General features: G+C 38.4%; 6 protein-coding genes and 1 non-coding gene across 8 annotated transcripts; 4 read left to right on the forward strand and 3 right to left on the reverse strand.

Annotated features, from left to right (window-relative positions):
* Positions 1-29666: 29666 nt before the first annotated feature.
* On the reverse strand, positions 29667-30366 carry LOC5566933. The gene is made up of 2 exons (XM_001651297.2): positions 30212-30366; positions 29667-30146 (listed from the first exon to the last, which is right to left on the reverse strand). The coding sequence occupies exons 1-2, from the start codon at positions 30216-30218 to the stop codon at positions 29872-29874; spliced, it is 282 nt and encodes a 93-aa protein (XP_001651347.1). The 5' UTR covers positions 30219-30366; the 3' UTR covers positions 29667-29871.
* Positions 30367-39658: 9292 nt separating this feature from the next.
* LOC5566934 (hormone-sensitive lipase) lies at positions 39659-52592 on the forward strand. The gene is made up of 6 exons (XM_021855289.1): positions 39659-42120; positions 42189-42466; positions 50596-50733; positions 50796-51033; positions 51090-51215; positions 51273-52592. Exons 1-6 carry the CDS (start codon positions 40363-40365, stop codon positions 51378-51380), a joined length of 2646 nt encoding a protein of 881 aa, XP_021710981.1. The 5' UTR covers positions 39659-40362; the 3' UTR covers positions 51381-52592.
* Positions 52593-58221: 5629 nt separating this feature from the next.
* LOC5566935 (probable N-acetyltransferase san) lies at positions 58222-72674 on the reverse strand. Its single transcript, XM_001651299.2, is given in 3 exon segments — positions 58222-58833; positions 58836-59310; positions 72457-72674. Coding segments are annotated over 3 exon segments (567 nt in total). The 5' UTR covers positions 72465-72674; the 3' UTR covers positions 58222-58749.
* On the forward strand, positions 62301-62372 carry Trnaa-agc. The gene has a single exon. It is a non-coding gene; the product is annotated as a tRNA-Ala (tRNA).
* Positions 72675-80041: 7367 nt separating the features above from the next.
* LOC5566936 (serine incorporator 1) lies at positions 80042-99773 on the forward strand. 2 transcript variants are annotated; one of them, XM_001651301.2, is made up of 4 exons: positions 80042-80256; positions 92538-93552; positions 99023-99188; positions 99260-99773. In XM_001651301.2, the coding sequence occupies exons 1-4, from the start codon at positions 80221-80223 to the stop codon at positions 99396-99398; spliced, it is 1356 nt and encodes a 451-aa protein (XP_001651351.1). In that variant the 5' UTR covers positions 80042-80220; the 3' UTR covers positions 99399-99773. The 2 variants fall into 2 exon arrangements, with proteins under 2 accessions (XP_001651351.1, XP_001651350.1); XM_001651300.2 differs by having other exon boundaries at positions 99032-99188; positions 99260-99770.
* LOC5566937 (probable glutamate--tRNA ligase, mitochondrial) lies at positions 99596-104822 on the reverse strand. The gene is made up of 3 exons (XM_001651302.2): positions 104589-104822; positions 103346-104530; positions 99596-100024 (listed from the first exon to the last, which is right to left on the reverse strand). Exons 1-3 carry the CDS (start codon positions 104740-104742, stop codon positions 99780-99782), a joined length of 1584 nt encoding a protein of 527 aa, XP_001651352.1. The 5' UTR covers positions 104743-104822; the 3' UTR covers positions 99596-99779.
* A 14018-nt stretch (positions 104823-118840) lies between these two features.
* Positions 118841-121063, forward strand: LOC5566938 (adenosine 3'-phospho 5'-phosphosulfate transporter 1). Its single transcript, XM_001651303.2, has 3 exons — positions 118841-119023; positions 119111-119279; positions 119342-121063. The coding sequence occupies exons 2-3, from the start codon at positions 119248-119250 to the stop codon at positions 120717-120719; spliced, it is 1410 nt and encodes a 469-aa protein (XP_001651353.1). The 5' UTR covers positions 118841-119023; positions 119111-119247; the 3' UTR covers positions 120720-121063.
* The last annotated feature ends 23116 nt before the right edge of the window (positions 121064-144179 follow it).

Here is a 144179-nt window from a genome sequence, read left to right on the forward strand (position 1 = left end):
TAATTTGAAACAAAATAAGATATGTAAAAATCAATGAAAAAAAAAATTCTATTTTGATGATGTATTTCAGTAACAAATTTATCAATCATGGAAAATAGCCTCCTATACCGGAAAAAATCTTGAAATGCCTCGAAGTTGTTGAATTTTTCCCTCATTGAATGTTTCCACTTCTGGAAAAGTGTTGCCAATTCCAAGCATCTTAAAAAATGATAATGGTTATTTGAGTTAGAGTCCCTTCAAGTCTATCAAAAAATGGCTTAACCCCAAAACCCATAGCTTCATTTTTTACCACAAAAAAAAATCAAATTGCGATACCTTTTTTATTTCTCAATATGTTTGCACCATTTTTTCACAAATTCTCAAAAACTCTTCTTGTTTAAGAATCCGTGTCGATTATCCGAAAGATCTTCACAATATTGTGCAAAACTATCGAAAAACTAAAAAGTTATCGTAATTTGAATATTTTTTGTAGTACAAAATGGAGGGTTAACATTTAATGAAAAAACGCTTATGGTCTGAATGTATGTATCTATTGCAAATTTTATAACGTGATTATCAAAAACATAAAAATATTGGAACAATTGGTACGGAACCCTTTTAAAAACTTTTTTTTAACATGTATAGCAAAACTTCGAATGGTGCTCTCACTAGAATATGGATATTCTAGATGATTGAATCTGGGCTCTTAAAAAATTAAGTAGAAAATAAGGCTGCCTTCCCAATGATTGAATTCTAGAAACATTTTTTTCAAACAATTTTGAAATTCATTTGTCCTGCTTTTCACGTACGGAAATTTAATATTTTGCCATATATCGTTTATTTGAGTGAACAATGTTCAAATATAACAACTTTGATAATGAAAATGATAATTTTCCATTCATTATATATTCTACAAACTACAAAAAAGCCTAAATGTACACAATTTGTCTTGGTAATTCTACGGTTTATATCTCTTACGACTTACAAAGAAATTTAAAATAAAGGTGTCGCAGAAATCACGCTTGACAGAAACTCATCTGCGATGCAAAAATGTGGCAAGTTTTTTCGAGTTTTTTTAGAGGAGCAATAGTTGAACTGAAAATTAACAACACAAGAGAGAATGCGTCGAAATGTAAGGATTTTTTTCTGTTACTTTTTCTCTCTTGCTGCTATGCTCACCTTTACTCGCACTTTTAAGAACTCGTGAGTGACTCGCCCGAACAAAACAGACCTCGCAGAGTTGTGACGGCACTCTTCTTGGATGAAGTTTTTCTCCTCGCTCATTTCTTTTGTCTCTCTGCTTGGTATTTTTTCGCTCCCTCACAAACAGGCAAATACAGCACGCTGCTCTAGAGCCTTCTATTGAGCATAGGTGATATTGGAGAGTTTTATCAAGCCTGGAGAAATCAGATGATTCATTTCCCAGAGCTCCATTGATTTTCTACGAATAGATGAATGGTATGTAATAGTATAAACAATTATTCCACACTCTGGGGGTCAAAATTTTAAAATGAAATGATAATATTTATAATAAATGGGTAACAGGAGCACATAAAACCAATATTTTTCGAATCATGAATTTAATGGCTTAAGTATCCGGTACTGAAGGATCTCTCCCTATTAACAGTTACTTCTAATTTGCGACTTTCTTATTGGTCAATTACTCAAAGAGTCAACAATGAGTTTCTTAATAACATAATTTTGTCTCGTTTACTGATAAATACTGCAAACTTTTGAGAAGATGTTTTCCAAACATACAAGTACATAGCTATATCAGGGCTCATAAAATTTTATTGATGTTTTTAGTTGGCGCAATATTCTGCCAAATTCTTCGACTTTCAGGGCACGTGTATTATTTGAGAAACATTTAATTTGTTTTCAATTATGACGAATATAATCCTAGCCCTAGAATACTCAAAAGTGATGGCGGCTTCATTCATAAACTGAAAAAATTCAAATCAACACTGTTCCTTCATTTATAATTCCAGGACTTAACTGACATGAACGATTTCTCTTCATCGATCATTTCTTTCGCTAAAAATTTCACCAAGTTGAAAATAAAAATCTGTTATATTTCTTGTTTATGAAGCAAGATTTATTGATTCTTTATCCTACAGCATGAAAAAATGGATCAATTTATTTGCATAATAAACCAAAAGAGCAACGATAAAGAGAAATCAATTAATGCATATAAACCCTTATGAAAAATCAATGTCGAAGTATTCGTCTACAAACTGGGAATGTTTCAAAATCTGCAATGCTGATTTTTCTTCGCCAAAATGCTAATAATCACAAGGTTTGTACATTTATTCAACGAGGCTCTCTGCTGATATTACGAACAATAAAATAGAATTAAATTGTTTCTAACCGTACAAACATATTTCAAGAGGCCCCACGTGGGCATACATCTATGCGTAGTATCAATTCAGTATTTTTCAATCACGTGAGCTGTGATACAATAGTATGAATGTCACAAATTTCATCGCACCTAGAGTGTCTATTTCCCGGCCATTTTGCTCGTCCCGGGATTCGGGACTAAAATCTACGCTTGTCCCGGGAAATCCCGGAATCCCGGGATGTATCAAATTTTCAATAGAACTAGCATTTGATTAAGTACAAATTTAACAATACAATTTTTTTTTTCAATGAAATAAACAGATAATGTAACTTTTCAAAATAATATGTTAATTATAGCAAATCACATTTGAGATAAGACTTTCTTGTTGTGATGAAGTAACCTAACAAAAATCAAAACTTAGCTCAATTAATTACAGGTTTGCTATGGATTTTTTCAAAGAAGAAACGATTAAAGATCATTGCAGGTATTGTAGATCATGCTAAAAGTTAATTACTGAAAATTATTGACTGAAGTTTACTGCCATCAGTCCCATCTGTATCTTGTTGAACATTGAGTCAATATAAGTTTTCGTTATATTTTCTAATGGTCTTTCAGCTGCACTAAGGAGAAATCACTTTTTGTTCAGTAAAATTAGGAAAAACACCAAGTCGAATTGTCTCATAATGAAGAGTCATGCGTTTACTTTAAGTCTCACTGCAGATTTTCGCATCGTGTAGCACAAAAATGGATCGTGATTTGGTCATCTTGATATTTTTCTTGGAAAGGTAACGGAGTGAATAGCAAATTATGCAAGTTTCATTGAGATCGAAACATGTTCCAATCTCCTGGAATTTCTCAGTAAATTTTTTCAAAGCCTACTTTTTACAGATGGTACTGACTTGCGAGTTGCGGCAGTTTAGGTGTATTATCAAACTTGTTATCTCAGCATAGGCTTAATAAACGGCTAATGTTAAAAAGCAAAGCATTAAGTCTTTGAAACTAGATAAATAAAAATGTGTTTCTTACTTGGTAAATTGATCTTATCATGAAAATAATTACTCGTTTATTCTCTTTTTCATTACGCTTTTCTACTTTATCAAATAAGATTGATAGTGAGGAAAAATGTCATTGTTTTTCATTGAAATTCAGTGATTTTCATCAAATTCTACGTACATTTCGAGAATCCCGGGATTCCCGGATGTCAGAAATAAAATCCCGGGAAACGGGAAATCCCAAAATCCGTCAAATCTCGGGATTTGTTGTCCCGGGATGGACACTCCACTCGCACCCATTAGTATCAAACAGGCCTATGGACCAATGCACGAGTTCACTAATTTGACGTTTGAGTGGTGCCGAATTCACTCTTTGCCATGGTCACGTAAGTAACATGGCACCGCTCAAACGTCAAACAGTGAACTCGTGCATCGGTCCATGGTCCATTGGAACATAGAACAGGTTAGACGCTATTCACCAGCTGAATAGGCCGCTATATGTTCATCTCCTAGATGAAAAGTTTGTTGATTTGCAACGGAATAGCAAAAACACTTTTTGCTAAGGGATTTACGGCCGTTTTCAGCTTCTACTATTTCTATAAAAACATATCGAATCGGGGTCGAAGAGTAGATTGTTTTGATGCATTTTATGAAATGAGAAAACATCAGTAATTTCTTCTTCTTCTTGGCATTAAGGTCCCCACTGGGACAGAGCCTGCTTCTCAGCTTAGTGTTCTTATGAGCACTTCCACAGTTATTGACTGAGAGCTTTCTATGCCAAAGTTACCATTTTTTCATTCGTATATCGTGTGGCAGGTACGATTATACTCTATGCCCAGGGACGTAAAGGAAATTTCATTACGAAAATATCCTAGACCGACCGGGAATTATACCCAGACACCTTCAGCATGGCTTTGCTTTGTAGCCGCGGACTCTAATCACTCGGCTAAGGAAGGCCCCTTATTGTATTTCTTTATTTATCATCATTATTGTGTGTTTTATATGAATATTGCATATTCAAAAGCATTAATGTGTCGACTTTTTATAAAATTACAAACTCTCGTAATTTCTTAAAAATGTATACATTTTTACGATATGTGTTATTCCAGGCAACCATTACTCTAAGTGGTAATTACCGTAAAATGGGGTGTTCGGGACTCGTGGGGTTTTAAGGGATTGAACTCCTCCATTAAGTTTGTCAAGTCACAAAAACGTCGAAAGTCGATATACCAGTCATCTTAAATACGTTATTTGTTCAGAGGATTGTAGGCTGCATTATGTGATAGGGGATGTCTGTTAAAATAATGTATTGTGGTGTCTAGATATCGAAAACGTTTCAAAACATTTTTGTTCGAATTTTTTAGGCTAAATACATTTAACTACAAAACTATGAAATAATATTCAGAAAAATATGTGAGAAACTCAGAAGATAAGTATTTTTAATTAAGATCATAACTCAGACAAAAACATTTGAAAATTTCATCTAGATTTCAACTTTTAATAATTTTTATGGAAAAAGTGAAAATTCTACTTTTTTCAAGTTGCTGAACTCATTTGATTCATGCCGTAATATATTCCTATATGCTTTTGGCTTGTTCTGTGAAGTAAAACTGCATTGTTAAAAACCCCTTAACTATTTTGTTTGCTACGGAATTGTAGTAACCAAAAGATGCGATAATAAAATTAGCATCTGATCGCTTCTACGATGATTATCAGAATCCCTTCATCCATCGCAAATCAAATCCACGAATCTCGATACATCATCTGATACACGCATGACAAATTCTAGCGAGTAAATAAACTTACGAGCCATAACCACAACATTATTTCGCTTCTCTACTCTTCAAATTATTATTTTTTAATTACCAAAGTGGTTTTCTGTTATGAGGTATACCTTTTTTATACATTTAAACTTTCCAACCAAATTACAACCTGATTTCAGTGCTTATCCAATCAAATATATTGCAAATTTTTAACCACATTGTAGCTCCTAGGCTGCTCAATAGGGGATTTGTGGGTTGGGAAATGCTGAGCACAGGGTCGCTTATTCTTAATAGCACCGTTACGCTGACTAAACCGGTCACTCACCTTTAGCAGGAGCTGGATTCTAACCGCCAGCTGTCAGTTCCGTACGAGGGGAAGGAAACCAACTATTTTCTGGGCCAAAGTCAGTAGAATTCAAGGTGAAAATCGTATTTCTCCAGCGGACTACCCAGATCGAGGCGTGAATGCCCCTTTTTGGGCACGGGAAAGCGAGCAAAATATCAAAAGGGTGTATATAAACCAATTGTGGGGTTTTCAAATAGAAAAATAACCACCAAAGTTTCTAACTTACATGCCTACATTTATTTTGCCTCTTTGGGCCCTAAAGAGAGAGACATCATTGATAAGGTGTACTTGCGCTTTTGGATGATGGTGGTTGGTGCTGTACGGTGGCTAGCTTGGTGGTGGGCGGTGGCATGCATGCATCGGAGGGGTGGCTTTCACGGCGGTAACTGGTGGCTTGACTGAAGTGGGTTTTTGGCGAAGGCTGAACGCTGCCGCAGAGAATGCGTTGGGAACCTCTGCGCAGATTGGTGGGGTTGGTGGCATACACGGATGCAGCAATAAAATCTTCGGCGAAACTGGTTGATAGAGAACACGGACGCAGGCAAAGCGTTGGGAACCTCTGCGATGGCCGACTCTATCCACAATCCGGCTTACAGGACTGCCGATTCCCAAAATGGAGATGGTGGGGGATGGTCTTCAAAGGAGATCTTCCGTCCTAAATTCCGTAATCCTCCAGATGACGGTGGCTTGGGTCCGGGTATTGTAGTAATGGCTGGTTTAGACCGGTCCAAAAGGCCTTGGGAATTTCTGTGGATGCACAAAAAGAAGTCCTCCGGTTTGGGAACCCGAAGGTCAAAAAGAAAAGGCCCAGAAGTGGACCTATTCCGGGAAATTAGCACACCTTAAAATGTCTCCCTCTTCCTTCACCAAATTATTTGAATACAATAGTAACAAAAGAATTACCTTTTCTTTTGAAGTCCTATTCAACTATAGGAATTAATTGAACCTTTTGTTTGATGGTTCTATTGTTTTAGCTATAACAAAGACACATTATAATTACAATCACATAATACATTTTTGTAAGTAACCGTACTTTTAACTATTTATCGTATTTCTTAACACTTGCCGTACTATTAACTTTAAGTTTTAACTAGCTTTTAAGTTTTAACTAGCTTTTAAGATCTAAAAGAAAAACCACAAATTAATTTTATACACCACAATTTTACACATTACATTTTTTTTACGTTTTTAAGAATACACGGCGCGCACTACTATTATCTGTGATAGTCACGAACAGAATGAAATACATTTCTCCTGGAATTCTTTGCTTGGACATTAATCAGCAGAAAACAACCGAAGTTTGGCAACTCACCCGAAGTGAGGTCACTCAGATTTAGGTTGGCAACATTTCCGCGCAGGGTTCATGTTAGGCCGACTACATTTAGGTAACTCAAACCGCTGCCAATAAATGACGCAAGTTTCGAGACAACGTAACGTGTGTTACTATAATAACGCCTTTAGCTCTGCAATGACAGCAAAAGGTCCCGCCAGTGAGGCTGTCATTTCAATTTTTAAATCTATGATTTGGAGTGGGAATTGGGAACACGCTGGCAGGCGGGTTGAATGTGTTGGAATATAGGTAGTGTCGCATCTCAGGTAGAAGAATCGTCGGTTGAGAAGCATGCGTCGTCGTAGGTAAAAGTGTAGAAGATTTGTTGTGAGGTATAATATTTGTGTAGGATGTTGAATTGTAAAAATATATACCTGGAATGAATAAAGAGAGTTGCAGCTGCTGATTGAGGTATCAGTCAGTTAGCTGCCCAGTTGAAGGAGACATCTACTGTATTGTATTTCTTTATGATTTGCAATCGGATGTGGACGGGCTAGCCTCGCTAGGATCTGCGTGGTCTTAGCGGACTGGCTCTTCAACAGAATGTACAGGGATGTTTGAGAAGGAGCCTACAAACTATAAAATTTTGGAACCGACGGTTACAACATCCAATTCAAATCCAATAAAACTCCAAATACAGTCCACATTCTATTCAATCAAAATACAATCCAAATCCAAAGTTCAATCCAAATCTAATCCAAATCCAATAAAAGTTTAAATCCAATAACAATTCAAATCCAATCTAATCCAGCACAAATACAAATCCAGTTCAAATCCTATCTAATCCAAATCCAATCCAATCCAAATCCAATAAAGTTTAAATCCAATAAAGCTCCAATTCCAATACTGCCCAAAATCACTCTAAATCCAATCAAAATCCCATCCAAACCCAATCAAATTTCAGTCCAAATCTTTTCCGGTCCAATCCAATTCAAATACAAGTTCAATCCAAATCCAATCCAAATCTAGTCTAAATCAATTCCTAATCCAACAAAAGTTTAAGTCCAATAAAAATTCAATCCAGTCCAAATCCAATCCAATTCCTATCAAAATTCAATCCAAATCCAATCAAAACCCAATCCAAACCCAATCAAATTCCAGTCCAAATCTTTTCCGATCCATTCCAAATACAAATCGAATCCAAATCAAATCCAATCCAATTCAAGTACAAATTTAATCCAAATCCAATCCAAATGTAATCAAAATCAAATCCAATAAAAATCCAATCCAAATTGATTGATTGATTCTTTATTATGGGGAAATTCAGCCCGAGGCTGGTTCATCCCCGAAAAATCCAATCCAGTCCAAATCCAATCAAAATCCAGTTCAAATCCTTTCCGATCCAAATCCAATTCAATTCAAATGCAAGTTTAATCCAAATCCAATCCAAATCTAATTTAAATCAAATTCAAATCCAATAAAAATCAAATCCAATCCAAAGCCAATTAAAATACAGTTCAAATCTTTTCCGATCCAATCCAAATCCAATCCAAATCTAATCCAATTCAAATACAAGTTCAATCCAAATCCAATAAAAGATTAAATTCAATAAAACTTCAATGCCTATACAGTCCAAATCCAATCAAAAACTAATCCAAACCCAATCAAATCCAGTCCAAATCCTTTCCGATCCAATCCTAATCCAAATCAAAACCAATTTAAATACAATTTCAATCCAAATCCTATAAGAGTTTGAGTTCAATAAAAATCCAGATCCAGTCCAAATCCTATCCAATCCAAATCCAATAAAAATCCAAATCCAATCAATATATAATCCAATCAAAATTCAATCCAAATTCACTCCATGATTTTTTTTAACCCATTCCAAATCCCATCTAAACCCAATCTAAAACAAATCCGGACCAAAACCACTCCATAAACAATTCAAATCTTACTCAAATCCGTTTCAAATAAAATCCAAATCCATTCCAAATTCAATCCAATCCAAGTTCAATAGTTCTTGAATTACATTTTCTTCCATTTTTTTATATATTTTTCTCTCATCTCATCGGTTTTAAAACTTTTTTTCCATTACTTCTTTTTTTTTACCAATTTTACCATTTCTCTCTCTTGTTCGTTAACTGTAAAAGCAGTTTTTTTCCTTTTTTTTCATTTATGTCTTTACATCACTCATTTTTTTTTTTTGCGTTCTTCATTCGGTCAAAGCATCTTAAGTAATCATCATTTGTTTGCTATATTTATCTCATTTTCCTTCGCATTTAATTTAACTTTCGTAAACGATCAATTTTCCTCTCCCTTATTTTTTCGCCATGTGCATTTTTTCTTCTACTCATACGCACGTCCATATGCACATTCAACTTTTATTTGCCTCAATTCCGTTTTTTTTGCTCTTTGCATTTCATTCTATTTCGACTGTCATCGCTCTCACAATTTTCGTTTATTTTTCTTCTATTTTTTTACCATGCATTTTTTTTTGGCTCATACGCCTGTCCGTATTTCCATCCAACTTTTTTTTGTCTCAATTCCTTTTTTGTCTCTTTTACTTTCATTCTATTTCGACTTTCATCGCACTCATCAAAAATATTGATACTATTTTCAACACTTATACGATCACACTGGTGAATTGCTTGGAAAGTTAAAATGATTCTTGTACTTGGAAATGGTTTTCAAGCCATTTATCCATTTAGTGGTAATCGTATGAATAGGTAAACAATAATAATATGGTGCACAGCTGTTTGGGCACTTTCATGATTCACTTAGGCATAGAAGTTTTTCGGCCGAATCGTCTGAAACTTTGCAATAAGAAGCCCTTCAATACCGCGCATATTGTGGCCAAATATGAGTTCAGTGACTCAGTGACCACACTGCCGAAGTTAATCAAAAGTAGCGTAACTTTGATAGTTTTTTCGAAGAAACCTTGAATATTAATGAATGCTGTTTTAAAGATTTTTAATTTTTATTCTTAAAACAAGTAGGTACTGGCATCCTAACTATCGATTGCAGTTGATAGATTGCAGAAAGATTTATTTTGAATGGATATATAATTTTTCATATAATCGAAAGTCGCTTTTCTGTTTTGGGGTAACTTTGATAATGGAGCATAAATCAAACAAAATTGAATGAATTACGAACATTTATAGGGCATTGCATACCTCTAGGCGTTTATACTTATATGGAAATTTCTGAATTAGATCACAAGAATGGTCACAGTTTGTACAAATGGTTCTCGCTAAGAGATTTGAGACCATATTCAAGTTCTATTATAAATAGGCAAACAACTACCGAAAAGTTAAACATTACATATAATTTGCAATTGGATTAGATGGACAAATTGATGTGAAGATTTGCGAAAAAGTTACACGTCTTCTCAGTGAGAATCGAACTCACGACTCCCCGATCTCTAGTTGGGGCGCGTTACCACTACGCCATGAGAGGACTCATGAACGCAGAAGTTAACCTGAATTCGATTTCAGCTCAATAATCACGTGGTCCTTTTTCGCAAAGTGCACCTCTTTCGGAAGAATTAGATGCCCATCCAAACACAACGCTTTCAATATATATATATGTATATATATATATATATATATATATATATATATATATATATATATATATATATATATATATATATATATATATATATATATATATATATATATATATATATATATATCCCCACTAATATACTTTTTCGTACATCTTCACATCAATTTGTCCATCTAATCCAATTGCAAATTATGTGTAATGTGTAGCTTTTCGATAGTTGTTAAAAGTCCACTCGGCTGGTTAGCCGTAAACCACGATTCATAATTAAAAACAAGTATAAATAGGCTGTCAAATATAAGTGACGAACTATTCTAAACTACATCAAATAGTGATTGTAAAACAGGTTGTTCGTAAACGTTTCGAAATTGCTAAAGTTGCATCAATTTTTAATATACGTATATAAAGTCCTAAATGTTCTCAATTCAAACGAAAATAGTTCTCACATGAAGTGTCATAGTAAAATACTTAACTAAGCGCAGTGTTATAAAGTGTGCATTTCCGCTCCGTACTGGAATACTTTTATTCAGTATTTTTTCGACCATGCCGCTGGGTGTTGCATGCAAATACGTTATTTAGTGTAGTGTTTTACTTACAGGGCAAATTGGACAATTGGACACTAATAGCTTATTGAAATATATCATAGGTTATTTACGAAGTTGCTCTGCATAGCTTACAGGATTCTTAAACTGCAAATATGTAGGTTATGATCATGTTGCATATAATTATAAAATCATTTCAAGACAATTTACGATGTATTGATAGTTCCCAAATAAAATTAATAACTATGAAAGATTTAGCAGTTAAAATAGGACGGTTTATATATGGAAACTCATCAATCTGACAAGTTTATCCACGGTGTTTTGTGGGTTTGATGTAATTAGTATGAATAAACGAGTTATAACGTGAACTTTCATGCGATTTCTGGTTGTCTGGGTATGTCATAGGATCCTAATAATTGTGTAACTCCATCAATTCTGATTTTTTCGATACTGATGCGTCATGAAATCAATGCAAATATTTTGATTTTTCGAATGTCTGGGATATGTTTTTCTAAAACCATAACAAAATACTCAGTCCAGTCTGTCTAAAGTCCATCTAAAAATGATTTCAAGCAAACCTCCCTTTCAGTCAACTCCAGATAACCTTCGCAGCTACGCCGATGACGATCATCGTTGAAAGCTGGAAAACACACCTCAGGGAAAGGACTCGCCATAAAAGCGAGTGCGGGGTGGTACATACGTACAGTATCAAATCATACAAAAAGTAAATATAGGCGAACGCGAATCGATTCCCATCCCCTGCAAATGTTGATTGTGCAATTACTTTCCGTTCATTTCTACGTCGTAAAAATTGGCAGAAGTGAAACTTTTCCGTCGCAAAATTAGGTCAAAAGGAATTTATTTCTTCAGACACATCCTTCACTAAGGTTTGAAGAATGAGTTTTCACTATGGGTTGATAAGTTTGTACTTATATTACAGTACTAACGTGTTGGGAACATTTTCCAAAATTTCTCGATAGAATTTCCATATAAACCTACATTGTTTTTGGACCATCCTCAAATCACCTCTGAAAAAGCTGAAAATTTCACAGAACTCTATTTTTACGGTCAGCATGGTAAAAAAGACATGAGTTTGGATTTTCAAACATTTTTAAATTTTGAATTGCCTTACTCTTGAAATGTCTCTTGTGTAAACTCCGGCATTTATCTGCTTCACACAGAATATTATAACTGTTTAGATAGATACTATACTTCGCGCCAGACTACTAGCTTGTACTGGATAACGACCTCCATTTTTCTTTCTTAATACATTTTGGAATTCATATATGAAAAAAAAACCTTATTTTTCTATCCGCATTGAAAATAGTCTTTGATTACTCAATTGACTCGATCCTTTACTTCGGAATCATAAGCAATTTACGTGCCATATATCGTTCATCGGATTTCACACATTCTATATCGGAACTATTTATTTATCTAGCTGTTTTGAAAGGCATCTTAAGTCCAAAACAACAAACTCCTCGTCATCGTTCTAAAGTGCACCATATGTATAGCTGTTGGCAACCCACCACCCTCGGGTGTCCAGCAGATATTTTGGTTGGGTGATGATTTATTCATTGATAGAAAATGACCACGATGTACGTATGGTATTGAATTTATATGAAAAGTGACTACTTTAGCGGCGTGAACGTAAACAATTCTGCACTATTATGAATATTTGCGTAAATAGCTGGCGGTCAACAGCCGACGGATTGCCTGGGGCTGGAATTCGCGGCCAGTAAAACTATTAATTCCCATGTCAGTACTTGATACGGAATCCCACACTAATAATAGCTGGTTTTTGGTCTGGGTTTTCCCACTGCAAACTCGCCGGACGGAAAATTTTCGAACAATCTAATTTATTCTATTCCTCCTACGCAGGGAAAGTCTGTACATCTATTTGTAAAATTTGACATGTTTTCCGTGCACCGACAATCGGAGGAAAGTCCGGAATCATGGCTGCATGGTTGCTTCTCCGGAATCGGTATGCATGCATTCTTCATTTAAATCTTTGCACGTCCTGGCCGGGGGAAGCATCGTATTGGTATTCAGTACACGATCGAATGACTTCTAGCTATTTTCGATGCAATCCTTGGGTGTGAATATCATTTTTTGATTCCATTTTTATTGCTTTTCCGCCGTAGCTTGAGGCATTGCATTGAACGTGGAAGAATAAGGAACGGGTTTGGCCGAACCATTTTCAGTATCCAGAGAATATTTACGCTATGTTTCATCTGATATTTTTTTCACAAGCATGCAATTTATTCATTTGTAAAATGCTCTATTGAATTGCATATTTGCACATATTGTTAAATATGAAAAGAAGAAACACTCTGCTCTTGGAAGAATTTAAAACTCAAAGTAATAAAACAGTAGGTACCTACTTCTCAGTGCTACAAAAACAGTATTTTTCAGTGCTAACAAAACGGTACTTTTCAGTGCTACTTAAACAGTACTTTTTAGTATTCTTCTACTTTTGATCCCTTTACGATCCTTGCTAGGACCCGTGCCTTTGATTTTTCATTGGACTCGTTAGTGAAAGCTTGCGATGCTAATCCTCCCTGGATACCGTCTTTGGAAAAAGCTCTTAGAAGGTTTCTTCGTCTTTCGTTTTTTCACTAAACATTGTTGCAATCACGAACAAACGGAAGGGTGAATCTCTGAATTCACAACTTCCTTTCAAAAAAGTGAGATTTAAACCTGTCACTAAACGTGGCAAAACTGGAAGAAAGGACGTTTGTCCGGAATGCGCGTTTTCTGCCAAGGGTAAAATGGTTAATGTTGATAATTGCATCGAAATGAGCAATCAGTTCGATGGTCTAGACAAATTTTTCGAGCACCAAATCGAAGCAGCCTCAAGCCCAGGCTCTTTGATTCAAGTGAGGAAACAAAGAGTGCCGCCTATCGTGATCAGTTGTTTTGAATGTGGAGGATTTAGACAGAAAATCTTGAACTCCATTAAGGGAATCAACATTTCATTCCAAATCGCAAAGAAAGGAGACTGTCGTGTTTTGCCGGAAACTCTTAAATATCGCGCACTTCTTCTCAAACATTTTGAAGGGAAGTAGCACAAATTGTTTACTTATGACGACAAAACTGAACGTTTCTTCGAAGTCGTCTTGAAAGGTCTTTCAAGTGACTATAAGTCACCTGAAGAGTTAAAAAATGCAATAAATGATTTACTTGGATTTTCTCCAGTCCAAGTAATCATTGTGAAAAAGAGAACCCAATCTGGCATTGTTCGGGAGAACAATCGGCTTTTCGGCTTTTTCAAGAATATTGTTTAGTTCACTTTAATGAAAAAGATCTAAATGATATCAAGCTTTAATATAAAGCTTTATAAAAAGCTAGACTCATGTTCGATGTCCGTGTGACATGGGAACATTTGCTGAAACCTGAAGGAAATTACCAAAACCCTGCTCAGTGCCGTCGGTGCCATAAGTGGGGTCATGGAACAAAACATTGTCGCATAGATGCTAAATGCATGATTTGCGGAGGTTCTTCTTGTAACGTTTTACGTTTTTTTAGTTTAAAAACATAAATAATAAACAAAAAAAAAACAAAAGAGGATTTTAGTTTGTATAGAGTTGAATAAAACTATTTTGTTTGCGTTCGTAAAATGCAGCGATCCATGTAGCGTAAGCATATGTGGATTCAAAACTCTCCCAGAGAGAAAAAGTCTCTAATCGTCGAGCAAATCTGAACACGACTGGTGGTCTCTCATTGAGAGTGGCGCTTAAGGGCATTTTTTTAAATTATCGGACAGGTTTGGGCCGGAGGTTCTCCGATTTGCATGAAATTTTCACCAGAGGTAGAGCTCGTGGATACATGACCAAAGGTGAATTTAAAAAAAATTATAGTGGCCTATTTTCCCGGAAAACTCTAGATGAATTTTCACGATTTCTCTATATACCTCAAACTTTGAAAATTCATATCTCCTGAACTATGCATCGTAGAACAAAAGTTTTTTAGTTAAATCGAAAGGAAATTTTCAGCAATCTATTTAAAATATAAAAAGAAAAACGTTTCTCGGAAAATTTTTCACTATGGAGAAAATTGTCGGAAAAATAGCAAAAAAAACTATCGTCTGTATCATGAAAAATTTTCAAAAAAATATTTTTTGTTTCATCAATTCATACTCTAACTTTCGTCCATAGACGCCAAAGTGGTATCTTTTACCGTTTAGGCAACAGAACTGAAAAACCGATGACCACCCGCACGCTTCCCATAGAAAAATGTGTTCTATTGTGGGCCTCATAACCGTGCGCTAGCGGCGGCAGTAATTTACACGCATTGTAAGTGTAACACAGTAAACCATCCTTTCCTTTCCAGTCAGAAGAAGCTTTTCGTCAAACGGACCACTCTCCATTGGTCAGTTGGGTGTTTTGAGTGCCCTTCATCAGCAACGTTGTTTAGTATTAAAGCTAACAGCCTCTATGGAAGCCGCACGGGAAATTCTTGTTACAATCAATCATTATGGTAACGTTTGAAGGATCAAATCTCAAGATCCACTTTCTTTGAAAACTTATGAATATATTGTTAATATGTTGTTTCGGCCAGGACGTCTTTCCTACGTTGTGTCTTTTACGATACAACGGACGGCAAATCAAGCGAACGGCTTCACTTTAACAAATATATTACCACTGAGAGGCAGCATGCCTACTCGGTGGAGAAACGAAAGAAACTACATTCTTACAAATTCAATGGGTGCGCCTTATATAGGCGCACGATACGGCCAGACAAAACATACAACAATTATTCATTACGCGCGTACGCTTCTCAATACAGTTTGGCGCGCTGTTGGATTGGCGCCAACTGTAGAGGCTGCACGCTGACTGGCAGTGGAATATTCCACAGCAGCCATCTATGGAACAATAGATAGCGTCCCTGAGTGTTATACAGTTGATTAATATTATATATATGCAAATACTATACTATATTCTTCCAAGGAACAATCAGAATTTATATCAAATATATCACTTTGTATAGAATACAAAACTGAAAATTTATTCGCGCGCTTTTAGTTAATTATCTAATCATTTGATAAATTGAACAAAATTTGAAAAAAGCAAGAAAATTACAAATAGCACTTTATGTATGCATAAATATCCTTTTTGCTTGGCAACTATATGATACTGAGGGTCAAGCATGGGAAACACTCACTCAGTTATTGTGTTTCCCTCACTCGCTTCCACGCACAGTCGGGAGCGAGAAAGCCATTTTTTTTTAACCAAGCCGAACGTTTCAATTTCCAGTGCCCATTCTGCTTCTTCGGCGAGCACTAAGCGAAACAAAAAAACGGCATCTGATCAGTCGAATGCAATACCAAAATTCGGACAAAGGACAAACATTTGAAAAGGGCCCAAGAGGTCTTGATCCTTTTTTCAGAAACGTTGCTGTTGAGCCCTTTTTAGCCCGCCCACGCAAACTAACCCCACTATCAGAAAGATTGGTGTTAGCTCTTCCTGATAGTGGTTATGGTGAGGGTGATCGAGTTGAATTGGGTTCAACAGCGGCTTGCAAACATGTCGATGTGCCCTTTTAAAATGTTTGTCCAGGAATGATTGTTTGCATTCTGATTCCGTTCGAATGGCATTCGGGTTTGAGTGCTAATGAGCGTTCACTGACTGGCAGTCCACACCACGGAATGATTCATTGACTAGGAATCCTATCAGTCAGTTCAATGCATTCGGCGAATGGATGCTAAGTGCATTAACTCGTGCCTCGCAGATACAAGTGTATTGGTATTCACTTCTCTTCGCGTTCCTTCCGATTGTCGCTTTTACACAATCGGTTTCGACGCTTTCATGCTACACTCCGCCTAGGACGGTTCAGCCGCAGACAGACGTTTAAGCAGGAACAAATTTATTCAAAATTCCTGAGTAAATTCTACCGTGGTGTCACCTAGGGAGCAAATTGCTACAGTACAGTGACAGTTCGTAAAAGCACGTGGCTTCAACTTCTCGCTTACCACCCAGTCCACCACCCATTGAACAAAAATATCAAAACAATCACTTTAAAAATGATTCACACAATTGTGATACTTTCACGTGCTTTCTCACCAATTTATTTTACATGAGTAACGATCATTCAAGAGTATTATAGTAGCATGAATCTGTGAGTAAATTTAATGCCAACTTGTGGTAAAAATTACAATATATTTAATTAACTTTTACATGAGAAATTAGATCCAAAAGGGAACATCACCCACCCCGCGCAAAATAAAGGTGCATAGTTTTTAGCGTTGAGCACGCCGGCTGTGAGAGCGGTTGTGTGTCATGCTATCAACGAAATGTGATCGGGGTGGTGGCGGGACGCATACGCCACTAACGCCATCTGTTAGCTGATTGCCACTTGGCGATTTGTGGCGGCCATGTTTTTACACAAGTGGCTGAGTCTAACTTGAACGTCTGTCTGCGGTTCAGCTATCACTGAATGTTCGATAGCAGCAGATTTTTTGCTATTTTTGATCGGTGGAGTTCGAGTGAGTAAATTTTCCCATGCTTGCTGAGGGTCAGTTCCTATTACCTATATTATTAAATGTTAGGATCGTTTTCAATTAAAGACTGTTGGTCTCAATAGTAAAGGTTACGAATAAAGGACATACAAAACACCCAACAGACCAAAGGAGAGTGCTCTGATTGACGAAAAGCTTCTTCTGACTGGAAAGGAAAGGATGGTTTACTGTGTTACATTTACAATGCGTGTAAATTACTGCCGCCGTTAGCGCACGGTTATGAGGCCCACAATAGAACACATTTTTCTATGAGAAGCGTGCGGGTGGTCATCGGTTTTTCAGTTTTTTCGCCTAAACGGTAAAAGATACCACGTTGGCGTCTATGGACGAAAGTTAGAGTATGAATTGATGAAACAAAAAATATTTTTTTGAAAATTTTTCATGATACAGACGGTAGTTTTTTTGCTATTTTTCCGACAATTTTCTCCATGGTGAAAAATTTTCCGAGAAATGTTTTTTTTATATATTTTTAATAGATTGCTGAGAAAATTTCGATTTCACTAAAAAACTTTTGTTCTACGATCCATAGTTCAGGAGATATGAATTTTCAAAGTTTGAGGTATATAGAGAAATCGTGAAAATTCATCTAGAGTTTTCCGGGAAAATAGGCCACTATAATTTTTTTGAATTTCACTTTTGGTCATGTATCCACGAGCTCTACCTCTGGTGAAAATTTCATGTAAATCGGAGAACCTCCGGCCCAAATTGTCCGATAATAAAAAAAATCCCCTTAAGCCACCGAGTTTGCTAATAATCTCTAGCATAGTTTTACGAACGGTTACATTCTCACGCTAAGGACATCTGTCCTGTGAAGGAAGATACCGATAAGATCATATGCGCAAATTGCGAGGTCAATCATACGTCAAATTTTTAGGCTTGCCCTTTGCGTGGGCGAGTCGTCGTGGCTCATGCCAGGCAGATGATTGGTAATGTCCATTACGATAACGGTCGTTTCCGGAATTTCCCTGATAGAGTATCGAACAATGCTCATTTTTCAGTTAACGATCGCTTGAATAGGAATCATACCCATCAGGTGGATTATAATCATGCTCATTCACAAACTAATTTCATTCCGTCAGGAAGCCTTTCGAACCTTTTAATTTCGGATGGATCTACCCAAGAAATATCCTATGCCGATATCGTAGCAGGAAATTTCATACTATGAGTACCCGTTCAAATTGTTTCAAATCAAATAAAAAAACCCTGCCGCCACAGGTAACTTCTACTCCGCTTCTTCCACTACTGAAAATTTTAACGGAAAATCATCAGATAATGTACCCACTTCAAGTGATATGTCTGCCTCTGATTTTGATTTTCTAACTAAACAATTGAATCTAATGATTGATGCAATGTTCAAAACCACCACTATGACTGAAGCAGTCCAAGTTGGTGTAAAATTTTCTAATCAAATTGTTATTGGATTACGTTTTTCTAATGGATTCAATAAATAATAATTTATATATTTTTAATTGGAATGCGCATTTTTTGAATGGTAAAGAGGACGAGCTGTTTAATTTTCTTACAGCTAATAACGTACTTAAAGCGGTTATTACTGAAACCTATTTGAATCATGGATCCAAATTAAAAAAGATCCAAACTATTTTGTTTATCGTAATGATCGACTTGATGGGGCATGTGGGGGAGTTGCAATCATCATCCATAGGCGCATAAAACATCAACTGTTTTCGTCATTTGAAACTAAAGTCTTTGAAACTTTAGGTGTTTCAGTTGAAACACAGCTTGGTAAATATACTTTCATAGCGGCTGTTCTGGACTGCCGCACTAGTGGACTGTATAATAAAAAAAACGAATGCTAGTCCAGAGCCACTTCATCAGGTCATAGACCTGGTCACTGCACTTCGGACACCGAATAGAAAATCAATCGTTCTGCGGATGAAAAAAGGGACTGTATTCGACCGGGTTTCGTGGTACACTAACTTATATTTTGAATTCATTTAGTTATCAAGCTACCTATCGTCTAATTCGATCCACGATCGTATGTGATCGGGTGGATTAACGTGAGAGGAGAGCAAAAACTGTTCTACATAATAGCGCAAGTTGGGGTTCCATAGATGGTTTGTTCGCAAACATGCCGCCCCCATTGAAACCTACTGGTTTCAACAGAATCCTACTTCTAGTTGCAGTTATAGATATTAGAGTTCAAATGCATCTTACTATTTCGAATTGACAAATTGGAATGAAATTCAACTGACTTAACTTATAGATGGTTCACTGTTAATTCTAATGTGTAGGAAGCGCAGTTCCTACTGGACTTCGTCTCTATCTCGATGTCATCTTCACTGCCGATGGTATACCGGCTCTTCAGGTTGGCTACTTCTGCGGTATGGTTGTTGACCGCAATTGAAAGCCTTGCTTGGATGAATCGCAGCGTGTTGTACTGCGGTTGCAGAGTACGCGTGCGACCGGATACTGCGGACTGCAGCTTCTTCGCTTCATATGGTGGGTTTGCGTCTGGGAGTCTGTAGTACATTGGTGATTGGTCTTCTCAATGGAATGCATCGGGCGATGCACTTGCTTCAGCGTGGTGGATATCTTCTTGGTTGACATCGTCGTATGTGCCATTCACCGGTTGGTGGTTGAATTGTAGTAGCGATTTCCTCAAAAAAGGATGGATGTAGTAATCTGTGTGTAGTATTTCCGAAACTGGAACAACTTACCCCACACAGGCAGTAGTGGTGCCTGAGAGTTCTCCTTGGAGTAGCGCCTGGCGGGTAGTGGTTCCAACGGAAGGCTTGCAACTTGTCCTCGGTCGTAGCGATTGACGGCAGAGCTGGCCGGGCCCATTGCCAAACGAACGGAAGAGGTGATACTGGAGAGGGTACCATGGCTGTCCCCAGGTGATAGAGTGGTAGCAGGTGATAGTGCTACCGAAGACACAGAAGTAATTAATATTGAACTTAGCGTGGCGATGACCCAGTGGCCACCGCAGGTGCCCAGTGCACCGGAGTAGGAGTAGATGCTATCTCCTATGCTGAACTGAATGGCTTCAGTGTTACCCTTTACCAAGACAAGAGACTTGGACAGACACATACAAACGATACTCGACGAGACTTGACCTTTCACCAATTGTAGACTGACGGATTGATCTTTGAGTAAAACAGAGGTGGTGACCTTTAGGTCACAGTTGACGCACTCATGGAGTGCTTAATGACTGGTTGTTTGTTGCAGAATTTCATTGTCCCAAATAGGCAAGGGACAGACCTTGGCTATTCCTCTATCGAAGCTACCATCCTTAGTACGTACAGTGACAACACGGATGTTTCCATCAGTGCCAGGGAATGTTTTGATCACTCTGCCGAGTGCCCACCTCAGAGGAGGCGTATTTTCTTCTTTGAGCAGAACCATTGTACCCACAGCAATGTTACTGTTCTGCTTGTTCCATTTTACACGGTTCTGCAGGTCGGAAAGGTACTGGGTCCTGTACTTTTTCCAGAACTGCTGAGTGAGACTCTGTGCTTGCTCCCACATCTTCAGTTGGCCGACGGGAACATCATCGAAATTGTGATCCGCTATTGCAGTCAGCGGACGCTGCACAAGGAAATGCCCTGGAGTAAGAGCTTCGTAGTCGGCTGGATCACTACTCATGGCTGTCATCGGCCTCGAGTTTAAAACTGCCTCTATCTGGGCTAGAGCTGTCAACATTTCTTCAACCTTCAGAGTTCTAAGCCCTACTGCCTTTTTGAAGTGGGTTTTGAACGATTTCACTTGGGCCTCCCACAGGCCGCCAAAGTTTGGCGTTCGGGGTGGGATGAATTTAAATTCGATACCATCGTTAGCTGCTTCCTTAATTACTGGTTCTTGGAATTGGCTACTTTTAAGCTGCTTGAGTAACTCTTTCAGCTCACGGTTAGCTCCAACAAAAGTAGTAGCGTTAATCTGTGGTCGGCCTCGCCTTGCAACGAAGCGCCGAAGAGCCGCAATGAATGCCTGTGTTGTCAAATCCATGACGAGTTCTAGATGTATGGCTTTCACTGCTAAACAGACGAATACTGCGACGTAGCACTTCACCGGACTGCTTTTCCGATTGGGATAACTTATGTGGAAAGGTCCGCAGTAATCCACGCCGACCTTTAGAAATGGTGCCGAAGGAGTAACACGCTCCGCTGGGAGGTCAGCCATCAGCTGTTCGACGACTTTCGGTTTTCTTCGGAAACACGGAATACACCCGTGTATAACCTTTCTGGCCAAACTGTTGGCATTAGTTGGCCAGAATCTTTCACGAAGAACTGCTACTAAAAGTTGCTGTCCGGCATGATAAAATTTGTGATGGTAATGCCTTGCCAACGATAGTGCCAAAGGATGCTGATGATCCAAAATGAAGGGATGCTTTCGGGTTTCCGACACTGGCGCATTGGCAAGCCGACCGCCAACGCACATGATATCTGCCATCAATACTGGGTGTAGCGTTTTAATCCTGGATGATGATTTTACTTCGCCATGTTTCCTCAGGTCTGCGAGCTCCTCTGGAAAACTGTCTTTTTGTGCCTGACGCACCAATACTAGCAACTCCGCCTCTAACTCTGCTAGTGACAAAGGTCCTGTTCGCCTTGCATTTTGATTCGGAGTTGTAGCATTATATTTGAAGCGTAGCAAAAGTGCCACAATACGCTGAAGCTCCTGGTATGACCATCGTAATCCAAACACCTCACTAGGAGGGGTTCCCTGCGCGGGAAACGCTTGTGAAGATCGCTCTTCTAGGAGTGCGGTGTCGATCTGATCTTCTGGGACGAGACTTGTTTGCGGCCAGTAATATTGATCCTGCAATAACCATTGAGGACCTTCAAACCAGCGCTTTTCATATTGAAGTTGGGCTGGTGACATCCCACGAGAGATTAGGTCTGCAGGATTTTCAATTCCCGCTACGTGGCTCCAAGTTCCGCCTTGGGTGAGATGTTGAATCTCGGATACTCGATTGGCAACAAAGACTTGCCAACGAGACGGAGGTGATTGTAGCCAGTGATTCACAATGGTGGAGTCTGTCCAGAAAAACGCCACGGGTATAGTCTTTACTTGGATGAACTTCTCGTAGAGATGACTCAAGAGGAGTGCAGCTGACAGTTCGAGACGAGGAATGGTCATTTTCTTCTTCTTTTGCTCCGAATTCTCAAGCGGTGCCACTCGAGACTTTGATGTAATCAACCGTACAGTAACGGTTCCATTTGAAGCAACGCAACGAAGATAGAGACACGCTCCATACGCTATAGTCGACGCATCGCTGAATCCATGCAGTTGCACGGAAACACAATCGTTGCTGAATCCAACCCAGCGAGGGATAGTAAGAGTTTCAAGCGCCATTAGATTTTGCCTGAATTCTCTCCACATTCCTTGTATCGACTGATCCAGGGGATCGTCCCAGCCGCATTTCAGCCGCCATAGCTGCTGTATGAAGATTTTTGCTTGCACGATGACCGGACCAACAAGTCCCAGTGGATCGAACAGGCATGCTGCGTCGGAGTGTATGCTTCGCTTAGTGATCGTTGAAGAATCCGACTTCCATTGGGGAAACGAGAAGTGAAATTCGTCAGAGGTTACGTTCCATCGCAAACCCAAGGTCTTCACAGTTGCATTCGACGAGTCGAAGTCAAGCATGGAACGCTCATCTCGCAGATATTTTGGGATGCTACGGAGTACTTCCTTGGAGTTCGAGTTCCATTTTCGGAGGTTAAACCCTGCTGAATCCGAAACTTCGCTGACTTGCTTTACTAACGTTTTAGCTTCTTCGATGCTATCGGCGCCCGACAGCATATCGTCGACATAAAAGTCATGTTGTATTACCTCAGATGCAATAGGATGCGTTAATACACAATCTTCGCCAAGCTTCTTGAGGCATCTTGTAGCCAAATACGGAGCACTTGCCGTTCCGTACGTGACAGTAGATAGTTCGAAGAATTTCAAGGGCTGCTCCTTCGAATCACGCCACACGATTTTGTGGAGAGGATGATCTTTTTGTTGAGTAAGTACCATCCGGTACATTTTAGCAACATCCGAGACGACAGCAATCCGACGTAAGCGAAATCGAAGTAAAATGGCCAGCAGCGGATCTTGTACGACTGGCCCCACCATCAATGCTTCGTTGAGTGAAATTCCCGTTGATGTACGGCACGAAGCATCGAAGACAACACGAAGTTTCGTGGTTGTGCTATCTGGACGCAGCACTGCATGATGCGGCAAATAATATACCGGCCCTTCGCTGGTAATTTCCTCCGGAACTTGCTTCATGTGACCCATGAGAAGATATTCATGAATGAATTCGGTGTACATCGCCTTGAGTTGAAGGTCGCTATCTAGCCGTCTCTCGAGGCTCAGGAATCGTCGGATGGCAATGTTTTTGGATTCTCCCAGCTTCTTCCTTCGTCGTTGCGAGTGGTGGTTTTGTTGAAAATCTCTTCACACGCTGTTTCTTCCACTGAATTTGTACTACTGTTAACTTGACACGTCTCCAATTCCCAAAATTTGGCAATAAGTTCTTGCAAATCAACCATGGTGCTGACGAATGTTGATGTCCTCGGAATGTTGGCGGGAGCTTCTGGTAGTTTTCCGGACACGTTCCAACCGAAAACAGTCTCTTGTAGAGTTGGACCGCTTTCCGACAGCTTTCTTCTGCCCTCAGCAAGAAGGTCAATGTAAAATTCGGCCCCAATAATCATATCGATGGGACCTGGTTCACCAAATGAAGGATCCGCCAATACGATGTCAGTTGGTATCTCCAGCAGGTTCACATTTACAGGGTTGATGGGCAAGGTTCGGGTGATTTTTGGCAGAACGTAGAACTGTATATCTTCATCGAACGTAGAGAGAGTTGCTTGTCGTGGTTGAACCCTTGCTTCCACAGATTTTGTCGAAGTTACAGTTCCGTTGCCAATTCCTTCAACTTTCAGGAAAGCCGGAGTTTCCCGCAGTTTGAGCTTCTTTGAGAAACTGGTGGTGACGTAACAAAACTCTGAACAGGAGTCCAGCAATGTTCGAGCAAACGACACATTTCCGAGCGTATCTTGCACTCGGACAATGGCGGTGGACATAAGCACTTGTCGTGGGAAAGATTGCATAGATTCTGATTGCTTTGAAGCTTTCAGTGTAACAGTGGCGAGTGGGTCTGTGGTGGGGTGTGGGGTTGTGTGCTGAGAGCTGGATTGAATCACGGGATAAGAGTTTGTGGTTTGTGTAGCTGGTTGTGTGGGTGTTTGTGTCTGACTTCTTGGTGCCGTTAGACTTGGTTGTGGCTGTGCCTGTCCTGCTGCGCGGGTTTGATCTTGCGTTTGTGGAACGGATGGTTTCGAAGCTCGCGAACTGATGGGTGCACTGTCATAATGCAGCATTGTGTGATGTTTTCTCCCGCACTTAGTACAGGAGCCCTTGGAACAGCCTTCAGCGTAGTGTCCTATAGATAGGCAGTTGCGACACAAACGTTTCTTATTCGCCTCTTCCACTCGTTGGTTGATCGTTAGGCCTTTGAACTTGCTGCATTTAAACGGAAGATGAAACGGTTCCGCACAAAATAGACACTTTCTTGTACCCTGTGAAGACGTGTGTATCGTTGTGACCCGTGATTGCGTTGCGTCTCGGCTCAGAATCGCTCGGTCTGCATGGTGTGATAGACTGCAGCACCAAACAGTGATCTCTTAGGAATTCTAACAATTCATCGAACTCCGGGACGTCCTTCGAATTATGGTGCGTTTCCCATAGTCGAAGAGTGGCCGAATCCAAACGAGTGCAAAGCATATAGGCCAGGATTGTTGACCAGTTTTCCGTGTTTTCCCCAATTTTATTAAGCATCTGGAGATTTCGGTCAAACTCATTGAGCAGATGGTTCAAGGCATCACAGTTTTCTCATCGCATTGGCTCCACAGCAAATATTGCATCCAGATGCGCTTTGACAATGAGCTTCTTGTTTTCAAATTTCTTCTCGAGAGCCTTCCATGCCACCTCATAATTTTCAGCGGAAAGCTCTACTGAACAGATTTCTTGAAGAGCATCGCCGTGGACAGAAGCACGCAAATACGTGAATTTATCAATTGGTGCTAGCTGACGATTATTGTGGATTAAACTGTAGAACGTGTCTCTGAATGTTATCCATTCCTTGACCTTGCCGCTGAAGGAAGGCAGCTTGATGTCTGGCAGCTTGACTCTCGACATTCCATTATCCGTCGGAGTTTGAACAACGGCAGTCGATTGAGTTGTGCTCACCTTTGGGGGTCTTAGCGAAATCAGAGCAGCTTTGACTTCGAAGTATCTTTCTTCCACCACACGGATTGCTTCATCGTACTGGGCTTCGCGCATCGTAGCTACCTTTTTCAAGCGCTTCTTACGTTCATCTGCTGTTTCATTCAAGGCCTCGACATCTTCTTCAGGTTCAACCTCATCCATAGCGATTTCGATCTTGCGACGAACACTGTAGAATTTGCACATCACATTTTCCAACATATCCAACCGCACTTCAATTTGGTTTTCCTGAGTTTGCCTATGGAATTCACTGACAAACTTCGCGATGGCATTGATGGAATTCTTCAGCTGCCTTTCTTGCCGACTCAGCTCTCTCAAACTCACTTCTTCCGACATGTTGAACTACACTTCACTTCGCTAATCACAATCAAAGTTTAATGCACTGCTTGCACTTCTCACAAAGTTCAGAGTTCAAGTTACACACTGCCACTTAAGTTCGTATAGTCCACTTACTTGATACAGTATAGCAGCGCAATAAACTGATTGAAAGGGTCCACTTGCTGATCACTTTTTATTACTCACTTTCGGATGATCGACTGGAATGCTTCTCGGAGATCTAACACGACGTTCCACAGGGACGCGACTCAAATTGACCGGACTAACGACCATTGACAGCCGATAAGGAGGACCAGCAGCGGACTAGGCAACCAAGGGAACCAACAAACCAGATAATCCGTCAGGGACACAATTACTCGGAACCAGAACAAATGCCGGAATAGAAACGCTCACGCATTCACTTTGTAAAATTTATTGAAGCTCTTTGTTCGCCCCACACAAGCCCACAATACGGAGACGCCACATGCAAAGTACGCCACCACAGACATGCAATCAATTACTTCCCTGAATCAACGTGCTTTTCAATCGCCAGCCACCACGACCTTCGTCCGTCTCAGCAACAGCACCGAGGAAGCAGCAACAGCAAACAGCAATCAGCAACCAGCAACAGAAATCAGCAACCAGCACTCGCGATCAGCAACAGCATCCACACGTGGCAACTTTTGATCACTTTATCTCCCCTATTGGCATCACCGGCACAGGGACAATAGTGAAATGTCGGACAATGCCGACGCTGATCAAAATGACGCCAATAGTCTTCTGTGGAGTATTTCCACCACTTCACCACGCGGTCACTATCGAACGCCCGCGCAAGTTTTCCAGTGTCCACCGGTTAAAATCCGGCTCGAAGGACCATGTTCTGGACTGCCGCACTAGTGGACTGTATAATAAAAAAAAACGAATGCTAGTCCAGAGCCACTTCATCAGGTCATAGACCTGGTCACTGCACTTCGGACACCGAATAGAAAATCAATCGTTCTGCGGATGAAAAAAGGGACTGTATTCGACCGGGTTTCGTGGTACACTAACTTATATTTTGAATTCATTTAGTTATCAAGCTACCTATCGTCTAATTCGATCCACGATCGTATGTGATCGGGTGGATTAACGTGAGAGGAGAGCAAAAACTGTTCTACATAATAGCGCAAGTTGGGGTTCCATAGATGGTTTGTTCGCAAACAGCGGCCTATTTGCCTTTTCAATGCTCTGGACAACAAGTTTATTTGCTCCAAACTGACTTGCGAAAATTGACTCGCAATAAGTCAAAATTGCTTGTCATTGGTGATTTTAATGTCAAACATCGGTCATGGAATAATTCTCAAAGTATTTCCAACGGCAGACTTTTATTTGATGAGTGCTCTTCAGAATATTTCTCAATTCAATACCCTGATAGCCCTACATGTTTTTCCTCTTCTAGAAATCCATCTACAATTGACTTGGTCTTAACCGACTCTAGTCATCTTTGTAGCCAATTAGTTACTCATGCTAATTTTGATTCTGATCATGTCCCTGTTACAATTCGAATATCCCATGAAGCGATTCTCAATTCTATCAGCTCCACTTTCAATTATTTTCTAGCCGACTGGAATATATATGAAACATTTATTGACTCTAATCTTGTTGTTAACATTTTTTTACAAACAAAACTTGATATTGACAATGCTCTTGAAACTTTAACAAATTTCATTGTTAAAGACAGGAGCATTGCAATTCCAAAATGTGAAGTAAAATTTGAATCCGTGATTATAGACGATGATTCTGGCCTCTTGATACGTCTTGAAAACGTGAGGAAAAGGCAATTTCAACGCACTCGAGATCCTGCTATGGAAATTATATGGCAGGACTCAGAAAGAAATCAAGAAACGTTTTGCACAATTAAGAAACAAAAATTTTGAAAATAAAATTTCTCAATTGGGCCCTGGCTCTAAGTCCTATTGGAAATTATCTAAAATTTTGAAAAAACCTCAGAAGCATTGAAAGTGGATTACTTACTAACTAATTGCGAAAAAGCTCAAAAACTTGCTTTGCAGTTTGAAATAGCGCACAATTTTAAATGAGGACCTACTAGTCCAATTGAAAATCAAGTTACTCAGGACTTCGAAAATATTCTCAATCAACAGAATGTTTTCGAAAATTCCTGGGAGACTGATTTGGAAGAAGTGAGAACTATTATTAAAAAATTCAAAAATATGAAAGCTCCTGGCGATGATGGAATTTTCTACATCCTCATCAAGAAATTTCTAGAAAGTAGCTTATCATTCTTAGTTGATATATTTAACAAATGTTTTCAATTAGCATATTTTTTCGACAAATGGAAAAATGCTAAGGTTGTACCAATTTAAAAACCAGACAAAAATCCTGCAGAAGCTTCCAGCTATAGTCCAATCTGCTTGCTTTCCTCCATCTGTAAACTTTTTTAAAAAGTCATTTTGAACAAAATGATGGCTCACATCAACGAAAATTCAATTTTTGCCAATGAAAAGTTTGGATTCCATCATGGACATTCGACCACTTATCAACTTTTACATGTAACGAATTTGATTCGTTCCAATAAATCTGAAGGCAATTCTACTGGTCTTGCTCTTCTAGACATAGAAAAGGCATTCGACAGTGTTTGGCATGAAGCTTTGATTGTAAAATTTAAAAAACTTTAGTTTTCCAACATACACTGTTAGAATAATCCAAAGTTATCGTACACCTCAGTTAAATTATCAGAACTCCAAGTCTGGACATTTTGGGACCAATAATCTACAATATTTTCTCATCTGAGTTATCTGAGTTACCTCAGGGATGTCATCAATCATTGTTTTCGGATGACACAGGCTTCTCCGCCAAAGGACGAAGCCTGCATGTTATCTGTAGTAGATTGCAAAACAGTTTAGATAACTTATAATATTCCCACAAACACCAAAGCTCTTTATTTGAAACCTTCAAGTAGACATGTGGTCACGTTGAGAGGGGTTCCAATAAATTGGTCAGATGAAGCCAAGTATCTAGGGCTCATACTAGATAAAAGTTTAACTTTCAAAAATCACATTGAGGGCATTGAAGCCAAATGTAACAAATATATAAAATGTCTGTATGTTGTTAACAAAATTTTAAAAAGAACTAAAGTTTGTTGTGTTCCAAGTTTACGAACACGGAACACCTAGATATTAAAAATAATTGTTATTCCCAAGAATCCCGGAAAGAACAACGATGGACGGTGTGCGAAACTGCAATAGGATTTCGGACGAACACTCGACCTCGTTCGAATCTCGTAGGAGACTACTTTGGAGTGATGAATTGACATGCCTATTGTTCAATATTTCATCTGAAGTGGTTAATGGCCTAACAGCGTGGGTAAGATTTTCACGAGATTCAATCAATTTGTTTGCTTCGCGAGAGGCATGGATATTAATTTGGACATAAATTTGAAACGGCAAAGGATCTATTTGTGAGCGCAGTAAAAGTAAGTAAAACTTGGTAGGTAGTACTGAAAGCAAAGGTCGGCAGAGTATGCTGGGAACGACCCATGACAACCTATGACGACCTAGGTTACCGTAGAACTATCTCGACAATTTGGTGTATGCATCGCATCCGATTGGAACAAGGAACCGTGAACATAGGTTACATAGATACATAAGAGAAATTTTGCCATTTATATCATATCTAGAAAGATTTTCATATGGTTACATGAGTGTGATAATTGCTGCAAGATGCATTTGCATATGCATTTGCATTTCAAAGCATTTGCACTACGATTGAATTTTGCCGTTTTCAAGAGGATTCAATAATATTTGCATAATTAACTTATTCATGCAAAGTACAATATTTCGCGCTTATAATTTCCCAGTAAAATAAGACAACTTTACAATTTCCACTTAATGTGATTCACTGCTCAGAAGCATCTTATTTCTCAGAACGTGTGTGTCCTCAAAGATAATTTCATCACTTAAAATGCATATGTATATTTTTTTCTATAGGACAGTACGAGCTCAGATTTACAGCGCACTTGGTGGCTTGCAGGTTGGCTGCCAAACCCAGTCGAACCAATTGATGCAAGTAAGGGTGAGCGGGTCAAACATTCCTTCAGTTGGGCAACGGACAAGAGTGGCTGGGGTGTTGGCGGTGGTGCATTGCCAGTAGGCAGTAGGATCCCAGTTGTTTCTCCAGTAGACTTGGGTCATTTCCGCTGCGTTACAGGTCGGGCGTCCATCGGAATCATCTCGAACACAAGCCGCAGCCACGGCAATCAAGCAGGCAAGAAGGATGAAGACTGGAAAATGTTAAATGAATTAAAATCACTTTAGCACTTCAATAGTTTGCTTTTGTAGTACTCACATTTCATTTTGATTGAGAACAAATAACTGTCTTCTGAACCACACGTTCAACTACAGATATCTACTGAATGAATGACAATCGGTAAGAGTCAGTTCAAGTTTTATACTTTTGGAAAGAATCGAAATGAAATCATGACTCGAATTTAATTTCAATTGCAATCTTGAAAATTGTATTTTTTGTTCGATAACAGCAGAGCGGTGTTTTTATCACGCTGATAATCGAATTGTTGTCAAAATACATGATACCAATATGACATGGTAACATGGGCCTACCTTTTTCTCTGCTTTTGGTGAAAAAGGTTCATAACTGTAATTGCATATAATTTTCCAAGTATTAGTTACGCTTCCCTGACTGATAACGCTGTAAGTAACAGAGGCAATCATTTTTTTAAGTACCTAGATAAAACATGTGTCCTTGACTGAACAGAAGGTTGATATGGACATTGTGAACACAAGCTCAAAGTTCTATAACTAAATTCTTCAACTTGAAATTGAAAACCATCCGGGTTATGGATACTTATGAGATAGGGAGGAACAGAATATTTTGCAAGAGATGCATAATATTTTTTTAGTTCCGCTCAGGACATAGCTTCCAAAACTGTGGGTCGCGACCTCCAGGGGAGTCGTGATCCAATTGAGGGGGGTCACGAGTAAAATTCTAATAATGTATTTTTCACCCAACTTTACAAATGCTTTTTAGAAACATTTCAATTGATTTTACATTAGTTACTGAAAAATACAGATTGTTGAATTACACGAAAAGATAGTTAGTTTTCAGGAAAGAATTTAAAAGCTTCTAGCATTTTTCCATAAAGATATTTTTAAGTTCGTTTACCTATCTGTCGTTTTCAATTGCTTCCATCATATTTAATCGTTAATGAAAGGATTCTTTTGCTACTACCGTAATCCGGAGTATCATTGATCAGCGGGGTACCGTAATTTCGGGTGAAATTGATCACTTTTCACTGTTTTCCATGTCTGTTTTCTATGTTATTGAAAATTCCAAACAACTTAATGCAGGCAAACAAGTACGACGGTGAGGCTCATTGGTTTATATACTCAAATTTTCATACAGTTGTGATTTTAGTGCTGAAAATCGTCTCCAAAATAAAAAATCAAGAAATTCCATTTCGGGGTGAAATTGATCACCTGTCAAAACAATTATTGTTAGTTTTGAAAACAACTTAACTTATTTAATTTGGGCCTCCTGAATCCAAATATGCTTGCCAAATTCTTAACAATGCAAAATTTATGAAAATAATAAACAATTAATTTTCAACAATACCACAGATTTTTGATGATAAAATTCGTTTTGGGGGTATATTTCCTGCATCCTTACAAATTTTCAGGTTTACACCATGTTCAAATCCTTGTTTAAAACTATAAGTTTATTGATGTCTGGCAATACCACACAAAACACGATTATGAAATTTCCTATTATTTTCATAGAAATAAACATTCCTTAACACAAAAAGCTTCACAACATGCAATTCGACAATAGTTAAGACGAACAACGTTCATTTACATAGGTTGCATTGATTTCTGTGCTCTATTAGAGGGAAATAAAATCGTGTGACACAGTGATCAATTTCACCCTACTGATCAATTTCACCCGAATTTACGGTAACATTGATCGGCATGACTCATCTCGTAAAAAGTTCGTATCATCATTTATTTCCAAACCATGAAAAGTGCTTCTCTTTCTTATATTCATGAGCTAATGAAAGTAAAGATTTTTGCGAAAATTGCATTTACCTTATGCGTAAATTTATCAACTTTTCGAAACAATGATTCCAATGGGTAAGCATGACACTACCGAAGATTCATGTCTCACATAAGTTCTGCAAACGATATGAGCAAGGAAATTCGATTCTTACTTTAAATGGCATCACCGAAAACGATTCCGTTGTCAAAACTTGCATAAGTATGCTCAATTAGGCAACATTAACGAATTACTGTAAAGAATGTAGAAAACCCTTAGGAAATTGCCTACCTTTAGGCGTATTCCGTGGTTCCGAGTGTTTTTATTTCTAAAATGACTCTAAAAGTAAATGACTTGTAAGCGTTTGGCCTAAATATTCGGCTTTGAGGGCCATGATTTAAGTAAGTAACGACATTCTCAATATTACCGAATGTTGTTTACATAGGTGATCAATGCTACCCCATATCAGCATAATCAAAAAATCATTTAAAACATTTTTAAAACATGCTTAAATCATCCAAAAAACAAAATGCAGTATGTAGTGATGAGCTATGGATGGCAGTGCATTCAAAAAATAACAATTGGCAACATTTGCATTTTCAAACGAAATACTTCTGAAATATTCAAAAAAATTATCAATGTAACCACGGATTACGGTAATTGAAATCAATAAATCCTAGGATATTGAAAACCAGAAATCTATAATGGTTTATTTGCAGAAGTTATTTGTTACCAACTAGATCAGCTTAATCTCCATGTGTCGAAAAGGGTTCATTGACTCATGTAGATACATATTTTCATTTCATTTATTTAGTTAACACATAAACAAATACAGTTAACTCTCCCTTACTCGATATTGAAGGGACCATCGAGTTAGGGAGGTATCGAGATACAGAACACATATTTTTCAAATTTTATTTTTTTTTTATTGTTTTGACAAAATACATTCAGAATACACCCGATTCTGTTTTTGCACGGATTTTTTTACACGGCCGTGCAAAAAAAGTTTCCATACATTTTTTCTTTTTCGAAAAAACCATATGTTTGCTCTTTAATTGAGTAGTGTTTGATCCTTCGACCTTGACGCTTGCTCCTGCTGGGGCGGGTGATGAGGGCAGGATCAAACATGTCGCGCGTCGGTAGTGAAGCGGTGGAAAAGTGATCGGTTCGTTAGTAGTGTTTGATCCTTCGACCTTGACGCTTGCTCCTGCTGGGGCGGGTGATGAGGGCAGGATCAAACATGTCGCGCGTCGGTAGTGAAGCGGTGGAAAAGTGATCGGTTCGTTAGTAGTGTTTGATCCTTCGACCTTGACGCTTGCTCCTGCTGGGGCGGGTGATGAGGGCAGGATCAAACATGTCGCGCGTCGGTAGTGAAGCGGTGGAAAAGTGATCGGTTCGTTAGTAGTGTTTGATCCTTCGACCTTGACGCTTGCTCCTGCTGGGGCGGGTGATGAGGGCAGGATCAAACATGTCGCGCGTCGGTAGTGAAGCGGTGGAAAAGTGATCGGTTCGTTAGTAGTGTTTGATCCTTCGACCTTGACGCTTGCTCCTGCGGGGGCGGGCGATGGGGGCAGGATCAAACTTGTCGCGCGTCGTTCGCTCAGAGAAATGAAAAAGCGCCACGGATCGCTAGTAGTGTTTGATCTATTGATCGCGTCGCTTGCTCTTGCGTGGGCGAGTGACGAACACTTGTTCGGCGTTTAATGCGATTATCGAATTATTTCGCGAATCCGGTTAGGCGTGATTATATCATGGATCGCATCACCAAACATTGGTGACTCCCAGATCTTTACCTTATCCCACTAACCCAATATCCTCTCCATGACAACCGTGGAGATGCAGAGGTGATCTCGGTCTCTAGTAACAACGGTAGTCACACTAACATTCCTTCCCTTCCCCGATGACCGTAAGGACGTGGCCGGCGCCGTTATTGACTTTTAAATTTGAGCTCTCGATTTGTGCACATTGAAGAATGGTAAGCTAATCCCAAGCCCCATTCATTAATTCCCTGTGCAACTTCGATTGTTCTGGTCAATCACGGAGTAGCAACTACGAATTGTACGGTCATCTATGCTTATGCTTATGCTTATGCTTAAAACCATATGTTTGCTCTTTAATTAATGTTCGAATCCTCTGAGCAGAATCTCAATAGGAAAACTTAAAAGTAGTTGGAGTACCGTATACCTTTTAAAGGCCCAAACGCAATGATAGCGGAACGGCAACGGAATGCGGTACCGGTTCGCCAGGATGAACCATACCATCTCGACTGAGCTGACAACGAATGAAATTGAACTAACACTGAGTCGACAAGCTTGTTGTAGTCCATGCTGGCGAACCGGTTCCGCTTTCCGTTGCCGTTCCGCTATCATTGCGTTTGGGCCTTAATTCCGCCCCTAAATGCTTATCTTTGACAGATACGCGTATTTCGACTACCACTTGCAGCAGTGTTGCATTTGAACGCGTTCAGTTTGCGTTCCAGTTCAAATTTTTGAACGGGGGATCAAGTAGGCTTGCACATTGAGCAGTTCAAAAATTTGAACCCATGCGAGCTGAAAATTGAACGCGGAATGAAAACTGTCGTCATGGCAGACACACGACTTATTTCAATGTTGCAAAGTTTTGCAAAGATGTTAGGAAACATTTAAGGTGCCATATATTTGTAACGATTGGAATTCAATATGTTATGATGTATTGTTTTTTGTGTTTTCACCTTCATTGTGCATTTTGAAGTGAACGGGCCGTTCTTGAGCAGGTGCAGAATCTTGCACAAGAGTTCAATGCTTACTAGGTTCTTGTGCAAAATTAGAACGCGTTCAGTTCACTTTTGGCTCGCGTTCAGTTCAAAATGCATCACTGACTTGCAGTCTTCTTCAGTGTCAGTTACTCGTATCCACTGCACTCCAAACGAACTGGAGTGTTCGCCTGAATCCTTCACACAATTTTGCACTCCTTCCATCGTCGCTCTTAAATTTGTATCAGTGGGCAGCTCATCATCTTGTGAATGTTGGAGTGTTTTGATAGAAAAATACTGCAAAACTACCGTTTTAATTTTGGTAGCTGTTAATAGTCGAATGTCAAAGCCGTATAATACTCTATATCAAAAATTGTCCTTTAAATTTTACCGTTTATAAAGAAATTATCACAAATTCTTATTTTGTGATTCTCCTAGAATACCTAATTTAATTTATAAATGAACTTTCAGTTTTGAGGGCTACTTCAAGATAATTCAACTTTCTTTTAATATTTTATGAAATTTCTCCTAGTAATCTGGAAACTCTGGAATCTGGAAAAAACTACCTATTTGAAAGATTCGTTTACAGTACAAATCACATAACAAACAAATTTTGTAAAATTTAGCAGTCAAAAATCGCGTTCTAACGAGAAATATCAGAGAGGCGTCGAATTTGAATCCGAAAAGATCTGAGTTTTTCTTGGTGTTAGATAAAATATCCTCTTGATATTTTCCATTGAAAAATGAGTTGAAAAACATTCTGGATTATCATATATTTTCGCAGGATTTTTGGGTTGGATAAAAAAAAACTTACCCAGAAACGTCAACCATTTATTATTCACAATTTCTGAAAATAATTACAACACCAAATATGCGTTTGCTCGGAAAACATTCCATTTGGTTGAATTTTGTAGAGCGTCGGCCCTAACTTCGTCATAAGTTGGCGCCTATGCATACATTACATTTAAGTAGTTAAAACTGGGCCGAACTTGTATCGAAAACTGATTCAAAAATGTATACAAGATATTGTAAAAATTGTCATTATAAATTACTTTCCAGTAAATGATTCCTGATAATTGTGGATTATCGATATTCAAGAAAACATTTTTAAACGTACATTATAGTGATTGTATTTATGATTTTAGGAATGCGAGTTGGATACATTTTTTGGCGTACAGCGCTTAAAAAAATATTTGAATCACTTATCAGGGATGCGATTCCAGATAAACATTGGTCTCAAAGGGGCGTAAGTTGAAACAGTTTGGGAAGCACTGCTTTAGAGTGTAAGGGCCCATTCACAAATTTCATAACGCTAGAGGGGGTGGGTGGGTTTCCCAACGATGTTACGGCCCATACAAAAATTGAATAATATTCGTACAAAAAGCGTTACAAGGGGGTGGGTGGGTGTCCAAAAAGGCCAATTTCAGCGTTATGATATAAATGAATGAGCCCTAAATCAAAGTGTTCGGGTTGATACGGATGTCAATTGAAGTGAAAATATCCACGAAAGCTAAGATTTTAGGAAACCACGTTTTGAAAATTAGAACTAACGTAACTTTCAGCTCGAAGGTCTTGATGTTTTTCAGTGTAGTCAATATCGCTATGCCAAACCTGATACCTTTGGTGGTAAGCTCTATCGAAGTTAATATGCCAATCGCGTATTATCCTTGATTTTACTATAGTAAAATCGAGGATAATACGCGATTGGCGTATTAACTTCGATGGAACTTATCACTACTTGAGATTTATGTTTGAATGGATTACAATCATTTATGGATATATTCTAGGAAATGCAATGAAAATTCTCAAAAATATTTGTTTTGCACACAGTTTCGAGAAGATCTGAAGCGATTGCTCGACGGAAATGCGTTTCCTACTAAGAAAGAGCTCCTAAACCTGGTCATGATCCTCTCGGGTTGGTGGCAAACTTCATAGTTGACGGCAAAATCCTTGTTCGAGAGGTGTGGAGGTCTTGAGGAATTGTCCGCATCATGGCATCGATGGTTATTAGCACTACACAGTTTAGCTCAAGTACAAATCAATCGGTGTTATTTCCCAGGTTACGACGCAGAAACGTTGAACAGTCTGGAATTGCACGTTTTCGTGGATGCCAGCTTGAATGCCTACGCTACGGCGGCATACTTCAGAGTTCTTCAGCGTGACACGGTACGCTGCAGTCTCGTTTCATCAAAAACTAAGGTAGCGCCTCTGAAGCAGCTCTCCGTACCCAGATTGCAGTTACAAGCCGCCATTCTTGGAACTAGGTTGATGAAAACGGTTGTTTCAAGTCACACCCTTCCCATCGGTAGGAAATTTCTATGGAGCGATTCAAACACCGTGTTGGCTTGGCTCAGAGCTGATCAGCGAAGATTTCACCCATTTGTGGCTTTTAGGATTGGAGAGATCCTTGAGTCAACCAATATTACCGACCGGAGGAAATTTCCATCAAAATGGAACGTATCAGACGTAGTCGCTAAATGGGGTAGTGGTCCGAATGCTTCTGAGAGTTCAAAATGGCTTTGCGAGCCGGAATTTCTCAACCGAGATGAATCTGAATGGCCTACGCAGGAAGAAGAACGCAGTACTAATGACGAGATGCGGGCCACAGAGGCCGTTCATCGTGTCAACGTCAGTGGAACTGTACAATTTGAGCGATTTTCAAGATGGGAATGGCTTGTGCGAGCCGTCGGATATGAGTGGTGGTTCCAGAGTAACTTCCGAAATAAAAAGACCGGTCATGAATCGGCATTTCGCCTGCCGAAGAAATGAAACCAGTACGAGTTGAAGATTTGGTTATTGTGGTGGACGAGGCAACACGAAAAAGTTGGGCGTGGCGTTATCCTGAAAGTGCATCTTGGAAAGGATAGCCGTATCCGCAGCACAGATGTCAGGACCAAAGGAGGTGTGCTTCTTCGGCCGGTAACCAGTTTGCTGTTAAGAGTCCGAAACGTGACCGTCTTCGTAACAAGTAGTGAAAGCCGATTTTCATACAATATGCTTAATTTTGGCATGCTGTAACATTGATTTCGTTTGAGTCATCGGCATGGGATTCTGACAGAGAACTACAAATATGGCGGTAAATTTCATTATCAAAAAGTTTGAATTTTTTTTCCAGTCCAGTAACTTTTTAGCCGGTACTGTAAAAAGATTCAAATGTTTTGTGATAATGAAATTGATCATAGGGATCATTCATAAATCACGTGGTTTTTTGTGAGTGGGGGGGTCTGGTCAATAACCACGGTCCATACAAATTTATAAATTATATATTGACAAATGACCACGAGAGGGGATGGCGTCTGAAAATAAAAAAAAAAATGACCACGTTGTTGGTGGACAGCCCCAAAAAGGACGAACACGAAATTATTGCGACACCGAAAATGTCATGCCAATTTTCTCATAATGTTAACAATCAAACCAAAATTTTAGGCTAATTGTATACATATATTTACTTCAAAAATCAAAAGAAAAGTTAATCGATGGGGCCTTGAGTGTAAAATTGAAAGCATTTTCGCTTGATGCCATCCATCAAAGTCTTTACAGTGTCACCCGGTATCAGTTTTTGGTTTTTTTTTTTCATTTTCTTAACATGTCCTTCTCGTCTTTGACTGTCTTCTTGCTCTTCCGAAGTTCCTGCTTAATTTTTGCCAGTACTGCTCCACCGGGCGCAGCTCCGGACAGTTTGGCGGATTCATGTCGTTTGGAACAAAATGGACAGAATTGGCCTCATACCACTCCAGGACGCTTCTAGAATAGTGGCATGATGCCAAATCTCTCCAAAATAGCGGAGCTTCGTCATGCTGCTGCAAGAACGGCAAAAGGCGCGATCTCACTATTTACTGTGCCCTTTGTCACGAAAGGCTCACTCCTCAGTCCGCAAGAGCAAATGGCCTGCCAAATGAGATATTTGGAGGCGAACTTCGACATTTTCTTATTCTAAAATTTGTCGTTCACATCGAACTTGCTCTTGCCGGTGAAAAACTCCAACCCCGGAATTTGCTTAAAATCGGCTTTTATGTACGTTTCGTCGTCCATCACGCCCGAGTTTTAGCCGTCAATTGTTGCCGCTTATCGCGGTTTGGGAAGTTCTGTACCTTGTATGTATGTAGTCCAGCTTTCTTCTTTGCATTCTGGACGTAGCTATGCCGATCTTTTTAGCCAAATCACGGCTTGAGATGTTGGAATTTGCTTTAATCATCCGCTTCACCTTTCCCTCCGTCTTTTTGTTCTTCGGTCCCGGTTTTCTTCCTGCTCCTTTGCCGTGGTCCAACGTCAACCGCTCCTGGAACCGCTTCAACACTCTGGAGACGGTTGAATGGTAAATGTTCAACATTTTTCCCAACTGCCGGTGTGACAGGTCAGGAAATTCCAGGTGTTTGGAAAGAATTTATTCTCTCGACTCGCGTTGGCTCACTTCCATTTTCGTTGAATCGAAAAAAATTTCATGCCTATTGCTCAGAAGAAAGGTACATCATGTCAAAGTTGAGTATTCTGTATGAAAATTGGCTTTCAGTACTATTATTCTAAACACAACTGTATTTATTAGACGCCAAATTAATTTAATACACCTTTTTCATAAACAAATTTCATTTAAATTTCTTTTCGTATAGAATAGCTAAATATTGAAATTTTAACGTGAACAGAAAGTTTTATAGCACCAGTATTAGCAATGTTGTTTTTTTTTTCATAAATTACTATATGTTTAAATGTAAAGAAAACCAAATGCGGTAATAATGGTAATTATTTTTTTTTTAACAAACTCATGGAAGCTGCTGCTGTATTGTTTTATGAGGGACTTCAACCCGAAGGCACTCATGGAAACGCACAAGATGATGATATCAAACAGGAATACTGATGCGTATTGCGGCATTCACCTCTAGTCAAAATCGGAGCGTTCACATTGAAATTTTGCTTTCAGCCTTTGTGTTCACCATGCATTGCTTTCAGCAACTTGACAGCTGTCATTTAGCTGTCAGAAAGGGCTTGTCAATCAAATGGAGCTGTTTACAAACAGTTACATGGCTGTGTGTTATCACTACATGGCAAACAAGAGCCATGTAATAGCCGCACCGCTGTTCAGTCGTTCAATGCCTTCGATGCGTGCGTATGTTTTGTTATTTATCGCGCAAGAACCGTTCCTTCGCATTCCACCATAGTTCGTGCGCTAGAAGGCTGATTTCACCGAATTTCTTCACTTTATCGCATGTGTCAGGTAGATGGAAAAGTGCATTCAATCGCAGCACGTGTATGGCATTTTTTGTGCACGTAAATAAAACGTGAGACGAAAGAAGCTACAGTTGTAGTGGTCTATTTATATTTTTGTTGAGCCTTTGGGAGAATGCCCACTATTCTAATCGCAGTAAAACAGGTTCTGACGATAGTCGTTCTACCGTGATTGCATCCACTCGCTCGGTTCATTAGATTTTGATGACAAATCGAGTGTAAAGTTTTGGATGACATGTTAGTGATATATATGGCCTGTTAACAGTCGCTTAGACGATATCTCACTGCATTAGTCAGTGGTTATGAGGTTGTACTCTGAATCCAAAGTCCACAGCGAGGACGCCATCGACCTTATTCGGCACGAATAATAGTCGATAAGCAAGAAAGCGAGCTGAAAAAAAATCCAATTCATTAAGTCGTAGCTTATCGCGCTTCATTCATACGCTTGAAAGTTGATTATAAGAGCGGAATTAGCAGGAAAATCGTCATTGTAATCGCAATGTCGGACCACATTAGAGCAGCGTCGATCGATAGCAGCAAAGGCAATGGCGGGAGTGCATCAAATAGTGCAGTTCTACCCACTTCGTCCGGCAGTAACCATGAACGGCTCGCAGAGACGCAGAAAGTACCCAATTCTGATGATTTGTATTTGTTCGACTCACTGATTGAGCTATGCAGGAATAATATCAAATACTTTGCGAGTGATGAAACGGAGACTGGGCTTAGAATTCACGGAGCTTTCGTGGGGTTGATTGATCACATTGAAACCGCAAGGCCTTTGGTAAAAGAAGTTCATGAATTCGTGCATGAGTATGACTTCGATGAAAATACTCCAGGAAATGGATTCAGAAGTTTTCTGTATGTGGTTGATTCCTGTGTCAAGACAACTCTCAAGCTGGCGAGGTATGTAATGGAAAATCGAGGAACGATACTTTTCAGAAAAGCTATTTATGTAAAAGAGGTCGAAGCATACAACCATTTGATGGCCAGCTTAAACACATGCCTCAAACACTGTCACACTCTACGTGAATGGACCACGTCTGGAGAACTATTCCCCGAAGGACGATCCGTTGAAGAACTTCTTGGCAAAGCGGATACAATCAACCAGTTCTGCTTCTATGGACGGTGTCTCGGCTTTCAGTTCTGTGAATCAATGAAACCGTTACTCAAATTTATATCTATTGGGATGGCTGGTTTTTCCGAGGGATATTACTCCGAAGGAGGCAAAATCTCTAAAGCCACAAGCTTAATGTATACAAGTACAAAGTACATGTTGGAGCCGGAACTTCGTGCTCGACGGATAGTGAACATCTCGCAGCACTCAAACGTGGACTTTTGCAAAGCATTCTGGTTTTTGGCTGAGTCGGAGCTGATGCACTCTCTGCCGTCATTTGTGGGATTCAAGGTGAAGGTTAGCCGAGTGATTACCATACCGCCAGAACCTATACAACTAAAAGCAGAGAAGTCCGATGAGATAATCAACATCCCGATCCCTCAAAGCCACGGTGGAGCTGGTCCAGTCAAAGCACGGCTTATCAGTGCAGTGAAACGCAAAGGAATGATTGGAGAGAAAGTCAATACACGCAGTACCATTTATCCCCCGTCCAATGGATTACTCTTTCACTGCCATGGAGGAGGGTTCGTAGCTCAAAGTTCCAAATCTCATGAAGCGTACTTGCGCGAATGGGCGGTAACACTCAATATTCCGATCCTGTCGATTGACTACAGCCTTGCACCGGAAGCTCCATTCCCGCGTGCTCTAGAAGAGGTTTTCTATGCGTATTGTTGGGCATTGAAGAATTGTGAGCTGCTTGGAACAACTGGAGAAAAGATCATCTTTGCAGGAGACTCCGCTGGTGCCAATTTAAATTTGGGTTGTGCAATGAAATGCATCGAAACGGGCGTGAGGCGACCGGATGGCATATTCTTAGCCTATTGTCCGGTCTTGATAAGCTTCGTACCTAGCCCTGCACGAATGCTATGCCTGATGGATCCGTTACTGCCGTTTGGGTTCATGATGCGCTGCTTGAAGGCTTACGCGTGTCCAAGCAAAGAAGTGCTCGAACAAAACCGAAAGCGCCACGAGGAAAGACAAGCGATTATCAATGCCGGTCGAAAAGTCACAGATGAAGTGCCGAAAATGTTGGAGCTTAACGGAAATGCATTTGGCAAGGCCGCAGAAGACAACAAGTCAGACCATTCAGAATCTCCGGAAAATTCCGCTTGGGACCAGTTGAACAGCTTAAACACTTTACAGGTAATAAACAGTGATTTATCCCGCGTTGCAAAGAACAAAGTTCTTATAAAAACTCATTAAAATTTCAGTTGAACAATCAGCACCTGAGCCCGATGAGTGACACTGTGAGTGATACGATTGCGCTACAAGGGCAAACCGTCGGGAATACGATTGATCTCATGAGTCCAGACGAGAGCAACACCATCACGTCGTTGGAAGAAGACTCGCAGCCAATCACGTTGCAGCAAGTCAATTTGAACACCGAAAAGAGCAATGTAACGGTGATGGACGATTTGGACATGGACCTTCCCAGCGATATGAGTTCGGAGCAGAATACCAACAAATATGTGTCGGATTTCATCGAAAGGTAAGAATTTTGCGTTTTAGCTCAATCTTCAGCTTGAAAATATACCACGTGGATTATACGGTCCATCTCAATAATTCTCTTTCGATTTAGTGCAATTTGGGAGACTTTGGGTCTGAGACACGTGTAGCTTACAACTATGTTATTCATCGTTTCCTTCAGGCTGACGTTGTTTGATACTTTTCTAAGATTAATCCACTTCAACAAAGTGCTGATTTTTTATTGCAAAAATTGCATTCTTGCATTCCTACCCGAGGAGGAACAAATAACTAATCAATAACTTATGCATACCATATTTTGGTATTATACCAAAATTAGGTATTGTTCAGTTGTGAATACCTCAATTTGGTATTATAATGGTATTGAAAAAAATCTTTAAAACAATTAAAAATTAACATTGAGGTATTAGACAGCTATTGAGGTCTGCTGGAAGTATTGAACTTCTATTGAAAAATTTCACTTTTGTATGAAAATCCATTAAGTATTATTGAGGTATTACAATACCTGATCTAATGATCACTTTGGTGTTCGTAGAATATGCTTGAGATATTATTTGAGTTATTTTACCTCTTATGCAGGGCTCATTCATACCTTATTCAGGTTGTAAGTATTGGAAATTACCTTAGTTTGGTATTCAGAAGTTATTTTCTTCTGCTCGGGTATAGACAACCACGATGATACCTGACGTTGTGCTCAGAAAAGATCAAGGAGATTTCCATTCCGGATTTTAAGCTTTCGAGATAGGTGGTAAATGGATCGGATTAGTTAGGACTCTATTTAAGTTGTCACCATTTATTCCGACATGAAAAAACATTATTTAACATGAGTCAAATTTCTATCTCGAAATTCGCAAAACTGATCAATCTCAAGACGAAGTTGAAACGAATCTACAGCTTAAATCTTAAGATCACAAATCCTAAAAATGAAACAGACCCCTGAGGTAGAAATTTGATATCTTGTTTGTTGGACACTTCAGATATGTGCATTCAAGGTTTGGTATTGTTCTACATTTACCTTAACAAAAGTGAAAGGAAGAGCTTACATAAGTCGCACTGAAGTAATAACCTCCTAGGGCAAAGTACAGAAGCATCCCAAAAATGTATCAACAAAAAAACTGTGTTTCAAACAATGACATCCTCGTTGATACTCTCAAAATACAGGTTATCTTAACGAACGCCGGATCCGGCTCCTCGAACTGCCTGAAACTTGTATTTCTTATCGGTGCCGTTTATCATCCTATGGAACAAATTACAAACAGAATTTTTGGACTGATGGCTGTATCATTTTGTTGAAGTTATTTCCTTCAATTCAACCTGTCACACATGGCCATTCGTTTTAAAAATCATTTTTGTTATCAGCGTTTCTTTTTATGCATTCTTCATCAATTCAGAACTGCTTTGCCCAAGTTCTTGTGATAGTGGAGGAATAAGGAGATTATTAATTGGGTAATTTCTTGAGAGATTTGCAAACATTTTCACAGGCTCTAAAATGCGTAATGAATAGTTGGATCTTGTTCGAGTGACATAATGACTAGAAATGTGTTAAAACGATTCCGAACCGCGAATTCTACTTCTGCGATACCTTAAAATCTTATTTCTTCGATATAATTTGATATACATTCATAATACAGTGTTTAAAGCGAGGAAGTAAGAGATGAGTGATAGGAAAAGGGAAACTCAATAATCAAGAACATTTAACTCATATACCTAACATTTTAGTTTTGTTATGGTTTCATAAATGACGTGAAATCAATAATTGGTAAACCGTTCGAAACCATATATTGTTTCTAGGGCAAAAATAAAGAGATATTCTCAAACGTGTATCTAATTGTGATATGATGTTGTGCACAAATGTCATGAAAGTCACGTGAAAGAAGAACAAACTTCAACTTAAACTTGTTTACCATAATCTCACGTATGCAAGTAATTGAAAAAGCACATTTTAACATAATCGACTGGATTGAGTGCAATTTCAAAAAAAAACATAAAGCCTGTTCAACATTCAATGCATTGAAATAGTACATTTCGGATATAAACTATAGAGGTACATCCTTCATGAAGCTTTGAAGAAAGAGTTTTACCTATGGGATAATAAGTTTTCGCTTACATTACAGTACTAAAGTGATTGGTACATTTTTCTAAATTGCTGTATATTAATTTTCAAATATACTTTCGTTGCCTTTGAGCACCTTTAAATCACCACCGGAGAAGCTGAAAATTTTTACAGAATACTATTATTATGGTTAGGATGGTAAGAAAGATATGGGAGATAGGATTTTAAAACTTTTTCAAAATTAAAATTGCCCTAACGTACAGTTTGGTTATCTGGGTTATCATCACAACCTTAGTTTTATGGTAGGCTATTGCCAGCTTCTTAACCCCAGGCCTGTTAGCGTCCCAGTTTTTAAAAATAATAACTGTAGAGATCTTATGCCTGTAAAAGATGCTGAACAGGAATCAATAGGACATCAAACAGTGACAATAGTTTTGTTTTCTTCAATCATTTCTACGATGATATGTTTAAAGTTGATTCACAAGAATGGATTTGCCTTAACCCTTATTGTCCATATATTATAATTTTATGGTAGTTCAAGTACTCAATTAATTGGCCTTTCACAATGATTTCTAACACTTTCTCGTAGATCTGTTATTCTTCATTCTTCAATATTCTTCAGCCTATTGTCCGGTTTGGAACGACAACATGGGTAACATGTTAATTAGCCTCTATTCTTAAGAATTTGTTGTTTCGGATACTTTTAGTAACATAATCTTAGTTCATTGCTTCCAACAACTAGAGAATTTGCCCTGCTCATGTGAATCATGAATTATACAAAAAAACTTTACAGTGATTTGTTGTAATTCTGTAAGTACCAATTTTAGCAAAAGTTTCTCTCAATGTGTCATACGAGATTGTAAAAACCAGTACCTGACTTCCATCGTTTCCAAACCAGTCGCAAACATCATCTATGCTCTCATTAATTTGTTGGATATATATATGCCAAGCTTTCTTTTGCGCGTCATTTATTGTTTCTTGTTCCTTACAACTACAAGTCTGTTTATGTTTCCTATCAATACAGTACTCAACACATCAGTTTCAACTAATAGGGTGGTATTCAGAAATGAAAAAGCAACTGTGCTGTGTTTTGAAATGATGTAAAAATCACCTGAATGAATCTTATATTCCTTTATCATCGATTAATTTATCAAGCCGGTTTGGGTTCATTCACAAATTTCATAACGCCAAAAATGACCATTCTTGATACCCACCCACCCCCTTGTAACGCATTTTGTATGAATGTTTTTCAAATTTTGTATGAACTGTAACATCTAACGACCACCCACCCACCCCCTTCAGCGTTATGAAATTTGTGAATAGGCCCTTTCATTCCAAATGCACCAAAAACTTATTACTTGGGGAATGATACAACAAGCCGCACATGCCAACTTCAAGTCCTTTAACCAATTGGATATTTCTAAAGACTTCGGTTCAGAGTTGATTCAGTAATTCTTCTACGGACTACCAAAGGAAGTTCAAGCTATCGCTGACTTTTTCACTAGCGCTTCAGCCCATATGAATACAAATGGTTCATTGTTCATAGGAGTATAAGAGACAAACCTTGAGCATTGTTTTTTTTCTGTATTACCGAAAAAACAACAAAACTTAAGTACTGAAGATTTTTTTTGTGAAATTTGGTTTTATTAAGTCAGTTAAGTAATTCACGGTAACAATTATTTACATTAAAAAATCGCAGTACAGTTCGTTTACATCGATTCTTCCGTTAACCACATTAACAAAGCTGATGTACTTACGGTATTATCAAGTCTTCAAATGATGGTTGTCTCCATCCATTCATCAGCACTGCTAGCCTGTATGACCGTTCATGCCGAGCCGACACGAGCACAGTCACTGAGTTTATGCTAGAGCGTTCCAATCGTTGGGCCACCGCAATGTGTGCAAAGCTCGTCATCTGCATCATGGACAGCAGTTTTCAGTGCTCCCACTTCTCTTTCAACAACAGGTAGAGCTTTGAACGCTCCGCCGAGAAGAGCTGGATGTTGCTAATGTTTCGCCACGCACGTGGCCAGTCGATCGTCGGATGACTTCGTTCCACCCTGGGCATATCCGTTTGGGAGACGAAATGCCGGTGCATGAGATCGGCGCACAGTGCGTTGCTCCATAGACAAAAATCAAATTTCAAGTTATTTTATTTGGCGATAATAAGTATCCACAAGTGTTGATAGATAACATCGGCTATTGAAACGTGTATTTATAAGATTTATAAAGCACTAAAACGACTACAACAAGCGTCGAAAGTAACAGTTGTCGGAGTAGCAAAAAAAACTTAATTTTGTCGCATGTTTTCAACATTACTTTCAACTAGTACGGAGGGTGTTGAAACCAATCCATTCAATCAAAATTTGAAAGAGAACATGTTTGAAAGTTGGTAAAGTATATTTGATGGGATAAGCACACCAATTTTAACTTTGAATATGAGAAATCGACACGAAGAGTTGGCTATGAAATCAAACTTATGAAATTCTAACATGTAACTTTGGTTATCGATTCAAAAAAAGTTCCACCAAGTTCCACTCTAAATCACTCACAGACATGTTTCTCAGAATGTCCAGAGGTCTGAAGGATACAGCTGCAACTCCCTGCAACTCTTCGAGATTTTCAACTATTTTTCGGTATACTCCTGAACCAGCACAAGTATGAAAATGAGTTGTTTGTGATAAAAAATCCGAAAATCTCGCAACGCTATGTGGTCAAAGCTGAACCAGACATTACACCAGAACAAGTTTATGTTTAAAATGATACATTTTAAATTACGTTTCTACGATTTATTTAAATTTTTTGTTAAAAACTAGAAAATTTTAAAAATATGCGCATTTTTTTGCATAAAGGCGTTTAAGTCACTTTTGCAGCTACGAGTGTGAAGAGAGATATTTGCAAATAACTTCTTACTTCATTATAGGCAATAATAGTAAAAATTACAAGGTTTTTGTTGGAAAATAATGGAATTGGCGCTTAGGACAGTTTTGCGATTATGCGCACACTATATGTCATTTATGCAGATTGCAGCTCTTTTCAGCAGGAAAAAACTTTTCCTTTCATACCAAAGTGCTTAAATGGCTTGATCTTCCCGTTTTGATTTTTGTCCCGCATCTCCATACATTCAACGCACTGTGCGGCGGAGGGGTTTTCTTGGGGTGGAATTTGGGAGTACAGGTCGGACTCGATTATCCGGAGACTCGTTTATCCGGGGACTCGATTATCCGGGATTCGATTATCCGGAATTTTAGACTCGATTATCCGGAATTTATTTTCTGATGCTCTTGTTTTTCAATTTATATGCATAAATCTGAGATTATTTGGTATTGCAATTTACAATATGAATGGTTTTGCAATTTAGAACGTATTTAAGAAAAGGGGTTTGAAAAAGTGTTTTTTTGTGTATGCTGGTCAAATTTTTTTTTTCTTGTAATGACCCCTACTGTTCCTAGAAAAAAAAAATCTGGCTACACAACCGCATCATATAAATAAAATAACGTAAAAAGATAATATTTAAGTTCTTTTATCGAAGATAACAATTTTTTTCTTAGTGATTTGATTATCCGGAGGGTTTGATTATCCAGAGTGAAAAAAAAATCGATACTCCGGATAATCGAGTCCGACCTGTAGTTTGAGAGGATTATTTTCAGGTCGGGATTATCTATTTAGATTGCAGAGCGGAGATTATCGTGGAAAAGAAGGGATTTATAATAGGGAATGGAATCGATCTCTTTGAGATGACGGTTGATGGCGAGTGATTTCGCCTTCAACGCAGGTTAATGAAGGTTTAATCCCCCATGCTCCTTGCTGCGCGCAAGCTGCATCATCGGGACGCGGACTGGCGATCCCCTCTACAGGTGTGTACCGTCGTTGAGGCGATCTTCGCCGTATGTACTCCTAGTGGTGGCAACATCGACGAAACGTACCACAGCTTGCTGATGCCAAACGTATTCAGCATGATAACTTTCTGGTACAGGGTCAGCATGCGTATCGATTGCAGCCACATTTGTTGCGGAAACCAGCGTATTCCAATTTGGAGTGGTCATCAAGCGTATCGAGTTTGCGAACGTAATACCCCAAAATGTTGACTACATGGGCTGTCTGAAGCCATTGGGTGTTAATTGAATTACCTTCGCAAAACCCGACATCGATCACCACTGTTTTACGCAAATTCAACCGTGCACCGGCAACAGCCTCGAACCGGATAAATTTTTCATTCATCAGCCATATCTGTGGGGCAGACGTGACGATGACGCTGATATCGTCGGCATACGCAACCAACACATCGTTGCCACATGCTTGTTCGAGCCTACACACCAGGGAGTGGAGGTTGAGAACGAAGAGATGCATGGACAACGGGTCAACCTGCCGGACCGAACGTTGGATTTCGAACGGACGTGAGAGACGCTCTTTGATGAGCAGCCGAGAGGTGCATCGCGTGAGAAGAGAGACGAGATCCCTACTGAAGCCGAGCGAGCACATGGTATGTGCTATAACAGGAATGAGTGCCGAACTCGATCGAACGCGTTCTCTAAATCAAAACTTATCAACTTACCAGCACGCCGGCAGTGACGGAGATTCGTAATCCGATCTTTCAGAGCAAGAGTAGCCTGAAAAATGTTGCTCTCCGAACTGGATCATTTCTGCCCGTCGCTTAGCACGTGGTGGGGAGAAGCCATAGTAAACGCGTCATGCGACGCGTACACGTATGCGAAGCCGCAAAGCAGAATATCAACAATAGGAAATCCATTGATCGAAACGCGTTCGCGCACGTACACGCGTTACTATGTCATCAGCCGTGGGCTCGCATGACGCACTCTAGCCTGGTCTTGAGAATGTGCGAGAAGAGTTTGTAGTCGCTGTTGAGGAGCAAGATGGGTCGATACGACCGGGCTGTATTCTCCCCTCCCTTCTTCTTCACCAGCACGATGATGCCCTCCACAAAAGCAGGGGGAAGATTGCCTTCTAGTGCTTCGTTGAGCAGGAGATTGAGCTCCCGATGGATTACGTCGAAAAGACGCAAAAACAATCCCGTGGGATACAATCATTGCCCAGAGAACGCCGTGGGGCACTCGCTCGGATGGCAGAGAGGATTTCTGAAGTGGTGATCTCGTCCTGCAGGCTTGATTGATGGGATCATCGGGGGGAATCACAAGCTCGCATGTAAACCCGTCATCGTTGCTGTTTTCTGCTGTTGCTTCCTCCGTGTAGAGCCGCGAGAAGAAGTTTAGCAGATTCGCTTCGATAGCGGTCTCATTCTCCTCCGTTCGCAATTGAGTGATGACGGTCCTTTTCCTTCGTCTCTCCCCCAATTGACGGGTTCTCCCGCCACGTGCGTCTCGTTCATTCGCATAAACAATGCGTTTATTAAACATGTAAAAGAAGTTGAAGCGCCAACATTTTACCTTTCAATCGATTGATGGTGGGTAACATTTCGGGGTGCTGGTAGTACCCGTCGTACGCTAGCCGAAGCTCCGCATATAGACGCTGATGTACGTCATAGAATTCGTCAAAGACGATACGCGATTTACGCTTGAAAAAGGTTTTGATTTTTGGCTTAACGTACGAAATCCACTACTCGATCCATGAGCCGTGATTTCTGCACTGCCGAGACCAATATTGCCACTGTGTTTGGAACTCGGCAACGTTGTCGTTGGTGAGAAGATGCGGTCAAGGGGACCAGATACCACGGCCAGGCTCATGTTCTAGCTGGAGGAAGCAAAGACGGAGTGTCAGCGCATTGTGGTCCGTGAAAGAGCAGACATGCGTATGCGCGGTATGCAAGTGCTCTCGCAAACCACTGCTAACATAAATGCGGTCGAGACGCGATTGTGCGTTCCGGCAAACGTACATAAAACCGGCATCCCGGGGTCGCAACTTTTCCACAGGGAAGCTCAAGTAATCGATGCGGAAGGTGTTTTCTCGCCTCATCGCGTAATCATCACAAACGCGACGCGGCACAACGTAATATCGGTTGAAAAAGTCGAAATTTAGCGTGACATGATTTGTGTACCATCCCTTATAGTGAAATATATCAATCTGTTTATAAATTATTATTTGCTGTATTCTCTTCTACACAGATATGTACTGGACACAACCACGAACGCAGCAGGAGAAATTGAGCCAGTCTTGAGACCGGTTTCACGATCAGCTTCCGAGGAGAATGTAGTACTGGACATAGGAAAAGAAACAATTAGTGTACAAAACCTACAAGACAAGTAAGTTTCTAACGCACAACCACATTAAAGGCTAGATTTCAAAGCCTCTCCTCCAATTGTAGAGTCTCCAACGCGGCCAGTAACCTGGTAAACCGGGTATCCTCGACGTTCAATTCCATCACTACTTCGAAACCAATTACCACCAGTGGATCGCAGTCCGAGTTCCAAAGCAATCTGGAAGCGCTGATCGCCCGCAGTCCCTCGGATGAGTTCATCTTTGAAGTGCCGAAAGACTCTCACATGTCACCGTATTGGGCCTCGGATGAAGTGTTAAGCCAATTTCCTCAGACGAAAATTTTGGTAAATCATGGATTATGAATTATTTACGCCAAACTAACGAGGTTCTTTGTTTCTAGACGGTTGTGTTGGATCCATGCCTGGATGACTGTGTAATGTTTGCTAAAAGACTGAAGAATCTGAACAATCCGGTCTCACTGGATATATTGCCAGGGCTTCCACATGGATTTCTCAATTTTGCGTCTGTAAGTGATCAATGTAGAATTTATGTGATTGGTTTTATAAATGTCTTTTCATTTTAGATTTCCAAAGAAGCACATGAAGGATCTAAACTCTGCGTCAAACGTATTGCAGAAATGCTCGAAGTATCGCTTCCGACGGATGATCTCGCTACTAAAACGTGTTGTTAGCAAATCGGTCGCTGCCTAACAGAATCGAAGCATTTGTTTCGCAAAGGTAGTGAACGCATCGATAACGTTTAGTAGCATACACTGTACTGCATCACAAACGCATTAACTGCTAACCGGGTTTGGATCCGAATGGAGCTACTTTAGAGAAGCTATTTAAGCCGATGTTCAATCATCACGAGAATGTTTTTATGAGTCTCGTAATGATTTTGCATCTATGCTTTTTATAAAAACCGTGACACGCTATAACTACACTTTTGCAACAAATAATACTGAACCTTTGGAATCTTATATTAGGCAGCTTGCGCATAGTTATATAATCATAAATCGAAGGAAATTTAATTTCCATCCCGATTGTGAATTGGCCTTTGCTTAGGGTCCAGCATTGTTTGCAAATATATTTTTGATTAGGTATATGAAAACTCGTTGTTATCAAAAAGCAAAACTCAAGAGGCATGCATTAAGTAATAATAATTGAATAAATTAGCTCAATGAAAAGTTCGCAATATTACACAGCGAAGCAATACGACAAACTTATTTAAACCAAAAAACCATTAAAAACCGAAGAAAAAAGTCAATAGCCAGAAAGCAATCTAACAGAAACAATCTACCTAGTTTGTGTAACCAAACAACATAAAAAGGATAATCAAGAAAAAAAGTGAAAGGAAGCTAATCAAAACCAAAACCGATCCACCTTATTTACATTGCTCAAGTGTCGTGCCGGATATTATGTGACTATTTTTATGCGAAAGCGATGTGTTTCATTTTTGTGCAATTGACTGTAATTTATTGAGAAAAATGTTATAGTAATCTCTTCAATTCAGCTAAATGTGCTAAAAAATAAACCAAAGACAAGAAGATTATACTGAGTGTATTGGCGACAAATTAACTCGACGGTGTTTGCAATTACATTTTGATTTTATTTATGACAATTTTTTCAGGTATGAGGAAACATAAAAAAACTATTTACAAAGTATAGCATTAAACATCATTATCGGAAGGAACACAACACATTAACTTGTAATATAATTGTACCTACTTGTGCAATATATGTCAGATATGTATTATAATTACCATTGTTGGAAAGCAGATGGAGAAGATCACGTTACCTACACATTTTAACCGTTGGATAAAATTTACAATTGTTACCTTGGTAGAATGTAAAACATAGATATTAACAAACCTTTCAGTCAATAAACATACTTTGTAAAGCGATTTCGTGGTCCTGACGTATTTTGATATTGTTCAAAAAGTTTATTATCACAACCCACACTATATTCAGCTAAATTTAGTGCCTATGGTTAATTCCTCAAATTGGTCATAGGGCAGGCTAGAGTAGCTAGGGAAAGATGGGAAGTTGATTACCGTGTGGAGTTCATGATAGGGGAAATCAGCGTAAAACCGACACCCTAAGCTTATTGATAAAATTTGTGTACTTTCGCTTGTTAAACGAACCTAATTTTTTGTAGAATCACATATTGGTTATAAATCTATCGATCCTTGCTATCGCTGTATGATATATTAAGGTTATATAGTGATTGCAATCAAATTGATATTTCATCATTATTAGGTGAGACAGTTGAGAGTGCGGGAAAGATCGACACCCTGTTGGGGTGAAACCGACACATGCACTTTGAGTAGAATTTATACTTTGTGAGCATCACCATCACATGGCATATTAAAAAATGCTTAAATGACTTTCGACTTTCATGACCCCTTCCTCTAATGGATTATACACATATTACGTAAATTATTCGGGAAAGGCCAAAGATCCACTAAATATATGTGAAAATTTGAATCAATGCTTTAGGTGAAGATGAATCGAAGCCAAACCTCAATTTTTCAAGAGCACAAATCTGGAGAACCAAACCTTCCGTTTAAGCTGAAAATTTAATCGATTGGTCACTAGCTGATAGTGACCAATCGATTAAGTTTTCAGCTCAAACGGGTGTTTGGGTTTCCAGATTTGCGCTCTTGAATTTGAAGTTTGGCTTCGATTCACCTTCAACTTAAAATAATCCCTGAAGGTTTTCAAGAGGAAATACACTGGTCCCACAGTTATGAATCATTTAAAGCTCAGCATAAATTAAAAAAAAATATAGAGAGCAAAATAAACAATATTTTTTAATGCAATCAATGCCAAATGGTAAAGTGGAGTATATACCTGCAGTTCATGCGCAATATTATAATTAAATTTGTTGAAAACATTTGAAATTTTCACATATTTGAACATTGTCTTTAACCACAATTTATGAATCGGCAAAAAAGTTGTCCACAAATATGAATCAATGTGAACACGATTTATGAATCAGTTATTTACTTTCAATTATTTTGCAATGAAATGCTATATAGTTCATATGTTTATTAGGACACCGCCTCGGACAACGTAAATTATATCTGGAGGTGAACCGTAACCAAGTATTTCAAGAATCTGCATGACATTGCATGATTTTTAATGTAGCTACTGAGCGGGCTGGCACATTGATTTTGTGGATTTATATGTTTCTGGAGCATGTTTATTCTGATGATGATGGCAGGTAGTATAATTAGACAATAATTATATCTTGATTGCGGAACTCGTAAATGCTTGGCCTTTGGATTGCCTTTACTGCAGTGATGAAAATTCACACGTTCGATTTGTGTGTTTAAAATTATGGATCGATTCATGAACGTCCATATCGAAAGTCGAGTCTAGTACACGACACTGAAGACGGCCATACAGTTGAGGTCGAAATACGCGTATCTGTCAAAGGATACAAACTCTAGTGGAATTAAATGGTATAGTACTAAATTCGGTTTATTCATCTACTCATATCGAATTGCTGTGATTTTCTTGCAAACTACGTGTGTGTTACACATTAAATTCCTTTGTTTTGGTTCATGGATTAATACATCAACCGATTACAGGGATTCCGAAACTTTTCCACATAAGTTCCCGAAGCAGGTAGTGAGCTTTGCTATCGATTTCCATGTTCAAAACTCCAAAATTGTTTGTGATGAACCCATAGCGAGCTAAACTGCGGTTGGACCTCGTGTCGAACAACAGTCATCATCATTCTTCCAAAGAGAAGAAGCAAATTTTGAAGCTGAATGTGTTATATGAAAATTTGTGAATCCGATTTTTCTTCTATTAGTAAAGTTGTCCGATGTTTTTATTTTTTAAAAGTGTGATTATCTTTCACTCTCCATGTGTCTGATAAAAGAGCCAACAGTTTAGCCTGGAAGTTAATCTGAAAAAACTTACGTGCAACAAAAGTGACAAACAATTGGTACTGATATCAATCAGATAGGATGCAAATCAGTTTTTTTCCTTACCACTCGTTGCTTTCGGTCCTTCTGCAGAAGCGATACCCCGTTTTTATAGTGAAATTATGAAGAACCTATCAGGTGTAACAAAAAAAAATCTTTACATTTTTTACGTCTATACTGTTTCTTTTTGTTCCTCACAAATTTAAGATTTTTTATTTATCCAAAAATTACTCAACATAACAATCTTTGAGGTCTTACATAAAAAACGTCCACATTTTTATAGCCATATAAGACTATAAACCCCCTAAATAACTTTTTTCATAAGAATTTCTTTTTTTTTCAAAATTATGGAAATTTATTTGTATATTGAAATTCCTTTTCCACAAAAAAAACATCCGTAGTTTATGAACGGTCCCAAACCACTTTTGCTCTCCCCAGGGATTGAATCCTGAGAAAATTGAGAGAATCTCTCACCTATCGCTCTCTGTAACTATCATAACATGCTGCACATTATGAGAGACTGTTTATCGTATACTGCAACAACTTTGATCAGATTGGGGGGATAGTAGTGCATGATAAAACCCCTCTAAACATGCTCCAAGCCTGGGGGGCACTATTGCTATTGGAAGTTCGTGGATTGTTTATCGTGCCAGTAAAGAAAAACACCTATCCCCAACGGTAAACAAGCGAGAAAAATGGATTTTATCATCGCTCTCTCTTTGGGGCTCCCGCTCGCTGCTTCCATTTATCAGACTTGTTACACTTTGCGATACAATGACGATCGTGGACCGCAACAGATGGGATGTTTTTCTTCGCTTGCTTTGATCGTGCTTCATACTCAAATGAGAGCAAATTCTGCAATGCTTGCTCTCCCGTAACAAAATTTTACGTTGGAAATTACATGAAACTAAGAATATTTTTTAAAAATACTAAGCACTAGTAGTTTGAACGCTGATTCATAAACTGTGACTGGTGTGTATATTTCCCACAATTTATTGATTAAGTATTTTACTCAAAAATCTTAGCCAAATCCGTATAAATACGCATTTATCTCTCATAGCTATGTTTATTGAATCTGTAAAAGCTGTCTGGAGCTTAATTTCTCACAAAAAATCTTTGAAACAAACTGTAAAACGTCGTTTCTAGCTAAGCGTCAATAGCCACACGGCTTACAAAGTTGGCCAAAAATACAGCCCAAATAGCTACAAAAATAATTTAGTAATATTGTTGATTTATACCACGATCAAGAGCTTTTTTACTGAGATAAAAAGGCTTGAAATGGCTGAACACTATGTGTTGCTTATCAGTAAAAATGATTCTGTGATATTTTGTGATAAGTTTGATAATAATTTTGTCTTCTTAAATAGGCTGATTCATAAATTGTAGGTGATTCAACTGCGTGGGGTTACTGTATGTGAAAGCTTCTATTGAGAAATTTGTTTTTTCATGAATTGATCTTATTGAGAAATACCTACTTAGTGGTATCCAGGAAAAATAGAAATCTTTGAAATAGTTTACGGAGAAATAAACACAACAAATAATAATACAAAACTCATGCATTATCACCCTCATTCTTGTTTACGGCGGATCCAACTTTCGATCGAATCCTATTCGTTCGAATCCATGGCCCATTTGATTTTGCTGGCGTAAACGAGAATGCGAAACGGTTTTCGATCGAAAGCGCATTCGAACGTAAACAAGAATAGGGGTGTATGTCTTTAACGTTCAACGCTCCGTCATCGTAATCATCGTCATCATCGAAACTTCAAGAGCAGTTTTTTGTTCAAACCTAAAAATCATTCGATGAAAATGTGTTCACTGTGTTTCGGTTGAAGAATAGAATACAGTGAACACATTTTCCTAAAAATTGTCTTGGTTTTGAACGAAAAAACTGCTTTTGAAAATCCCGAAATCAATGACGGATTCTGCCCCATTTTTTTCTTATGTTTATTTTAAAGGCACTCTACTGTGCCGGAATCAGTTCATCTGTATCTTCTATACCGATACAGATCTATTTTTAACTATTCTATATTTACATCTGCTTTCACTCTCTTCTACTCTTTTACTCTCATACCGAGCAGGTAGGAGAGTGCTCTGCTGTTAGTTTAATTGATTTCCATAAGCCAAGCCCATTGCTCTTGCGGTGGTTCATTTTTGCTGTGTTCCTGTGTCGTTTGAGGCTAGCTGCCTTCGAAGAGGGTCGTTTTGTCTCAGTCATCATCTGATACTGACGGACTGCTCCCCAAAGCACGGTCCTCCGAGCGGCGTCTTCTGGTGGCTGGACGGTTTTTTTTTTTTGTGGAGAGGTTGAGAATTTAACCCATGACCTTCCGCTTGTGAAGCGAAAGTGTAACCTCAAGGCTACCGACCGCCCTCAATCCGCCCCCTTAAAGTGATATATCTGATAGAATACTCGAAGAATGTAAATTTCATGGAGGGGAAACCAAAAAAATCCTGGAAAAATTTCTAGGGGAATAGATATTTTCATGGGAGATTTTCAGTCACTTTACTTGTAAGAATACTTGTTAGATGCCTGGAAAAATTTGGAAGCTACCGTAAAACGGGGTGAATAGAAACAGTGGGGCGAATAGAAACAAAGCGACCTTCAGTTAAAAATGCGACTATTATGTAATGATAAACTTTAAAAACCTACTGAAATATTGTTTTTTCGTTAGTTCAATAACAACATAGTATCGCTAGCCTATTTTCAAATTAAAAATTTTGCTACATTTCTCATTAAAAAATTGAGAAGAAAATATTGAAATATCAATCATTTTTGATAGCTTGAAACATCCGCCATTTTGGCTGATTTAAAAAAAGATCAAAAATTGAACTTAGTTTCAAAAGTTTTAATTTTTTTCTTCACCAAGTAAATACATGTTGTTATTTCTTCAAGATGCACTTAAAATGTGTTTATTTTTCCATTAAAATGAAAAAAAGTATTGATATTTACTTAACAGTGTTTCTATTCGCCCCATTGCGGGGTGAATAGAAACATACAACATTTTCATAAATCTTTGTACGATATAACTTTTATTTTTTAACAGCAATTGGGGTCTTAGCAAAGGAAGACGTGACCCATATTTAAGGCTAATAAACTTGGTTTTTATCAAAACGGTTTAAGTTGTACACATTCAAACATGTCGAAAAGTGTTTCCATTCGCCCCATTTTACGGTATTCCTGGAATAAATGCATGGTGGAATATATTTTGGGGAATTCTTGGACGAACTGTTTGTAATCCTTAAAACACGTTGCAATAATTAGCTAGGTTGAAATTGTCAAACAATTGGAACCCTACCAATCGATACTATTGATATTCTACAATCTGAAATTTTCCAAGGAGTTACTCAACCAAAAGATTGAACCACTACGCGTTTCACATTCCACATTGTCCAGTTCAGAAGATGTGAATAGGGGTCGTTTTGTGTGAAATTCGTAAATGAACTTTCGACACAACGCGGTACTTCAAAGAAAGCTGTGTGAACATATTTTTGGGCATTGTTCCAATGCCAAAAGGAAAAAAAAGATCTGATAAATTGGACTAGAATCCGCATTCCCTGGCTTGTGATATTTCCATTGTTTAGACACGAGAAATTGCTGTGCACTGTACGTCTACCATTTATTCGACCTCTATTAAACACATTGAGATATCATTTTTCTTAAAATAATTGTTCGCTCCGTACATTCCAAACACGTTTCATAATATAGGTACATCCTGCAGCGATGTCGGACGCCAAACCCCGCAATTGATAACACCGGATTGGAGAGTCCAGAACATGGTACAGACAAACATAAAGTTAAACCACCAGTCTGGGTAAGCAATTGGCAGCTAATAAAAGTGTAAATCTCCATTTCAATTTAAAAAAAAGACCATTCGCTACCTTGCCCGAAGGAAACTCAAATTTGGTGCGATTTTCTGAATGTCTCAAAACTACCTTCGAAGCATTGTTAGGATGCTTTCGGCGCTCAATAAATAACAAATCGAATAAACTCCTACCGTCGATCTCTTTTGTTTTATTCGCGACTGCAGGTCGCAAATGGCCCCCTAGGTTCCTGTGCTTGGCTTATCGGTTTTTCTCCGGAGCTTGCTGCTGCTGGGAGGTGGAATTTTGAATACTTTGACTACTCTGGTTGATGTTGTTCCCTCCGACGCCGTTCTGATGGTGTTGTTGCGGCTGCTGTTGTTGCTGTTGCTGTTGTGGTTGTTGGTTTGGGTTTCCGCGTCTGGTCAGTGTCTTCTGCAGGACATGGGCATCTGCCGGTTCAATGCGTTTGTAGTAATGCTGCTTGGTTTCGACAATTTCGAATCCAAACTTTTTGTAGAACTCAATCGCTCCCTCGTTATCGACCTTCACGTGAAGAAATATGCTGTCGAAGTTGCCATCGTTTTCCACGTAGTTCAGGATGTGTTTGACCATCACCGAGCCAATCCCTAGTCGCCTGTATGGGTATAGGCACCCCAAGGTCATAATGTACAGCCTCCGCAGGTTGTCCGAAGTGTCGATTCGGGAGCAAACGGCTCCAACAACCACATCATTGTAATAGGCTAGCTTTGCGAGTTCTCCCGATTCCAGCACATCCAGATAGAACTTGTCGTTGTACAAAACCGGCAGCACCACTGTGTTGATCTTTTTCAGCTGTTTCAGATTGTGATGAGTGACATCGCCCAGCTCAATGTTGGCCCTAAAACATTCAATAATTAGTCGGAAAGTTTTTACATTGACTCATTTTCATATTCGTATAGTTTATCAAGAATTAAAGTCATAGATGCCATTCTTTATTTGACATTCATAAACAGTTTCTGCACTTTATTTATTGTTTAGAATATTGAATGTTGTTTAAAATAAAATAAAGAATAATAAATATAATGGAAAAGTATTCTGCCCATGTTCGCATAGTCCAAAATGCATTGCTTCATTTATATGCATTCTTTACCTAATAATACACTGTTGGACATGCGAACAACAAGGCATGCAATATTGTTCTGATGTTTTTGGTTGAAAAATGTCGCGAAAAATATTTTTCTTTACTGCATCTAAGTTGTCCCCTAATAATTTATAATTTCATTTTCATTTTCATTTTGCAGCGTTTGGTGGGGCAATGAGAGCGCAAGTCAGTCCAAAGCCGGGGGAAGGGATAGGTAATGGCCGTAATAGTCTATGCGGACCACTTGAACACCATCGGAAAGGATAAGAAGGGTTGGGGTAGGGTATAGGGAATTGGAGAAGACTTGACACAGTAATGCGATTAATGCTGCAAAATGTAAATGTGCTGAAAGCAATTTAATTTTAGTTTTGAAGTTTGATTTGTCTTATTAAAATTCCAGATAGATCGGCCATTGTACAAGTAAGAAAGAGTATGCTGATCGCTTTCTAGAAATTTTATAAACAACAAAATAATAACAATATGAGAGTGATGCTAAGGGCTGCTGATGGCACGATGCGGCGCTTTAGGAGATTTTGATACTGATTGAACATTACTATAAAGAGCGCAATTCAATCGATAGTGATAACTTTACAAACTTTATCTGTTTTGCACTGATTGACGATGCTGATTTATATAAAAATATTTGATATTATTAGTTCATTTGTTTGTGTGATCTATTAGTAAATAATGGAAAAATTTTACATACCCTTGATGATGATACTTCCCTGACCAGAAATATTCTATTTTGAGCATCCTTTTCGAAGTTATTCTATCCAGGTATCCATGTACTGCTTTCAATCCTGAAATTATTCTTATTGTGCATGCTCATGCATTATATTAGTGATGCTCATAATCATGCAACAGATAAGAAGGAGAGAAAAAGAGAATATAGGAACAGTGATTAGTAATGAGTTAATTATGTAGTTTTGTTAGAATTATAAACAATTAAACAGTAGTAATGAATAGCTTACAAAATGACTTTGCAGCATAGCTGAGCCTTTCGGATCGTAAGACCGATGTATGAAAATAATTTGTTTCGAAATTGTCCGCGTGGTCTTCTAGTGCCCCTATTAGATAAGAATCAGTCATAGACATACATACCGAATGCTCGCCATGACCCTATGACCAACATTTGTATATGTATAGCCTTAGCTGATGTGGCTTTTCTAATAGGTAGTTCTTTCACTCATTGATTGTCTTCAAAACCTTGTCAAGTATAGAAAATTGATTTTATTTTATTTATTACTACATTGAAGCTACATTGTACTTATTAAATATTAGGTATTATTTTATGTTTTTATCACTATTGATATTATCAAGGCCAGAATTCCCAGTGAGTGAAGGATTTTATAGTACTAGAACACCATAGAAGATCGCTAAACATTACCTAATCATGGAACGGCTTTTTGCTCTATTATTTTAAGTAGATGCTATTGATCTCCCTTTGCTCCTATCCGCAACCCGGTGCACGCGCCCTGTTGGTTTTCGAAAACCTCGTAGAAGATTACAAACCGTCAATGGCATTCCCAATTACTACCCCACATTGCACATTCAAGGGTCTGATTGTGCTCCTAACCCACCCTCAGTCTGTAATCTTCTCGCCAGTTTGAAATTATATTTTCCCGAAGTGAAAGTAATTTTGATGAGTGATAGCGTAGTGCAGCCCAACTGCATAGTACAGTAGTTTAACCAGAATCTTTAGGTCAGAAGATAAAATTTAAATTTTGTAATAAAGAGGTTGCCATTGCTTTGAAATTCACCCAACATCTAATCAAAACTACTAACAACAGCGATCAATTATCAAAATTCATCGCTCCCTGGAAAATATAATTCCAAGCCCAGGGAAGTTGTCCCCTAATAATTTATAATTGAAATAAAAAAGTAGTAGAAATAATTTAATGTGAACCTAAAAACAGCTAAATTCAAGCTACCGAAAAACTGAACATAACATATACTTTGTAATTGGATTAAATGGACAAATTGATGTGAAATTTGCGAAAAAGCTTAACGTCTTCTCGATGATAATCGAACTCACGACTCCCTGTTCACTAGATAAACCGAGAACTTTTACGCAAATTTCACATCAATTTGTCCATTTGATTCAATGGATAATTGAAGATATTTTTTGTCAGTGCTCACCACATCAAAGGCGGCACTGTATATGGGATTTAACATTATGACAGCATTGCTGTTCTGTCAAACACACAAGGCTACGGTGGCGCTATCTATGCTTTCCATAGCGGTCGTTTTGGTTATTTTAATGATATATAGGTATTGTTTTTCGGTAGTTGTTTTAACTAAATTTAAAATTAAATTAATTAACTCATTACGCGCGGTAAAGATGGATAAATTATGGGTGAAATTATGAAAAAAATCCACGTGCTCGACTGGGATTTGAACCCAGGAACCTAGGACCACGCGTAATGAATTAATTAATTAGATTGGATTACCGAAAAAGCTCAATATTATGTGTTACTATATATTAGAGTGACTGCCTCTTTGTAGTAATCATGTCGTCACTTGAGTGAGAACGACACGTTGATAGCTTTCTCGCATCTTTACTCTTCCACAATACAGTTGTTGTGGAAGCGATGTAGGTATGACAGGCAATCAGTTTCAACACTAAATAAATCGCACTCGCTCTGCGCGCGTGTGTAGTAACATGAGATGGATGGATGTGGGTTATGAAAATGGTCTGCGAGATCTGTGGGGATTTGAATTATTAACTTGTAACCAACTGAGTTATTGGCTCGGTAGCTTAGTTGGTAGAGCGCTCGTCTAGCATACAAGAGTCCTGGGTTCAAATCCCAGCCGAGCACGTGTTTTTTTTTCATAATTTATCCATCTTTATCAAGCGTAATGAGCTAATTAATTTAATAACCATGCGAGTTGTATTACCGAAAAAGCTCAATATATGTGTTATACATTTAAAAACTTCACCGATGGTCCAAATCATCGGCTGGTTCCAAATTTTTGGACCATGTTAAAAATTGGAGCTTGCATAGGTGTTGCAAATAATGTACTACAGTCATCTCTCCCTTATTCGATATTGAAGGGACCATCGAGTTAGGGAGGTATCGAGTTACAGAACACAAAATCAATGCAACTGCGATCCAAGGGATTATCGAGGTAGCCATGAAAACCAACTTTTACTATGGTTCTCTAACTCGATATCGAGATACGAAATATCGAGTAAGGGAGAGATGACTGTAATTTTATTTTATATCAGTTTCCGGTCTTTTTTTTTTTTTTTTTGAACTGGCTAACTGCCTTGTCCATTTTTGGTCGAATTTGGACCATTTTTTTTTTCAAAACTAGTTTGACAGTTCGGATTTTTCTGAAACAACCACCGTCTCTAGTTCCTATTCATTTGAGGTAAGTAAAAACAGGAGCAATTCCTCCTTGGATGTGCTCTAAAAATTTCTCCGAGGATTTCCTCCAGGAATTTCTCCAGAAGTTCCTCCAGGGATTTTCTCCAGAAATTCCTCCGGATTTTTTTTTCGAGATTTCCTCCGGGGAATTTCTCCAGGAATTCTTCAGGGTATTTCCAATTCCTCTGGGAATTTAGTCCAGAAATTCATTAATAAATTATCTCCAAAAATTCCATCAGAGGTTTTTTCAGAAGATTCATTCGGAGATTTTCTTCAGGGGTTTCTCTGGGAATTTCAATCTGGAATTTCTCCGAAGATTTCCCCCGGGGATTTTCTCAAGCAATTTCTCTGGGCATTTCCTCCAGGGACTTCCTCAGGAGATCTTCTCCAGGAATTCCTTCGGGAAAATACCCTAGAATTCCTCACTGGATTTTCAATAGCATTTTCTCCCAAAGATTTCATCCAAGATTTCCTCTGAGGTTTTTTTCCACGAATATCTCCCGGATTTTCCCCGGAAAAAAAATTTCTCCGTCCAGAAATTCCTCTGGGGATATCATCACGAAAATTCTTTCGGGGATTTCCTCCAGGGATTTTCTCCAGAAATTCCTCCGGGAATTTTCTGCAAAATTCCTCCGGGAATTTTCTGCAAAATTCCTCCGGGAATTTTCTGCAAAATTCCTCCCGGAATTTTCTGCAAAATTCCTCCGGGAATTTTCTGCAAAATTCCTCCGGGAATTTTCTGCAAAATTCCTCCGGTTTTTTTTTCGAGATTTCTCTGGGGATTTGGTCCAGGAATTCATTAATAAATTATCTCCATTAATTTGGATTATCTCCAAAAATTCAGATTTTTTCAGAAGATTCATTCAGGGTTTTATCTGGGAATTTTCACCTGGAATTTTTCCGAAGATTTCCCTCGGGGATTTTCAAAAGAATTTCGGGGATTTTCGAAGATTTCCCTCGGGAATTAATTCAGAGATCACTCCAGGAATTCCTCCAAAAATTTCCTCCACAAATTTCTTCGTGGATTTACTCCAGGAATTCTTCTAGAGATTCAATTACGAGATTCCTCTGGTGATTTTCTCCAGAAATTCCTTCCAAGATTTTTTTTCTGAGGATGTATCGAAAGATTTCTTCCAAGAATTTCTTCTCCAGGATTTCCTCAGGAGAAATTCTCCAAGAACTCCTCTAGGGATTTTCTCCAGGAACTTGTCAGGAGAATTTCAATAGCAATTTCTCCGCGGATTTCGTCCAAGAAGTCCTCTTGGGATTTTGTCCAGGATTTCCTCTGGAGATTTCATTAAGAAATTCCTCGGGGATTTTCTCCATAAATTTCTCTGAATGCTGGTTTGCTGACAAGAAAAAGAATTTCGATGCGCGGAAAGTTTCTTCCCAGAAATGGTCTAGAAAATCACATTTTTCTGATCGCAGTACACAGTTGCAAAGAAATGCCATTTAAAAGGGGGCACTCTGCAGGAAATTTTGTGATCCATTCATTCAAGGAATATCTTCACTTTTCTTGAGCGAAACAGCATGCTTAGCTCAAGGATTCTCTAATGATTTGCACCAAGAATTTCTCTGAAGATTTCCTCTAGGCATTCCCCGGGAAATTGCCAATTTCCTCCGGGACTTTTCCCAGGAATTAATCCGGAGATTTCTCTCTGGAGATTTCAAGGGTTCATACGGGGACAATTGCAATCCCCAATCCTATTCCAATTGCAACTCCTCCGGAGATTTCGTCCAGAACTTTCTCTGATGATTTTATTAAGGAATATATCCGGGATTTCATTAAAAAATTCTTCCGGGTATTTTCTCCAGAAATTCCTTCGAGGATTGTTTCAGAGAATTTATGCGGAGATTTCTTCCAGGAATTCCTCTGGGGATTTGCACTAAAAATTACTCCGGAGATATCTTCAGAATTTCTTCGTAGTTCCTTCAGAATAAGACTCGCATTTCTCCAAGAATTCATTCCGGATTTCCCTCAAAAATTCTTTCAGAATACTTGCCGGGAATTCCTTTGGAGCTCCATCCAGCAATTGCTTCGAAGTCCCTGCAGGAGTTCCCTTCTACAGAGATCCTCATGGAATTTCTTCGGAGTTCTTCATTGAATATTTTTGTAGTTCCTCCGGGGGTTCCTTCAGATTTCATCCGGGTAGTCTTTTGGACCTCCATCGGGAATTCCTTCGGATTTCTTCTATATTTCATTCTGAATATGTTTTCGGAATTTCTACAGGAATTTTTCAAAGATATGCTAGTAGTTCTTTGGAAATCCTCCGGAGTCCCTCCACGAATTTTCCTGGAGTTACTTCAGTGAGCGAAATTAGGAGCGCGCGAAATATGGGTACTGTACAAGCTCGGGAATAAGTGGACTGTAAACGAGAAAATTTTCTTCCAAACGACCGTGAAGAAAACGCGTCTGGTCTTGTGAACGATACAAAAAATTCTGGCTTTATTTCCTGTTGTATTACAAAGGGTGTGTTAGTGTGGTACTAGATTTTTCTCCAGGGTTGCCAGCAAAGTTTCAATTTCAATTGCTAGCAAGGCAAGGTGTGTCGCTACAATAAACATCCTGCCGGCCGTTGAAATTGCAGAATTTCAAAACTACTCGGCTGAACGGTCGCGCTCATTGTCCAGGGGCAGTAGGCAAATCTTCTTTACGGCCCTTTTCGTAGTTCCGTCCTTTGTACGCAAAGTAACCACGCGAGTGTGGCCGTCGCTGCCTTGATGTAGTTCCACGATTCGAGCCAACTGCCAGTGAAGTGGTGGGCTATTCTCGTCGACGATGAGAACTAAGGCGCCCACTTGGAACTTGGTCACCTTGAAATCTCTCTGTAGCTTCTGTAACTCGTGCAAGTAATCATGCGTCCAAGCCTTCCAAAACCGTTGCTTCAAGTCCTGGACCAGTTGCCACGTCGATAATCTTCCTTGAGGGATGTGCTGGTACGATGGCTCCAGGATTGCTTGAAATTCCCGTCCGATCAGGAAGTGAGCGGGTGTAATTGCACTGACATCATTCGGGTCATCTGAAAGTTGTGTCAAAGGCCTCGAGTTCAATATAGCCTCGATTTGCACTAACACTGTCGAAAATTGTTCGAACGATAGCTTGTGTTCCGCCATAATCATCTTTAGGTGTGATTTCACCGACTTAACGCCGGCTTCCCATATTCCGCCAAAGTGCGGACTACGTGGTGGTATGAAAGACCAGTCGATGGCTCGTTGGGTGCAGAACTCGTTCAGCTTCAGCTGGTGTTGTTCTTCTCGGAATAGTGTAGCTAGACGCTCCATTTCGTTGTTTGCGCCTTCAAAATTTGTCGCGTTATCCGAATACAACTTCAAGACGACTCCACGGCGACTCACAAAGCGTTGAAGTGCGCCCATGAACCCCTCGGTTGTCAAGTCGGAGACGGCCTCTAAATGTAGTGCCCGAGTGGCCATACATACAAAGACACATACATAGCCTTTCAACGTTGGTGCATTCTTCATTTTCGCATTTGGTCGTATTTTGAAAGGACCGGCAAAATCGAGTCCCGTATTAGCAAATACAGGTGACGGTTGAACACGATAGTCCGGTAAGTTTCCCATCAGTTGAGTGGCTCTCGTTGGCTTCATTCGGAAACAAGGAATGCACTGATGAACTAATTTACGAATAGTGCTCCTCGCGTCTAGTGGCCAATACCTTTGTCGAACAATGCCGAGGAGGCTGCGCTGTCCGATATGCATGTTTGAACGATGCAGGTACCGTATCAATGCAACCGTCACAGGATGCTTCTTAGGAAGCAAGGCTGGATGCTTCTGATGATATGGAAGCGTCGAGTTTTTCAATCTTCCACCTACACGGAGAATTCCATCCGCCTCGTCGACGAAAGGATTTAAGTTGCGAGTCGCAAAGTTGAACTCCTTACCGGCTTGTAACGCGCTGATTTCAAGTTTGAAGGATTCTTTCTGCACCAATCGGATGATCAATGCAGATGCTCGTGATATTTCGGATGTTGTTGGTAAACCTTTCGTAATGGTTGTCCTGCCGCTCTTCACATAGTCACAAAAACGAACAACATACGCCATTGTACGCTGCATGATCGGATATCGGCTGATTCGATCGAAAAGCTGCAATCGAGGATGTTCCTGCGTTGTCACCAAAACAATTTTGCGTAGCTCCGGCAGCTGATCTTCTTCAATGGGTTGTGGTTCATCAAAACCACTGTCGGTGTGTCGTAGAGTGGGTGGCCCATGCCACCACAGTTCATCAGATTGCAGATTTTTCGGCTCCACTCCTCTGGATATGGAATCAGCTGGGTTGGACTTGGAAGGGATATAATTCCAAGTGAATCGGTTGGTCAGCTCTCGAATTTCATGGACTCTATTTCCGACGTAAACAGCAAGAGATTCGGGCGATTTTTTTAGCCAGCACAATACGATCTGTGAATCACTCCAGAGAATAACGGATTCAAATTTCACATCGAGCGCCTCCAGCTGCTTGACGGCCAATCTTGATAACAGCAGAGCAGCCAACAGCTCCGCGCGGGGTGTCGTTATTTCCTTTTGCTTTCCCTTCTTTCGTGGTAGAATCCTAGACTTGCTGCAAATAAGCTTCAGCGTAGCAGATCCATCGTCTTTCACGATTCTGGTGTACAAGCACGCCCCATACGCCAGGTCTGAAGCGTCGGCAAACCCGTGTAATTCTACGGAGCGAGCTCCGTCAGCAAGAATCCATCTCGGTATCTTCAGCTCGTTGAGCCAGCGCAGTTGACTCCGAAAATCCATCCAGAAGTTAGCCATCTCGCTTGGTACGGGTTGATCCCAATCCAGATTGAGAGACCATAACTCCCGCATAATAAGTTTCGCAGCTGTAACCACAGGGCCAACAAAACCCAATGGATCAAAAATCCTTGCGATCTGGCTAAGAATCATCCTCTTCGTGAGACGACCCGATCCAACGGCGTCATCAACTAGCACGACAAAGGTGAAACAATCTTCCTGTGGACGCCAGGCCACGCCCAGGGTCTTGATTACAGTATTGATGCTTGGATCTTCAATGTTCACAACATTTTCTCGCATATCCTGTGGGACATCCTGAAGCACTGCTTCCGAATTAGAGCAAATTTTATGCACGTCGAAACATCCTTTGCGCAGTAATCCGATGATCTGGGTTTTCAGCTCTAAGGCGTCTTCTAGCGTATTCGCCCCAGTCAGCACGTCGTCAATGTAGAATGACTTCTCAACTGCCACAGCAGCTAACGGATATTGTGTCCCCTCATCAATGGCTAATTGCTTTAGCGCCATCGTGGCCAGAAATGGAGATGATGCAAGTCCATACGTAACCGTCCGCAAATCGTATGTCTGGAGCGGCTGATCGCAGTTAGACCGATGCACAATCCTCTGGTATCGCCTGTCATCAGCGTGTACCTCGACTTGGCGGTACATTTTCGGTATATCGGCTGTTATCCCATACTTGTAGGCTCTGAAGTTCGATACGATGCTAATCAAATCATTTTGAACGGTTGGTCCAATCATTTGCGTATTGTTGATCGACACGCCAGTAGTAGACTCAGCCGACCCGTCGAATACTACTCGGAGTTTTGTTGTTCTGCTGCTAGGTTTCAACACGTAGTGATGAGGAAGATAATATGCCGACTGTGGAGCCTTATCGGCCGCATTATTGCTCAACTCCATGTGCCCAAGTAGTTCGTATTCGCGAAGAAACGACATGTACTGATCTTTCAATACAGGCGCTTTGTCCAATCTCCTCTCCAAGGCGAGGAAGCGTTTCTCAGCCATCGTGCGTGATTCGCCCAGTTGTTGTTTCAGGTCGTTGAACGGGAGACGGACAATGTACCGTCCATCCGCAGTACGCTCATGAGTCTGTCGAAAATGATCCAAGCATTCCTCCTCAGCTGTTTGAGTTTGCGCAATAGGGTCGCAGTAGGCTTCGATTTCCCAAAACCGCTTTACGAGATGTCCAATGTCTTCTTCCGCTCGCGCGCAGAGTGAATGGAGTACTGAAGGCTGCTTTTCGGGGACAGAACCACTCAAGACCCAACCGAACTGCGTTTCCTGGAGTATCGCTGAACAATTCGGTAGTCGAACACGTCCGGACTTCAGCATCTCAAAGAATATTTCGGCGCCCAAAAGCATATCAACCTTATCCGGAACACCAAAGCTCGGGTCAGCTAGGTGGATATCTTCAGGGATGGTGATCGCTCTCGAATCCACTTTCGTAACTGGTAAATCTCCGGTTATCTTCGGCACCACTAGCATCTCAAGACAAGCGGTGTAATCTGTTAATCGGGATTTCAATTTAGCGTGGATCTTAAACCGAATCTTCGTTTGTGTTTCATTCAGCCCACTAATCGAATAGTTCGCAGGCTGCTTCTTTAATCCCAACAGAGCAGCGAAGTGCTCAGACACAAAGTTTGTATGTGAGCCTGAGTCGAGAAGAACCCTACAAGGGTAAGGGTTGTTCGCTCTTCCATATACGAGGATCACCGCTGTCGAAAGCAATATCTGTTTGCCAGATTGTGGCCGTGTGCAGAAATTAGAACGTTGTCGTTCCTGGCCACCGTCAGGCTTCGGCGTACCAGCGCCAACTGATGAATCGCGGTTTTGACTCGATGATTGCTGCTCGTTTCGTTTATCGCCGTCTGATGGTCCAGCAATTAATGGCGGAGAATCATTCTTTTTCATGGGGGTGTCGTTCGGATGCAGCATTGTGTGGTGCCGTTTGCTACATTTCTTGCAAGAATGCTCAGATGAGCAATCAACCGCACGATGCCCCTTTTGGAGGCAGTTGAAACACGCTCCGATTCGACGCAGGGTATTGTAGCGATCCGCGAGATTCGCCTTCTTGAAAACGTCGCATTTCCATAATTCGTGGTTGCTAGAGCACTGTGGACACTTGTCAGATGTGGTTACCAAGCTGCTGCCCTTGGATCTCGTTTCAACCATCTGCTTTCCTGGTTTCACGATACGCTTGTCCGGAGGGCGAATTTTCTCCAGCACTCGGCATCGTTCTCTCAAGAAGTCCATCGTAGTTTCATAATCTGGCATTTCGTTGGCAGCCTGATCCAACTCCCACGCCTTATGGGTCTCGCCATCTAGCTTCTTCGTGATCCGATTTATCAGCATACTTTCACCTAGTCCATCAACAGGAAGTTCTAGGTTCTTGAGCGCGTCAACATTCCTCGTACAAACATCTATCAGCTTACGCAGGTCCGCAGCGTTTTCACCACACATCTTGGGAAGATCGAAGAGAGCATCGATATGCTTGTCGATAATAAGCCGCTTATCCTCAAACCTTTCGGTCAACGTCGCCCACGCCGCAGCATAATCGTTGTTGTTAATTATCTCTTGATCGATGATGCCGGCTGCTTTACCCACCAACGAGTTGCGGAGATGATACAACTTTATCGCCGGTGACTCCGATTGGTAGCGGTCCATGATGGTTTCGAACATTGATTTGAAAGCATACCAATTCTCATAAGTACCGTCAAACGTAGGCAGCGGCACTTTCAGTGGAGGCAGGTGCATCGCCATAGCTGGGACCGCCGACGTGGCCGCTGTCGATGCCGAGGGCGCCACTGTCGGCCTCTCTCGTTGAGCAATATCATCAAGCAGTTTAGTAATAATAACGTACAACTCACCGTATCGCTGCTCGAAATCAATGTACCTCTCCTCCGCTTCGTTGTGGGTATCTTCGTCGACGTCGAGACCATAGATGCGCTTCTGGTTCGTATTGTATTCAGCAAACGCATCTTCTATGGTCTTCAGCTGCAGCTGCAGGTAGTGTTTGTTTGCCAAATTGTTATTTGGCACCTCAGCATCCACTACAAGTGCAGCATGCACCCGCTGCAATTTTCGCTCCAGTGCATTCGACTGGATTTTAATCACTTTTAGTTCTTCATTCATTCTTCGCAATTGAAATTTCTTCTTCTGTTTTTTCTTTTGTTCACTGATCGGTTCGATCGTTTGGTTCTCACCGTCTCGGTTTGATTGTGCTTCTGTTTGCGCCCCACCTCTCGATGTCAACGGAGTTTCGAACATTTTGCTTCACTTCACACTCGAATCGAAACCGGTTGGGAAACACTGATAGGCCATCTTAGCTTAGAACGCATTCGCGCACACACACTGCTCTACACTATGGCCTTGAAACGATTTCCGCTCAAAAACACAATCGATTCGTTTCTCAAATGCTTTTTATTTTTCGTTATTGCAAGCACAAGCACAATCAATCTTGTTTTCAGTAAACACGACTCGTCAAAATGACGTCACAATTTTTCTGGGTCGACAAAAGCCGACGCTGCGCCGTATGCACACACACATGGATCGCCGTGACGGCGTCTGAAGTCGGTGGTAGCTGAGTACCGGAAGAGCACACACGACACGATTCGCCAAGATGGCGTCGCGAAATTTCTTCGGAGCGAAAGCACAAGCTTCTATTCTGCCTCTACGGGCAATTTTTCACACTACGATTCGCCAACTGGCGTCACAACTTGGCGGCAAGCATGCCGACGAAACTTCCCCAATATGCGGTACCAGCAAAATATTGCTGCGTTAACTTTTTCACGAAATCAAACCGAATCACAAATGGCGTCGCTGTTTGCCGACGACATTCGGTTGATTCAACACAAAGCCCAAAGAAATCTTCCGGAAAATCACTTTCACTTCGCGAATTCCGACTTTTTGCGCACAAAAGTCGGTCACATCATTCCGAAAACTAGTTAAATCCGGGTTGTAAGGACCAGAATGTACAAGCTCGGGAATAAGTGGACTGTAAACGAGAAAATTTTCTTCCAAACGACCGTGAAGAAAACGCGTCTGGTCTTGTGAACGATACAAAAAATTCTGGCTTTATTTCCTGTTGTATTACAAAGGGTGTGTTAGTGTGGTACTAGATTTTTCTCCAGGGTTGCCAGCAAAGTTTCAATTTCAATTGCTAGCAAGGCAAGGTGTGTCGCTACAATAAACAGGTACTTTACGGTATAAATTGTTGAAACTTATTCAGTACTCGTAGTTGGCATCCTTAAGGGAATAATATTTAGAAACAAGTAGGTTACTCTTCGTCTTACTGGATTGTATAGCAAAATATATCGAAAAAGTATTATTTTTCATAAATTTACTTAAGTTTCAAAAATGCCTGCTTATAAATTGTTCAAATGAACGAAATTAAGAACTTGATCAATTATTTAACGCTTTAAAATTTTAATTTAAATGTTTGTTTTAATTATGACATTTGTACGAATATGGAGTCTGATCAATTTTAGACACAAAATCAATATTTTTCCACTAATCCAAAGATTAGAGTTAATGGGAATTGTTGAATAGAAAATGACAACTATGACCTTCATTATTGCTAAACTATTTTGTAAAGATATATTATTTTTGAAAGTTTTTACAACTTGAAAACATAGGTCTGTACGAATATGCGTTCGAGTCACTGTATGTATCGCAACTGCGGGACTTAAGTTTGAGGTTAGTGTAAGGAACGAAGCCCCGTTCGGACTATGACTGAAAAAAGTCCGTAACTTCTGCCTCAGCTTACCTGGTCATTGTGAAGGTGAATTTGAGAAGCAGCTCCTTTGCGACCGCTACCGGGGAAACAGTCCTAGTTCAGGAAAAGGCTAGTTTTCGACGGGAAATGAGCGAAAAACCAGGAGATTTTGGCTCCTACGAAAGAATTTTGCACAGGATCGAAAGAAAGAATAATCGAACGCGACCGAACCAGAACACCATCAGATCGAATTTTGACAGTTTGCGCTTGACAGCAGGGATGCCAGGTGATTTTTTCCAATGTCTTCCAATTGCACGGAAAAATGTCTTCCAATGTCTTCCACTTTAAACTTTTCAATTATCATGGTAACTTAAGGGCAACATAAACGGTGGTAAATTTTTTTTGGTCAAAATTTACTCCAAATATGTCAAAATTATTTGGACCAGTAAAAATAAAACAAACCGCCCACGGATGCACCGGTTTTGTATTTTCCCTGATCAATTTCAAAAGTGATCAAAAAACAAACATGTTGATGATGCTTGGAAAAGCAAAATTCAAGCTGAATCCCTGGAGGAATTTCCGTAGAAATTAACGTAACCACCGGAGGAATGCGCATTAAATATATCGCGAAATTTACAAAGGAGTTACTGGCAAAGTTCATTCATCCTGAAATTTCAAGCGGACTTAGGAATTATTGACGTTTTGTATATTGGAACTCCTAGCGGAACTTATCGTTTCCGGATGAACTATGACCTAGGAGACGCGAACTTAGGAATTCTTGATGGAACTCCCGATAACATTTTTTGAGGAACTTCTGGGAACGGAAGCCTCAAAAATTTTGGAGTATCTCCTAGAGAAATTTATGGAAGAACTCCCGGGGAGATTCTGGAAAATTCCTAGAAGTATTCCTGTAGAAACACCTAGCGGAATACCAGCACGAACTTCGGTATAATTCTTGGTGGAGCTGCCTGTGGGATTATTGGAGCAACTCACAGAGAAATTCCTGATTGAAGTATGGTGGAATTCCTGGAGGAACTCCAGTTTTATTTTGGAAGGAACTTCTTAGGAATTTCCGGTGGAGCCCCTAAGGAATTTCAAAGGAGTAGCTGGATGAACTCCAAAGAAATTCCCGGAAGAATTTCGAGGCATTCGCAGCGGAGCTCTGAACGAAATCCCAGGAGGTATTGCTATTGGAATTCCCCTGAGGAATTCATGGATAAAATACCCGGAGGAGCTCTTGGGTGATATCTTCGAAAAATCTTTGAAATTCCCGGAGGAAATCAGCGGAGGAATTTCTGGAGGGAATGCCGAAGGAATTTCTTAATAAAAGCCCCTGAAGATATGCTAGAGAAAGTCACCGGAGGAGTTCTTGGGGATATCTCTGGAGAAATCTTTGAAATCTCCGGTAGAATTCTTGGACTTGATCCCCGGAGGAATTGCTATTGGAATTCCCATGAGGAATTCATGGATAAAATACCCGGAGGAGTTCTTGGGTGATATCTTCGAATAAGTATTTGAAATTCCCGGAGGAAATCAGCGGATGAATTTCTGGAGGGAATCCTGGAGAAAGTCACCGGAGTAGTTCTTGAGGATATCTCTGGAGAGATCTTTGAAATCTCCGGTAGGATTCCTGGACTTGATCCCCGGAGGAATTGCTATTGGAATTCCCCTGAGCAGAGTTGGGAAAAAATCTGAAATTCATTCTACAGTAGCCAAATTTTTAGATTTAGAAAATTCATGCACCCAACATAGGTTACTTGATGAGATTCACGTTTTTGAACTACTGTACTGGGAAAGCCACGTGATTTTCGCGAAATTCAAGCCTACTACTATTACCATTTCCCAGCACTGCCCCTGAGGAATCGTTGAAATATCCGGAGGAATTCTTGGAGGAAATCTACGGAGAAATTCCTAGTGTACATCCCCAGCGAAATTCCTGGAGAAAAACTCCGGACTCTCTGAAAACATCCCTGAAGGAATTTCTGAAGAAAATCCCCGGAGGAATTTATCAGTGAAATTCCCGAAGGAAATCCCCGAAAGAATTTCTGGATGATATCTGGACGTTTCTTGTTAGAATCGCCGAAAGTTTTCTGGGGGAAATCCCTGGAGGAATTATTGGGAAAAATCCTCGAAGGTATTCCTGGAGGAAACCCTCGAAGAAGTTCTTGGGGCAAAAACCCGGAGATTTTCAAGGAAAAAATCCTAAGAGGAAATAATCGCAGAAAATGCTATTGAAAATCCACTGATGAGCTATAGGGCTATATACCCGAAGGAATCCCTAGATGCTATCTCTTGAGGAAGTCCATGGAGAAAATCCCCGGAGAAATTCTTGATGCAAATCCCCAGAAAAATAACTGGAGGAAATCTCAGGATAAATCTTCTGCAAGAATCTCAGAAGCAATTTTTAGAAATGGAATTGCTGAACAAAATCCCCAAAGGAATTTATATTGGAAATCCCCTGAAGAATTCCTGGAGAACATCCCCGGAGCAGATCTTAGTGGAAATCCCCGGAGGGAATCTTGGTAGGAATTTCTGGAAAAAATCTCCGGAAAATTCCTGGTGCAAATCTCCGGAGAAATTCCTGGAGAAACTCCGGAGGAATTACCGTCTAGAGTAATACACAAAGGAACTCTAGAAATTTTTTTTTTTTTTTTGGGAACTCTGGAGGATTTCCCAGAGGAAATGTAGAGAATTTTCAGAATTAACTTCAGGATAGTTCGTAGTGAAACTCCGGAGGATTTTCAAAGAACTACTATAGGAACTCGGAATTATTTCTGTATAATTGCGAAAAAATATCTAGGAGAAAATCCGAAGAAATTCCCGATGGAGCTCTAAAAGAATTCCCGGATGAATTTTGAAGCAACTCCCGGAGGAACTTCAGAGAAATTCAATGAAGAACTCCGAAAAAATTCCATGAGGAACTCTGAAGAAATTTATGGAGGGTCTCCAAAGGAGGAGGAACTGAGGAATAATTTTAAGAGAAACTCCGAAGAAATTCGTAAAGGAATGGGCAATCCCGGAGGAACTCTGGAGAATACCCTGGAGGATCTCCAAGGAATCCTGAGCTCCAAGAAATGTAAGGAGGAAATCCGATAAATTTCTGAAGGAACACTGAATGAATTCTATGAGAATCCATGGGAAACCCGTAGGAGTTCTCGGTAAAGCTCCAAAGGAATTCCCGTAGTATATTGAATTCTCGGACAAACTTTGAAGAAATTCCAGATGGACCTCCAAAGTAATTTCCGGCAAATATTCTGAAAAAAAAAAAATCTTGAGGACTCTGAAGGAATTCTTAGAGAAACTGCGAAGTAAATTCTAAAGGAACTACGAAGAAATTCTGAAAACATCTCCGGTGGTGCAAATCCCCAGGATACCCTGGGGATTATTCTCGGAGGTATCTGAACGTGATCTCAGCAGGAAAATCTGGAGGAAATATCCGGGGGAATCCTTCGAGGAAATCGCCGGAAGAATTACTGGACGAAATCCCCGGAAAAAATCTCCGGAGGAATTTCTTTTTCTAGAGGAGTTCTTGGGAGAAGTCTACCGTGGCATTCCAGGAGGAAATCTCCTTATTAATTCCTGGAGGAAATTATCGGATTAATGCCTGAAGGAAATTTCCAAGAAATGCCTGGTGAAAATACTTAGAGAATCCGTAGATAAATTTGTGGAGAAAATCCCCGAAGGAATTTCTTTTCAAAATCTTCAGAGGAAATCCTGGACGAAACCCCCGGAAGAATTTCTATGCAAAATACACAGAGGAATTCTTGGACGAAATCCACGGAATTACTATTTGAATTCTCCTGAGGAGTTTCTGGAAAAAATCGCCAGAGGAGTCTTTAGGGATCCCCGCAGGAATCCCTGGAGGAAATCCCCGAAGAAATTCCTGAAAGAAATCTTCCGACACATTGTCAGAAAAAAATTCCTAAAAGAGATTCTGGATAAACCCCCGGAGGAAAACAAGGGAATTTCCTAATTAAATCCCCGGAGGAATTCCTGGAGTAAATATATGAAAGAATTCCTGAAAGGAATTCTCGGAGGAATTCCTGGAGGAAATCTCTAGGGGGTTAATTTCTGGAGGAGATCTCTGGAGGAATTCTTGGAAGAAATCTCCGGAGAAACGCTCTGAAAAAATATCCTTGATGAAATCCTCAGAGGAAGTCGTTAACAAAATCCCAGGATGTATAAATTGCTGGAAGAAATCTTTGAAAAAATTTCTAAACTAAATCCCCGGAGGAATTTTTGAAGAAAATCTACAAAGGTTTTCTGGGGGTGAAATCCCTGGACGAATGCTGGGAAAAAATCTCCGGATGAATCTCTGGAGAAAATCCCCGAAAAAATTCCTGGAGGAAATTCCCAGAGGAGTTCATGAGGGAAAACCCCGTAGAAATTCATGGAAAAATCCTCAGAGTCAGAGGTAATCTTGGACGAAGTTCTAGGAGAAAAAGCTATTGAAAATCCACTGAGGAGTTCTAGCTGGATATCTCCGAAGGAATTCCTGGAGGAGATCCCCTGAGGAAGTCTCTGGAGGAAATTCTCTTAAGAATTCCTGTAAGAATTCCCCGGAGGAATTCCTGGAGGAAATCTCCGGAGAAAATCCAGGTAAAAATGGTCAGACCTATGTTGGTAGCAAAGCTCAAAGCTTTAAGCCAATCTTACTCCATTAGAGAAGCTAAGTAGAACACAGAACGCTTCGATGCTTACTGACATTAAAATGGCTTGCTCAATTTTCACCACCTAATTAAATTTCAATCTTGTCGCTCCCTTGCGACGCCTATCCATCTAGTCATTTCCATTATTTGCAAAAATATGCTATAGGCTCTCTTACCTTGAGTCCGGAAGTTATTAATTACTCTAAAAATTTCTTCAGTTTTTTTTAAGGTTTCAATACTTCTTGATATTTCTCGTTGTTTTTTTTTCTCAAGATTTCAAGGATTAGGTAGGGGGATCCTATTCTTGGCACTTTTGATTCACATCGGCAGTGGGGTTTTTTGAAAGCTTCTAAGCTTATATACGGCCACAATTGTCTTAAACGCGATGCATAGCATTGAAGTGCTTCCTATGGGAAAGTTTCAGACAATTCGGCCGAGAAAAACCCCCATGCCAAAGTGAATTATGGAAGTGCCCAAGTAGCTCTGTACCCTACTGGGATAATTTGTGCATGAAATGCATGAAATTCATTCAAAAAAAATCCAGCTAGCTCTTTTTATATTTGGAATGACATGAATGACTTAACTATATTTCATTTTAAAATCTTCCAATAAATCTTCTACGGATTTTTAAAAGAGTTTGATGGGAATCAGAGCAGGAATTTCATTGAAATTTCCGTCTTTTTTATATCTTCAGGGGTTTTGTTTTTCAGAAATACCATGATCCAATAAAATCGTTAGAGATTCTCAAAGATTTTCACCAGACATTTTTCTAAGGACTACTTTCTTCCGAGAATATCTGAGGAAACTAATAAAAGAGCACTTCATAGAAAGTTTCGAGACAAATACACAAAAAATTACCAGTATTTGAGCATCATTTTCCTCTGCAAACAAAAAAAATTGAAAAACAACCTAAAAATTTCTGAAAACGGTTTTAGTAGAAGTCCCTTGGAAAATCTATGAAGATCTGGTTTTTTATCTAGTGAAATTTTCATCACAGAAACTCCAGATAAATGGTCAATATATAATAATCCATAAGAAATCTGTGCCGATTTTCGGACTTTCATACAAAGCCAAAATTTTATGAATGGGTCGAAAATTGGTGTTTTTTCCCTAATTGTTTAAAATCTGGGTAGAATTTCATAGAAAACTCCATAATTTGCTGGAAAAATTTGTTGGAAATTAGAAGAATTCCAGACAAACAAATCTTAAGAAACTTCTATAAGAATTCATGGAGGTATCGCCAGTGGTATCTCTGGACGGATTTGTGAACTTGCCTTTATTTCACTGGAAATTCTCGGTGCAGTGTAAGTCAAATTTTAATACGGTATACCTTTTTTTATTCTGAAAAGTCTTTGGAAGTAATCCTTAACATTCCATAGTGGAATTATGGATAGTATTCCAGGACGGAATGCCCAAAGAATTGTTTTAAGAATCTCTAGTGAAATGTTCAAAGTAATGACTAGTGGAACTCTAGAATGAATAATTGAAGATTATATTTTTTAGAAAAACTCATGTTTTTGAAAAAAAAAACTTGTTCAGATTTTGAAATAGTTATTTTTTAGAGAAATCTTTGGAATATGAATTATTATTTTGGTGAACTACAAGAAATCTCCAAAAACTGTTCCAAAGTCAAATTATTCTGTTAAAATGCATGTTGAAGAGAATGTTCAAAAAATTAAGACACTTCTAATCAGCACACTTTTTTATTTTTGCATTGCCCAAGATGTGTGTATTTTAATCAGCAATAAACTTCATGGAACAAAATTTCAATTTCAAAGCACTTTTTATTGCATTTTTACTTCTGGTTGTTCAGGATTTCTCTAGGACTTCCCATGTGCATATCAGCTATGTACTCTAGGATTCGTTCCCAAGCATCACGCTCCCAAATTCTCTGTATTCCATTGAGCTATTTATCCGAGTTTTTTGGTAAGAATTTCTAGCAAGATGATACATCCATGATATTTTACAAAATCGATAAATAAATAATGTACAAATTCTTAAAAAAAAAGAAACTTTTAAAAATTTCTTCAGACAGTTTTTAGAACTTGCAAAAAGATTTCTGCGGGTTTTTCACTAGGATTGTTTCAATTAGTTTCAGCCCAAAGTATCTAGAATACTTCACAGACTCCTTTGAAACATTCCTAAGAGTATTCCTAAACAAATCTGAAATAATGTCATTGAAATTTATTAAGGATATTTTTTGCAGATATTGTTTGAAATATTATCAAACAATTGTTGAAGGAATTCTGAAGAAGTTTCCGAAGAAACCAGTGGAAAAAATCTTGACAGATATCCCGAAAGTCTCTGGGATAATTTCAGAAGCAAAGATTGTAGCAATCTCAGGAAAAATCATATAAAAATCTGTATATTTTTTATGAATTCGTAAAATAAATACACGAGAATCACTGAAACGAATTTTAGAAAAAAAAAACATTGTAGGAAACCCTGAATACCTTTGATGAATCTCTGGAGTAATATTTAAATGCATTACTAGAATGTTTTGCCAAATCTCTGTAAGAGTTTATAGAAGAAACTCTGGAAGAATCCTTGACAGAATTCTCAGATCAATATCCAAATAAATCAATGGAATATTTTCAATGGAGGGATAGCTGAAGATGGCGTGCAAAAATCTTATAGAGGCGTTTCTGTATTTTCCAACTCACATGTTTTTTTTAATCTAGGAATTGTAAGAATGCCAATAATTTAAAATTGTCTTCCAAATGTCTTCACAAATTCTGAAAAGTCTTCCAAAAATCTTCCGTCTTCCAAATGCCTTCCACACTACTCAAATGTCTTCCAATGGAAGACATGTCTTCCAACCTGGCATCCCTGCTTGACAGTGAGTGACGGCCGTGCAAGGTTCGTCAATGAGATGGTGGTGTTGCAAATTTTGATGCATGAGCATGTTTTTCAAATTACCGGTTCGAAGGTACTAGTCGGCACTCCCCCGTCTAGGCTGCATAAAACGTCAAAAGCTATGTTTTGCACTTCTCCATCTTGCGCATTCGTTTTCTTGGAACAAAACACTGCGGTCGCATCTGTTTGTTACTGGCCGTCGTTCTTTGTTGTGAAAGTGAAAAATCGAAATCTACAATTTGAGGAAAAATCAAATTCTTCGTGAAGTTAGAAAGTTTATACTACTGCGAAGAGTACCGAACGCTGCAGAATGGGTGCAGTTTTAGGATTGGTGTCGGCAGCTAATGTAAGTAAATTGCGTTCTTAGTTTCCGGATTATTGATTTTTTTTTTCATTGGCTGGTATTTGCTTGCTTATTGGGCAACGACAGATTCGAAGGACAACCAGCTCTGCCTCTTGAATCGTACTTTACCTACATGAAATAATAAAGGTGGTACTTTGGTATAGACAATTCTAACGTTGCAATGGCTGTAATGAGATTAAACCCCATGACTCATTTTGACAAGCCAATGCAAATAAATATCTAGCAGAAAGCAGGTAGAGAGAATGTTGTGACGATTGCGACAGAATCAATAATCACCTTGATGTTTACTGTTTCTCTGAGGAGGCCTCTATTATGTGTCTAGACGAAAAGTATGAGCGTTCATGCAAATATGTTCATGTTAAAAAAGTTGTTTTTTCCTGTACTGATAGTAATTTTCAAAGAGGAAATGTGAAACGAAAAAGTTGCTCTATCAAATCAATTTGAGTCCCATTCGACCTAAACCTGAAATCCCTCTAATTAGAACAGCAAAGCTACATGTACTAGTTAGTTGGATAGGAAAGATTATCTTATGACTTAAGGTCAAATGTTTAGATCGCAATGATTACTCTTCCGTTTTATGATGCTGATTTAGAATCCACTATATAATATCCAGAACAGCCTACAATATGGAAGCTTTTGAAGAAGCATGTCCTCTGCGGTCTGTAAAGGGACCCCATGGTGGAATTCCGATCTGACTAGACTCAGGAAACAATGTAGAAGAAGTAGTTGGAACAGACGCCGTTCAGCTGGATCAGAGTCGTTCAAGTCGGCACGCAAGGTTTACAAGAAGTCGTTCTGCTGAACGATCCGGCTGGAAAAATCCATGTTCAAATGTTTCCAGTTTGAGCGAAGTTAGCCGGCTGAACAAAATCCTTGCAAAATTTAAGGATTTTCAAATGAACGAAATTCGCTTACCTAATGGTGACTTTACTTCTTCTGATGAAGAGGTTTTAGAATGTTTATTCAATACACACTTCCCCGGATGTGTGGACATAGCATCTACGGATGAACCAAATGTCTTTTCATGTAGTTACGAGTCTCTGGCCTCGGCTCGCAGTATCGTAACTACAGGGCTGTTACAACAGTCGCGAATTTCGCGGATTTATAGCGGATTTATTCCGCCAGTCGCGAAAATCGCGAGTGCATGAAAAACTGTCGCGAAAGTCGCGAATTTCTGTTTAAAAAAAAGTTGGAGGGGTTGTGTGCAAGACACGGCCGCAGTGTTAGTTAACGTTGGATAACCTTAGACTGGTTCAAAAAGGATATGGTTTCGAAATTGGTCTCAATGAAGGGCCGATTATTTTAGGCGATTTTACACATAGTTCAGTATAACGTAGCATATTTCGATTATTCCAAAATTGGTTAGAGTGAGATAGTGATATTTTTGTAAGAAATATAATTCAAAACAACTCATACTCCTGGAGGCCCTGAAAAACTATAAGGGTACATCCCTATGGGGCTATACGAACTGGTGGCGTATGCCTATAACGATTTGCAGTCAAGTGTACGTTTAATCATGTCCCAAATTTACAATATCTCTATCCGATGAACGTGAGTTCGTTTTGTATAAACATTACAATTTGATCAATCATTCGTCATATTTATCTATTAAAATGAGAAATATCACTTCATACAGAATATTTAACAGCAATATGTCTATAGAAAGTTATTCGAGGATTGTAATGAAATCTCTAGTCATCGCTTTTTTGATCTTATAGTTTGAGAGAAATATCATTCATTGCTTGGCAATGTGATAAATAAAGTCGGAAAAATTACTCTTAACTCTTTTACGCACATTCGGTGGCCCTGAAAAGGGCCAAAAGCTTTATTAGCTCGGATGCTGTCATAGATAAATAGCACTACAAGATGTTGCAAGTGTATAAATTTGAATAAGTTCTCTGGTTATACGACGAGCCTGCTGAGTGTTTCACGGTGTAGATGGCACACATCAGCAACAGGTCTTGGATCACACGACTGAAGTCGAAATCTTCTGATCCATGGGTGCCAAAATGATGAAAATTTTTTCAATGAGAATTTCTTTTCAAAAGCATTCTGTATATGTCGCAATTTTGTTATATGTGTTCTCATAAAATATGGGAAGTCTAAGAAGCTGTTGGAAATGCCACTCTATTTTACAAGCGTTGTGAAATATTGAGCACTCACCCCGACGGCACTGCAGCAGCGTTCGCGAATACAGTATCAAATTGTCGTGCCATCAATTATTCTTGAGAAATTAAATTTTGTATAAAGCTGTGACATTGATTGAGGAATATTAGATGTAATAAGGTCGGAAATATTTCTCTTTCAACTATTTTCAACACATTTGATGGCCCTGAAAAGCGTCGATGGGTTTGTTAGCTTCGATGCTGTCACAGATGAATAGCACTGCGGGATGTTATCAGATGATTGTCTTGGTCAAACGGGGAATCCTCAACGCATATGTATAAATTTGAGCAAGTTATTTGCTTATACGACGAACCAGCTAAATATTTCGTGACGTGGATGGCGCACAACAGCAACGGGTTGTGGATCACCGGGCATAAATCGAAATCTGGAAACGATGCTGACTCTTGAAATCTTGAGGGATTTCACAAGTCCGACGCTCGATTAGCAGCAGCTCCTCGGATCAGCAACTCAGGGGGCTTCTGGTATTTCGTTTCTAACGGGTTTGCTTCTTGACCACCGATGCTGAATTTATCACGAGTCGAAATCTGCAAGCGCGGATAAATTTGCGGCGGCGATGACGATGGCTTGGGCGCTTTTCCAAGCGGCAATAGTTCGCCGCTCGGAGGAGCGCCCAAGGCATCGTCATCACAGCCGCAAATCAACCTTGCGTCTTCCTCTTCCGACGACACAAATTGAACTGTGACGCGGGTGCAAACGCAAAGCGAAAATGACTCGCCCGACCGTATTCGCAGTCCGACCACAAAAAGAAGACTGAGAGAAGAAGCATGTGTGGTGCGCTTTTATAGTTGGAAGCCGAACCCTAAAATCTGCTTGAACGTGATTCGTGATCAAACGTCAACATCCCACCGCAAAATCGCTAGTGTTTGGAGGTGATTTTAACCTCCAACTTGTCAAATAACCTCCAAATCATCACCTCCAAGTTAGTTCTAATAGCCTCCGTTATATGAAATATGGTGGCGCGTCAATCGTCGCAAGTTTATCGTTAAACAGTCAATTGGTTAGATAAGAAAGGGGTCAACATTTTACGATTTTTCAATAGTTTGTTGCCAATAATCAATAGTGTCCGCTATTTGAATCGACGCGTAGATAAATTTTCGATCGATTGATGTATAAATATTGGAAATTTATCGATAAATGACTGAGTTTTTAGCGGTCAAAACCTGACCACTTTTCGTTACATGCTCAATTTTTTCGTTTTTTTTTTTTTTTTTTTTGGAATTGTACCCCTATATGTTGCCGAAGGACGTTATCCAACGTCAAAAGAGCCACACTTTGTTTATATTGGATATGCAGACAATTTCGAACATCTCCCTTCGAGTACAGTTAAAATTTTCTTTGGGATTTTCTTTTTGTATCAATATATCTTCAGATTTGAAAGACATAAACTTTAGAGTTCTAGTTCTAGGTTTCCTAGAAATTATCAAAAATCGTTGATGTGACGGCAAGACTTTCTTGATTTTTTTGAAGTATTACTCTAATTAACCTTCCGGTAGTCGCGGTTGGATACCGCCAGAAGTGCCTAGCTGGGTACGAATAGCGAGTTTTGCCCTATTTTGTAGGGGACCCGCAAGTTCATTCTGACGTTTGCATATCGCATGTATGTTCAGTGTTGAGTACGAATGCCAAGATGGTGTCCACTAGACTTTCAAAAAATTTTCGAATTGGGAAATAGTTTACTTCAGAAGTCTATTGAAAATAAGGTGGGCTTTCATCTCAATAAAGTTGAATGGAAAACAAAATAGGATAGATTGGAACGCTAAGTAAAGGCTACGGAAAAAAATCCATGTAGCTCTTACGGGTAACTCAGGTGGAACAAACGTAGTTCAATAGTTCATGCGTTCATTCTGTGCTACCAATGATTCACGTACACTACTCGTCATAAATACGGACTCACTAAAATAAGTATTGCAACACTCAGCTGAATATTGAATCACCCTGAAAAGTTTAGCATCACCTCAAAACAGGTAATTTCACATTGCTATATCTCGAGATCCATACGACTTGCAAAGAAGCGATCTTCAGCAAAGTTGTTCAGGGGATCAAGGACATCCGCAAAGCGAACAGTTTAGTTCGCGATTTTGCCGCTAGGTGGCGCTAGTGCGCATGCAAAATTGATCATTTTAAACTAGTTCTAGCTTGTGATCCATAAGAGATAGAAAGTTCGGGTCTTCGGCAAAGTTGTTCAGGGGTTCAAGGACATCCGGAAAACGATCAGTTTAGTTCGCGATTTTGCCGTTAGGTGGCGCTAGTGAGCATGTAAAATTGAACATTTTGAACTAGTTCTAGCTTGAGATCCATAAGAGATAGAAAGTTCGGGTCTTCGGTAAAGTTGCTCAGGGGTTCAAGGACATCCGGAAAGCGAACAGTTAAGTTCGCGATTTTGTCGCTAGGTGGCGCTAGTGTGCATGCAAAATTGAGCATTTTAAACTAGTTCTAGCTTGTGATCCATAAGAGATATAAAGTTCGGGTCTTCGGCAAAGTTGCTCAGGGGTTCAAGGACATCCGGAAAGCGAACAGTTTAGTTCGCGATTTTGCCGCTAGGTGGCGCTAGTGCGCATGCAAAATTGATCATTTTAAACTAGTTCTAGCTTGTGATCCATAAGAGATAGAAAGTTCGGGTCTTCGGCAAAGTTGCTCAGGGATTCAAGGAAATCCGGAAAGCGAACAGTTTAGTTCGCGATTTTGCCGCTAGGTGGCGCTAGTGCGCATGCAAAATTGATCATTTTAAACTAGTTCTAGCTTGTGATCCATAAGAGATGGAAAGTTCGGGTCTTCGGCAAAGTTGCTCAGGGGTTCAAGGACATCCGGAAAGCGATCAGTTTAGTTCGCGATTTTGCCACTAGGTGGCGCTAGTGAGCATGTAAAATTTTTTGAAATAGTTGTAGCTTGTGATCCATAAGAGGTAGAAAGTTCGGGTCTTCGGCAAAGTTGCTCAGGGGTTCAAGGACATCCAAAAAGGGAACAGTTTAGTTCGCGATTTTGCCGCTAGTGAGCATGCATTCAAAAATGAAGTGTCACATGACATGAATCATTTGGATATAAAGCGAATCATATTTGAATAAATTGAACAAGAATGTAATCGGTCCTGAATTACTTGTGCATGAAGTGAATATTACGTTAAACACTTGACTATGAAGTGAATCAGACATGAACCACATGAAGTGATTCTCACCTGAAACATTTGAATATGAAGCGAATTGGGCATGAGTCTCTTGGATATGGAGCTAGTCAAATCTGAAACACTTGAATATAAAGTGAGTGAGACCTGAATGCCTTGAATTTGCTTCAAAAATCAAACATCAATCACTTGGATATTGAACTTATCAAATCTGAAAAACGTACATAAAGTGATTCAAATCACTTCAACTTCCAAATGTCAAAGGATTTCTGAACAGCATTCTGGAAATTCTATCTTATCAAATTCATAATGTTTAGGTACAGTCATCCCTCCAGAGTAAACTGTTTCCTGGATGCCCTTGACTTTCCGAACAACTTTGCCGAAGACTCAAACTTTCTATCTCATCTGGCTCGAAAGATAGTATTTGTTTCATTTATGTAATTAAATATGCGTACTAGTGTAACCTAGTGGCAAAATTAGGAACCAAAAAATTGGATATTTTGATGTCCTTTACTTTATTTCTGTTCTTTACTTACTGAAGACTCGAACTTTCTATCTCTTGTGGATCGCACGCTAGAACTAGTTCAAAATGCTCAGTTTTACATGCTCACTAGCGCCGCCTAGCGGCAAAATCTCGAACCAAACTATCTGTCATCCGGATGTCCTTGACTTTCTGAACAACTTTGCCGAAGACTCGAACTTTCTATCTCATGTGGATCAAAAGTTAGAACTAGTTTGAAATGCTCAATTTTGCATGCGCACTAGCGCCACCTGGCGGCGAAATCTACAACCTAACTGTTTATCTTCCGGATGTACTTGGCCTTCTTAACAACTTCGCCGAAGACTCGAACTTTCTATCTCTTATGGATCACAGGCTAGAACTAGTTCAAAATGCTCAATTTTACATGCTCACTAGCGCCACCTAGCGATAAAATCGCGAACTAAATTAATCGCTTTCCGGATGTCCTTGAACCCCTGAGCAACTTTGCCGAAGACCCGAACTTTCTATCTCTTATGGATCACAAGCTAGAACTAGTTCAAAATGCTCAATTTTACATGCTCACTAGCGCCACCTAGCGGCAAAATTGGAACTAAACTGTTCGCTTTCCGGATGTCCTTGATCCCCTGAACAACTTTGCTGAAGATCGCTTCTTTGCAAGTCATAAGGATCTCGATATATAGCAATGTGAATTAACCTGTTTTGAGGTGATGCTAAACTTTTTGGGGGTGATTCATTATTCAGCTGAGTGTTGCAATACTTATTTCAGTGAGTCCGTATTTATGACGGGTAGTGTAGGTGCTACGTGAAAAGTGCAATGGAAAAAAATCACGTATGTTTTCACGTAATTGTTTCCGTCAATTGAAGTTTGAAATTAAAAAAAAAGCGAAAAAAACCAGGGAAATACAAAAAGCTGTGAAAAAATCTGGAATTATCCGGGAATTTGAACAACAATTTCAAGCTTATGGCGAAACTAGAAAACTGCATGTCAACTCAAAACTAGTTATTTGTTTGAACAAAATTCTAAAAAAGGTGGCTTCCTAGGGAAATGTTCGGTAGATTATTCTAGCAATTCTTACCGATTTCTTGTGAAATGATGGAGATTTATTGCGGAAAGATATTGAACAAATTCAAAGGAGATTTTATAAAACATCAACATTCTTAGAAGGGTACCTAAAGAATCCTGGCATTGTTCTTGGTGAGATGCTTGATAGATTTCTATTTGGTTTCATGGAAAATTTTTGATAAGATCTTTGCAGAAATCGAGGAAGTAATTAGCCAGTTTCTTAAAAGTTCTTTGAGAGGTCACTAAAAAGGTGATTGGTACATTGCTTATAAGGTTTTTAGTGGATTCTAGAAAAGATCCTTAGATGATTTTTGTTTAAATGCTTAGTAGATTTGTAACGGTTGACGAATAGCTGAGCTAAAAACAATGTCAAAATTCTTGACATCTATTGAAATTTCGGGCAAATTTATTAAGAATTTCGATTGATGGTTTCTGGGGTTACCGATGATACTGATTAAAGATGAAGCGTTGTCTGTAGGTATGCTTGGGCAGGATTTTGTTGAGGTTGACTAGATTCTTGGACGAGATTCTTCCTAATAGCTTCATAATGGAACAGTAAAATGCTTTTTGGCAGTGTTTATAGACTCACACTTAAATCTCAATCAATACGCTCTCCCGTGAGGTGAGAGCAAACTCATTATAGATCTGCTTCGCAAATCTCACGCTTAAGATTTTGATGCAAAATCACTCAATCAACTTGAACCGTAAAAAATGATTTAGACGCAAAATCCGTCAAAAACTCGTGGAACCCGAATGTTGTTGTTTACGTTAGAAAGGATTACTATAAGTTTACCAGAACAACAAGAAATTATTGTCGCGTGTGAGTAAACTGTGAAAATACGAAATAATGAGTCAAAAAAGTGAGCCAACTCATCCATCATTTTTTTACTGCTGAGTTGCATCTGAGAGAGAGGAGACAGCTCACTGACAGTTGGCTTGTTTTCTTACCTTCTTTGACTTCTTTCTTTAATTTTTAGGTGGTGCACACAATCAGATGAACTTATTTTGGTCGAAACAATATTCACTTCTTGTTGTTCAATATGAAAACGGATATGAATATACAAAATCAATAGTAGTTTGCTAACAATCAACTATATTCAGGTATTTAACTATTTAAAACGTTGAATCAAAACACATAGAAATTTTAATTATGTTTACTTGAATATTGACGATTTTTCACGCTCTGCCCTTCGAATGTGCGGGTTTTCCAGTGACAGTTGATGACAGGTTCCCTTGACGCTTGGGTGCTCGCAATCAAAGCCAGTTGTCTCCTCTCTCTCAGAGTTGCATGATTGACAAAACTCACGCATGAAAAATCGCAAGCGTGGGTTATGAGAAATTGAGTTTTTCACAACATTGCTTTTTGTCGATTAGGCTTTGCCATTTTGTGGAAATGTATTTTAAATTAAGAAACACGGAGCAAAAAGTTGTTCATATAATTCCACGATCTTTTTTAGATATTTCGACAAATAACTTGTATATTTTTGTCCAAATCTTTCAAATTTCAAACCGTTTTGATCTCACAGTATTTTTCAAATTTATTCAAAAATAATTTATAAGTAATTTAAATGAAGTCCTCCAAGTTTTAACATCTTGCATAAAAAAATCTAAAATATCAAGTTGCAGGATAATTTTGTCATCCGTTTTTAATTGGTTGAGCATATAAGTACAAATCTAAAGAACCATATAAGAGTTCGGACTGAAGATTTGATCGATGGGTCACTGGATGGAGGAAAGTGGAACGTGACTTCGATTTATTTTCACCTTTAGACATTTTTAATTAATCCTTTATGAAGCTCCGCAAATTTAGACCTGTCTCATGGCTAATCAAGGTCCCCTTTTACTCCTCCCGCAGAGTTTGGCAAAATACGCGTAGTAAATTTAGCACTTGGTTTGAGTAAAGTCAAGATTGAGAAAATCACTTCAGGTATCGAAAATGATTGTTTATATTTCATAAGTAAACATGTAATTGACATAAAAAATTTGAGTGTTTTTTTGTTTGTCGCGGATTGCAACGTCCTAGCGCGGATCGAATTTTAGAAGTCGCGATTTTCGCGGATAAAATTTTAAAGTTTTTGTAACAGCCCTGTACTGCCCATAACTGCATATTTGTCAAATTCGACATTTTTGACAATTTCGATTTAATACCGGGGAGAGTCATCAACTGGCATATACTTTCGATCAACTTACAGAAATCTGTGAGATTGTTCCAGAAAATTCGAAAAAAAAAATACCAAATTGTTTTGTCACATTGGCAATTGTAACCGCATAACAGTCACATTGAGATTATACATGAGTCTCATAATGCAATAGCAACGAAATTTATGTCAGAATAATTTTCTGACTATTCACCCAATATGCGATACGAGTTGTACAAAATTTCAGCCTCAAATAAGCATTTTTGTATTCTTAGTGATTTTTTGAAATATAAGTATCCTCCCATACTGCAATAAAATGCAAACTGGGTGTCCCATTTACTCAATGTCTACTTTTGTCGAATGTTACAAATATGCAGTTATGGGCAGTGTAACTACTGAATCGATTCAATGGGCACTTAATAGTTTTGCTCCTTTCAAATCTCCAGGAGCAGATGGGATTTATCCTGTTCTGTTCCAAAAGGGATTTGAGTTTATCAAACATGTTTTGAAAAACCTACTTGTAAGCCCCCAAGGGGGAGTCTTGTCACCACTTTTGTGGAATCTCGTAACAGATACGCTATTGGGGCAACTCAATATTTGCAGTTTTCCAACTTATGGATTTGCCGACGACTATCTAGCTCTGATAGTTGGTATGTGCATTAGCACTCTATTAGACCTGATGCAAAGTGCTCGTCAGGTAGTCGAGAGTTGGTGTCGCCAATAACCCGAATAAAACATCTATTGTCCTTTTTACGGAAAGGCGAAACCGCGATCGACCTTTACGTCTTTTTAACACTGAGATTAATGTGACTGATCAAGTAAAGTATGTCGGAGTCATTCTAGATTCCAAACTTTCTTGGACACCTCACATAGATTTCAGAGTCAAAAAAGCTTGAATGGCCTTCGGTCAATGCCAGTGAACCTTTGGTGAAACTTGGGGCCTCAAACCCAAATATATCAAATGGATTTACACAACAGCTGTTCGATCAATATTGGCAAAAGTGCGAAGTGAGAACAATCCAATCAAAATTGGGCCATCTCCAAAGGATGTGCTTGATGGCGATGTCTGGTGCATTCTCTACAACTCCTACGGCAGCGCTCGAGGCTCTTTTCGACGTTGAGGCACTACACATACACCTTACACAAGGAGCACTTTCCTTCTTTACCGTTACATGTGTACTGGATTAACTATAGAAAAATCCAGTGAATCGTAGACCTACACACTCTTCGTTGTTTCCACTATTGGTGAATTTGGATTCCACTATTGGTGAATTTGCACTAAAACTTCAAACGCACAAATCTCGCGATGAAAGCATCCAACAACAATGTACTTTTTATTTTGGCTTTGTGCCCTAGCAGAAAGCCTAAAATAAGAAGGTCAGAAACGTTTGCCAACTATTTCTCCAGTTTTGTGCCCTTGAAAACGTGAGTAGGGCTACAAGTCGGTCATTTTGCCGGCCATCTTTGGGTTCCGAGATGTTTCACCTTAAAGCCGCGTCATAATTTATATGGCATAGACGCAATAATATCTCGGATGTGATCCAACGGACATTCTGCGTCATTAAAAGAATTGATGCCCATTTCAAATAATTAATCTATTCGAAGTGGACATTAACACTATTGGTGACGATCAGTTTGCCTTTTGCTAACCTGAATGATCCGTAGCAACTCTCACTATTAGCTAGCTAAACACATCGTTATCATATTCGACGTAGGGAATATTACTCTAAGGGAAAATTACTAGTAGATTCACTGAGTAGAAATAAGTGGCGACAATCTTATTTTGATATGGTTTTTACATTGCCATAATAAGAAATACCTCTTTTGTAACGACGGTATAAATAATCTGATTCCAGCTTCATTTTCGCAAAATTTACAAGTAGAAAGTAGGCGTTGTGAAGCATTGCATTTGCCACCGAAAAGTGAATCTTGTAGGAGACTGTTATAGAAGCCTAAGGTAACTTTACTCATAAATATTCACTATTATAATGACTATGGAAAGTAAGACGCTGAGATTGATCATTAGGGTTCACTTGCTAGTTTCGAGAAATTGTTGAACAGACAAGAAAAGTGACTTTTTGCTTTAAGGATATATGAATGTAAAGACCTGAAATTAACTAGAATTACTACTAAACAGAATAATTTTGTTAAGACTTGACGACAATTGACATTTAAGACTCTAATCTTATGTAAAAGACAGGAGTAATCAGAATAGCACTTAAATGACAAATTGTTCAAAACCATTTCGACTAGACAGTATCAGTAATGACACTACTACACTAATATTTCAAAAAATTCTGATGTAGCTGCTGATTTTTACAATGCTTCCTTTTCTCAGAAGCAAGGGAATATGGGTATGTTTTAAAAACTACCACGTCACAATACGAATAAAAAGCAGTGTTCATGTGGGCACCATTAGTAATCCTTTATAAGAAAGATTCGCGGAAGCTGACATTTCTGTCAAAGTGTGAGCCAATCGAGCAGCGAGAGCTGTGAAAGTGTGAGCCAAACGAACATGCGTTATGTTTGTTTTGAACTTTTCTTGAAGAGTAATGTAATCCGCTTGAATTTATTGCGGTAAAAATAATTTTGCATGAAGCAAAAAAAAGAAATATTTTTCTTTTTTAAATTTTTGTCAATGCGATTATTAGTTGTTGATTTTTTCGGCTGTTTATTAGTTTGGATATGTAGCTCAAAGATCTATAACGAAACAAAATACACTTTTTAGCAATGAGGAAGTTATGTCCGTGTTACAATATTATTCTCGACGCCGAGCAAAATCAGCACTTCTGGTCTGTTGCCAAATTATTCCATTTTACATCCGCTTATCTCTTCATAAAGGATTACTAGGCACCATAGCCTAGTCCGTCTGAGTATTGGTCCTGGTAGAGGGTAAACTTGGCAAAAGCCAGACCGAGGGTTCAGCCTTGACAAGTTAAGCTGTCAGGCAGCTCCAACTGAATACCATACAAAAAAAAACTTACAAGATTTTTAAGTTAACGGTGTGCTGCCTTCAGCAAAGTTGTAAAATTCAACAATTTCGTTACATCGGTCTGGTAATTTCAAATGGCACCTTAGATGATATTACGGATTGCGAATTAGAGTAGTTTTAGCAAGATATTGCTTTTCGTAGAATAATAAATGAAACATAAGTAATGATTCTCCTGGGACTGTGACACTCAGTTACTATATCAGTTATATGTTTCGTACAACCAAAACTAACTTAGGTATGTCGTTTCTTTTCTATCATTCCAGCTCGCCTGCTGCTGCACCGGAACAGCATGTTCCCTATGTTGTTCGCTATGTCCGTCATCGCTGAAATCCAACTCGACGGCGACACGCTTCATGTATGCACTGATGTTGTTGCTGGGTGCCATCGTTGGAGCCATCATGCTTGCTCCGGGGCTACAAGACTTCCTCCAGAAGGTACCGTTCTGTGCTAATTCGACATCAACCACCGGGCACCTGATACCGGCTTCGGACACAATCGATTGCAGCTCTGCGGTCGGGTATTTGGCCGTGTATCGCATCTGCTTCGCCTTGTGCTGCTTCTTCGCACTCTGGGCAGTCATGATGGTCGGAGTTCGTTCGTCTAAGGATCCTAGGGCTGCACTGCAAAATGGGTTCTGGGGCATCAAGTTCATGATCGTGACTGGAGTTGCCATTGGAGCGTTCTTCATTCCGGAAACTGGATTCGGTCCGGCTTGGATGTGGGTTGGACTGATTGGCGGTTTTGCGTTCATTCTGGTTCAGCTAGTGTACATCGTGGATTTCGCTCACTCGTGGGCCGAGGCCTGGGTTAGCAACTACGAGGAGGAGGAATCCCGCGGATGGTTTGCTGCTTTATGCTGTGTCACTGGATTGCAGTATGCCTTATCTCTGACCGGGATCGCACTGCTCTACGTTTACTTCACCGAAGCTGATAATTGCTCCCTAAACAAGTTCTTCATCACCTTCAACATGATTCTGTGTCTGGCAGTGAGCATCATGTCCATCTGGCCCAGCATTCAGGAACACGCCCCGAAGTCGGGTCTGCTGCAGAGCTCGATGGTGACGCTGTACACGGTTTACCTGACTTGGTCCGCTGTGGCCAACAATCCGGATGCCGAGTGCAATCCAGGCTTCTTGGGCATCATCGGCGACAAGCAGAACAAGGTGCACTTCGACAAAACGAGCATCATTGGGCTGGTGATCTGGATGTTATGCATCCTGTACTCGACTCTGCGCTCGGCCAACAATGTGTCCCGTTTGGCTGATCCTGAAAAGCAAGGTAAGCTGGGGGTTCATTGCAAGCTTAAACCTTTTATTTGCATATCCTTTCATTAACATTTTGCTTTAAAGAAATAATTTGCATTCTGTACATTCAAATGCATTGAAAGCTTTAAAAAACTTACTGTTATTGTTCAAATCAATTTCTCAAGAAATTATTGGAAGTTGAAATGAAGAACTATAGAATGAACTAGCCGTATGCGCTAAAAATTACCTTAATAAAACAAAAAAAAAATACAATAATTACCTTCTGTAATTTCTGGTAGAAAGGGTATTCATCTCTGTCGAAGTTTTTAAAGCAATCTCAAATCATGAGAAAAAATGCTGCGTAGAATGTCAGAGAAGTTCTAAAAAATTCAATAAATAATCCTGAAAAATCTTTTTTGTAATCACTATGAAAATTCTGCAGGAATTCGTAGAAAAATCCTCAAAGAGAATCATGATGTAAAGCCCTGGGCTTGGGATTATATTTTCCAGGGAGCGATGAGTTTTGATAATTGATCGCTGTTGTTAGTAGCTTTGATAAGATGTTGGGTGAATTTCAAAGCAATGGCAACCTTTTTATTACAAAATTTAGATTTTGTCTTCTGACCTAAAGATTCTGGTTAAACTACTGCATAGTACGGCTATAAATCATCAAAATTACTTTCACTTCGGGAAAATATAATTTCAATCTGGCGAGAAGATTACAAACTGAGGGTGGGTTAGGAGCACAGTCAGACCCTTGAATGTGCAATGTGGGGTAGTAATTGGGAATGCCATTGACGGTTTGTAATCTTCTACGAGGTTTTCGAAAACCAACAGGGCGCGTGCACCGGGTTGCGGATAGGAGCAAAGGGAGATCAATAGCATCTACTTAAAATAATAGAGCAAAAAGCCGTTCCATGATTAGGTAATGTTTAGCGATCTTCTATGGTGTTCTAGTACTATAAAATTCTTCACTCACTGGGAATTCTGGCCTTGATAATATCAATAGTGCTAAACATAAAATAATACCTAATAGTCAACAAGTACAATGTAGTTTCAATGTAGTAATAAATGAAATAAAATCAATTTTCTATACTTGACAAGGTTTTGAAGACAATCAATGAGTGAAAGAACTACCTATTAGAAAAGCCACATCAGCTAAGGCTATACATATACAAATGTTGGTCATAGGGTCATGGCGAGCATTCGGTATGTATGTCTATGACTGATTCTGATCTAATAGGGGCACTAGAAGACCACGCGGACAATTTCGAAACAAATTATTTTTATACATCGGTCTTATGATCCGAAAGGCTCAGCTATGCTGTAATGTCATTTTTTAAGCTATTCATTAGTGCTGTTTAATTGTTTATTATTCTAACAAAACTACATAATTATTCATAACTAATCACTGTTCCTAATTCTCTTTTTCTCACCTTCTTATCTGTTGCATGATTATGATCATTACTAATATAATGCATGAGCATGCACAATAAGAATAATTTCAGAATTGTAAGCAGTCAATGGATAACTGGATAGAATAGCTTCGAAAAGGATGCTCAAAACAGAAAAAATCTGGTCAGGGAAGTATGACCATCATGAGTAAGTAACACATTTCATTTTAATAATATCAAATATTTTTATATAAATCAGCACCGCCAATCAGTGAACTGAATTATAATTTTATATCTGTACATGATAAAAACAGATAAAGTTTGTAAAGTTGTCACCATCGATTGAATTGCGTTCTTTATAGTAATGTTCAATCATTATCAAAAGCTCCTAAAGCGTCGCATCGTGCCATCAGCAGTTTTTAGCATCACTCTCATATTGTTATTACTTTGTTGTTTATTAAATTTATATAAAGCGATCAGTTCATTCTTTCTTACTAGTACAATTGTTTGAAATTTTAATCAAACAAACCAAACTTCAAAACTTAAATTAAATTGCTCTCAGCACATTTACATTTTGCAGCATTAATCGCATTACTGTGTCAAGTCTTCTCCAATTTCCTATACCCTACCCCAACCCTTCCTATCATTTCCGATGGTGTTCAAGTGGTCCGCATAGACTATTACGGCCATTACCTATCCCTGCCCCCGGCTTTGGACTGACTTGCGCTCTCATTGCCCCACCAAACGCTGCAAAATGAAAATGAAAATGAAAATGAAAATGAAAGAGAATCATGATGTAAATCAGGCCTGCCCAACCTTTTTGACTCTTTTTCGACATAAATGGTTGGTGCGCTCGCAAGAATTGATCGATATGAACCAAATTAGTCTCAAATGAAAGCTTGGTAGTATATTTGTCTAATCCATGCTGCAAATTTGAAATTCATTTCAACCTCTTTGCTACCGATGCAATTAAGTCCAAAAAATGATCCGGCCCGCGGGCCGGACTGATTTTTACCTTTGCTTGCATCGCTAGCGAAGAGTTTGATATAAATTTAAAGTTTTCAGCAAGGATTAGACAGATATACTACAAAGCTTTCATATGAGACTAATTTTGTTCATGTTGGTCTATTCTTGCGAACGGACCAACCATTTATGTCGAAAAAGAGCCAAAAAGGTTGGGCAGGCCTGATGTAAATCATACACAAACTTCTTCAACAGTTTCCTACGTGAATCTTTCACAGGTTCCTCAAAAAAAGAGCTTCAGGAACTTTTCCAATAATTCGTTCTGAAATAATTCTGGCACTCTTGTAGGAATCCCTCCAGAAATTTTTCTAGAGATTTTTCCAGCAATTTCTTATAAATTCTCCAAGTAACCGAATAGCATTTTTGTTCGCCCTGTGTGCCAATATGGTGCTACTATACAACTGACGATGCATTATATTAGTCGTATAATTGTCCTATAAATCCCAAAAAAAGCCAAATTTGCGGGCTAGTAGTTAGTTGGGCGTTCATTAATTATCTTATCGTAACAGTTTTTTTTTTAATACTCAAATGAAGTCTTTTAAAAGATAACTCCAAGAAATCTTGTAGCAGTTGAACGCAGTAATTTGCACCTGGGTAGCTCCAAAAATTCCAACAGGGATTCTCCCACAAAACCCACAATGGTTCATACTAAAATTTTAAAGAAGCTTGTTTAGGGATTTTTCCTGTAAATCCATAAAGATTGCAACTGGAACTCCTTTTCCAGTACCTATTCCAAACATTACAACAGGGATTCCTTCGTAGATTCACTCACGAATTTCGCTATATAAATTCTTCCAGGATTCCTGGAAATCCACGAGGATATTTTCAAGATTTTCTTCCTCCGATTCCTTGAGTAAATAATTACTATATGGATAGTAAATAATCGTATATGGATTTAAAAATATTGTATTCCCTTTAAAAAAAACTGGTCGAGGGACTGCTTATGATTCTGTCAAGAGATTACTCCAGTCGACTGCTCTAAAGATTTCTCTTGTGAATCCCAGTAATTCATAGGACAGTTTCTATTTAAAAAAAAATCACCATGAATTCCGTTCTATAATTATTATAGCAGTTTCTCTAGAGAATCTTCCGGAACTTTCTCTATGATTAAGAAGTTCGTTTCGATATCCTTACAGTTCATTCTTGCAGAAGGTCATCAGGCTTTTCTCGAGTAGTTTCACCAGAGATTACTTTAGGGTCTCCTTTAGAAATAACTTCCTATTTTTCAGCGATTCTGTGCAGTGAATCCTTAGCAATCCTCTGGACAAATATCTAGAAGAATTCCTAGATAATTTATTCGCTGAGACATTTGGAATCCTTTCGAAAGAATCTCTGAATGAAACGCCATGGAAGAGTCTCCAGAATAATTCATGGAGGTATCTTTAGATGAATTCCTGTTTGAAATCTAAAAAAAATACGAGCGATAATTTTGGAAGAAGTTCGTGGAAGATGCCTGAAATGTAAAAATCGCAAGTAGAATTCCTGTAAAAGATCTTTAAGACATGTAACCATATTATAGTCAGTACTTTCTATTAGATGTAAAGTCTCACATATGCTGAATGATAACACAGCCAAATTCAATAATATGGTTCTGTATGGACCGCTCATTTGATTCTAGATCAAATTCTGAGTGTCATCCCAAAATTTGAGCTCATTTGGATGAAAACTGAGACTGCACTAGCCCTTTAAAGTTTATATGGGAATTACTATGAGAAAAGCAACCAATTCATTCAATCGGTCATAGTTTTTGTCCATGTGCTCTTGGGGATTAGAGTAATGTTGATAATGTGAGATACATTCATCAGCTACAACTTTGCCGAAGACCGTTTTCAAATCAGACGCCTCAGTAATTTATTCAGTAACCTTTCTTGAACTACTTGATATGCTTAACATCTTGGAAACTCATTCGAATCTCTAAAAATAATCGTTGGACCTCTACAAATCCTTTGGCAATCCTGAGAATTCCTATGGATTGCTTAGATTCATTAAGAGCTTCTTTAGAATTTTTCAGTAATCCATTGGTGATCCCTTCGAATTTTTTTATAGATCGTGGATATTTCTAGGGAAGGCTATTAGAACCTTCAAAAGTTGTTTGAAACCCCCTTAACAACCTCACGTAACTCAACTTAGGGCGTCAATGAAATGCATGAAAAAATACCATCAAATTTTAAATAAAATCAACATAGCTCACAAGTTTTATTACCTTAAAATATGACTGCCAAATTTAAAATCAATCGGATTTATTTTCATTGTTTAGTCATTTTATATATATATATATATATATATATATATATATATATATATATATATATATATATATATATATATATATATATATATTTTTTTTTACGTTTTTGCGATTATCTGGGATAATCTGGGAACTCCTTGAGGACCGCTAATAACCTCTTGTCAAACCTTAGAACCTCTAGAAGCCTCTTGTAAAGCTTCTAAAGTCTCTTGAGACCATCTAGTTCCATGGAATAACCCAGCGAGAACTTTAAAAAGCCTCTTAATAGATCATCGGCTACTGATGCCTGAGAAATTCCTGGAGAACACTAAAAATCCTAGGAAATCCCTGTAAATCTCTTGAAAACTCGTGGAAATTTCCCCAGATCCCCAGGAAAAACATCCTAAGAACTAATGGGTTCCTCTTGAGAATAATATCACATCTCCGGAACCTCTTCGAAATTATTTGAGTGTCCAGAAAACCCATGGTAACTATTAAACCGTTTGAAAACTTTCGTAGTCCTCCTTTGAACCCAGTTGTAACCCGTTAAATTCTTAAAGGTATTTCGGAAGAATTTTTCGATAAATCCGTGAAAGAATCATTGGAAGAATTCCTTAAAAAATATTTGGAACAGTACCTGAAAAAAACTTTGAAAACTTAGCACTAAATCCGTATCATTTTCATTTCAAGTTGTAACACTATCCTTATTAAACTAACACAATTTTTACTTTCAATCCTGTGTCTAACCCACGGTTTCTTTCGTTGCATCTCCTATCTCCTGTATTGGTGTGTGTGGTAAAACTATTTCTATCTTTGCTTGTCCTATATCAATTTTCTCTACAAACACTAACGAACCTAAGTCTTGGCAGCAACGCTTAGCGACGACAGCTCCCACAACGGTGGCGGTGCCTCGAACGAAGTCCGCGACAATGAAGAGGAAGCCGTTGCCTATTCGTGGTCACTGTTCCACGTGGTGTTCATAACCGCCACATTGTACGTGATGATGACGCTGACCAACTGGTACCAGTAAGTATTACACCTACTCTTGTTTGAATTTCTGCAACTCTTTGATTGATACCGACAATCTTTTATTTCAGACCTAATTCATCGTTGGATACCCTGAACGCGAACGCTGCTTCTATGTGGGTCAAGATCATATCCAGCTGGTTCTGTCTGGGACTGTACGCCTGGACATTGGTGGCTCCGATGGTTTTGTCCGATCGCGAGTTCAACTAAATACTATCGATATGAATATTCGTATTTTTTAACCGGAAACATAGAAGATCTTACTATGCATGAAGCTTTCCAAAGTCGTCAATGTTGAATAAGTAGTAAGTAGCTTTAGATTGATTATTTTTTACTTTATCTTATACCAGAGGAGATGGATGTGATATGGTAGGACTAATTCTCTGAAAAGTTTGAAACAAATGAAATGAAAATGAAACCAGCAAACTAGCAATTGGTAGTTTACGTTTACCATTTATTATTACAACTAACTATACATTATAACTCTCAACATATATCTGTCTTACCCAAGAGGATAACGTAACTTTCTCCGAACAAAAATTAGAGAAATAATAAAGTCCACATTCAGTGATTGATTGCCAACAGCAAAGTCTATTTTCTTTTCGCTGCCAGCAGGATGCGTTCTATTGTCTTATCACGGCCCAAGATTTCCATCATTTCCGCCACACCGGGACCTTCCTTGAGGCCACTGAGGCAACTTCGCAACGACTTCATCAACTGTTCGAACACGAGGTGGTTACGTTCGGCAAATGCTTTCAGGAATATGCTCAGCTCGGCTTTGGTAAATGCGGTCTCCTCCTCGGAGGCAAGGTTCTGCGCCAGCACTTTCAGGATGTCTGTAAAATATTTTTATAAAACATTCTGTTGTTAACCTTTGTGTACCTTACGTCTGTTTTTTAGGATTCTCAAGTATCAAATTGAAAATTTATTCTCACCGATTTTCTTAAAGTAATGGCATCGATTTAGTGATTTGCACGGGCCACATTATGGGGAATCGATTCATTTAACAGTTTCGGAATGAATATTTTGGAGTCAAAACCTGCTGGGCTCACTGGATAGATTCCGGGTGGCTCCAGGGAAGTGGCCATTATTCAGAGTGGCCACCAATTATCCATTTTGAAATTCCCGCTTTTTCCCGGTATAGTTTACAAAATTTTCCGTGTTTTTCAATGAGAAGCCCAAACACAAAAAAGTGACCCCCTTTGATCGATGTTTTAACTGAATACAGTAAGGACCCGATTTTGTCAGCCCCCCGATGAATTTTATGTTGACAAAATGGAGATTCTGACAAAATCGGGTCATTTTATTTTGTTCCTGTTTTTCAAATTTTGACGTGTTACATGGACTTTTAAGAACACGATGGACATGGGCGATGCCTTTTTATCAGGGGCTCTCCCCTCCCTTATATTGGTAATATCGATTTTTAACACTTAATAAGAGGCATTGCCATTGCCCCCTCTGGCTACGCCCATGCGTGCATGACATCAAACATCATCATCAATTTTAATTTAAACGTGGTAAAATATGACAATAACAATTTTTTCGACAAATTTAAAATAGGCTGACAAAATCGGGTCAAAAAGCTGACAAAATCGGGGGTAGACAAAATCGGGTGCTGACAAAATCGGGTCAGTACTGTATATCCAAAAATTGTACTTCAAGCTTTTCAACGGTAAAAATATTCGTAGAAGATTGGCTTTTTTGGCTCTCGTACAATTAATATGGAATGAAAAATTGTTGAAAAAACCTAAAAGCTGATTTTCTCAAAAGTAGGATTCTGTCACTTTACACCCCTTTGCTTGCTCACATTGGTCGTCCCGTTCTCAAGCCAACAGGTGACATACAAACACCATTCGGCTTCCATTTACATTCCTATATGTGCACCAGATTCTGCTTATTTAAGGGAAGCTATGTGTTCAAATGTTCATTATAAAATAAGTATTGTGTTGATCAATAATATTTTGATGTCACAAAGTAGCTCCAACTAGAGGTAATCAGTGGCAAAAGAAAAAGAATTTGAAAAATGTTCATAAAAAAATATTTAATTGCATTTGTTACTGCATCTAAGTGTTCCTATTTCCGCTCACGGTAAACAAATTGCGTGACGAACTTACTAAAAAATGCATTATTTCGAATTTCATTATTTATCTTGATATTTTTTATGGTTAAACCATAACTACTACTGCAATAAAGGAAGCTGTATACTAAATTCAACATTTCTTTAAAATGTTGTTAAATTTTTTGCATGAGCGGTTATTGGAACACACACAAATACCTAGTGTTCCAATAACCGCTCATGTGGTCTTGTGTTTTTAATATAAAGAATTATTTTATCTCATTAAAAATGTTAGTTTTTGACACGAAAAATCAATTTTTACATTAGTGGTATGCCCCTTCTGGTTTTCTTTTTACGCTATTTAAAATAATTCAATTTTTAATCCTTGTTTTTTTTGTACTAGACTATTTCTACATGAAAATACCTAAATCATTAATGTTTAAAAGCTATTTGTCCAAGATTATATATGCTTAATGGCAATATGATCAACCATATCAATTTTCTACCACTTATTTTTGGTGGTTTGTAGATTTAGACTTGAAGATGTTCGTTTAAAATAATTTTCCCCGTGACCATCTCAAATTCCCGGTTTTTCCCGGTTCGGTGGTCACCCTGATTATTAAATAACCATTTAGGATCTACCTGATCACACCAGATATGTTTCGAATATCTTGGGCCTGGAAACAGTGGTAATTTTCACAATGCTGTAGAAACCATTCCTGAGACATATCGAACTTAATTATTCGTTGCCTCAATATAAATCGAAATATTCCCAAGTAACCATGCTGCTCAAGCTGCAATGTTTGTATCCAGGAAAAAATCTTGTCATATTTGTCGCATATTTGAATATGATTTTAGAATACTATTGTAATGAAAATGTTAGCATCAATAATGGTGAAAATATCTTTTGCAATACAAGACATCATACTGTGATTGTAAAAGGGAGGTTCACAGCTGAAAATGTTTGGAGCCTGTACTGCCGTTCTACGCATATTTGTCCAGCGGTCGATAAGGTTTACATAGAACATGGAACGAGTAGGCGTCGAAGAGCAGTGTACCCAGTCGAAGGGAAAATGTTACATGATCCGTTCGATCTCCACTAGTTTAATAACGTAATTAGAAAGAACAGCATTTATTCAAAAGAAGATGAAATCACATATAAAAATGTTAGTAAATTTAATGCCAAAAACATAGCACCATTGTCAGATTTTTAATCACGCGCACAAACCAATAACTTGCGGTTATATAAAAGTGGATAATGTTTACAATAAACTTTCCCCCGACTCAGTTTTCAATGATTATACCAAAATGATTGGCATCATACTATACAATTTTATTAAACGATAAAAAATGGTTTATTACTCGCACAATGTTTGTAAACGAGGATGATTCATTCGGTCTTCAACGTGTCGAAACACTGACAAATAAGAGAACTTCTTTCTTTATTAACGAGATTTTTAGCCCTGGGCTAGTTCATCTCGGGACCAACGGTTTTACTTCCCTTCCGAAAGAAGTCGTCACTATAACATTTTTGTCACAAGTGACTAACTCGGGGTTGTGTTTGATGGGGATGTGTTTGAAGTTGTTAAGAATTTGTTTACCTTGGAACACTTATGACATGTGACAACGACGTTTTCCTCGAAGTGAAAAGACGTGTTGCGGCTGCGAATAGGGCCTTTTACGGACTACGTAACCAGCTTAGGTCCCGCAGCTTGCAAACGGAAACAAAATTCGCCCTGTGTGGCTCTCTACAGGCATTGCATATTTGGACAAATCTGGTCGGATGCCATTACGGTTGGAAAATAAATTTTCAACAGTTGACTGAAGATTTGGAAGTCTTTTGAAACAGACGTTGGGAACGCGAAGGTTAAAATTAAAACAAATATATATACATAGGTGCCGGATCCTATTCTTGGCACTTTTAATCTACTTCGGCAGGGGAGTTCATTGAAAGCTTCAGGACTCATATTTGGCCACAATATGCGTCGAATTAAAATGCTTATCTGTTCAAAATTTTAGACAATTCGGCCAAGAAAAAACCCATGCCAAAGTGAATCATGGAAGTGCCCAAGTGGTTCTTTACCCTATATGGCTAACTTACCACTATCGATAGTTTTATCTTTGGAAGTCTTCGGCAGCACCCACAGAAAGGAAAGCTTCCCCTTCACCAGGTCCTGCAAGGTGTCAATCCGCGAAACCGACCACTCCAAAACCTCACGAACGTGTTTCTCGTCCAAATCCAGCCCTTTCACGTTGTCCGCAAACTCAGTCCGGACCATTCGTATCACTTCCTTCACCAGGGCATTCGCTTTCTCCTCCGAGTGCCTCAACTGGTACTCGATCTCTTCGCGATTGCACTGCTTTAGCAAATCCGGATTCAGTCGGCTAGAATGTGCGTTGATCTTCTTCAAATCGAAATGTTTGATCAGGTCATTCATCTGCGGTCCAATCACATCCACGAGTTCCCTGTCGAAACCTCCCCCGCTTTGTGTTATGAAGTTGAGCAACGCCTGAGGGAATATGCCCATCCTACGGTAATGATCCAGCTGGACATCGCCCTGTCGTTTGCTCAGTTTCGATCCATTTGGGTTCATCACCAAAGGAAGATGGGCGTATTGCGGAGGCTTCCAACCGAAAGCGTGGAACATTTGAATGTGTTTAGGAGTAGATATTTGCCACTCGACGCCTCGCAGAACGTGTGTTATTTTCATATAATGATCATCCACAACGTTCGCGAAATGATACGTTGGGAATCCGTCCGACTTGATAATGACCGGATCGCCTTCGTTCTGCGCCAGGAAGTAAACGATTTTGCCATAGATCATGTCCTGGAACTCGTCCGCTTTGGAATCCAGCTTGAATCGAATGCAAAACTTGTCGTTCTTGGCCAATCGCTCGGCAACCTGCCCCGGTGTCAGGTGCCGACACTTATTGTCATATTTAGGAACCTGTCTCAGTCTAACCGCTTCCTTCCTCAATAATTCTAAACGACGCTCCGAACAGAAACAGTAATACGCCCTTCCGTCTTCCATCAGCTTCTTCACTTCCTGCTTGTAGATGTCATACCTTTTACTTTGAACGTACGGTCCATAAGGTCCTTCATTCCAGGGACTTTCATCCGGAACTATTCCAGCCCATTTCAAGTCCTCATACAATCGTTCGGTGGCTCCCTCAACTAATCGCTCCTGATCCGTATCCTCAATGCGCAGAATAAATTTACCTCCCCGAGACTTCGCATAGAGATAGTTGAATAAAGCTGTCCTCAGTCCTCCCAAGTGCATAAATCCTGCAACAGAAATTCCATTACCATAACTGCCGTCCCCATATTGAATCCCACAACAAACCGGTCGGACTGGGAGCAAATCGCACTCGGACGGAATCGTTTGGCGCCTCCGGGACATTGGCACAGAACCGCCGCCTGGTCACTACTATCGATGAGCGAAAGTTGCACGAGTTGAACACCGATGGTCGTTGTGCGGTTTTCCATAGAAAATTCATCGTTTTGGCGAGATCATCGGAATTTCGTAACTTTTTAATAAAAATTAATGTTGTTTTGATGAGGATAATTTGACATTAGAAAATACTGATGGGCAATCCCTTGATGTATTTTGAAATTGCGGTTGCCCTTGCAGCACAAAACAAATCGGAAGCAACATTTCAAAAGAGCGTAACCTCTTTCGTAAACAACATTATCTATCCTCAAGCTAAGTAAATATCACAGACAAAAATATGTTGTTTCGCTCAAGAAAAGTAAAGAAATTTCTTGACTGAATGGGTCAAGAAATTTCCTTTGAAATGACATCTCTTCTCAACTGCGTTCTGCGATCAGAAAAATGAGATTTTCTGGACCATTTCTCGGAAGAAATTTTCCACGCATCGAGGTAACCGACTGAAGTTACACTGCGCTGCAACGCTAAAAATAATAGTTTCTGCTTTGTTAGCCTTTATGCAATTCCATTTCGCCTTGCCTTGCATTCAAATCACCAACCACAAACAACGGCTCGTTACTCCTCATAGTGTTCCTCAAATCGATGCGGCATTGGCTCCAATCGACTGATGTTCTTGTTCCCGCAAAATAGGCCGCAATGAAGCGAACGTTGAATCCGTTTTCCGTAGGTATGGAGATGCCGGTACATTCCATAGATTTTGTGGTTATATTCAGCGCGACAAACTTGATTTCTCGCCGGTCGGCGATTAGTACACCTCCTTCGCGCTCGTTTTCGCTGGGGAGTCGATTGAATCCAATGCAGTTGTACCTCGGGTGGAAAAACGACGAAGTAGGACGTAGCCAGGTCTCGGTGACAATCCCAACATCGATATGAAAACGATCGAGGAAATCGAAGAACTCTACTTTCTTGTTTGCTACAGACCTGCTGTTCCAATTGACCACTCGTTAGGTTTGTGGATTAGACATGCGGTACACATACTTAATCATTTACTCCGAAAGAGCCATGAATAGACCATTTCCGTCAGATCTAACCCATAGCTTTTGTATTTTTCTTCGAAAGACAATCATTTTTAATGAATATTAACTCTTTCAGATTTTGTTTACATACACTCCTGATTTTCTTATGAATTTTTGAAAACATGGATATTCATCACATTTTGAGATAAAAATCGTCGTGCGTCACAGTTGTTTCAACCCTATGGGCATTCAAAGTGGAGATTTTTCCACAACGTTCATTAACACCCCTGCAGTGAATGTTTGTAGACATGATGAAATGTCAAAACCTGGGAGGGAGAAACCAATACAAAATTTCTGTACGTCATAAGTCCAGTTGTTAATTCCACCTATCGTTTGTCTGGTGAGTTGCAAGCTTACTGTCAATGATGATGTCACGCTACACGATAAGTGTTCATCTGCAACAACCAGACAGCTCACCAATCCACCGCGAGGTGGATCGTGCTGAGTTGTTGAGTTGAAGGAGAGCGAAAGAAGGAGGGCACAAAAGTCTGTTTGACAGCTCTGCAGAAAGCGCGTGCGCACGGACAGAGCGCGTGCGCACGGAAAGAGCGCCAGTTCGGCTCGATTTGCAATGATCGGTTATTATTATTATTTTTTCGCTATTGGATATTCTATGGTTTGGTTGATCGATGTTAAAGTTTGTTTTAAAAGCAGCTCCACTTATTTTGAAACATATTGCCGTGTACAATAGTAGACAACACAAGTAATTTAATTAAAATAATTTGAAATTATAATTAGTACATATACAAAAGGGGAAGAACATTTAGGCTGGTTGTGCATTACGATAAAATCTCTTAACATAAGCAATGCTTGTTGTTGGTTCTTGTGAAAGGATCAACATGTTCGGCTTAACGAATCTTATTTTAAATATCGAATAACACCACATGCAATTGAACAAAAAGGATGTGATTACAATAGACTTTTGATATTTTCAATTCTGAACCACCGCAAAAAAAAAATATTGGGAATCAAAATTCTCCTGAGAGGGATGATGTGGAGGAGGCTCATTCTAATTAATATTGTCGTTCAATTATGGGGATAAATTAAAATTGTTATTGTTCTATACATACTTATTTATTATAATTACCTGTAAATATTGATACTGCACAATTCAAGTATTTAAAGATCAAATAGCAAACATGGTCGGTGTTCAGACAGACTGAACCAAGTGTTTTTTTCAATCGAGTAAGAAAAATGTACCCCAAACATGTGAAACATCAAAATATTATAGATATTTACTGTAATAATGGAACTTATCTATTTGATGATACATTTGTATCAAAATAACATGGAAGATTTAAAATTGATGGAGTTCTTTACGTATCCTTAGAGCTCCAAAATTCATCTAGTCTGGTCTGTCTAAACACCGACCATATGATTCTCAAAAACTCATGAGAATGGTATTTTACTCTTTGAACTGTTATTTAATTTGGATGTGTTTAAAAGATTTATAAATTTAATTTATTATTGATGTTACGAGCTATGTCTGTAGTTAAACTTAATGCTACACAAGAAAAATATTTGAATCAAAGTATTTTTATATATAAATCACATGAAAAAAAATGTTCCAGAAAGTACTCTAGAATTCTTTGGGAGCGTCTCCCGGGATTCTTCCTTAAATCATTCATGAATCCTTCAAATCCTCTCTGGGATTGTTCTGCTGAAAGTCTTAAGATTATTTCTGAATTTTCTTCCAGATATCGCTTTGGGATTCATCCAAAAAAAAAACGTTACCATTCCGGTATTACTTCTGAGATTCTTTCGGATATCCCATTGCGATTATTCTGGACATCTTTTTGGATTTTTTTGCAGAACTCTGTATGTGATTTTGCGTGTATCTCCTTAAGGATTACTTTTGAAATCCAGGAAATTAAATTCTTTGAAATTCTTGAAAATTGTTTTCGAAATACTATGGAAGATTTTACCATAAAACCTGATGCAATCCATTTGGATATTTAAAGAGGATTTTATCAAAAAATGTACGACTCTACTAGAAATTCTTCGAGAATTCCTCCGAAAATAACTCTCGAAAACTTATTCATACAGACTCAAGTCAAAAAACTATACAAACTTATTTTATCGATCCTACGTGTTAAGCAGGCGGAATTCTACACGTACCGCTCTGTACCAACTCAACTTTTCACTTTTAGAACGTTTAATTTCCGGATTTGCAAAACGACGAAAGTAACATTTTCAACTTTCGCAACCTAACCACTACTTTCGCCGCCCCGCTGTATGGAGAGACAAAGTGACTTAACCACGAATCAAAACAAAACACTACTTGAGCCGATTTTACACTGGTAGAAAAACGTCGAAAGTAACTGAATGAAACGGCTTATCATTTTCTGATAATTATTTTTGTGGGAAATAATAGAAACTACCTAGTTTTTGAACGTGAGCTGAGTGTATGCAAAATTTGAGCGAAGTACACGGCAAAAAAATGTTAAAAAAATGATTCATTTTAAAACAGTTTTAGAAGATAGATTGTGATTTTTCCTAATTAATTTTCTCAAAACCGTATAAAAGTTACTTACGCCGATTTGAAAAAGTAATCGAGAACTCTAGATTTTTATCCGGAAATACCTCTGGTATTCTTATGAGAATGCCTCTGGTATTCTTCCAAAAATGACTTGAGATGCTTTCGGAAATCTTTCTGAAATTCTTCAAGAAATTCCACTGAGATTTTTACGCCAATATCTTTGAAATACTCCTGGGACTCTTACAAAAATCCTGTTGGAGTTTTTTTTTCGGATATCTTTCTATTCTAAATTTTTCAATAAATTTTGCTGGGATTGTGCTGTAAAACCTGCTAAGATTCATCCAAAAATACGACTGTCATTCTTCCGGATATCATTCAAGAATTCCACCGGAAGTTTTCGTGAGATTCAACCGTAAATCGTTCTGGTATTTTTCAGAAATTCCATTGAGATTCTTAGAAATATCCTTCTGAGAATTGATTTGGGATTATAGAAGGATTTCCAGAAGAATTTCAAGGCGATTCACAGAAACATCACTTCTGTATGAAGGATTATCGTTAATATCTGAAATAATCCCATGAGAATTCGAAATCCAAATTACAGTGATATTCAAAAGAATCCCAGAAGTTATTTCGCCAGAATCCCTGAAAGATTTAAAAGATATTCACAGACATCCAGAAGATTTCATGAATATTTTCCAGAATAATTCCGATGTCCAGATGAACTGCAGAAAGATTCATGGAATAATTTCAAACGGGATTTTCGGAATCATTTGAAAGTAACTTTTAGAAGATCCTCAGAAAAAGAAATCAGTAATCAAAGTAATCGAAAAAATCTCATTACTTCAAGCAATGCTCGTTGGTTCATGTCGAAGGATCAACATGTTCGGCTTAAAGGCCCAAACGCAATGATAGCGGAACGGCAACGGAATGCGGAACCGGTTCGCCAGCATGAACTATAATCAGCTTGTCGACTCAGTGTTGATCCAATTTCATTCGTTGTCAGCTCAGTCGAGATGTTGTGATTCATGCTGGCGAACCGGCTCCGCATTCCGTTGCCGTTCCGCTATCATTGCGTTTGGGCCTTAACGAATCTTATTTTAAATCTCGAAAACTTGTTCAAACAGACTCAAGTCAAAAAAGTATATAAACTTGCATTATCGATTCTACGTGTTTCGCAGACGAAATTGTACACATTTTGCACTAAACCAACTCGATTTTTCACTTTTAGAACGTTTACTTTCCGGATTTACAAAACGACGAAAGTAAGATTTTCAACTTTTGCTACCTAACCACTACTTTCGCCGCTCCGCTGTATGGAGAGACAAAGTGACTTAACCACGAATCGAAACAAAACATTACTTGAGTCGATTTTACTCTGGTAGAAAAACGTCGAAAGTAACTGAATAAATCGGCTTATCATTTTGTAATAAAATTTTTGTGGGAAATAACAGGATCTCCCTAGTTTTTGAATGCGAGCTTATTGTATGCAAAATTTAAGCAATGTACACGGCGAAAAAATGTCAAAAAGGTGATTCATTTTAAAACAGTTTTAGAAGACAGGTTGTGATTCTTCTGAATTAATTTTCTCAAAACCGTATGGAAGTTACTTACGTCGATTTGAAAAAGTAATCGAGAAATATTGAATGACACCACATACAATTAAACTAGTATGTGATTACAATTCTGAATCACCGCAAAAAAAAATATTTAGAATCACAATCCTTCTGAGAGGGATGATGTGGTGGATGCACATTATAATTAAAATTGTCGTTCAATTATGGCGATAAATTAAAATTGTTATTGTTCCATAAATACTTGTTTATTATAATTACTTGTAAATATTGATACAGCATATAAAAATACATTGGTCCAGAAATTACTCCAGAATTCTAAGGAATTTCCCTCCTGGGATTCTTCCTTAAATAACTTATGAATCCTTCAAAACCTCTCTGGGATTGTTCTGGAAATCTCAAGATTATTTCTGATTTTTCTCTAAGTTCTTCTGGAAATCACAGAATACTTACAGATATCGCTTTTGAACTCATCTAAAAAACATCGTTAGCATTCCGGTACTATATCTGAGATTCTTTCGGATATCCTTTGTGATTCTTCTGGACATCTTATTGGAATATTTGCATAAATCTGTATGTGAGTTTGCGTTTATCTCCTTAAGGATTACTTTTGAAATCCTGGAAATCAAATTCGAATCGAAATTCTCGAAGATTCTTTCGGAAATTCAATGGAAGATTCTAACAAAAATCCTGATGCAATTCTTCTGGATATTTTTAGAGGATTTTGCCAAAAAATGTACTACGACTCTACTACAAATTCGTCGAGAAATCCTCCGAAAATAACTCTGGCCTTTTTCCGAAAATACTTCTGGGATTATTATGAGAATACCTCTGGTATTCTTCCGGAAATCACCTGAGATGCTATCGGAATCCCTTTAGAATACTTTCGAGGATGCTTCCGAAAATCTTTCTGAAATTATTCTAGAAATTCCACTGAGATTTTTACGTCCATATTCTTGAAATTTGTCTGGGACTCTTCCAAAAATCCTATAGGAAATCTTCCAGATATCTTTCTAGCATTCTTTCGGGAAGCCTTCTGGGATACTTTCGAAAATCTTTCTGAGGATCCTTCAAATCCTTCTGTTAAGGATTCTTGCAGAAATTCTTCCCGAATTACCTCTAGACTCTGGGAGTTTCCTGAATTTTTCAAGAAAACTGTTATTATTTCGACTATCTCTCTAGGATTCTTTCGGAAACTCTTCTACAATACCCCCAGATTTCTTTCTGTTATCCTGCTGGAGGACTTCAAAACATCTTTCAAAGATTCTTCCAGAAATTTTACGGGAATTTTTCAAGAAATTCTGCTGGGATTCTTCCGTAAAACCGAAATTCATCCGGAAATACGACTGGAATTCTGCTTGAATGATAAGCATTCAAGAATTCCACCGGAAGTTTTTGTGGGATTCAACCGTAAATTGTTCTGGTATTTTGTTTAATTACATTGAGATTCTTAGGGAAAAATATACAGGATTCTTAAAAATATCCTTCTGAAAATTCTTCTGGAAATTGCTTTGGAATTAAAGGAGGATTTCCGGAAGAATCCCAGGTCGATTTACAGAAGAACCACAGAGAAATCAATAAAATATTATCAGGGAGATTTCTAAAGGAATTATTTTAAGGATTCTCGTAAATTCCTGAAACAATCTCAGGAGAATTTCGAATGGATTTTGAATGTTTTTTTACAGTGATATCCAAAAGAATCCCAGAAGTTATTTCGCAAGAATCCCTGAAGATTCAATGAAAAGTCACAGACATCCAGACGATTTCATGAATATTTTCCAGAATAATTACGATGTCCAGAAGAGCTCCAGAAAGATTTACGGAATAATTTCAAATGGAATTTCCAGAACCATTTAAAAGTCACTTTCAAAAGATGCTTAGAAAAAGAAATCAGTAATCAAAGAATCTCATAGGTATTTTTTTAGAGTCCCAGTGGCTGTCCGGTAGTTTTCTTGGAGGATTTCCATTTGAAGTCAAGAGGGATTTTCAGAAAATTCTGCCAAGGATTTAAGAAAATTTTCAAGGAAAATCAATGATAAATCACGAAAAAAATCAAAAACACTTTCTTATGAATTTCCAGAAGAATCACAGAGTTTTTTTTTCTCAAAAAATCTTAGAAAAAAATTCTAAAGAATCACGAAGGAATTTTCGGAAAAATTCTGGATATACAAAATTATCTCCGGCAGAAACAATAAAATCAATAGCAATAAATCTGTAAGAATATAAGAAGGATTTCTGTAAGAATATAAGGAGGATTTCCAAACAATTACAGAGGAATTTTCGGATGATTTCCATAAATAAAGATTTAAAAAAAATCCCCGTCCTCTGGAAGCTTCTTAGCAGGATTTTCGGAAGTATTCCACAGGGATTTCTGGGAGAATTACATTGGGATTTACAAAAGAATTCCAGAGGAATTTCCGAAAGAATCCCAAGAATTTGCACGGAAGAAAGTGAAGTGAAATAATAGATTTTTTTGATTATAGTCTCAGGCGTCTTTCCGAGAGTATTCTAGAATAATAGGTATAATCTAAGACATTTTTCGGAAAGAATCTCAAAGGGATTTTGAAAAATTTTCAAAGAGTTTCACGGAAGAAATACTGAAGAATTACGAGGAAAATATCAGAATTTAAATAATAATTTCGATTGGATTTTCAAAAGAAATCCCGAGAAATTTTGTGAGAATCCCCGAACCCAGATTTTTAAAATAGATTCCATAACACTGGAAAGCAATCATTTAATCATTTTCGGCAGAATTCCAGAATTTTACGGCATAATTCCTGAATTTTACAGCAGAATCTTGAAAGGATTTCCATAATAACCCAAGATGGGTTTCTGGGATAGTCCAATAGGAAGTCCCAAGGAGGTTATTGGAAAAATCAGAGCGATCAAAGAAATAACTACATATAATAATTTCAGAAGGGTTTCTGAAAGAATCTCAGTGAATTTTCAAGATGTCCTCTAGCACAACAACTAATATATACTAATATATACAACTCAATACTTAATTATAAATTGCGTTGAGCTGAGTGTACGTCATCCAGTTTGGGGGCGGATTGACGGTATCGAAGTAGATTAAAAACAATTATAAGAGAACGTGTGGAAAATACATATGAGCTGCACAGAATACATCAGACCGATTTACCATTGCTGCGCACTTCTAAAAGCATTTCATTTTTATTAAAACGTTTGATAATAGTAGAACGACAATGATCATCAGTTGATTTTCCGCTACTGTTTTTTTTTTAAGTGACAATTGTTATTTCTTTCCGTGCACGCGCTCGGGAAATGAATCTGGCCATGGTGCAACAACCGCGCTACATTCGATGAATCCTATGCGACAAAAATTGTCGGCGCTATCCGTCAAATTCGCTCACCAAAGCTATTTTGGTGACTTTAACATCACAGCTATAGTGAGCCGGGATTCCACTGTCACGAACTGTCACTGTGAGCCCAGATTTCAAACATTGGACTAACATGGAAAAAGCGCGTAACTGATTAAAACACATTTTCGCATTTCATCAAAAGTGACAAAAATTGAATGAAAATCAATTCATGCACATAGTGCAAGTAATGTCACGTGAGTACCTTTCAACTGATTGAATATAAAGTATTGAAAAATGCATGGTTTTACTTTTTCCAATGAAAATTAATATTTGGTGCATAGAAAACTGTGGCCCTTTTTCCATGTTTGTCAGGAAAGATCGAAAATACACAACAAAAGAAAACTAGCGATTTTTACCAAGCCTGCCTTGATTGTTGTTGGCAAGGTGGAGTTATCTTGCAGTTCAAACAAACTTTGTTCTATATTTCGTGTGTAGTATCGGTGCCTCCCTCCCAGGTCAAAACCCACCATTCCCACAAGCAACAGAACTGACTCGCTCGCCCATATAGAAAAAATGAGTAGCAATTTTTTTCGTTTATTGTTTATCAAATTGCTATTCATTGCTTCAAACCGTCTCCGGCATCATAAGGACTACCCGAAAAATGGCCATCATCGCAGGAATCATATATATAAAATCCCAGAGTTGTCTGTCTGTCAGTAACGCTTTGAAATATTTCACTGAAAAGTTTCGCTGAGCGCTACAACAGTGAATTTGATTCTTAGAACATTACAATTTCAAATTGTAGAGAACTACAACAGTTATTTTACAGAATATTCTAGAGTTTCATGGACCATGTTTCTTCCGCATTCGTAGAATATTCTAGAACTTTTCATCGTTGTCGTTTTCATTTTTGGGAAGTGCTCTTTTAAAAAAGTTAAACAAAATCGAGCTATTCTGAACCAATATATCTATGTTCACTCATGCTGCAAAATCATTTTTGTGCAGATATATGCTGCTTCAAAAATTTCATATTACATTGATAAGCGCTGTGCAATATACAGTGAAGGAAATCATCAAAAGAGCAGTTTTTCAGAATGTATTGACATTTCACACATGATTGGTTGGTTGAAATGTTCGATTTTGTGTGAATAGATCTCAATTTTGTGTGACTTTGATGAAAAGTGTTGTTCTGTGATCAAACCGTAAACTTCAAGCAAATTGTAGTTCGGTCGAACTTGAATTCGGTTGGGGTAAAATATGTGGTTCAGAAGGGGTTTCTACAGTTCCAACCTATAAACACGAGTTTGAATCAGATTTTTGCCCGCCAAATAGTTTTTGTTTATTTACAGTGAAACTAAAAACATACTAAAAACAACATTTCATTGTTACTAAGGTGGTCCCCCATAACCGCTTTCCAAATTATTCCTGTTCTATGAGTCAATATTTCCATGCGTCATTACAACTGTGATTTTGAAAGGGTTTATTCACAAATTTCATAACGCCAAAAATGGCCATTTTCGACACCCACCCACCCCCTCGTAACGCTTTTTGTATGAATATTTTACAAATTTTGTATGAGCCGTAACACCACGAGAACACCCACCCACCCCCTTTAGCGTTATGAAATTTGTGAATGGGCCCAAAGACAACAATAAATTATGGAACACAGCAACACTGCGATCTGTAGAATATTCGAGAATGTTATTCTCTCCGATTCATAGAATGTTCTGGAATTTTCGAATTTTCACAGCTGGAGAAACACTACGACAGCATTAGGACTGTAATTATTCCAGATTAGAACATTACAACAACATTAATGCCACGTGCTAAATAGAGTATGGTCAGAGCATAAATTTAGGCGATTTGGCGGTCATTAGTATCATACGTGTCAATGTCGGGTCATGTTAAGGTGATTATAAATGACCATTAATTGTCTTACACAGTTTTAATATCGGACTTCAACGTCTGTTATCTGACATTATCAATCTTTCGAAGATTATGCATATAAAAAAATGAGTAGTGATTATGCATAGCTTTCCGCTTTCAAATTTTGTTAGAGCGTGGCTAGCCACGCTGAGTAAGCTAGTTCAGCTATGAAATCCCACAAGACCACAATAAACATCGCCTTCATCTCGTTGCGTCAAGCTGCTGTAGTGCTCCGTGTATGGATTCCGAGAAGGGTCCTGCTCGTTTCCGGTTCTGCGATCGGCGGAATATAGCGGCGAAGATTTTACTGTGCGGTAGCATATTGTTGTAATAGATACCCAGGGGATATCCGGATCAAATGATATATCAATCGAGGAGCTCTTGCAACCTCAAAACGGGAACTTTTCCGGATTGGGATCAAGAAGATTTAAAAACGATATACCGTTTTGATTCATATTACGGACAGCTTCAAATTCCGGACAATCTACTTTACACGGGAAACATTTCACATGCAATGTTTCAATTTTTGCCATTCAAAAGTTCTCAATTTCAAGACTCGTTTTAGTAAGCTGTTTCCATAAATATCTTTAAAAAGTTATAATCTCCAACTACCTTAGATGCCTCTTTAGTGGTTTGACGATTTCAATTGATGATTTGACTGTTCCATTAATGACTATCAAGAGCTGTCCGGAATTCGAATCAAAGCATCCGGAATATGAGGCAAAAGTGAGGAAGCGTCCGGAATGAGAATCATGAAAAGGCCACACATTTTGATTTATTTAAAATTATTCATGTTGCGGAAGCGTATTCTTTACCCATTATTCGAAAGCTAAGGGCTTCCGACGCTTGATAACGCTAAAGATCATACATAATGATTTATTTTGTATGCTCTATGCTAGGTTATACTTCACTGAGGCCTTAAGTGTCCGTAATATGAATCAAAACAGAACTGACACGCAGTGAAATTTTCGTCGCCATTTTTCCACTGGCCACAAAATCAGGAGAGAGCAGGACCCTTGTTGAGAAGCATTCAACCGGAACACCACAGCAGCTACATGCGATGGATATGAAGGATCTTGGTCGTACAGGATTTTCTTGTGATGGTTATCTTCCACCATCAAATTGTGTAGTAGAACTTTGATGATGGCAAATGTTTAATAAAAACAAAAACGCGGAAATATGTATGCTGGCGCAATGAAATTTATGGCTCCGTTGAAGAACTTGTTCATATAAAAAATGTCGACGGCTGGCACCAACAATAAAGACCCAAACGCAATGATAGCGGAACGGCAACGGAAAGCGGAACTGGTTCGCCAGCATGAACTATAACATGCTTGTCGACTCAGACTTGATTCACTTTCATTCGCTGACAGCTCAGTCAGGATGGTGTGATTCATGCTGGCGAACCGGTTCCGCTTTCCGTTGCCGTTCCGCTATCATTGCGTTTGGGCCTTAAGGATTCCGGGATGGATGTGGGGATTCAAGCCACTTTGGAAGTGGCATAATAGGGGGAGAAAGATGTTGCTAGACATAACCTCCAAACTTCAAATAAAAATAATGTCAACGATTTCTGCAGTGAATGACAACTCCTTATAACAAAATGTTTACAATTCCTGCAGGGAATGTCAAAGAGCAGGATTGTTAGTTGACCATGATGAAAGAGCAACAGGGATAGCGTTTGTTTTCGTGACGTCACCATGCACAAATTCGAAGAACAACAAAGTGTAGACCGCGGAGGAACAGCTGATCAAAATTCACCACAACGTGGAGATAAATTCATAGGGGAAAAAGGGGTTCCTTAAAACATCGGAGAGATGTAAATTCTAGGAGACCGTGGGGTGAACTAGTGTGCCGCCAGTTTTTCGTTGTTTTTCAATTGTGAGAGGCTTCAAAACATATGAGTTCCTTTGGAGAGTTGGTCCAGTAAATTAAAAGAAAGCTTATGCGCAAATAAATTTTTTTCACGGAAATGGTCTATTGTTATTCTTTGTTTTGACCATCTTTCAGACGAGCGAACAAGTCTCTAGCTAAGCACATGAACTCAGTGAGAGTGAAGAGATCGTTGGTGTCCGCTGCTGATGGTTTATTTACGGAACTTGTTAGCACTTCCGAGTAGGAACGGGACGCTCGAGAATTTTGATGGAGCAATCTTGTTGGTACACTGGTGGATTCGCCATTCAACGATGGCCAGTTCGTAGACTTCGATACAAATGCTTGTTTGCTGGATTTGCGCTGATGCTGATTGTTCTTCGTTGCTTCACGGCGTTGGAGATCATTTTTTCTTGCGACACAATCGAGATAGTTAGTGGTATGGTTACCACTGCAATTTGCGCAACGTATTTTCGAACGGGTGGCAGCTGGATCTACCTTACTTAGATCTGCCTTTGCAGGAAGCGAACACGAGGCAGAGAGATATTTTTCCTAACATTTCTCGCATAACTTCTGATCTCGCCCTAAAAGCCATTGGTAACCATGTGTGTAGCTTCTGAGCATTTGAATGGATTTTCATGTTATTTCACAACGCTATGGGGAAGAAAGTATCATTATATACCTGCCCGTGATGTTGGTTTGGATGCTTATTCTTTCATTTGCTCAGAAACAACGAGCTACACACGTGGCTACCAATGGCTTTTAGGGCGTTATCTCAGAGTATGCGAGATTTGACGCAGAGTGGAAAGACATGGCGTGTGAAGTATCTCCACTTTATAACGATACTAAATAGGGCTCTCACTCTGTCGGAGCAGCTTGACCTTGCCTTTCTCGAAGTAAAGCAAATAAAGCGTACTAACTTCGGGGCCAATTTTCTTTTGCCAGAAGGTTTGGATATCTTTAGCATGCACGTTGTTAGCCTTGAGTTCTTCTTTCAGCTGCTGAGTGGTGTAATCCGGAAGGGCGGACAGAATTATCTTCACTGGTTGGTTTTCTGCTGCAGTGTAGGTGAAAAATTCGACGTTGGATTCCTCTAGCGTTGAGATGATTTTTGGATGGTGGGTTTGCCCTTCTTGGTTACCACTGATGGACAGTTGAACGCCGGTCTTGATCGCCTTCATGTGATACTTGGAGGTTATGTCGCGCGTGGGTACTTTGTAATTACGGCGAATCATCACGTAGGAAGAACCGGACGAGCCATTTTCATTTGCCCCGGCATTTTCCAGGTTTCTTGATGCCACTTTCACGACGTAACGCGAGAGTGATTGACTAAACAATCAATAATTGATAAAAAAAAATTACGAGCGTTCCGATAGCTATAGTGGGCACGGTTTGACACTTGTTTGTTTACTTCAATTTCTTGACTCATTCAGTCAAGGACTTTCTTTACTTTTCTTGAGCGAAACAGCATACTTAGCTTTATGCATATCTTTAAATGGCTATTGAATGTTTTAGTAAAATAGACATTAAAATTAGCAGAAAACCGATTTGTTTCCATTTTGGGCCTTTTCAATTGATGGTCTTAATTTGTTACCGGTTGATTACCGTTTGGGCATCATATTAAGTTGCATCGCAAACCCTAGCTGGGTCACTTGCGAAAGTACGAATCGCAGCATAAAATAACGGTACACTTGTGACAGTTCCAATGTTTTTTGAATGGATCAGCTGTTTTGTGGGTTTCGCTGCATGTGTGAAGGAATCGCCTCTCTGCGGGTTTTGGTTCTGTGCATGCATGCGTTATTGACTGTTTAACGAGAAACTTGCGACGATCGACGCGCCACCATAATTCATATAACGAAGGGAATTATAACTAACTTGGAGGTGATGATTTCGCAATTTGGAGGTTAACATCACCTCTAAACACTAGCGATTTTGCGGTGGGATGTTGACGTTTGATCACGAATACAGAATCGTGGACAACACATATAAATTTTATAAAAAGTGACACAAACGCGCGCATCGATTTGCTGTCAGTATAGTAAAAGTAATGTTCTACTAGTGCTTCTTGGAGTCGGTATACGAAAACATCCAACTCAGCTTGTTTTTTACTATTTTGTCACTACTGCTGCTGCTGAAGCAGTGATTGGTAAGTTTTAAGGTCAAATTGTGGTTCGATAAATATACAAGTTCTACCTTCTAATATGTTGTTCTATTCATCGGGTCAACAACGAAGGTGAATCAAATGTTAAACATGAAGCTCAGCTCTCCGGGCAACTGAAAAGCAGATTGTATAGAGCTCCGGAACCGAAAGTGTCCCCAAAGAGGTGGAAAACATTTGGATAGATTCTTCATTGTAATAATTGCTCAAAGATGAGGAATTTAGTGCCGGATTTGATCATTTGGTAAGTTTGTTAGATAATCGCAACATTGACAGCTTTATTTATGTATTTAATTTTTATTGCAGCTTTATAATAATAATAACTATAACTATAGTTCAGTTAGCTTCGAGCATTCTTCATGACAGTCTAGGAGGAAATCCAGTAATTCCATCTTTATCAGAGGGAGCAGCAAATCAGCAAAAAGAGCTTACACTATCCCAGCTCATAGATCGAAAGTCGAAGGAATATTCTTGGCTTATTAGATTATCGATCAACACATTCGGCTATCTATGTGTCCTTATTCCGGGACTAGTGATTTATAAGTACACTCGGAAGACAAAATATCTCGAGCGATCGGACAAGTCCCTGCTATCCAATGTAGTGCGATTCTGTTTTGGAACATCAGATGCTGACCGAGGAATTGATGGAAGGAATGCCGAAAAAGGAGCAGGATCCAAAAGAACATCGATCCAGGAATGCATCCTCCTGTTTTATTGCCTGTTCGGATTGATGGGATCCTACCTCACCTGGGGAGTGCTGCAGGAAAAGATAATGACTCAGGAATACGAAAACGCCGATAAGAAAAAAGTGCATTTCAAGGATTCTCAATTCTTAGTATTCACCAATCGAGTTTTAGGATTCATGATAACGGCAGTTTACCTAACAGTCAAAAGACAGCTCCGGCAGCGTGCTCCTCTCTATAAATTTTCCTTTGCATCGTTTTCAAACATTATGAGTGCATGGTTCCAGTACGAGGCACTAAAGTTCGTTAACTTTCCCACACAGGTCTTGGCAAAGTCGTGCAAAATCATTCCTGTTATGATAATGGGCAAGATTGTATCACGCAACAAGTACGAATTTTATGAATATATAACAGCAATCATGATATCGGTTGGCATGATATTCTTCCTAACTGGATCAACGGATGAATCAAAAACTACAGCAATGACTACCTTAACTGGAGTGTTACTTCTCACATTCTATATGGTATTCGATAGCTTCACATCCAATTGGCAAGGTGAATTGTTCAAAACGTACTCCATGTCTTCTATCCAGATGATGTGCGGCGTCAACCTCTTCAGCACCCTTTTCACAGCTGCATCGCTCTACATGCAGGGAGGCTTCTATAGCTCACTACAGTTTGCTGCCGAACATCCTAAGTTCGTTTTGGACTGCATTGTACTTTCGATTTCCTCAGCTGTGGGACAACTTTTCATTTTCTACACGATTGCCACCTTTGGCGCCGTTGCTTTTACCATCATCATGACCCTGAGACAGGCCATTGCCATCCTGCTGTCTTGTTTGATCTACAAGCACAGTATTTCCTTCCTGGGTGTCGTGGGCGTGGTGATCGTTTTCCTAGCCATTTTCCTAAGAGTCTACTGTAACCAAAGGCTGAAAGCCATCAAACGAAGACACGCTGCCGCAGATGTCGCTGCTGGAAAGCCCCGGTTGAACGTTTAAATGATACCAAATTAATAATGCGAATAGTGAGTTGGTTTGTACTTGGCATTTGTTTCTTCAGCTTATTCTATTTAAATAGGTTTTAAAGCACAAACGAGTGATCTTACAGTGAATAATAGGAACGTACTTGACGAAAGCGAATAACAGTGATTAGGTTTAGTTTTGGCACACAGAGAATGGTTTGTACAAAAATTGTATGTGTTCAGTTTCTTGGAAATTGGCGATCTCAGTTCAAGAGTTGCGCCACGCGACTGAATGTTGTTGCTTCATCTGAATTATTATTTATACGTAATTGAATATATGAGATAAAATAAATTTTTGAAATGTGCTTCGGCATGAGCAGATGTTTCCATTTTTTTATTACATAGTATAAGCATCCATGAACAATGTTATAGTTTCTGGGACAACTTAATTTTGATTCTCAACGCGTTGCTGATTCTCTGTTCTCGTTAGTGAAATGATGTTAGTGATGAGATTAGAGCTATTGCATGGAAATATACAGTGAGAACAAGAGAATGAGTTCCAAACAAAATGTATAAAACCTCTGAGCAGATATTTAACGAATCAGAATTTGTGCTACTATCAACTGAGCCAGTTATTTTATTTCGGTGCCCCTTTTTCCCAGTCACATCAGTTGTCGACGAGGATAAATTTTAAAAAGTGATAAATTTTAAAAAGTGAGTTTTTTCGACATCTTGATTGGGATAGAACCTGGATTTGAATTGTAAGTTGCCATTCCATCCTTTATGATTTGGTTCTACGAAAGAAGAAAGGGCGCCATTTTTCACCTTTTGATCGACGGAATTTTGTTAGCGACTTTTGTTCTACTATTGTTTCCATATCGGCTAGATTTTATTGTGAAGCAAGTTTTGAACAAACTTTGATGCTTTGTCTGCTATTTTACTACACAAGAAAAGAAGCGTTTTGTGTAAGATTTCAAAAAGATCTTAAAAAAACATTTAAAAGAAGAAATGTTTTTAGAAAATTTTAAGAATTATGAGCTTTTGAATTGCAATAAGAAATTAGCGGTGATTGATGGCAAACGATTGAAGGTTATGCGAAAGATAAATGTTTATGTAAAAATAGAAAACACGAGCCAACAGCTTTATTTGATTGTTTCGAAATACGACAATAATTTTGTACCGCTGATGGGACGAACATGGATGGATTGCTTCTATGACGGTTGGAGAAATGTTTTTTCTAGACCAAATGCAATTAATAGCATTCGTAAACTATACGACGAGAACGTCAAGGACGAAATCCGTAGTAAGTTTCCAAATGTTTTTGATGACGGTTTTTCAAATCCAATTGTTGGTTTTGAAGGTGATTTGGTTTTAAGAGAGGAGAAACCATTTTTTTAAAAAGCATACGAAGTCCCTTTGAAGATTAAACAAAAAGTGATTGAGCATTTGGATTCATTAGAAAAAGATGGAGTTATAACACCAGTAGAGACCAGTCAATGGGCCTCTCCAGTTGTTGTGGTGATTAAAAAAGATCAGAGCATACGACTAGGCAATCAATCCGCGTATCAATAAATAAACTCATAATTCCAAACACCTACCCCTTACCGGTAGGGGATGGTACACAAATTATGTCACGCTAAATTTCAACTTTTTCGACCCCCTCCCCCCCCCCTTTGTCACACTTTTTGTATGAGTCCTCCGAAAATTTTGTAAGACTTGTCACGCTTGGCTCGACCCCCTCCCCCCCCCCCTTTGGAGCGTGACGTAATTTGAGCATGACCCCTAGTACAAGATATATTTTCATCAATTTCTGGATCAAAAGTATTTCGCTCCTTGGATTTAGCTTTTGCTCTCAGGTAGATCAAAGAAATTTATGATCATAAATACCATAAAGGGCCTTTATGAAAATAACCGAGGAGCATCTTCCAGTGCTTTCATCTTTCAAAAAGTGATGGACCAAGTACTTTGTGGTATAAAATATGGTTTGGACGATGTACATATAGCCCATTAAAACATGCGAAAATTGTTTGAACGTGAATTTAGTATCCGCATTTTGTATTTTCATTGTTTTTGTGAGTGAATGTAAATTCTGATTACTGTTGTATATTCTGACATATCTTCGCCATTTAGAACAATTTTTGTCATATTTTTCTTACTGTCTTTAATAATGTAATGAAGCAAATATGTTTAAAGGTTTTGTTCACTCAAAGTTAAAAACAGCGTCTGATTGTCGTATACTCTGGTGATAAACTTTCCACCTTCAAAAATAACACTTTAAGCGAAGTATGCATTTCAACAGAAAAGTAATGGCCTAGCTAGTTGCGTGGGAAATTTCTTGCAAGAAATGCTCAAGAAAAGCATGTTTCTTTGATCGCAGTACGCAGTAGAAAGAAATGTCTATTCAAATAGAGCTCACTGTAGGAAATTTCTTGAGCATTTCTTGGGCAGAAATTTTTACTTTTCTTGAGCGGAACAGCATACCGTTTTGATTCATATTACGGACACCTAAGGCATCAGTGAAGTATAACTCATCAGAAATTATAGAAAATGAATCATTCTGTATGATTCCTTCGCGTATTCGAGCCTTCAAAACAATTAAATCTCGAATGGTGAATGAAGATTTTTATTCTGCAACAATAATAAGTTTAAATAAAAAGAAATGTGTAGACTTTTCATGATTCTTATTCCGGACGTTTCCTTACTTTTGCCTCATATTCCGGACACTTTGATTCAAATTGATTCATGGAAATCATAGATAGGAAAGTCAAATCATTAATTGAGATCGACAAACCACTAAAGAGGCGTTTGAGGCAGCTGAGCATCATAAATTTTTATAGATATCATGGAAAATGTTGACTAAAACGAGCCTCGAAAGTGAGAACTTTAGAACGGCAAAAATTGAAACATTTCGTGTGAAATGTTTCCCATACAAAGTACAGTGTCCGGAATTTGAAGTTGTCCGTAATATGAATCAAAACGGTACTTAGCTTTATTGTTGAAAATATTAATTTGTTTGATATCAAAGGAGTTCTTAGAGAACATGTTTTTCATGGTCACAATAAAATATTTTGACAGGGTCATAGTTTTCAGGGCATTTGCGTCTTATGGGTTTGGTATGCCTTTATTATTTGTTAAAGTTTAATTAAAAAAAAAACGGAAGTCTTTTGAGGAAGAAATTTGACTTTACGCTCGAAAACACCGAGAGCTTTCCAGTCTGACGGTGCGGCCATAGTAACGCGTCCGCGTCCGCGAACGCAATGCGATCAAAGGATTTACTGTTGTTGATATTCTGCTTTGCGGGCTCGCACACGCGCACGCATCGCTCGACGCGTTTACTATGGCAGCGCCCTGACTCTTTCAACGTCCACGCCTCGTGCCCGTAGAGAATCAATGTTTTATACAGCACCTACACCACCAAGTCTGACTCTATCTCTACCTGCAACCATGTACTTCGTTTTGGGAGAATTAATGGTCAGGCCTATCCTCGCTGTCTCCTTCTTCAGAGGCACGAAGGCCTCTTCCACTGACCTGCGATCGATTCCAATTAGGTCTATATCGTCCGCAAAGCCAAGGAGCATGTGCGACCTTGTGATAATAGTGCCAGGTAGTGAAGGTTCAAACATGGCTCTCCAATATGAGCCGTTTTTTCGAAAATATGTTAAGGTATGATCCAGGTATGAATCCATTCTATAATTTCATATGGGCGAATGCTGGAGACAAGGTTTGTGAGGAATCTTACCCCATCGTTGATGTTTTAGAAGCTTTCATCACAAAGATATTGAACTCGATGACCACATGATAAAATTTGAACGTATGTTTCCAATTCCTCTCCAGTAAGGTGAAAGTAACAGATAAAAATAATGTCCAAAGCGAAAAACTGAGTCTCAAAAGATTAAACAATACAAATAATGAATAACATTTATGGTTCGTTCACATTTTCCTCGTAAAAACTATTATAAGACATGATATAACGATTTTCGCATTTTTTTATGGGCCATATTGTATTGATATTTAGCAGGACATGTCCTGATTTTGAGCTTCTGTCGAGGTGTCCTGATTTATTTTTCATATTTTATGTTTTGTCCTGCTTTTTCCTGCTTGGCGAACAACGTGAGATGTCAGCAATATTTCAAATTAGGTAAAGCTATCTTAATACCATGAAATAGCAAGAATATTCAATTAGCATCTATCCGTGCTGTCTAATATAATTTTTTGGGCTTGTACTAAAAACAAGCTTTCATATTTTATGTATTTTCACAGAATTCTTTCGCTGTCTTTCTCATTATTTTTCCATGTTTTTGGAACTCAAATAAATCGACACTAAATTTTAATGAAAGCTTATCTGCATTCATCGATTTCTCTTCATCGTTGTTCTCTTTGCAGAAAACTGATTTTCGTAACATGTTTGCGAGTTGTTGGATAAAGAATCGCATTACAGATTTCTTTAATTTGGCGAAATTATTAGCGTAAGAGAGGATTGATGAAGAGAAATCGTTCAGGTTAGTTAAGAACTTATGAAGGAACAGTTTCAAATATCAGATAAAAGAGCTTGTACGATCGAATAGAATCTCGCACTCCGTGATTGCCTGGAATTGAATTGTATTGAAGTAACTGTCGGCTTACAATGAAGATATTTGCAAAATCTGTTGGAAAAACAGTAATTGATATTTTGTAGGACTTTTCATGAATTTCTAGCGATATCTTTGGTGAATTATCACGAGATTACAATGAAAACTTAACGAAAGCTTCTTTCTGAAACTTCATTAACCTTCCAGTCGTCGCGTGGTTTGCCGCCGTCAGAACCACCGCGCTGCTGTTGTGAACGAAAAGCGAAGTTTTTTCAGCGGTGTTGTACAAAATACAACAGCGCGACGACTGAAGTGTTAAGATACTTAGTCATTTTTTTTGTGAAACAGTGATTCAAAGAATCAAAGCGGCATTTCTTTGAATAATCTGTAATAAATCTTCAAAGAAACGTCAAGCGGATTTTGAATATTTTTTTTAGAATCCTTTAAACATACTTTCGACATTCTTAGGCTGTGTTTTACATGTTTGTGATTTCCTAGCGAGATCATGATCAGACACCAAGCAGATTTCTTAACCCTAGTGTCTTCTGAAAAGTGATAGATTATTGTTTTAGCATAAGGCTAGTTATCCCGAGTAACACACATGCTATAATTAAGGCATATCATCTGATATATGACCAAATATAGTCATATAAGAGTTAATCCGCATCAATTATAACATGTGTGTTTCTGGGGGAATTTACGGTCTCTTGAAAAAGAATGTAAAATTTGTGTGGAATGATGAAAGTAAGAAAATATTTAATTATTGCAAGAAATTTCTTCTTAGACCTTGTTTGCTCGAGTATTTTCATCCAACTAAAGCCAATCGTACTAGTTACAGATGCATGTAACTATGGGCTGGGTGCAGTTATATCACATGCTTTTGGAAAGGAAGAACGACCTATTTGTTTTGCATCTTTTAGTTTAAATAACGCACAGCGAAATTATCCCATTTTACATCTGGAAGCATTAGCGGTGGTATGTGCAGTAAAAAGGTTCCATAAGTTCCTTTTTGGAATGAAATTTATCATTTTCACGGAACATATTATTTTCGGAAAGGAAGGAAAAACTCAAATTTCGGTGACCCGTTGTCAACGTAATGTACTGGAATTGTCTATTTATGACTATGAACTTATTTACAGACCATATGCTAAGATGGGAAACGCTGGCTTTTGCTCTCGCTTTCCCTTATCAGAGCTAGTCCCTAATAGTTTAGATAGAGAGTACCGTAATCCGGGGTAACATTGATCAGCGGAGTAACATTGATCGCAATGCCCCCCTCGTAAAAAGTTCGAATTAACATCTATGGATGAAATATTTTCAATGCATGAATGGTGATTCTCTTACTTTTATTAAAGAGCTTAAGCAGTAAGGTTTTTGCAAAAATTAAGTTCTGTTCATGCGTAATTTTTTTCAACTTTTAGAAATAATGATTTTTATGATCATGGCTAACACGATTAAAGAATCATGTCTCACATGAGTTCTAAAAACGATATGAGCAAAAGAAATGCGATTTTTTTTCTAAAAATGACATCGCTGATAACGATTCCATTGTGAAAACTTTCATAAATATGTTGAGTTGAGCATAATTGACAAATTACAATAACGAATGCAGAACTTTCTTAGGAAATTGCCTACTTTTATACGTATTCCACAATTCAATGTACCGTAAAATCGGGTGTAATTGATCAGAAGGGTGAAATTGATCATCGTATCACACGATTTTATTTATTCTTAATGGAGCACAAATATCAATGTAAGCTGCAGTAAATGAACGTTGCTTGTCGTAACTATTGTAGAATTGTGTGTTGTGAAGTTTTTTGCGTAAAAAAAATGTTTATTACTATGAAAATAACGTAAAATTTCAGAATCATGCACGGTGCAGTATTGACAAACAGCTATGAACTTCTATTTATGAGCAAGGATTTGAACATGGTATAAACCTGAAATTTTGTGAGGATGCTTGAGATATATCCCCAAACCAGATTTCATCCCCAAAACTCGTACCAATTAGCTCATATGATTGAAATTATTGAATTTCTGTTAGATATCATTGAATTACTTAGGAAATTGCATACATTTAGGCGTTTTCCGTGTAATTCTTGGAATTTATCTATTCGTTATTTATATAAATATTGCATTGTTAAGAATTTTACAAGCATATTCGGATTCAGGGAGCTTAAATTTATCATATAGAGTTGTTTTGGAAACTAACAATAATGGCATTGACAAGTGATCAATTTCACCCCGAAATGAGATCCTCTGATTTTTTATTTTAGAGGTATTTGTTAACACTAAAATGACATTTGTTAGAAAATTTCGGTACATAAGTCGACGAGGCTCACCTTCGTACTTGTTTTCCTGCATTTAGTTTTTTGGCATTGTTAACATTATAGAAAACAGACTAGAAAAACCGTGAAAAATGATCAATTTCACCCGAAATTACGGTATTTTTAATTTTGAAATAACTCAAAAAGTAAATTACTTGTAAGCGTTTAGCCTTCAAATTCGGTTTCATGGAACATGCTTTTAGTAAGTAATGATATTTTCCATACTACCGATCGATGTTTTCATGGGTGATCAATGTTACTCCATATCAGCTAAAAAATAATAGAAAAAAACATTAAAACATTTTTTAAACATGTTTACAATTTTCTGAAAACATAATAGGGGTCATGCACAAATTACGTCAAATTACGGGAGGGGGTAAAAAAGTAAGAGGTTGTTTCCAAGATATGACCGCCAAGTTGACGTTGGATAACGTTAGCCTCTTCTATTTCCTGGCTTGAGGCCGTCACGAACTTATGAAAGATTTCTACTGCTAAAAATCTACCTAATTTTCCAACTATTTGTTGCATATCAATTCTGATTTATTATAGACATTGTGTGTTATTATTTTGTGTTAATACAAAATAATCACTTTACATGTATTCAGATGCTTAGGCCATTATATTGAAGAATTGATTTTTCAGTGTATACTTAATCATTGTTATTTTGGAGCAATTAATTCAAAATAACTCTTTTCCATTGATTTTGGGTTACGTAATATTTGAATCATTCCTTAACAATAGAAAATATATTGCATTCCGACAGCAGTGCAGCAGCGTCCTCGGAAAAATTCTAAAATTATCGTTTTGTCAATTATTCATAACTAATCATATATTGTATGATGCTACGAGATGAATTATAGCAAGAATATGGTAAACACATTAGAAAATATTACACAAATAACTCTTTAGTACAAATTTGTTGGCCCTGAAAAGGGCCGATTGAACTGTGAGAATCGAGTAACACGGACACATTTTGCCAGGGAACAGGTTGAAATCCTCCTCGCCCGATAAGGTTTACGATGGCGATGACGATGGGCGCTTGAACAAGCAGCTTGGGCTGATTTTCTTCAGCCATCTCGTAGCCAGCGGTTTCACAAACCGGACACTGGATTTGCAGCAGCTTAATGATTGTAAATTTTGGTGGAATTTTACTGATTTTGGTAAAATGTTTACCGCAAATCACTTAATTTCACTAAAACTATTATTTAATTCACCGACAGTTCTGTTGTTGCTGTGAGTATTGCCAGTTATGTTGCGCTTCATGGTAGAAATATTTTCAAAACTTGAATTGTTGAATTCACGTAACAATGTGGGCTTCGTGGTCGTGCGGTTAGTGTTACCAAGCATTTAGCCGCATCGTGTCAAGGAGTGTGGGTTCGATTCCCACTTCAGTCCGGAAAACTTTCCGTCAGGAAAGTATTTCGACTGTGCCACTGGGCGTTGCATGCTAGTCCGTTGTCTAGTGTGGTGCTTCCTTCAAAAGGAAAATCGCCCACTAGCAGCATTAACGTGTCGGCGTCTTAAAAAATATACACGGACACATTTTGACGGTACACTGGTTGAAATCCTTCTCGCCCGATGAGGTTTGCGATGGCGATGACGAAGAGCGCTTCAACAAGCAGCTTTGGTCGATTTTCTTCAGCCATCTCGTACAAATTAGGGAATATTACACAAATAACTCTTTAAAACACATTTGCTGGCTCTGAAAAGGGCCGATTGAATTCATGAATTTGCGTAACACGGACACATTTTGACGGCGCACTGGTTGCAATCCTCTTCGACCGGGATTTGCGGTGCGGATGACGATGTGCGCTTCAACAAGCGGCTTTGCCATCTCGTACAAACTTGCCTTTGCGCCCCGATTCCTGCAAGGCCAATTCAGGAAGCGCGAGTCCATTAGGAAATCTTGAACGATTTTACAATCCGGACACTTGATTTGCCGCCGCTTGACCTCTGAGCTGACCTCTGGTAGCGAGGAGCTGAGCAGGTTTGGAGGAGCTCTTACCAGCTCGAAAGCGAAAACAGAATGAAACCGAATTCAACGAATCGCCGCCGCAAATCAACCTTGCGTTTTCCTCTTCCGACGACACAAATTGAACTGTGACGCGGGTGCAAACGCAAAGCGAAAATGACTCGCCCGACTGTGTTCACAGTTCGACCGTAAAAAGAAGACTGATGGAAGAAGCAGGGTGCGGTGCGCTTTTATAGAGGGAAGCGGAATCCAAAAATGTGCTTGGACGTGATTGGTTAGATAAAAAAGGGGTCAACGTTTTACGATTTTTCAATAGTTTGTTGCTAATAATCAATAGTTTCCTCCATTTGAATCAACGCGTAGATAAATTTCCAATCGTTTCATGGATAAATATTGAAAATCAATCGATAAATTACTGACTTGTTAGCGGTCAAAACCAGACCATTTTTCGTTACATGCTCAGTTTTTCGTTTTTCTGAATTGTACCCCCATATGTTGCCGAAAGACGTTATCCAACGTCAAAAAGTTGAAATTTAGCGTAACATAATTTGTGTACCATCCCATACAGTATATAGACACGAGCAATGGGTGTCAGTACATGTTTGGAAAATAGAAAAATTGCAATATATGCATTTTTAAATGAAATTTTCATGAAATATCCAAAAAAATTGATCAATGTTACTCCGGATTACGGTATATAAAATATATTATTTTACTGAAGAATTTCCTTTGGATTGTAAGGAAATTGCTAAACATACTATGCCAGATGAATTTTTGATTGAAGTTTTGCAATGCTTAAGAAACGGTCACAACGCATAAAAAAAGAGTTTGAGGGCTAGGCAACGTTTAAAAAAGAGTTTAAGCAGCTAGCACGACGAACAATCTACTAGTTCGGTTTAAACCAAGATGTTGAAGATTTTGTGAAAAGCTGTAAAATTTGTCACCATGACACCATTGACGAAGAAAATAGCTTATTCTCCATGGACTCCAACTACCAGACCTTTTAGTAGACTGCAAGCTGATTTTTTTTCATTTAGACAGAAAAAAATATTTGGTCGTAGTGGACAGTTTTTCGAAATGGTTAGAATTGGAACATATGAAGACTACCACGGACAGTAAAGCTGTAGTAAAAATACTCATTATTATATTTGCGAGATATGGTTTACCCGATGCCTTGGTTCGGATGGAGGAACCCCTTTCAATTCTGGAAATCTTATAGATTTTTTCGAAAAACAAGGGTAATGAAAAGCCCACCGTACCACCCAGAAAGCAATGGACAGGCTGAAAGAATGGTTCGTTTGGTAAAAGATGTATTTAAAAAGTTTCTTTTGAATCAGGAAATGTTTAAATTGGATACTGATCTACAGGTCTCATACTTTCTCATCTATAGAAACACCGCTACTTTTGCTGATGGACATTTTCCAGCAGAAAAACTCCTCTCGTATAAACCATCTCGGTTTTTGGATTTGATCAATCCCAGGAATAAATCAAGAAGCTTGAATAACTATATGCATGATGGATTTTCTAGCAAGAATACTAGCAAACCGGAATGTTTGAATGATGATTTCGCTAAATTAAAGAACGGTGATCTGATTTACTATAAGAATACTAGCAAAACTGACATCAGAAGATGGATACCTGCTAAATACTTAAGTAGAATTTCTGAAAATATTTTCTAGATTTCACTCAGCGCGAGAATCATTACTGCTATGAAAGTTCTTCCCGGAGAGCAGAAAGGAGATTAGGAGATTTTTATGAAGAAAATAAACAACAAAATGGTAGAAAGAGAAAAAGGGATGATGATTGCGAAGGTGTTGATAAAAATTCGGATTCCGAATCAGAATTCTACGGTTTCCCAGTGGATTCTTTTATGTATACGAATCATCCTTACGAACACCATACTAAAGAAATTTCAAGTACTGATAAGTTACAATCACAGCAATGAAGACGAAAAATCTCCTAATCTCCTTTCTGCTCTCCGGGAAGAACTTTCATAAAACTTGATTTGTTGCTTATGAGCAGTGATGATTCTTCCGCTGAGTGAAATCTAGAAAATTTGTTCAGAAATTCTACTTAAGTATTTAGCAAGTACTTGTAAAAAAGATGAAAAAAGAAAATGTTTATTTTTATTCAATTGGACTTTGTATTAGAATGCAGTTTATGCATAAATAAGATTTTGAACTAAAGGAAGAAGGAGTTGAAATGTTGTTAGTGAGGAGATTAGAGCTATTGCATTAAAATCTTGATGAAAATATACAGTGAGAACGAGAGAATGAGTTCCAAACGAAATGTATAAAACTTCTGAGTAGATAATAAACGAATCAGCATTTGCGCTACTATCAACTGAGTCAGTTATTTTATTTCGGTGCCCCTTTTTCCCAGTCACATCAGTTAGTTTCAAAAACAAAAAAATATAGTGCCTATGATGCCTTTTGCTATTGGTTAACCCGTATAGGCCTGAGTGAAAGCAAAAATTCGGAAACCCTCACCGCTCAGAGAATTCTCAACGGATTCAAATGATTTTTTTGTCAGTTCACTGGCCCACATATCTAGTTTCTAGAAGTGGCCAAAGGAACTCGGAACTATCCCTGTGGCCGGAGTTATTCCGGTGGGTCACTGGGTCAAGTCGGGTAAAAAAGGGCTATATTTTGGGACATGCCAAGTAACCTTTATTTATTTGCAATGACAATCATTTTAATTTGCATAAATCATTAAGATCTGACATTCAACATTATAAATGAAGAGTTTTGCACCGTTTAAAATATACCAGCTGTGGCCATTTGGACGTAATGCCTGGAAGAACCGGCTATAGATTTGTTGGATACTTATTCGTTCAATTCTCGAAAAGTAGAAATCAAACATAATTGTGCACTAAAATGCATTCCCATAAGCATGGCACAGATGTTCAGATACAAATTGGCCACTTGATCTTAAGTTTGAGGCGTCCCGGGATCCGAAAATGGTCATTTGTAGGATTAATCAAATGCAATACTCATAGTTATCCAATTCAAACGTTTTTCAAAAGGTTTACACTGAGGCAATTTTCTTAAAATTCCGTCATGTAGTGGCCACATTATAACCGATTCCGACAAAAATCTGTGACGTGAAATTTGCCTACCTCCAGGGGCACAAACGCACAGTATCCTTCTCACCCGACCTGACCCAGTGATCCACCGGAATAACTCCGACCACAGGAATATTTCCGCATTCTTCTGGCCACTTCTAGAAACTAGATATGTGTGCCAGTATATTGACAAAAAATCATTTGAATCCATTAAGAATTCGCTGAGCGGTGAGGGTTTTACATTTTTTGCTTTCACTCAGGCCTATACGGGTTAATCAATTAATTTTAGCTTTCAATAATCAGCAAGAATGTGTATCATTACTTACTCTACAACTCTTTTAATGACCACATTCACGTGTAACTCAAAACAAAAAAGTTTGACCAAAAGCACTGGTTTTTGAGTCCATTATATATTTAAACTTTCAAAATCGATTTACTTAGCTTAAATAATCAAACATATGAGTACTTTTCAGCAAAGTTTCAATATTTTTGATTGATTTTACAATTGATTCCGATTAAATAAATTATCCAAACTATCTAGCGTTTCCAATTTTCCCGTGATGTGATTTCCCGAGAAACGTAGAAACAATTGCAGTTTCCCGTAAATTCCTGGGATTGCGAGTAATTCTCGAAAAAGAGAAAATAAACCAATAATGATTTTATGCTTCGTATTTTACCTATTATTATTTCAACGAACAGATCATTGCATTCGATCTGTCGTACCGCTCAACTAAAACTAATATCCAATCCATTGTGTATTGTACAATTCAATTTGTAATAGGGTTTTTCTAACAATATTGCTCACTGAAATTTAAATCCCAACATGTATATGTATATCCATTTAAAATTGTATCGTTTACCAAAACGAATCCTTTCCCATATCAAAACTCCCGGTATGTTATTATGGAAGTGTAGAGGACTCCTTGGCTTCCATAAAGCATGATGAGAGCATTAGCCTGTTGCTTCCCTATGTAAATACAGCTCTTCTTGCAATAACCAAGTAGCAACTGCGAGCGGTCAATCATGCCTATAATGAGTTTTGTAAGAAAACAACAATAAATCTATTCTATTTATGTATGAAAAAGGTGGTTAAATTGAATTCAGATATCTGAAATATATTAAAATATACATCCGGCAAATTTTGACATTTGGGAGATGAAATATAGCGTATTCCGGAACATTGAAGTTTTTGCAAAAATTTGCAACCTGTGAGTAAAGTTATGTTAAAAATTATGATAATTTTACCATAATTTATTCAAAAATCAAAATATTTGAATAAAAACAAGGTTTATTTTTCATACGTTACATGCATGTTATCGAATTTCAGTGATGCATGGTGTTTAAAATAAAACATTTTACGATTTTGACATAATAAACGTAGAATTTAAGTGGGTTTCACATTTTTCACCTTAATTTTGTTATTTGAAACCCTAAAACTTTGGTGTCTTCGACAACTTGTCGTATTTTTTCAAGTTCTGAAACTTTGTCGGGAACGCGAAAGCTCTAGGACGCGAAATGAAAAAGTTTGCATCGCAGCGCCACCTATGGGGCGAAATTTCTAACTAACTTTTTTCATCAAATTAAAGATCAAATAGATTCAAGATAAGTCACCTTTGACACCAACCCGGAGCAATGAACTCATAAAGCGCTAGAGGTTTTGTCTGGCTAAATTCTGCTCCTGGCCCAGTGTGCAGTGTTTGGGAGTGCAGAGGACTCCTCGGCTTCCGTAAAGCAAGTTATACGTCAACATTTCCCTCCCATCCTCATATCGACCTGCATTCGGACGCAGCTGGCGCCGGTATTGTTTGTTATGATAATAAGAGCACCAGTATTATTTACACATTAAGGGTGCTACTGATCCTGGGTATCGTCTGTTGGTTCCCTGTGTATGTACAGCTGTTTTTGCAATAACGGAGTAGCAACTGCGGGCGGTCAATCATGCTCATGCTCATTGTTAGGTAAAATTTTTGTCGTTTTATTGAAAAATCTCATAATTTTAAATCTTGTAAGCATATTTATCGATCTACAGTGAATTGAAAGCGTTTCTCTCCGAATATTTTCATAGGTAATCTAGAATAACATGAAAATTATACTTGGAAAATACATTCGATTTCATTACAGTAGTGTTCCTAACTTTGATGATTGCCATTGTGCTTTCGGAGGTCTTCTGGAAATAAAGCATTTCCTTTTATAGTGTGAGGGGACTAAATAAGCAATTTATGAAGGTTATTTTTCATATTAATACTATATAAGTACTTCTATCAGGACGTACTTTAAACCTTAAAATTGTACTCATATCAGTTACATATAAATTTAAAATATGTTTCTTTAAAAAATCGATGGAAAATCATTTCATGATATCTGGAAAATTTTTGCTCCAAAAATAACCCGATATTTTCCAGCATTCTTTTGATTGATGATGCTTTCGAAGAACAAGCCTTATTTGAAAATGAAATATATAGATTGCCGAATTGCCAGATAATTTCTAATAATTATTGTTTTTGATAACCTCCAAAAATTGACTGTTCTAAACGTTCTGCCTTATTAATGTGAAATTTAATTATTTTGGTGGCACAATATTTTACAACATTAGTCGAACGATGTGCAGAAGACTGATTGAGATTTGATTGATAAATTAAAAATATATTGTATGTACAAGGTGTCCACTTTTTGAAATGGGACTGTTCATACGAAAAACTAGATGTATTCACATTAAATTATGATTTATTTGTAGATAGTTCACCGGTTTAGAATTTGCGTGACATACCCATCCTACATACGCCTGTGGTAGAAATGACGAATCTTAGGAAACACTTGTTCTCTTCAAATCATAGAAAGGAGTAGCGTCGATTAAGAGGGACTCAACTCAGAAACAGATCTTAACATTAGTGTGGCTCAGCCCAACAGGCGTTCAGGACAGACACCTGTATCTTCTATATTTTATGTCATTGTGGACTGTAATTCACTTGTAAATATTTGTGAATGAACGTAATTAAACCGTGTAGTGTTTTACGGGACTATGTGTTGTACGTGTTCAATATTTCAGATTTCAAGGAAACGCCAACCCAATAACTCTTCCCCAACATTACCAAAATGGAGTTTTTGTTGTTTTGAAAATGAAATAAATTTAAAGTGTAATCAAACATCAGTATTTCTGCAGAAATGTATTTATTAGACTTAAGCAGTCATGTTTCAATCTACAAAACCACCAGTTATGTTTTGAGTTCTGCTTTTTTTTTTTAGGCACTCCGTGCACTTGGTCAATACTATGCCGATTATCATATCTATTTATATCCTTATTGCTCTTTCTCTCATACCGAGCAGGTTGAGGAGAGAGCTGCCGTTGGTCCAATCCATATTCATATACGTAGTCCATTGGTGTGCGGTGGTTCATTTTGCCATGTTTCCGTGTCGTGTGAGGCAACAGCCTACAAAGAGGGTCAGTTTGTCTCAGTCACCATCTGATACTGACGGAGGATGGATGTGTTTCCCCAATACACGGTCCTTCGTGCGGCGTCTTCTGGTGACTGGACGGAGTTTTTTGTGAGGGAGGATTGGGAATCGAACCCATGACCTTCCGCTTACGAAGCGAAAGCGTAACCTCGAGGATACGGGACCCCCCTAAAAAAAAAGTTGTCCGTGGTAAAAAAAAAAAATCTATTTCTTTCCAAGCATGTTCGCTGAGCGTTTACAATCAGATTGATGTTGAAAAAACTACAACTCAAGGGATACATTAATGCATGCTTACCCTTTACTGGCATATACCAGATTGGGGTAGAGTAACAGTAACATTTTATTTTTTTATATGTTAAAGTAGACAAAAAATGAAATCTTTTGCACAGTGGGTCAAGATGGAGAAATCATGGACAAAAAAGTTATGATTTGTTAAAAAAAATGTTGATTTTTCAATATGGTCTAAATAAACTTTTTGAATGCTTTTCGACCTGGTTTTATGAAAGTACGCAAAATTTTCAACAAAAAAGGTATATGAGAAAATTTTGCTAATTGCTACCGAAACATTTGAAAAGTTTATTATGACCATTTTCAAAAATTCACCTTTTTTCAAAAAATCATAAATGTTTTGTCCATGATTTCTCCATCTTGACCCACTGTGCAAAAGACTTCATTTTTTATCTACTTAAACATATAAAAAAAATTAAAAAAAATCAAAAATACGATTTTTGAGAAAATTGATTTTTAAGCTTTATTTTCGATATATAAAACATTACAACATTTTTTTTACAGTGTATATTTTTTTCCAAATAGTCCCAACAATAACCTAAAACTTTGCGGAAGGCACCAAACTGATCGGACAAACCGTTTCTTAGTTATAATTTTTTGAAAATTATTAAGGATTTTTTTCTTAGGCTCTTCTCAAAAGTAAGGCTAGAGTCAAAATGGTGAGCCGATGATGCAAAAAGGCATTTTTGGGCATAAAGAAAGCATGTGCAAAATTTCATCCAAATCAAAAAATATAAAAATGAAATTTGGGAAAAAAGTCGTCATTTTCTGTGGAACCGCTCAGTTGGTAAAGCGCCGGTCTAGCGTACACGGAGTCATGAGTTCGAGTCTTACTAGAGCGATGATCACAGGACTGAAACGGCTGTTATCCACGAACAACTTGAGTGAAGCCAAAAATGTGGTGCTGAAGAAGGAGCTAATTTGACAGCTCATCCATAAATACCGTTTAAGGCACGAGACACACTAGTTTTGAAATGCGACATTCATATTTTATCTATTATTCTGGTGTTAATTGCGAATTACTTTATCTAGTTTTCTGTAATTACTAGATAATTTAGCCACATTTTATTAGGTACAATGATAAACGATTATCAATAGTGTTTTTTTTTTCTTATACGACATATGTCGTTTTCGCGAGGGGTTCGATAAGGGCAAAGCCTAAATTTGTTTACTCAGCGTTAGCGACATACAGATGGTGGCTGGCTTCTAGAACTAGCGCTTTCTTCAGGGGGTTGGTTTTGATTTATAGAAGAACTGGTTTAAAATTATTTTTTTTTCGTGGTTTCTTAAGTAAAACAAATTTTGAGCCTAATCTACAATTCATATTTCAACCCAAACATGTTAATAAGTGTTCTGGAACTTATTTTTTCCAAGTAAATTATAAATTATCACCTTCAACATAGTTACATTATTTATTTATTGCAACCAATTTGTACCAGATAAAACCGAAAAGTACTTCTATTTTACAAACTTTGGATTTACTATGTTTAAATAACTTTCAAGTGTATATTGATCTTGAATATTGTTTGATTTCATTGCTGCAAAATTTTGAAAATTGCTCAGAAAACGACGGCGATATGCATTGTCAAAATTGGACTTTCAACTTTTTCTAGACCCTCTTTAGTAGCGCACATTGGTCCAGATTTTCAAATAGCTGGCAAAACCCCAATTACCAAACTTAGTTTTAAGTTGAAAAACAAAGTCGAACATTCATCTACTATATCAGATAGTTAAGAATACGTACGTGAATTCAAAAATAAACATGTTTTTCTACATGTTCGGACGTTAAATAGTTGCACATATTCAAAAGCCTAACTTTTTGCTACAAAACTCAACTAATCAATTTTCACCAAAACCCGTGCAAATTTAGGCTTCAGCATATTTTTTTCTGGTCGATAACTCATTCTCATATAGATTTAATATCTTCAAATACAAATTTATATTCAAGTATCGTTAATCTTAATAAATTAATACTTATTGTTGTAGATACCTCAAATATTTAAAGGAGAGTTTCTTTATACCGTACGAATCGCACCCCGCCACTCCCCGCAGGGATATCTTGCTAAAACGCGCGTTTAAGACTAAGGAATCGATTGAAGAAGATTTTTCTTGCATAAGTTTGCCTAAACGATAGTTGTTTGAAAAAGTTGAGAGCCAAAAAACGTATGAAAAACAGCATTTTTGTTAGAATTTTGTCCTATGACTAGCAAAAAAATGTAAGTATGCCTGAAATAAGGTATTCAACCCTAAATATTGTTCCAAAACACTTGTAATAACTAAAATGGTGAAATATTGAGAATGCACAATTTCTGCCATGAATTTCAAAAACTAGACCACTGTGTAGCGTAAATTTTCTCCCCCTTGGAGGTAGAAGAGTTGAACTTTTCCAACCAAGATTATTTTTTACAACACTTACTGTTTTCAAAGGATCAAATAGCATGAGTTGTGTCTTAAAAGGATGCAAAATCAATTCTTTAGAGCGCTCAGATATCGACGCCACACTTTCAAAAAAATTTTTGAAGCCTTTCTATAGACTTTATTTTATTTTGCTGAAACTGTGTTTATTTTATAGCAACACATTTATTGATAACAATTTTGGGACTTTAGTACAATTCGGCGTTAACGGGTTAATTTGGAAAATAACAATTTTAATTTAAACATTTTTTTAATTTAAACGATATATTTTAACTTAAACATTTGTTTAAGAAGTTTGACAGGGATCTCGCCCTTCCCAGCAGCTTTACAGTTCTTTTGCTCGCTTATAGCTTTTAGAGCTCTCCTATGGTTGTGGGGATCTACCATGATAATTACGTCGAATACTACTACCCATAATCGCATAGTTTTCCCATATGAAGTGGCAATCCAGCACAAAATGTTGAGCAGTTTCAGACAGATTACATTCTGCTGCTGCATTTGTTTCTGCAACGAAGTTTAAGGTGGGTGGACATTTTTGAAATGCAGCTGGTTGGACAAATCGTTCGAGTCACTGACTATTGTTGGGATAAACGTTGGGTAATAATATAACATCATAATAAAAAGTCATTCAACGTGAGATAGGTCATCGCTCCGATGCTATCTTTGACAATGCTGGGAGGGTTCAACGAAATTGTTTACAGACTTTTTCCATTGCCCTAGGCTGTGCTGAAAAATTTCCCTCTCTTGTTGACTGCTTTGCCACATTCTGCTTTGGACTATGGTATGTATAGCATCCGTAAGGATACGACTATGAATACAGATTCTACCACGATGGGCGGTGTTTTAATGAGATTTTGTCAAACGATGAACTCACGCTGACAGCACGTTTTGACGAAGGGTAACTTTTCCACTCAAGTGAAATAACGTCTGTATCATAGTTAAAGTGACATATGCAGGTCAGTTGAATACCATTTTATGACTTTAATTTCTACTCGTTATCAGTTTCGTTATACCCAGTTGAAAAACAATAGATCTATAATTTAATAAATTTCATGGATGCCCTACCGCCATTTTCTTCTGCTTATTTTTCAGGGGAATCGCTATTCAACTTGGACATGTACTGTTTCTCAATTAAGCGTTCTGTGAACCCTTATCTGAAATTTCCTTTATGGTACCAATCATTACACAATAAAATCGCATACACATAAGGGCGGTTCATATACAAAATAAAGATCTAAAATCTAATCTCCCACATTATTCTTACCATCTTTCATGACAAAAATAAATTTCTGTTAAATTTACAGCAATTTTTGTGGCGATTCAAAGGTGGTCCGAAGACTATGGGAAAAATACAAAAAACCTTAACAAGGTAGTATTTTATAAGTAAGTACAACCTTATCACCTATAAGTCAGACATTTTTCTTCAAACCATAAAGAACAACCCAACTAACATTTAGTGCAAATGTAAACATTCTCTAGGCTCTCTTTATACGGCTTTATGCTGAGTAAAGGCGCTGTACATACGGACGAAAGTTTCTATGCGATCCTTTTACCAACAAATGTGGCGAATCTACTCAGCTACTTTTAAGCTGTGTTGGCAGCTCTTATTCATACCGATCATTGCTCTATCTCGACAGTTATACGACAAGTAGCTGTGTAACATCTTCGGAAGGCGCTACCTCAACCATTTCGCAACTGTTAAATAATTATTATACAGCTTCGCTGTATTATCGATTAAATATTATTTTCATGCTGTTTCAAGCTTCCGGAATTCATATCATAAGTATCTGAATTTAATGTTCCCAACGTTACCTGTCACCGCTTGGAATCGAACTCACGATCTCTGCATCCACAAGTCTCGACGCTGTCCTTGTTGCCACCACAGTCTATATCGAAAGGCAAAGAAAACACACCGTTTTATTCTACATCGAAAACGGTTCACACAATATTTTATAATGATCGTAAAAGATGCCATAGCCGCGCTTACACCACTTCATCAGGCTGTAAAAGGGTGCGAAACGTCAAACGCAATGTTTACATGCAACAAGCTGAGTAGATGCGCCAAAAGTTGTTGTTTTACAGCATACTGCTGTATGCTCGCTGAATAACTAACGACAAAGTGCTTCTTAAATATATATTGAGCAGCATGACAAATCATATTGTATAGAAGCAGCCGGATTGATGATGGCGAGTTTTATTCCACATCATTAGGTTGCTATCTTTTACGGTGTTGAGTTACAGCTTAGTGAAAGCAGCAAAAGCGAAATTTATTCAGCTTAGATTTGTAGCTGAAAAACGTTTGCGTTACAGCTGTATTAACGCTAATCGTTCTATTTTTGACAGCTTTCATTTTTTGCTGCGTTCGCTGCTTCAATTCAACTGTTATACAGCACAAAGCAAATAATCTTGGCTTATAGCGCTAAAATTGTTAGTTGGGAAGTTGCAATAGAGTATGGGACAAAAAGTTATCCATAAACTTGTGTGATATTTTTAGTTCAATATGAGAATATAGTTTTTAAACAAAAATTCTGTAGAACAATGTATCCAATCACGAAGATTGGCAGAAAGAATTTTCATTTTTTATTTTCTTTGAATCACACTAATACACATACAGTTGACACAGAAACGCTAAATAGGCAAAATTTAAAATAAAATTCAGAGCAAATCACAAGGGGCGGTAATGATACCTCTTTTGGAAGTTTTTCTCCGTTTCCATTTTGTGACCGTTTCCCAACCTGTGAATTCCATTTGCATTAAAGGGTACTCCTCTTCCCCTTGAAGCATTCACGTGTTGGTTCTTTGGTTCTTTGTTTCTCGGTTGGGATTTGGCTTAACCCTTTCTTTCCCATGACTTTGATCGGTTACTTCTTTACGAGAAAAGCATTCTCATAAAAAGTGCTTCAACAAACAATGTAGCAAATGGGTTATTTTTTTCATAATCAGTTTATTGTTTTACCGTGATGAATCAATATCCGGACGCTTAAGACGACACACATGTTCAAACTCTTATGTAAGTATGTTTTGTTGGAATATTCTTGAAATATTATTGCTAAGCACGTTCTTACAATCCAAATCTTCATGAAAGTGATGAAATATCCGGTATTACCCATGATTTTTACAAGATCATTATTAAAATATTAATGCTTACCTTGTTTTTAAATCCGGACACCGGATACAAAAGATGTTTTAACTCAAGAGCGGTCGCGCATTCAACCATTGCCGACACCATCTCGCTCGAGCTGTGTATGAAAAGCGAACTTTTTTCAGGGTGCGTGTACTCAGTAGGGGGAGATCCCCCAGTGCCGGACAGCACCCAATACCGGACAAAGTCGAAAAATTGAGAAATCATGATCCAATCAAGATGGTGTATTAGTAGAAAAGAAAGCTATTATGTAGATTAATGTTCGCGTAGAATAACACATCCTTGAAATATGCATGCCTTTTTAAAAAAGTAGAAAAGTTCGAAAATCTTTAAAAAACTGACGTATTTTCTTAATGTTGAGCCTATTCAGTAATTATTTTGAATATGAAAAAATACTTTGGATCACGCAAGCATGATCGAACATAATCCTAATTTGATAGTATGAATGTATTTTGTACCATAATTGAACTAAATATGGACAAATTACAATTTTCGTTAAGCACCTCCTGTCCCTCAGTTTCGGACAGCTTGATTTTTTATATGATATCTTTGTTATTATTGCGTCAGTGTCTCAAAATACTTTCATTTTTCATGGGTTCCGTCGATCATGGCATCAAACATGCAATAAAACTAAGAAGAATGAACATTCAGAACAACATCGTAAAATGTGCTATTTTTCATCATATATGGAAGAGGTTTTTGATAGGCATAAGACAAACTAAGAAAAACTCAAATTAATCTTGTAAGTGTTGCAAATGCATTGAATTGGTAATTTTAAACTATTCCTATAGTGTACACATTCAATGATGTTCAAATTTGCAAAATTCGAGGCATTTCCAGATCGTGTCCGGTTTTGGGTGCCACCTTTCAAGATCGATCAATTTTGTACTAAAATACATCATCAAAATGCATTGTCAAAATTCATATTTATATTTGTACACTATAAAAATGATAATATTTATCATAAATAGGTAACACGAGCCCATAAAATCAATATTTTTCGAATTATGAATTTAGTGGCTTAAGTGTCCGGTACTGGGGGATCTCCCCCTACACGCATGCGACCGATCTTGGGTTAAATCCGGACACTATTGGACCGAAATCCGGACATCTGTGTTGAATCTTGATATATTTGAATATTGCTTATGAGAATCATGTCAAACTTAATGAAATATCGGTCCTTGACAGATGAAAATATATCCCTTACAATGTTGTATGTAAGTACTATTAATGTTTTGGTTACCTTAACTGGAGCGCATGCAGCATGAACTAAATAACTAACGATTTAAACGGTTTTTCTCACATTTGATCGTTTTCTGTTATCTCACATTACTTTTCATTCATATGTTTTACCAATTCTTCTTCAATTTTCCTATAAAAGTCACTTTCACTAGTAAAAATCAGGCTTTTCAAATGCTGTCGGATTTAAAACTACTGACTCGTAATCCCGGACAGTCTCTCAACAAACTGTAAAACATATATTTGCACTATAATCTTCAACAATTATGTTACCGAACATTGCAAAAAGCCTTATATAAACAATTATGTTCAAAACACTGCATAAAAAAGTCTCCCACACTTTTTCCTGAACAAATTTTTGTTTTAGTTTTGGCTTGCGCGTCAATAGATTTTTGAACTCGAATTTTCATGAATTGCGACGATATGAAATTCAACAGAAACTACTATTTTGTTATTATTTTTATCAATTATTTGGCTGTGGTAACTACATTTAAAATGATAGTACTATGATCAACAATGACAAAAGTAAAGAATTGGAATACAATCCAAACATATTATCATTCTAATCTAGTTTAAAATAATTAATATTATAAGAGTATCCAGGTATTGGTACCGTCCGGATTTTGATTCATCATGGTAATTTGCTTTTCAATAGTTTTATTATTGAAACACTGATTGGACTATGGATTAATCCGATGAGTAACGAACCATATTCTACTAACTAAATCGGCTTGTCTCAAATTCAGCTAAAATCAATGGAGCTCTGTCGCTCTGCAGTTACCATGGGAAAGAGAGGGTTAAGTCGCTTTACCCTCCTATGTCGTTTCGCAAAAAGCTCCCTATTATATACTTTTATCTCTAATCCCCATCGTGCTTCTTAATGATGGCAATAGTGTCATTTGGATGTTGCTGCAGCTAAGTTTACAGCTGACTGGGGCCCATTTTAAGATATAATCTTTGATGCTTGTGAGTGTGTGTTTTTTTTTGTAATGGAACCTGAAAAAGTTAAGCACTATTATTATCCTGCAG

This window comes from Aedes aegypti, chromosome 3 (genome assembly GCF_002204515.2).
Source record: "Aedes aegypti strain LVP_AGWG chromosome 3, AaegL5.0 Primary Assembly, whole genome shotgun sequence".
NCBI lineage: Eukaryota > Metazoa > Arthropoda > Insecta > Diptera > Culicidae > Aedes > Aedes aegypti.

What these genes read in the sequence shown, in the direction of transcription:
- LOC5566934 (XM_021855289.1), top strand. Translation starts at nt 40,363, where the DNA reads ATGTCGGACCACATTAGAGCAGCGTCGATCGATAGCAGCAAAGGCAAT. An exon ending in ACAGCTTAAACACTTTACAG is followed by an intron (nt 42,121 to 42,188) that starts GTAATAAACAGT and finishes TTAAAATTTCAG; the next exon opens with TTGAACAATCAGCACCTGAG. An exon ending in TTCCTCAGACGAAAATTTTG is followed by an intron (nt 51,034 to 51,089) that starts GTAAATCATGGA and finishes CTTTGTTTCTAG; the next exon opens with ACGGTTGTGTTGGATCCATG.
- LOC5566937 (XM_001651302.2), bottom strand. Translation starts at nt 104,742, where the DNA reads ATGAATTTTCTATGGAAAACCGCACAACGACCATCGGTGTTCAACTCG. An exon ending in ATTTGCTCCCAGTCCGACCG is followed by an intron (nt 104,531 to 104,588) that starts GTTTGTTGTGGG and finishes TTTCTGTTGCAG; the next exon opens with GATTTATGCACTTGGGAGGA. An exon ending in AGATAAAACTATCGATAGTG is followed by an intron (nt 100,025 to 103,345) that starts GTAAGTTAGCCA and finishes AATATTTTACAG; the next exon opens with ACATCCTGAAAGTGCTGGCG.
- LOC5566936 (XM_001651301.2), top strand. Translation starts at nt 80,221, where the DNA reads ATGGGTGCAGTTTTAGGATTGGTGTCGGCAGCTAAT. An exon ending in GGCTGATCCTGAAAAGCAAG is followed by an intron (nt 93,553 to 99,022) that starts GTAAGCTGGGGG and finishes AACGAACCTAAG; the next exon opens with TCTTGGCAGCAACGCTTAGC. An exon ending in ACGCTGACCAACTGGTACCA is followed by an intron (nt 99,189 to 99,259) that starts GTAAGTATTACA and finishes CTTTTATTTCAG; the next exon opens with ACCTAATTCATCGTTGGATA.
- LOC5566938 (XM_001651303.2), top strand. Translation starts at nt 119,248, where the DNA reads ATGAGGAATTTAGTGCCGGATTTGATCATTTG. An exon ending in GTGCCGGATTTGATCATTTG is followed by an intron (nt 119,280 to 119,341) that starts GTAAGTTTGTTA and finishes TTTTTATTGCAG; the next exon opens with CTTTATAATAATAATAACTA.